This window comes from Ranitomeya imitator, chromosome 6 (genome assembly GCF_032444005.1).
Source record: "Ranitomeya imitator isolate aRanImi1 chromosome 6, aRanImi1.pri, whole genome shotgun sequence".
Taxonomy (NCBI): domain Eukaryota; kingdom Metazoa; phylum Chordata; class Amphibia; order Anura; family Dendrobatidae; genus Ranitomeya; species Ranitomeya imitator.
This window is the reverse complement of record NC_091287.1, coordinates 564,635,276-564,774,211: the sequence shown is the minus strand read 5'-3', so window position 1 is coordinate 564,774,211 and position 138,936 is coordinate 564,635,276. Positions and strand designations below refer to the sequence as shown.

Here is a 138,936-nt window from a genome sequence, read left to right as displayed (position 1 = left end):
CCGGACCAGGATCAGTAGACAAGAGCACAGCAGATTAGCTCTGATAACTACGTTGCCAGGCATAGAACTGAGTGTCCAGGGAGCTTATAAAGCAACGCCCCTAACTAACGACCCAGGTGCGGATAAAAGGAAAGACAGAAAAACCAGAGTCAAAAAACTAGTAACCACTAGAGGGAGCCAAAAAGCAAATTCACAACAGTACCCCCCCCTTAGTGAGGGGTCACCGAACCCTCACCACGACCACCAGGGCGATCAGGATGAGCGGCATGAAAGGCACGAACTAAATCGGCCGCATGAACATCAGAGGCGACCACCCAGGAATTATCCTCCTGACCATAGCCCTTCCACTTGACCAGGTACTGAAGTCTTCGCCTGGAGAGGCGAGAATCCAAGATCTTCTCCACCACGTACTCCAACTCGCCCTCAACCAACACCGGAGCAGGAGGCTCAGCAGAAGGAACTACAGGCACAACGTACCGCCGCAACAAGGACCTATGAAATACATTGTGAATAGCAAACGACACAGGAAGATCCAGACGAAAAGATACAGGATTAAGGATTTCCAATATCTTGTAAGGACCAATAAAACGAGGTTTAAATTTGGGAGAGGAGACCTTCATAGGAACAAAGCGGGAAGAAAGCCATACCAAATCCCCAACGCGTAGTCGGGGACCCACACCGCGGCGGCGGTTGGCAAAGCGCTGAGCCCTCTCCTGTGACAACTTCAAGTTGTCCACCACATGATTCCAGATCCGCTGCAACCTATCCACCACAGAATCCACCCCAGGACAGTCAGAAGACTCCACATGACCTGAAGAAAAGCGAGGATGGAAACCAGTGTTGCAGAAAAAAGGCGAAACCAAGGTGGCGGAACTAGCCCGATTATTAAGGGCAAACTCAGCCAACGGCAAGAATGTCACCCAATCGTCCTGATCAGCAGAGACAAAACACCTCAAATAAGCCTCCAAAGTCTGATTGGTTCGCTCCGTCTGTCCATTAGTCTGAGGATGGAAAGCAGAGGAAAACGACAAATCAATGCCCATCCTACTACAAAAGGATCGCCAGAACCTGGAAACGAACTGGGATCCTCTATCTGACACAATATTCTCAGGGATGCCGTGCAAACGAACCACGTTCTGGAAAAACACAGGAACCAGATCGGAAGAGGAAGGCAGCTTAGGCAAAGGAACCAAATGGACCATCTTGGAGAAGCGATCACATATCACCCAGATAACAGACATGCCCTGAGATAGCGGAAGATCAGAAATGAAATCCATGGAGATATGTGTCCAAGGTCTCTTCGGGACAGGCAAGGGCAAGAGCAACCCGCTGGCACGAGAACAGCAAGGCTTAGCTCTAGCACAAGTCCCACAGGACTGCACAAATGACCGCACATCCCTTGACAAAGAAGGCCACCAAAAGGACCTGGCCACCAGATCTCTGGTGCCAAAAATTCCCGGGTGACCTGCCAACACCGAGGAATGAACCTCGGAAATGACTCTGCTGGTCCACTTATCCGGAACAAACAGTCTGTCAGGTGGACAAGACTCAGGCCTATCAGCTTGAAATCTCTGCAACACACGTCGCAGATCCGGAGAAATAGCTGATAAGATAACTCCATCCTTAAGAATACCAACAGGATCAGCGACTCCAGGAGCATCAGGCACAAAGCTCCTAGAAAGAGCATCGGCCTTCACATTCTTTGAACCTGGTAAATACGAGACAACAAAATCAAAGCGGGAGAAAAACAATGACCAGCGGGCCTGTCTCGGATTAAGGCGTTTAGCAGACTCGAGATACATCAGATTTTTGTGATCAGTCAAGACCACCACACGATGCTTAGCACCCTCGAGCCAATGACGCCACTCCTCAAATGCCCACTTCATGGCCAACAACTCCCGATTGCCCACATCATAATTTCGCTCGGCAGGCGAAAACTTCCTAGAGAAAAAGGCACAAGGTTTCATAACAGAGCAACCAGGGCCTCTCTGCGACAAAACGGCCCCTGCTCCAATCTCCGAAGCATCCACCTCAACCTGAAAGGGAAGTGAGACATTGGGCTGGCACAAAACAGGCGCCGAAGTAAACCGGCGTTTCAACTCCTGGAAAGCCTCCACGGCAGCAGGAGCCCAGTTAGCTACATCGGAGCCCTTCTTGGTCATATCCGTCAAAGGTTTCACAACGCTAGAAAAATTAGCGATAAAACGACGGTAGAAGTTAGCGAAACCCAAGAACTTCTGAAGACTCTTAACTGACGAGGGCTGAGTCCAATCAAGAATAGCTCGGACCTTGACCGGGTCCATCTCCACAGCAGAAGGGGAAAAAATAAACCCCAAAAAGGGAACCTTCTGTACACCAAAGAGACACTTTGAGCCTTTGACAAACAAAGAATTTTCACGCAAAATTTTAAAGACCAACCTGACCTGCTCCACATGCGAGTCCCAATCATCAGAAAAAACCAAAATATCATCCAGATAAACGATCAAAAATTTATCCAGATACTTCCGGAAAATGTCATGCATAAAGGACTGAAAAACTGAAGGCGCATTGGAGAGCCCAAAAGGCATCACCAAGTACTCAAAATGACCTTCGGGCGTATTGAATGCGGTTTTCCATTCATCACCTTGCTTAATGCGCACAAGGTTGTACGCACCACGAAGGTCTATCTTGGTGAACCACTTGGCACCTTTAATTCGGGCAAACAAGTCAGACAACAGCGGCAGAGGATACTGAAATTTGACAGTGATCTTATTTAAAAGCCGATAATCAATACAAGGCCTCAAAGATCCGTCCTTTTTAGCCACAAAAAAGAATCCTGCACCAAGAGGGGAAGAAGACGGACGAATATGTCCTTTCTCCAAAGACTCCTTGATATACGAACGCATAGCGGTATGTTCAGGTACCGACAGATTAAAGAGTCTTCCCTTAGGAAATTTACTGCCTGGAATCAAATCTATAGCACAGTCACAGTCCCTATGAGGAGGCAATGCACTGGACCTGGACTCGCTAAAGACATCCTGATAATCAGACAAATACTCCGGAACTTCCGAAGGCGTAGAAGAAGCAATAGACACAGGCAGGATATCCCCATGAATACCACGACAGCCCCAACTAGAAACTGACATAGCCTTCCAGTCCAGGACGGGATTATGGGTCTGTAACCATGGCAGCCCTAAAACAACCAAATCATGCATTTTATGTAAAACAAGAAAACGTATCACCTCGCGGTGTTCAGGAGTCATGCACATGGTAACCTGTGTCCAATACTGCGGTTTATTTGCTGCCAATGGCGTAGCATCAATACCCCTAAGAGGAATAGGATTTTCTAATGGTTCAAGAGTAAAACCACAGCGCTTAGCAAATGACAGATCCATAAGACTCAGGGCAGCACCTGAATCTACAAACGCCATGACAGGATAAGACGACAGTGAGCAAATCAAAGTTACAGACAGAATAAATTTAGGTTGCAAATTTCCAGCGGTGACCGGACCAACAACCTTAGCTATACGTTTAGAGCATGCTGAGATAACATGTGTAGAATCACCACAGTAGTAGCACAAGCCATTCCGGCGTCTATGAATTTTCCGCTCATTTCTGGTCAGGATTCTATCACATTGCATTAAATCAGGTGTCTGTTCAGACAACACCATGAGGGAATTTGCGGTTTTTCTATCACATTGCACCGAATTAGGTGTCTGTTCAGACAACACCATGAGGGAATTTGCGGTCTTGCGCTCCCGCAATCGCCGGTCAATTTGAATAGCCAGTGCCATAGCATCATTCAGACCTGTGGGAATGGGAAAACCCACCATAACATCTTTAATGGCATCAGAAAGACCATTTCTAAAATTAGCGGCCAGTGCACAGTCGTTCCAATGTGTCAGCACGGACCATTTCCGAAATTTTTGGCAATACACTTCAGCCTCGTCCTGCCCCTGAGACATAGCCAGCAGGGCCTTTTCTGCCTGAATCTCAAGATTGGGTTCCTCATAAAGTAAACCGAGCGCCAGAAAAAACGCATCAATATCAGCCAATGCCGGATCTCCTGGCGCCAGCGAAAAAGCCCAATCTTGAGGGTCACCCCGTAAGAACGAAATAACAATTTTTACTTGCTGAGCGGAGTCTCCAGATGAACAGGGTCTCAGGGACAAAAACAATTTACAATTATTCTTGAAATTCCTAAACTTAAACCTGTCTCCGGAAAACAGTTCAGGAATCGGTATCTTAGGTTCTGACCCAGGACTTCTGATAACATAATCTTGTATGCCCTGCACACGAGTAGCCAGCTGGTCCACACTTGTAATCAAGGTCTGGACATTCATGTCTGCAGCAAGCATAAGCCACTCTGAGGTAAAGGGGATGAAGAAAAAAAAAAAAAAAAAAAAAAAAATGAGAGAGGAGAAAAAAAAAAAACTCAGAATCTTCTTTCTTATAATCCCTCTTTTGCAATGCATTAAACATTTAATATAGGCCTGGCAAACTGTTATGACCCCAATGGCGAGGGTCTCAGAGGAACGTGGAAGTCTGCAAGATACAAAAATCCAGCTCATAGGGCAGTGGTAACTGGGTTGACCATATATCTACTCCTAACGCCAACACTAGAAGTAGCCGGGGGTCATACCTACGTTGATCCTAGATGACTCGCGCCAGCCGGAGAATCTAAATACCCCTAGTAGAGGAAAACAAAGACCTCTCTTGCCTCCAGAGAAAGGGACCCCAAAGCAGGATAGAAGCCCCCCACAAATAATAACGGTGAGGTAAGAGGAAATGACAAACACAGAAATGAACCAGGTTTAGCACAGAGAGGCCCGCTAACTAATAGCAGAATATAGAAAGGTAACTTATATGGTCAACAAAAAACCCTATCAAAAATCCACACTGGAAATTCAAGAACCCCCGAACCGTCTAACGGTCCGGGGGGAGAACACCAGCGCCCTAGAGCTTCCAGCAAAAGTCAGGATACAGATTAGGAACAAGCTGGACAAAAATACAAAACCAAAAACAAATAGCAAAAAGCAAAGTAAATGACTTAGCTGAATAACCGGACCAGGATCAGTAGACAAGAGCACAGCAGATTAGCTCTGATAACTACGTTGCCAGGCATAGAACTGAGTGTCCAGGGAGCTTATAAAGCAACGCCCCTAACTAACGACCCAGGTGCGGATAAAAGGAAAGACAGAAAAACCAGAGTCAAAAAACTAGTAACCACTAGAGGGAGCCAAAAAGCAAATTCACAACACCTGACCGGCACATCCAAATATAGACTAAGTGTGAACAGGTGCTGAACCTAGAGTCGCCAACTCGTATATAGTTAAGTAAATAAGGCAGCACACTGCAGCGCTAAAACATGTAAACTTGAAAACACGAAATTTGAACTGCATTACTGCACTAGAAATATGAAAAATGAGAGCTTTTAGCGCATAAAAATGGCCAATTTTATGTGTACCTGGTAGCCCCTTTACGTCATCTCTCTTATACCAGGTTTACATGTTTTACCTCATCTGTCCCCTCCCCCATCCAATGAGGCATGGGACAAAAATTAAAAGTAAACCAGACACAAAGACAAAACAGGGATAACAGAAAACCTCATACAAAAGTACTAACCAACAATAGGGAGAAGGATAGGGACTGGGAGGAATAAACTAAATGGGAACAGGGACCAGGAGATAAACACCCACATTGTCACAACTCAGCTGTTGGGTGACATGGGACCAGGGGCTCCTTCCCTGTCCCTACTACTAAGGGTGCCCTCACTCACCCTGTTCCCCATGTTACTTCTGAAGGTGAAGTTGCCGGGGCCACGTACCTTTCCTTAGCTCCTGAATTGCCCTCAGTGTGTACCCTTTCCCCACCCAGGGGAGAGGGGAGTAGTAGTGCACTGTAGTTCACCAAACAGACTCGCAAGGTAACATGAACAATGGTAACAGATAATACCAAACATACAAATATACTCTCACATATAAAAGAGTGGCGGGGAGGATGGTGTTAAACCAAAGTAGGAGAAGAAAGGGAATTATCTCAAACGCCTTCTCCAACAACCTCCAGCCATGCAGCATAAGCTAGCTCTGACAATAAATGCTAGCCAGGGCCCAGTTTACATAGGAGATGTGAGTGGCTAAAAGTGCACAGCTGAGAGTCTTAATGCAGGAAAGCTTCCAGGGCTCTCAACTGAGCAGATTAACCCCTGCACTGCTAAAAGAAATTAACACCATTTAATAAGAATGTGAAGTGCTTCTAATCAGTGCAGGAGTAGGAGAAATCAGACTTAGACGAGGGATCTAAGGAATATGAACCGCCTTAAGTAGACCATGCAGTATGTGCCACCAGGAGAATCCCTGACATTTCGTGGTCGCTTCCTTGGAAGACTGCAGACTAAAAGTTAATCCAGACTGTACTGGATTAACTCTTCAATGTTCAATCTGGTTTTTATTTCCGGACTGTTTGACCCTTCCTGAATGTTCTGCATTCTGAGGCAGCTTTCCCTAACCTGGCTCTGCCTATTGCAGAGAAAAGAAAAGCAGCTCGCCCGGACTCTAGGCAAGATAAATCACGGATCTCATAGGACCGAAATGTGGAAAATCAATGAACAAAAACTCCAACTTCGTAAAATACCAAATTTATTCGGACATAAAATTAAAACATTTCCAAAACATGATTGTCAGAGGCAACGCGTTTCAAACCAGGCTATGTCCTTTTTTAAAGCAACGTATGCCAGACTCCCATGATGCATTTATATATCACAGCACCAATGATCATTGAAGACAAAATCACATGAAAAACATCAAAAAACAAGAATAACAACAATGAATAACATTAAAAGAAAATAACAATGCAAGAGAGCAAAGACAAAAAGCACAGAAATGCTCAGAAACGCACAAATGTCGGGGACGGAAGGGTCACGTTTGGTTACAACACAACGATCATTTAGTTCTATGGAGGACTCGTCTGATCGCAGCTTATTGATGTTACCCGGAATCTGTTCTTATTCTCTGCCTGCTGCCTCCCGAATTAACAGATGTGAGAATCAAATCACAGGAGCGGGGAAGACAGAGAACTTCATTTCTCCATCATCTCTGTGCGCGTACATTGGGGACTGTACTTCAGGGGTGGGATTCGGCCAGTTCTCCCTGGTTTGATGGAACCACTTGCAAAAAAGCAGCCGGCTCCCCGAAGCGAGGAGATTCAGAGCTGCAATCCGGTACCACACCTCCCAACCATCCTGTATCCCGCAGGGCAGTCACGATTTTGAGAGTGCCCCGCGGTCCCGCACTGCAGAGCTGCATTCCTCCACCCGCAGAGAGCCACACACCACATATATGGCTGCCGCTGCTCTGTGCACACAGGACCTGTGATGAGGTCACAGGAGGGGAGCCGTGTGTGTATGACTTGTACGGAGCAGAGCTGTGTGTGTACAAGGTGTATGGAGCGGAGCCGGGTGTGTGCCAGGTATACGGAGTGGAGCGTGTGTGTATGAGGTGTATGGAGCAGAGCTGTGTGTGTATTAGGTGTATGGAGCAGAGTCGGGTGTGTACGGAGCAGAGCTGTGTGTATGAGGTGTACGGAGCGGAGTCGGGTGTGTACGAAGTGTACGGAGTTGAGCCGAGTGTGTGTGGTGTACAGAGCGGAGCTATGTGTGTACGAGGTGTACGGAGTGGAGCCAGGTGTGTACGTGGTGTACAGAGCGGAGCCGTGTGTATGAGGTGTACGGAGCGGAGCCATGTGTGTACGAGGTGTACGGACTGGAGCCAGGTGTGTACGAGGTGTACGGAGAGAAGCTGTGTGTGTGTACGAGGTGTACGGAGTGGATACGGGTGTACAAAGTGTACGGAGCAGAGCTGTGTGTGTACGAGGTGTACGAAGTGGAGCCGTGTGTGTACGAGGTGTATGGAGCGGAGCCGCGTGTGTAGGAGTAACTGTGTGGCCATTATACAGTATGGAGCATCATGTGTGGCCATTATACGGTATGGAGCATCATGTGTGTCCATTATACAATATGGAGCATCATGTGCGGCCATTATACAGTATGGGCATCATGTGTGGCCATTATACAGTATGGAGCACTGTGTGGACATTATACAGTATGGAGCTTCATGTGCGGCCATTATACAGTATGGAGCATCATGTGCGGCCATTACACAGTATGGAGCATCATGTGGGGCCATTATACAGTATGGAGCATCATGTGGGGCCATTATACAGTATGGAGCACCATGTGTGGCCATTATACAGTATGGAGCATCATGTGTGGCCATTATACAGTATGGAGCATCATGTGTGGCCATTATACAGTATGGAGCATCATGTGGGGCCATTATACAGTATGGAACATCATGTGTGGCCAATATACAGTATGGGGCATCATGTGGGGCCATTATACAGTATGGAGCATCATGTGGGGCCATTATACAGTATGGAGCATCATGTGGGGCCATTATACAGTATGGAGCATCATGTGTGGCCATTATACAGTATGGAGCGCTGTGTGGCCATTATACAGTATGGAGCATCATGTGCGGCCATTATACAGTATTGAGCATCATGTGCGGTCATTATACAGTATGGAGCATCATGTGCGGCCATTGTATAGTATGGAGCATCATGTGTGGCCATTATACAGTATGGAGCACTGTGTGGACATTATACAGTATGGAGCTTCATGTGCGGCCATTATACAGTATGGAGCATCATGTGCGGCCATTACACAGTATTGAGCATCATGTGCGGCCATTATACAGTATGGAGCATCATGTGCGGCCATTATACAGTATGGAGCATCATGTGTGGCCATTATACAGTATGGAGCATCATGTGCGGCCATTACACAGTATTGAGCATCATGTGCGGCCATTATACAGTATGGAGCATCATGTGCGGCCATTATACAGTATGGAGCATCATGTGTGGCCATTATACAGTATGGAGCATCATGTGCGGCCATTATACAGTATGGAGCATCATGTGCGGCCATTATACAGTATTGAGCATCATGTGCGGTCATTATACAGTATGGAGCATCATGTGCGGTCATTATACAGTATAGAGCATCATGTGCGGTCATTATAGATTATGGAGCATCATGTGCGGCCATTATACAGTATGGAGCATCATGTGCGGCCATTATACAGTATTGAGCATCATGTGCGGTCATTATACAGTATGGAGCATCATGTGCGGTCATTATACAGTATGGAGCATCATGTGCGGCCATTATACAGTATGGAGCATCATGTGTGGCCATTATACAGTATGGAGCATCATGTGCGGCCATTATACAGTATGGAGCATCATGTGGGGCCAGTATACAGTATGGAGCATTATGTGTGGTCATTATACAGTATGGAGCACTGTGTGGCCATTATACAGTATGGAGCATCATGTGTGGCCATATTTTTTGTTTATAATTATTGTTTATGAAACAGTGTGATCAGCAGAGCTAAATGGGTGTGGTTGGGATGTGGATATGGGTGTGACTAGTTGTGAAATGGGTGTGGTCAGAGGAGTGGCCTAAAATTTGCCACAGCGTGCTACGCGCACCGCTAACTTTATCCCTCTTTCCCTTCTTCATAACTTGGGAGGTATGGTTTGACTGCGCCCCTACTTGTATATACTTGAGGGAAAGGTGTGTGTAAATGGGTGTGGCTTAAAAAATAATAAATGGCTGTGGTTTTCCTACACACAAACACAGAACCTGTTGTTAAAAATTTGAATCCCACCCCGGCTGTACTTGGATGACATCCGATGTTCCACACGCACCCTGATCTGAAGATCGGAGCAGCTCGCAGCATGCCTAATGGGCATGAGAGAAAACCAGCGATCGCCGACACTGCCCCGTAGTGTGACACTGGTCCGAGTGCTGTCCGATAACACACACAGCGCTCATCTGCTGATCCACCAGTGTGAACGCACCCCTAGGCCTCATTCAGACGTCAGTGGCTCAGGTACATTTTCTGTCGGTGTTTTTCATGGACAGAATGTGTCTTCATTATAATCCGTGGGGTGATGTCACATCGGCGGGGTTTGTGATCCACACTAAATCATGGAGACATGTCTGATTCTGATCCAAGTCACCCAGACTGGAGTATGGGAACGACAGCGCATTTCGTCAACCGTGTGCGATCCCTGCGCTGCCTGTTCTTTACATTGCAGTAGAGTCAAGAAGATTCAAATCATTTTTTTATATGAGAAACTCTTCTGACACGAAAATCAGACTGGGGTTTCCTTTTTTGCATTCACCTCAGCATGAGAATTCAGAATAAATCACAGCTGGTCGGTGTCATCAGAGACAATTACTTTCCCCGTCCTCTGCCGTCTCCGTACATCCTGCAGTTATGACATCTGATGAAGCCTGAGCAGGAAATGTAGAAGAATGACTGTCCAGAGAAGGTGACGCTGCCGTGAGTCCTGTGTCTGCCAGCAGCAAAGACTCCTGAGACCACTCATGTGGGGGCTTCTCATCCATGGAGGGGATCACTCACAATGTGCGGGGGCTTCTCATCCATGGAGGGGTCACTCATAATGTGTGGGGGCTTCTCATCCATGGAGGGGATCACTCACAATGTGCGGGGGCTTCTCATCCATGGAGGGGTCACTCATAATGTGTGGGGGCTTCTCATCCATGGAGGGGATCACTCACAATGTGCGGGGGCTTCTCATCCATGGAGGGGATCACTCACAATGTGCGGGGGCTTCTCATCCATGGAGGGGTCACTCATAATGTGTGGGGGCTTCTCATCCATGGAGGGGATAACTCACAATGTGTGGGGGCTTCTCATCCATGGAGGGGTCACTCATAATGTGTGGAGGCTTCTCATCCATGGAGGGGATCACTCACAATGTGTGGGGGCTTCTCATCCATGGAGGGGTCACTCACAATGTGTGGGGGCTTCTCATCCATGGAGGGGTCACTCACAATGTGTGGGGGCTTCTCATCCATGGAGGGGATCACTCACAATGTGCGGAGGCTTCTCATCCATGGAGGGTCACTCACAATGTGTGGGGGCTTCTCATCCATGGAGGGGGTCACTCACAATGTGTGGGGGCTTCTCATCCATGGAGGGGGTCACTCACAATGTGTGGGGGCTTCTCATCCATGGAGGGGGTCACTCACAATGTGTGGGGGCTTCTCATCCATGGAGGGGGTCACTCACAATGTGTGGGGGCTTCTCATCCATGGAGGGGATCACTCACAATGTGCGGGGGCTTCTCATCCATGGAGGGGTCACTCATAATGTGTGGGGGCTTCTCATCCATGGAGGGGATCACTCACAATGTGCGGGGGCTTCTCATCCATGGAGGGGTCACTCATAATGTGTGGGGGCTTCTCATCCATGGAGGGGATCACTCACAATGTGCGGGGGCTTCTCATCCATGGAGGGGATCACTCACAATGTGCGGGGGCTTCTCATCCATGGAGGGGTCACTCATAATGTGTGGGGGCTTCTCATCCATGGAGGGGATAACTCACAATGTGTGGGGGCTTCTCATCCATGGAGGGGTCACTCATAATGTGTGGAGGCTTCTCATCCATGGAGGGGATCACTCACAATGTGCGGGGGCTTCTCATCCATAGAGGGGATCACTCACAATGTGTGGAGGCTTCTCATCCATGGAGGGGATCACTCACAATGTGTGGGGGCTTCTCATCCATGGAGGGGTCACTCATAATGTGTGGGGGCTTCTCATCCATGGAGGGGATCACTCACAATGTGTGGGGGCTTCTCATCCATGGTGGGATCACTCATAATGTGTGGAGGCTTCTCATCCATGGAGGGGATCACTCACAATGTGCGGGGGCTTCTCATCCATAGAGGGGATCACTCACAATGTGTGGAGGCTTCTCATCCATGGAGGGGATCACTCACAATGTGTGGGGGCTTCTCATCCATGGAGGGGTCACTCATAATGTGTGGGGGCTTCTCATCCATGGAGGGGATCACTCACAATGTGTGGGGGCTTCTCATCCATGGAGGGGTCACTCATAATGTGTGGGGGCTTCTCATCCATGGAGGGGATCACTCACAATGTGCGGGGGCTTCTCATCCATGGAGGGGGTCACTCACAATGTGTGGAGGCTTCTCATGCATGGAGGGGGTCACTCACAATGTGCGGGGGCTTCTCATCCATGGTGGGATCACTCATAATGTGTGGGGGGCTTCTCATCCATGGTGGGATCACTCATAATGTGTGGGGGCTTCTCATCCATGGTGGGATCACTCATAATGTGTGGGGGCTTCTCATCCATGGAGGGGATCACTCACAATGTGCGGGGGCTTCTCATCCATGGAGGGGGTCACTCACAATGTGCGGGGGCTTCTCATCCATGGAGGGGATCACTCACAATGTGTGGGGGCTTCTCATCCATGGAGGGGGTCACTCACAATGTGCGGGGGCTTCTCATCCATGGTGGGATCACTCATAATGTGTGGAGGCTTCTCATCCATGGAGGGGATCACTCACAATGTGCGGGGGCTTCTCATCCATAGAGGGGATCACTCACAATGTGTGGGGGCTTCTCATCCATGGAGGGGGTCACTCACAATGTGCGGGGGCTTCTCATCCATGGTGGGATCACTCATAATGTGTGGAGGCTTCTCATCCATGGAGGGGATCACTCACAATGTGCGGGGGCTTCTCATCCATAGAGGGGATCACTCACAATGTGCGGAGGCTTCTCATCCATGGAGGGGTCACTCACAATGTGCGGGGGCTTCTCATCCATGGAGGGGATCACTCACAATGTGTGGAGGCTTCTCATCCATGGAGGGGGTCACTCACAATGTGCGGGGGCTTCTCCATGGTGGGGGTCACTCACAATGTGTGGGGGCTTCTCATCCATGGAGGGGTCACTCACAATGTGTGGGGGCTTCTCATCCATGGAGGGGATCACTCACAATGTGCGGGGGCTTCTCCATGGTGGGGGTCACTCACAATGTGCGGGGGCTTCTCCATGGTGGGGGTCACTCACAATGTGTGGAGGCTTCTCATCCATGGAGGGGTCACTCACAATGTGTGGGGGCTTCTCATCCATGGAGGGGGTCACTCACAATGTGTGGAGGCTTCTCATCCATGGAGGGGATCACTCACAATGTGCGGGGGCTTCTCCATGGTGGGGGTCACTCACAATGTGCGGGGGCTTCTCCATGGTGGGGGTCACTCACAATGTGTGGAGGCTTCTCATCCATGGAGGGGGTCACTCACAATGTGTGGAGGCTTCTCATCCATGGAGGGGATCACTCACAATGTGTGGGGGCTTCTCATCCATGGAGGGGATCACTCACAATGTGCGGGGGCTTCTCCATGGTGGGGGTCACTCACAATGTGTGGGGGCTTCTCATCCATGGAGGGGTCACTCACAATGTGTGGGGGCTTCTCATCCATGGAGGGGATCACTCACAATGTGCGGGGGCTTCTCCATGGTGGGGGTCACTCACAATGTGCGGGGGCTTCTCCATGGTGGGGGTCACTCACAATGTGTGGAGGCTTCTCATCCATGGAGGGGTCACTCACAATGTGTGGGGGCTTCTCATCCATGGAGGGGATCACTCACAATGTGCGGGGGCTTCTCATCCATGGAGGGGTCACTCACAATGTGTGGGGGCTTCTCATCCATGGAGGGGATCACTCACAATGTGCGGGGGCTTCTCCATGGTGGGGGTCACTCACAATGTGCGGGGGCTTCTCCATGGTGGGGGTCACTCACAATGTGTGGAGGCTTCTCATCCATGGAGGGGTCACTCACAATGTGTGGGGGCTTCTCATCCATGGAGGGGTCACTCACAATGTGTGGGGGCTTCTCATCCATGGAGGGGATCACTCACAATGTGCGGAGGCTTCTCATCCATGGAGGGTCACTCACAATGTGTGGGGGCTTCTCATCCATGGAGGGGGTCACTCACAATGTGTGGGGGCTTCTCATCCATGGAGGGGGTCACTCACAATGTGTGGGGGCTTCTCATCCATGGAGGGGGTCACTCACAATGTGTGGGGGCTTCTCATCCATGGAGGGGGTCACTCACAATGTGTGGGGGCTTCTCATCCATGGAGGGGATCACTCACAATGTGCGGAGGCTTCTCATCCATGGAGGGTCACTCACAATGTGTGGGGGCTTCTCATCCATGGAGGGGATCACTCACAATGTGTGGAGGCTTCTCATCCATGGAGGGGATTACTCACAATGTGTGGGGGCTTCTCATCCATGGAGGGGGTCACTCACAATGTGTGGGGACTTCTCATCCATGGAGGGGGTCACTCACAATGTGTGGGGGCTTCTCATCCATGGAGGGGGTCACTCACAATGTGTGGGGGCTTCTCATCCATGGAGGGGATCACTCACAATGTGTGGGGGCTTCTCATCCATGGAGGGGTCACTCACAATGTGTGGAGGCTTCTCATCCATGGAGGGGATCACTCACAATGTGTGGAGGCTTCTCATCCATGGAGGGGATCACTCACAATGTGTGGGGGCTTCTCATCCATGGAGGGGATCACTCACAATGTGTGGGGGCTTCTCATCCATAGAGGGGATCACTCACAATGTGCGGAGGCTTCTCATCCATAGAGGGGGTCACTCACAATGTGCGGGGGCTTCTCATCCATGGAGGGGATCACTCACAATGTGTGGAGGCTTCTCATCCATGGAGGGGATCACTCACAATGTGTGGAGGCTTCTCATCCATGGAGGGGGTCACTCACAATGTGTGGAGGCTTCTCATCCATGGAGGGGGTCACTCACAATGTGTGGAGGCTTCTCATCCATGGAGGAGGTCACTCACAATGTGTGGAGGCTTCTCATCCATAGAGGGGATCACTCACAATGTGCGGGGGCTTCTCATCCATGGAGGGGGTCACTCACAATGTGCGGGGGCTTCTCATCCATGGAGGGGATCACTCACAATGTGTGGAGGCTTCTCATCCATAGAGGGGATCACTCACAATGTGTGGGGGCTTCTCATCCATGGAGGGGATCACTCACAATGTGCGGGGGCTTCTCCATGGTGGGGGTCACTCACAATGTGCGGGGGCTTCTCCATGGTGGGGGTCACTCACAATGTGTGGAGGCTTCTCATCCATGGAGGGGTCACTCACAATGTGTGGGGGCTTCTCATCCATGGAGGGGATCACTCACAATGTGTGGAGGCTTCTCATCCATGGAGGGGGTTACTCACAATGTGTGGGGGCTTCTCCTCCATGGAGGGGATTACTCACAATGTGTGGGGGCTTCTCATCCATGGAGGGGATCACTCACAATGTGTGGAGGCTTCTCATCCATAGAGGGGATCACTCACAATGTGTGGGGGCTTCTCATCCATGGAGGGGATCACTCACAATGTGCGGGGGCTTCTCCATGGTGGGGGTCACTCACAATGTGCGGGGGCTTCTCCATGGTGGGGGTCACTCACAATGTGTGGAGGCTTCTCATCCATGGAGGGGTCACTCACAATGTGTGGGGGCTTCTCATCCATGGAGGGGATCACTCACAATGTGTGGAGGCTTCTCATCCATGGAGGGGGTCACTCACAATGTGTGGGGGCTTCTCCTCCATGGAGGGGGTCACTCACAATGTGTGGGGGCTTCTCATCCATGGAGGAGATCACTCACAATGTGCGGGGGCTTCTCATCCATGGAGGGGTCACTCACAATGTGTGGGGGCTTCTCATCCATGGAGGGGATCACTCACAATGTGCGGGGGCTTCTCCATGGTGGGGGTCACTCACAATGTGCGGGGGCTTCTCCATGGTGGGGGTCACTCACAATGTGTGGGGGCTTCTCATCCATGGAGGGGATCACTCACAATGTGTGGGGGCTTCTCATCCATGGAGGGGGTCACTCACAATGTGTGGGGGCTTCTCATCCATGGAGGGGATCAGTCACAATGTGTGGGGGCTTCTCATCCATGGAGGGGATCACTCACAATGTGTGGAGGCTTCTCATCCATGGAGGGGATCAGTCACAATGTGTGGAGGCTTCTCATCCATGGAGGGGGTCACTCACAATGTGTGGAGACTTCTCATCCATGGAGGGGATCACTCACAATGTGTGGAGGCTTCTCATCCATGGAGGGGATCACTCACAATGTGCGGAGGCTTCTCATCCATGGAGGGGATCACTCACAATGTGCGGAGGCTTCTCATCCATGGAGGGGATCACTCACAATGTGCGGAGGCTTCTCATCCATGGAGGGGATCACTCACAATGTGCGGAGGCTTCTCATCCATGGAGGGGATCACTCACAATGTGCGGAGGCTTCTCATCCATGGAGGGTCACTCACAATGTGTGGGGGCTTCTCATCCATGGAGGGGATCACTCACAATGTGTGGAGGCTTCTCATCCATGGAGGGGATCACTCACAATGTGCGGAGGCTTCTCATCCATGGAGGGGATCACTCACAATGTGTGGGGGCTTCTCATCCATGGAGGGGATCACTCACAATGTGTGGAGGCTTCTCCCCTTTCCCATGATCTAGCACTCGGTGGTGATGACGCTTTTCTCATGGTGGAGAACAACTCACAGGGTAAACTGACAACACAGTGGTCAGTAGAACCTGCGGTTAATGCTCAAAAAAATGACAAAACCCAGAACTTGCGAGAACTCCGAGCTCTGATCAGACAGGACACAGCCACGCTCCGCCTCGGCAGAAGTGATAGTATATAGTGTATAATTGCAGCTCCCTCCTCCGCCTCTTATACTCCACAGCTGAGCTCCGCCCACTCACATGACTGATCACATGGTGATGACGTCATCACAGGTCCTTCAGCTCCTCTAGCAGAAGGGTAGTAGCTAAAAGAAATAGTCTAGAAGACAAAGGAAGAACACGTGACAGTCTGCAGTCACGTGATCCCGGCTGTGCACAAGGTCCTTCTCTCCAGAGAGAGAGAGAGCGCCGGAGACTGGAGAGGAAAGGTAGCGCCTGCCTGAGAGTGCGGAGAGACGGGCACTGACTGCGCAGCTGCGGGGGAACTTCCATCACATCGGCCGTTCCTGTATATGCGTCCACACAGAGATATTCTCCTAGTGAAGCCCAATGGTACAGTATGGTACCGCTGTCATGGCCCCCATATTGTCACCGCGCACAGTATGATGCCCCCATATTGTCACCGCGCACAGTATGATGCCCCCTTATTGTCACCGCACACAGTTTGATGCCCCAATATTGTCACCACACACAGTATGATGCCCCCATATTGTCACCACACACAGTATGATGCCCCCATATTGTCACCGCACACAGTATGATGCCCCCTTATTGTCACCGCACACACAGTATGATGCCCCCATATTGTCACCACACACAGTATGATGCCCCCATATTGTCACCACGCACAGTATGATGCACCTTATTGTCACCGCGCACAGTATGATGCCCCCATATTGTCACTGCACACAGTATGATGCCCCCATATTGTCACCACACACAGTATGATGCCCCCATATTGTCACCGCACACAGTATGATGCCCCCATATTGTCACCGCACACAGTATGATGCCCCCTTATTGTCACCGCACACAGTATGATGCCCCCATATTGTCACCGCACACAGTATGATGCCCCCTTATTGTCACCGCACACAGTATGATGCCCCCATATTGTCACCGCACACAGTATGATGCCCCCATATTGTCACCGCACACAGTATGATGCCCCCATATTGTCACCGCACACAGTATGATGCCCCCATATTGTCACCGCACACAGTATGATGACCCCATATTGTCACCGCACACAGTATGATGCCCCCATATTGTCACCGCACACAGTATGATGCCCCCTTATTGTCACCGCACACAGTATGATGCCCCCATATTGTCACCGCACACAGTATGATGCCCCCATATTGTCACCGCACACAGTATGATGCCCCCATATTGTCACCACACACAGTATGATGCCCCCATATTGTCACCGCACACAGTATGATGCCCCCATATTGTCACCGCACACAGTATGATGCCCCCATATTGTCACCGCACACAGTATGATGCCCCCATATTGTCACCACACACAGTATGATGCCCCCATATTGTCACCACACACAGTATGATGCCCCCATATTGTTGACGCACACAGTATGATGCCCCCATATTGTCACCGCACACAATACGATGCCCCCATATTGTCACCGCACACAGTACGATATCCCCATATTGGCTCCACACACAGTATGATGCCCCTATATTGGCCCGCGCACACGTCATGATGCCTCCATATTGTCACCGCACACTGTATGATGCCCCCATATTGGCTCCGCACACAGTATGATGCCCCCATATTGGCTCTGCACACATTATGATGCCCCCATATTGTCACCGCACACAGTATGATGCCCCCATATTGTCACCACAAACAGTATGATGGCCCCATATTGTCACCTCACACAGTACAATATCCCCATATTGGCTCCACACACAGTATGATGCCCCTATATTGGCCCGCGCACACGTCATGATGCCTCCATATTGTCACCGCACACTGTATGATGCCCCCATATTGGCTCCGCACACAGTATGATGCCCCCATATTGGCTCTGCACACATTATGATGCCCCCATATTTGCACCGTACACAGTATGATGGCCCCATATTGTCACCACAAACAGTACGATGCCCCCATATTGTCACCGCACACAGGACGATATCCCCATATTGGCTCCACACACGGCATGATGCCCCCGTATTTGCACCGTACACACTATGATGCCCCCATATTGGCCTGCGCACACGACATGATGTGTTGATACTAGAGGAGGTCTGGACTCTGCAGTTATGGGGTCAGCAGAGCGATGGTGACTTTTCTGCCCTCTACTTCTCAGCCCCCTGCTCTATAATGTTACGGGGTCTCCAATTGGTGACTGAGTTGCTCTGGTTCCTTCTACTTCTCAATTATATCACTCACAGGTGATGGGGAAATTCAGGAGGAAAGAAATGTCACAAAATGACTTGTCACAAACTCTCTATACAACATATGAGGAGACGCCTTTCAGTCACGGTGAGCCGGGAGGGCAGAATTCCCCTGGGAATCCTTTGTGAGTTCTTCATCCTACTCACATCATCAATGAGCAGCTATGAGATGTTTTCTCTGAAAACCACATTGTGTCAGAGGGTTCCTAATCACTACAATAATGGAGCTGGTCTCCGGCTCTCGCTGCCTGTGGTTTGTCGGGTTAGCTGTAACTAGCCTGCCCGTTACAACACTTCACCACAGTGCCGGGCCTCCTTGTTATGACTTTCCTCTCTAGAGTTTCCTCTCTGTGCCCCCCGTTTACTTGTGCAGGCTATTCCTCCTCTTCTCTGGCCAGAACTCACCCGAATGGCTTCTTTGCGTGTTTTTCTTTCGTCCTGCCTCCGGAGAACATCCATTTGTGTCCTGGCTGTCCGGTACCTGAGGACTTCTCTCCAGGAGCTGAACCAGACTGGTGTTATTAGATTATTTGCTTTCTCTACGTTTTTCATGACTGTACTGGACCCACCTTTCTAGGTGTGAGGTTAAATTTCGCTTTCGTTAGGATTATCATATTCTTTATAGGTCAGAATCTAGGAACAAGACATCCGCTCAGTTTCAGTTGCATCTTCTGCTTGTACTAACTGCAATGCTATATTTCAGTCTGCTCAATCTGATCCCCTCTGCTCTCCCTGTCCAGTTCAGGGACAAACATGTATGGAAATGCCTCCTCCAGAACCTGTCCCCACACACTGTGAACGTTGGACTTGATCGCTTCTTGCCTTATCGAAGTGTCCTGTGACATGAGCCAAGCAGTATTCCTTTTGGTTGTCAATGTAGCCTCAGTCCGAAGAACAATTATTATAGTAGGTGACAGACAACGTCCCAGACTGACGCTCGTCACCTTCACTGTCCATCTGACAGTCGTCTCTCCCTCATCCCCTCCATCCCTCTTACTCCACGTCGGGTTGAGTTTTTTTCGGACTTTAAGATCTTTGATTTTGATTCTGACCTTGACACATAGTTTCCATGGTAGATGGCCTTATCGTGATGGTCTGGAAGACGCTCCCTATCGAGATCCTTGGACCATTCTCTAGCAGTAATGTCCTCTCTTTTCTTAGGACTTAAGAATCTCCCAAAGTCTTTCCTAATGATTCTGATTCCAAACAGTGGAAGCACCCTGACACTTCTCATACTCCAGCCTCTAAACTAGACGTATTCATTTTTTAAGTTCTTCTACCAAAGTAGCCATCTGACCAATACATCCATTACCCCTTCACTAGATGTTATGCTTTACATTGACCTTTTATTTCATCATTTTTTGGAGTTTGGCCATGAGGCCTGAGTTGGTATCTACCTGGGTCCGAAAAGCGGTCATTGAATGGACGTATTCTTTCTATAAGGGTTCCAATATGCCTCAGAATAAACCTAAGCACTCGCATCCTCCCAAGAAATTTAACCTTTAGCTTCAGTTTTTTTTCCCCAGGGTTTCTTTAGCCCCTGTCATGCAAGAAAACTAACTCAACAGGACCCAGAGGGAATCAATGAAGCTTCAAGCCACATTTTTCTTGGCCTCCGTATTATCAACCCCCCAAATATTAAAATTCACCCCTGTCTAAAGATTATTTTCTATCTAACATCTGCATGAAGTAGAAAAAGTCATGCGCATGCGTGGACCCCTCCAGCTAGATGGGTGGCTGCCTTTTCTGGTGGGTTGGGGTATCTCGGTTAACCAGTTAAATGCTGTCGTAGAGGTGTAGACAGCAGTTTTATTTGACGTTTATGTCATAGCTGGTGGATATATCATAAATCCTCTATGGAACATGCTCCTCTAATGCATGCGGTGAAGGCTCTGTACTTCACAAATGATGTCAGGGCATCTCTTATTTCATAATCGCTAGGTCCCTTCAGGTTATTCACTTATATTCTCATCCAAAACAGTCCTGTTCCTGAATGACTCATGAAATATGGACAAGGACCGGAATGAGATTACCAGAAGAATATTAAATGTCACCCTGGAGATCATCTACCTGTTGACTGGAGAGGTGAACGTCTCTATATTTCTATGGTTTTAATTGTATTGTTTTAATTTTAGCCTATGAAGGGGAATATACATAATAATATGTAATAGGAAGTATCAGGTACAATCCAGTGTCCTGTACAATGACTTCCGGATCTTCTAAGTGGCATAAATGAAGGTAACCGCAGAAAATGTGAAGAGTTTGATGTAACAACAATAATGATGTAGAGGAAACGAGAATGGCAAGAAGGCACCTGGTAATGAAGAGGAGAGAACAAGGAATCTAGAGTTAGGCCTAGTGAGTCTGGGATAGAGGAGAAGAGATTTGCAAATAGTTTCACATTTAGTGGTAAGGCATCATCATTATCTAGAGCAGGGGTTCCCAAACTTCAGTTCTGAGAGATGGTCCCAAGTCAAATTATGTGCAAGGCTATAATTCTCTATGTGCCCCCTATTAAAGTAAAATAGCCTGAGTACTCTATTATAAAGTACTAATGGCCCCCGTGCCCTCTTTTTAAAGTAGTAGTTTATTAAATGATATTAACCCGGAAGTTCCGGCTGGAAAAATAGTAATGTTCCAAGTGTCCATCAAATAACATTTGTTCCATGTTCCCATTATAAAGTAATAATATTCCTTGAATGTTCCCTCACAAGCAATAATATTCCCTGAATATCCCCCCTTACAAGTAATAATATCCCCTGAATGTTCCCTCACAAGTAATAATATCCCCTGAATATCCCCCTCGCAAGTAATAATATCCCCTGAATGTTCCCCCTTACAAGAAATAATATCCCCTTAATGTCCCCCCTTACAAGTAATAATATCCCCTGAATGTTCCCTCACAAGTAATAATATCCCCTGAATGTTCCCCCTCACAAGTAATAATATCCCCTGAATGTCCCCCCTTACAAGTAATAATATCCCCTGAATGTTCCCCCTCACAAGTAATAATATCCCCTGAATGTCCCCCCTTACAAGTAATAATATCCCCTGAATGTCCCCCCTTACAAGTAATAATATCCCCTGAATGTCCCCCCTCACAAGTAATAATATCCCCTGAATGTCCCCCCTTACAAGTAATAATATCCCCTGAATGTTGCCTGACAAGTAATAATATCCCCTGAATGTTGCCTGACAAGTAATAATATCCCCTGAATGTTCCCCCTTACAAGTAATAATATCCCCTGAATGTCCCCCCTGACAAGTAATAATATCCCCTGAATGTCCCCCCTCACAAGTAATAATATCCCCTGAATGTCCCCCCTTACAAGTAATAATATCCCCTGAATGTTCCCTCACAAGTAATAATATCCCCTGAATGTCCCCCCCTTACAAGTAATAATATCCCCTGAATGTACCCCCTTACAAGTAATAATATCCCCTGAATGTTCCCCCTCACAAGTAATAATATCCCCTGAATGTTCCCCCTTACAAATAATAATACCACCTGCAGGCACCAATACAATTAGGTTGTTCTCACTAGAGGATACAGTTGAATATCCCCTGAATGTCCCCCCTCACAAGTAATAATATCCCCTGAATGTCCCCCCTTACAAGTAATAATATCCCCTGAATGTTCCCTCACAAGTAATAATATCCCCTGAATGTCCCCCCCTTACAAGTAATAATATCCCCTGAATGTACCCCCTTACAAGTAATAATATCCCCTGAATGTTCCCCCTCACAAGTAATAATATCCCCTGAATGTTCCCCCTTACAAATAATAATACCACCTGCAGGCACCAATACAATTACGTTGTTCTCACTAGAGGATACAGTTGAATATCCCCTGAATGCCCCCCTTACAAGTAATAATATCCCCTGAATGTCCCCTCTTACAAGTATTAATATCCCCTGAATTTCCCCCTTAAAAGTAATAATATCCCCTGAATGTCCCCTCTTACAAGTATTAATATCCCCTGAATGTCCCCCCTTACAAGAAATAATATCCCCTGAATGTCCCCCCTTACAAGAAATAATATCCCCTGAATGTCCCCCCCTAACAAGTAATAATATCCCCTGAATGTCCCCCCTTACAAGTAATAATATCCCCTGAATGTTCCCTCACAAGTAATAATATCCCCTGAATGTTCCCCCTTACAAGTAATAATATCCCCTGAATGTTCCCCCCTTACAAGTAATAATATCCCCTGAATGTCCCCCCTTACAAGTAATAATATCCCCTGAATGTTCCCTCACAAGTAATAATATCCCCTGAATGTTCCCCCTTACAAGTAATAATATCCCCTGAATGTTCCCCCCTTACAAGTAATAATATCCCCTGAATGTCCCCCCTTACAAGTAATAATATCCCCTGAATGTTCCCTCACAAGTAATAATATCCCCTGAATGTTCCCCCTTACAAGTAATAATATCCCCTGAATGTTCCCCCCTTACAAGTAATAATATCCCCTGAATGTCCCCCCTTACAAGTAATAATATCCCCTGAATGTCTCCCATTACAAGTAATAATATCCCCTGAATGTCCCCCCTCACAAGTAATAATATCCCCTGAATGTCCCCCCTTACAAGTAATAATATCCCCTGAATGTTCCCTCACAAGTAATAATATCCCCTGAATGTTCCCCCTTACAAGTAATAATATCCCCTGAATGTTCCCCCTTACAAGTAATAATATCCCCTGAATGTCCCCCCTCACAAGTAATAATATCCCCTGAATGTCCCCCCTTACAAGTAATAATATCCCCTGAATGTTCCCTCACAAGTAATAATATCCCCTGAATGTCCCCCCTTACAAGTAATAATATCTCCTGAATGTCCCCCCTTAAAAGTAATAATATCCCCTGAATGTTCCCCCTTACAAGTAATAATATCCCCTGAATGTCCCCCCTTACAAGTAATAATATCCCCTGAATGTTCCCTCTTACAAGTAATAATATCCCCTGAATGTTCCCCCTCGCAAGTAATATCCCCTGAATGTTCCCCCTTACAAGTAATAATATCCCCTGAATGTTCCCCCTTACAAGTAATAATATCCCCTGAATGTCCCCCCTCACAAGTAATAATATCCCCTGAATGTCCCCCCTTACAAGTAATAATATCCCCTGAATGTTCCCTCACAAGTAATAATATCCCCTGAATGTCCCCCCCTTACAAGTAATAATATCCCCTGAATGTACCCCCTTACAAGTAATAATATCCCCTGAATGTTCCCCCTCACAAGTAATAATATCCCCTGAATGTTCCCCCTTACAACTAATAATACCACCTGCAGGCACCAATACAATTACGTTGTTCTCACTAGAGGATACAGTTGAATATCCCCTGAATGTCCCCCCTCACAAGTAATAATATCCCCTGAATGTCCCCCCTTACAAGTAATAATATCCCCTGAATGTTCCCTCACAAGTAATAATATCCCCTGAATGTCCCCCCCTTACAAGTAATAATATCCCCTGAATGTACCCCCTTACAAGTAATAATATCCCCTGAATGTTCCCCCTCACAAGTAATAATATCCCCTGAATGTTCCCCCTTACAAATAATAATACCACCTGCAGGCACCAATACAATTACGTTGTTCTCACTAGAGGATACAGTTGAATATCCCCTGAATGTCCCCCCTCACAAGTAATAATATTCCCTGAATGTCCCCCCTTACAAGTAATAATATCCCCTGAATGTTCCCTCACAAGTAATAATATCCCCTGAATGTCCCCCCCTTACAAGTATTAATATCCCCTGAATTTCCCCCTTAAAAGTAATAATATCCCCTGAATGTCCCCTCTTACAAGTATTAATATCCCCTGAATGTCCCCCCTTACAAGAAATAATATCCCCTGAATGTCCCCCCTTACAAGAAATAATATCCCCTGAATGTCCCCCCCTAACAAGTAATAATATCCCCTGAATGTCCCCCCTTACAAGTAATAATATCCCCTGAATGTTCCCTCACAAGTAATAATATCCCCTGAATGTTCCCCCTTACAAGTAATAATATCCCCTGAATGTTCCCCCCTTACAAGTAATAATATCCCCTGAATGTCCCCCCTTACAAGTAATAATATCCCCTGAATGTTCCCTCACAAGTAATAATATCCCCTGAATGTTCCCCCTTACAAGTAATAATATCCCCTGAATGTTCCCCCCTTACAAGTAATAATATCCCCTGAATGTCCCCCCTTACAAGTAATAATATCCCCTGAATGTCCCCCCTTACAAGTAATAATATCCCCTGAATGTCCCCCCTTACAAGTAATAATATCCCCTGAATGTCCCCCCTTGCAAGTAATAATATCCCCTGAATGTTCCCTCACAAGTAATAATATCCCCTGAATGTTCCCCCTTACAAGTAATAATATCCCCTGAATGTTCCCCCTTACAAGTAATAATATCCCCTGAATGTCCCCCCTCACAAGTAATAATATCCCCTGAATGTCCCCCCTTACAAGTAATAATATCCCCTGAATGTTCCCTCACAAGTAATAATATCCCCTGAATGTCCCCCCTTACAAGTAATAATATCCCCTGAATGTTCCCTCACAAGTAATAATATCCCCTGAATGTCCCCCCTTACAAGTAATAATATCCCCTGAATGTACCCCCTTACAAGTAATAATATCCCCTGAATGTTCCCTCACAAGTAATAATATCCCCTGAATGTCCCCCCCTTACAAGTAATAATATCCCCTGAATGTACCCCCTTAAAAGTAATAATATCCCCTGAATGTTCCCCCTTACAAGTAATAATATCCCCTGAATGTTCCCTCACAAGTAATAATATCCCCTGAATGTCCCCCCTTACAAGTAATAATATCTCCTGAATGTCCCCCCTTAAAAGTAATAATATCCCCTGAATGTTCCCCCTTACAAGTAATAATATCCCCTGAATGTCCCCCCTTACAAGTAATAATATCCCCTGAATGTTCCCTCTAACAAGTAATAATATCCCCTGAATGTTCCCCCTTACAAGTAATAATATCCCCTGAATGTTCCCTCACAAGTAATAATATCCCCTGAATGTTCCCCCTTACAAGTAATAATATCCCCTGAATGTCCCCCCTTACAAGTAATAATATCCCCTGAATGTTCCCTCTTACAAGTAATAATATCCCCTGAATGTTCCCCCTCGCAAGTAATATCCCCTGAATGTTCCCCCTTACAAGTAATAATATCCCCTGAATGTTCCCCCTTACAAGTAATAATATCCCCTGAATGTCCCCCCTCACAAGTAATAATATCCCCTGAATGTCCCCCCTTACAAGTAATAATATCCCCTGAATGTTCCCTCACAAGTAATAATATCCCCTGAATGTCCCCCCCTTACAAGTAATAATATCCCCTGAATGTACCCCCTTACAAGTAATAATATCCCCTGAATGTTCCCCCTCACAAGTAATAATATCCCCTGAATGTTCCCCCTTACAACTAATAATACCACCTGCAGGCACCAATACAATTACGTTGTTCTCACTAGAGGATACAGTTGAATATCCCCTGAATGTCCCCCCTCACAAGTAATAATATCCCCTGAATGTCCCCCCTTACAAGTAATAATATCCCCTGAATGTTCCCTCACAAGTAATAATATCCCCTGAATGTCCCCCCCTTACAAGTAATAATATCCCCTGAATGTACCCCCTTACAAGTAATAATATCCCCTGAATGTTCCCCCTCACAAGTAATAATATCCCCTGAATGTTCCCCCTTACAAATAATAATACCACCTGCAGGCACCAATACAATTACGTTGTTCTCACTAGAGGATACAGTTGAATATCCCCTGAATGTCCCCCCTCACAAGTAATAATATTCCCTGAATGTCCCCCCTTACAAGTAATAATATCCCCTGAATGTTCCCTCACAAGTAATAATATCCCCTGAATGTCCCCCCCTTACAAGTATTAATATCCCCTGAATTTCCCCCTTAAAAGTAATAATATCCCCTGAATGTCCCCTCTTACAAGTATTAATATCCCCTGAATGTCCCCCCTTACAAGAAATAATATCCCCTGAATGTCCCCCCTTACAAGAAATAATATCCCCTGAATGTCCCCCCCTAACAAGTAATAATATCCCCTGAATGTCCCCCCTTACAAGTAATAATATCCCCTGAATGTTCCCTCACAAGTAATAATATCCCCTGAATGTTCCCCCTTACAAGTAATAATATCCCCTGAATGTTCCCCCCTTACAAGTAATAATATCCCCTGAATGTCCCCCCTTACAAGTAATAATATCCCCTGAATGTTCCCTCACAAGTAATAATATCCCCTGAATGTTCCCCCTTACAAGTAATAATATCCCCTGAATGTTCCCCCCTTACAAGTAATAATATCCCCTGAATGTCCCCCCTTACAAGTAATAATATCCCCTGAATGTCCCCCCTTACAAGTAATAATATCCCCTGAATGTCCCCCCTTACAAGTAATAATATCCCCTGAATGTCCCCCCTTGCAAGTAATAATATCCCCTGAATGTTCCCTCACAAGTAATAATATCCCCTGAATGTTCCCCCTTACAAGTAATAATATCCCCTGAATGTTCCCCCTTACAAGTAATAATATCCCCTGAATGTCCCCCCTCACAAGTAATAATATCCCCTGAATGTCCCCCCTTACAAGTAATAATATCCCCTGAATGTTCCCTCACAAGTAATAATATCCCCTGAATGTCCCCCCTTACAAGTAATAATATCCCCTGAATGTTCCCTCACAAGTAATAATATCCCCTGAATGTCCCCCCTTACAAGTAATAATATCCCCTGAATGTACCCCCTTACAAGTAATAATATCCCCTGAATATTCCCCCTCGCAAGTAATATCCCCTGAATGTTCCCCCTTACAAGTAATAATATCCCCTGAATGTTCCCTCACAAGTAATAATATCCCCTGAATGTCCCCCCTTACAAGTAATAATATCTCCTGAATGTCCCCCCTTAAAAGTAATAATATCCCCTGAATGTTCCCCCTTACAAGTAATAATATCCCCTGAATGTCCCCCCTTACAAGTAATAATATCCCCTGAATGTTCCCTCTAACAAGTAATAATATCCCCTGAATGTTCCCCCTTACAAGTAATAATATCCCCTGAATGTTCCCTCACAAGTAATAATATCCCCTGAATGTTCCCCCTTACAAGTAATAATATCCCCTGAATGTCCCCCCTTACAAGTAATAATATCCCCTGAATGTTCCCCCTTACAAGTAATAATACCACCTGCAGGCACCAATACAATTACGTTGTTCTCACTAGAGGATACAGTTGAGAGCCAAACATTAGGGGCCACAAGTTATGTGTTTCTCATGAGCCACTGGTTGGGGACACCCAATCTAAAGGACAGAAGATGTATACACAAACATGACGTCGATCTGGTTCTTTACAGTAATTGTGGTGAGATGTGATTTCTGCCCTAACAAGGTTATCGCGATGAATTTGCTATAAATCTTCTAAAGGTTCCAGCTCTCTGTATTGAGCGTAGTAATATGACGAGCTTCAGTGATTACATTCACTGGGACTGGGCGTTTATCCAGGTTTATTCTAGTTGCCCATTTGGAGCTGGAAATAATTTTTTTTCCCCTAAGATGAGGAGTCTTCACTTGTCTTCATGTGGATCATCATTGTAGTAGAATAGGCTGAGATGGTCGGAAAAAGATCTATTCTTTCGGCCTTACAAATTACAACATGTCACAATGACAATCGGCTGGAAACTGGTCAGGTTTCTTCTGTAGGAGTATCAGCTGGAAACTGGCCAGGTTTCTTCTGTAGGAGCCACAAGAACCTCACTGACATATTCCCGTCAGTAGGGAGGGCACAAAGTAGCCCAAAAAGCACCAAGAGTATACCCACTCAAAATCACATACTCAAACAGGAGAAAAATACGAGCTCTACTGGGTATATATATATAAAATATAACAAAGTTTATTTAGAAATACACAAAATATATATATAATAATGTAGGAAGAGCATATAAAAGCAACACATGTGCAGAGGATAACACACTAGGGTCGACAGGACCCGCCGCAAACCTAATCCATATGTGCCCCACAATAATCAACTCCTAAAGTGCATGTGCAGACGGATAATGGGACACTAGTAAGTGTACCTGCTGGGTAAAGTATGGAACAAACCTCCCTAAAGAAACTGTAGGTAAATCCCCATAGTGGGGTAATAATGATCTCAGGGGGTCGGCGGATGCTTACCGCTGGCTAGGGTGGACGGATCCTGGACTGGGTGTGTGGAAAACGCCTCCCGACGCGCGTTTCGCGTGCCCTACTGCCCGCTTTTTCAAGGGAAGTGCTCAAGGTGCCAGACTGCAGGACCTTTAAGGGTCAAAGGGTGTGTCACGTGGGGAGACCGGGCCAATCATCGCGGTTATGAAGGGGCGCATGCGCACCGTGCACCGCAGGTCCTGGATGTCCAGAGGAGCGCCGCGCGGGGAATACACAGATTCCCCGCGCGTGCGAGCAAGGCAGAAAGACGCGCCGCTGCACCCCAGGTATCCTGGGTCACGGCGCGCATGCGCACAACCACTGCTGTTGTGAATTCTGTGGCTGAATTCACTCCTGTGGTCACAAGTGGTACTGCAGCTTCTGAGCTTCCTCCCTCAGGTGTTCTGGTGAGCTCGTTGGCTGCTTTGTTATTTAGCTCCGCCTGATTCTGTCTTCCTTGCTCCTTGTCAATGTTCCAGTGTTGGATCTGAGCTTCTGGATATTTCCTGTGGCCTGCTGCTCTGCTTAGATAAGTGCTTCTTTGCTTTTTGTGCTTCTTTTTCTGTCCAGCTTGTCAATTCGTTTTGCTGGAAGCTCTGAGACGCAAAGGGTGTACCGCCGTGCCGTTAGTTCGGCACGGTGGGTCTTTTTGCCCCCTTTGCGTGGTTTTTTGCTTTAGGGTTTTTTGTAGACTGCAAAGTTCTCTTTGCTATCCTCGCTCTATCTAGAATATCGGGCCCCACTTTGCTGAATCTATTTCATCCCTACGTTTGTCTTTTCATCTTGCTAACAGTCATTATATGTGGGGGGCTGCCTTTTCCTTTGGGGTATTTCTCTGAGGCAAGTCAGGCTTGTTTTTCTATCTTCAGGCTAGTCAGTTTCTCAGGCTGTGCCGAGTTGCATAGGTAGTGTCAGGCGCAATCCACAGCTGCCTTTAGTTGTGTTTAGGATAGGTTCAGGTTGCAGTCTACAGAGATTCCACGTCTCAGAGCTCGTTCTATTGTTTTTGGGTTATTGTCAGATCACTGTATGTGCTCTGATTGCTGGCACACTGTGTCACTGGATTGCCTTCATAACAGTACAAGGAGCCTACCTAATGATTCTCAATAGAGGGAAAAAAGAAGTTCTGACATCATTTTTTTTTTTTTCTCAGCTCTGTGTTCAATTTTTTTTTTCCCCCCTAGACATTTGGGTGCTTCTGGACACAGGTGTGGACATGGATATTCAGAGTCTGTGCTCTTCAATGGATAATCTCGTTACAAATGTACAAAAGATTCAAGATACTATTGATCAGAAATCTATGTTAGAACCAAGAATTCCTATTCCTGATTTGTTTTTTGGTGATAGAACTAAGTTTCTTAACCCCTTCCCGACCTTTGACGCCACGTAGGCGTCATGAAAGTCGGTGCCAATCCGACCCATGACGCCTATGCGGCGTCATGGAAAGATCGCGTCCCTGCAGATCGGGTGAAAGGGTTAACTCCCATTTCACCCGATCTGCAGGGACAGGGGGAGTGGTAGTTTAGCCCAGGGGGGGTGGCTTCACCCCCTCGTGGCTACGATCGCTCTGATTGGCTGTTGAAAGTGAAACTGCCAATCAGAGCGATTTGTAATATTTCACCCATTATAACGGGTGAAATATTACAATCCAGCCATGGCCGATGCTGAAATATCATCGGCCATGGCTGGAAATACTAGTGTGCCCCCACCCCACCCCTCCGATCGCCCCCCCACCCCCCCGATCTGGCCGGTACACTGCTCCGGCTCCCCTCCGCCCTGTGCTCCGCTCCCCCCCGTGCTCGTGTCCGCTCCCCCCGTGCTCCAATCACCCCCCCGTGCTCCAATCACCCCCCCTGCACTCCGATCCACCCCCCCCCGTGCTCCGTTCCACCCCCCCGTGCTCCGTTCCAGCCCCCCCGTGCTCCGTTCCACGCCCCCCGCGCTCCGTTCCACCCCTCCCGCGCTCCGATTCCCCCCCCCCCGTGCTCCGATCCCCCCCCCCGTGGTCCCCCCCCCACCCTATCATACTTACCGATCCAGCCGTGGTCCCGTCCGTCTTCTCCCGGGCGCCGCCATCTTCCAAAATGGCGGGCGCATGCGCAGTGCGCCCGCCGAATCTGCCGGCCGGCAGATTCGTTCCAAAGTGCATTTTGATCACTGAGATATAATCTATCTCAGTGATCAAAATAAAAAAAATAATAAATGACCCCCCCCCCCCCCCCTCCTTTGTCACCCCCATAGGTAGGGACAATAAAAAAATAAAGAAATTTTTTTTTTTCCACTAATGTTAGAATAGGGTTAGGGTTAGGGGTAGGGTTAGGGGTAGGGTTAGGGGTAGGGCTAGGGTTAGGGGTAGGGTTAGGGTTAGGGTTAGGGCTAGGGTTAGGGTTAGGAATGTGCACACGTATTCTGGTCCTCTGCGGATTTTTCCGCTGCGGATTTGATAAATCCGCAGTGCTAAACCGCTGCGGATTTATGGCGGATTTACCGCGTTTTTTTCTGCGCATTTCACTGCGGTTTTACAATTGCGATTTTCTATTGGAGCAGTTGTAAAACCGCTGCGGAATCCGCACAAAGAAGTGACATGCTGCGGAATGTAAACCGCTGCGTTTCCGTGCAGTTTTTCCGCAGCATGTGTACAGCGATTTTTGTTTCCCATAGGTTTACATTGAACTGTACACTCATGGGAAACTGCTGCGGATCCGCAGCGTTTTCCGCAGCGTGTGCACATACCTTTAGAATTAGGCCATGTGCACACGGTGCGGATTTGGCTGCGGATTCGCAGCAGTGTTCCATCAGGTTTACAGTACCATGTAAACATATGAAAAACCAAATCCGCTTGCCCATGGTGCGGAAAATACCGCGCGGGAACACTGCGTTGTATTTTCCGCAGCATGTCAATTCTTTGTGCGGATTCCGCAGCGTTTTACACCTGTTCCTCAATAGGAATCCGCAGGTGAAATCCGCACAAAAAACACTGGAAATCCGCGGAAAATCCGCAGGTAAAACACAGTGCCTTTTACCCGCAGATTTTTCAAAAATGGTGCGGAAATATCTCACACGAATCCGCAACGTGGGCACATAGCCTTAGGGTTAGGGTTGGAATTAGGGTTGTGGTTAGGGTTAGGGGTGTGTTGGGGTTAGGGTTGTGGTTAGGGGTGTGTTGGGGTTAGGGTTGTGATTAGGATTATGGCTACAGTTGGGATTAGGGTTGTGGTTAGGGGTGTGTTGGGGTTAGGGTTGTGTTTAGGGTTATGGCTACAGTTGGGATTAGCATTAGGGGTGTGGGGGGGTTAGTGTTGGAGGTAGAATTGAGGGGTTACCACTGTTTAGGCACATCAGGGGTCTCCAAACGCAACATGGCGCCACCATTGATTCCAGCCAATCTCGTATTCAAAAAGTCAAATGGTGCTCCCTCACTTCCGAGCCCTGACGTGTGCCCAAACAGTGGTTTACCCCCACATATGGGGTACCAGCATACTCAGGACAAACTGCGCAACAATTACTGGGGTCCAATTTCTCCTGTTACCCTTGTGAATCTAAAAAAATGCTTGCTAAAACATAATTTTTGAGGTAAGAAAAATGATTTTTTATTTTCACGGCTCTGCGTTGTAAACGTCTGTGAAGCACTTGGGGGTTCAAAGTGCTCACCACATATCTAGATAAGTTCCTTGGGGGGTCTAGTTTCTAAAATGGGGTCACTTGTGGGGGGTTTCTACTGTTTAGGCACACCAGGGGCTCTGCAAACGCAACGTGACACCCGCAGACCATTCCATCAAAGTCTGCATTTCAAAACGTCACTACTTCAATTCCAAGCCCCGGCATGTGCCCAAACAGTAGTTTACCCCCACATATGGGGTATCACCGTACTCAGGAGAAACTGGACAACAAATATTGGGGTCAAATTTCTCCTGTTACCCTTGGGAAAATTAAAAAATTCTGGGCTAAATAATTTTTTTTGAGGAAAGAAAACGTATTTATTATTTTCACGGCTCTGCATTATAAACTTCTATGAAGCACTTGGGGGTTCAAAGTGCTCACCACACATCTAGATAAGTTCCTTTGGGGGTCTAGTTTCCAAAATGGGGTCACTTGTGGGGGGTTTCTACTGTTAAGCCACATCAGGGGCTCTGCAAACGCAACGTGACGCCCACAGAGCATTCCATCAAAGTCTGCATTTCAAAACGTCACTACTTCACTTCCGAGCCCCGGCATGTGCCCAAACAGTGATTTACCCCCACATATGGGGTATCAGCGTACTCAGGAGAAACTGGACAACAACTTTTGGGGTCAAATTTCTCCTGTTACCCTTGGGAAAATAAAAAATTGCAGGCTAAAAGATCATTTTTGAGAAAATAATTTTTTTTTTTATTTTCATGGCTCTGCGTTATAAACTTCTGTGAAGCACTTGGGGGTTCAAAGTCCTCACCACACATCTAGATTAGTTCCTTTGGGGGTCTAGTTTCTAAAATGGTGTCATTTCTGGGGGATCTCCAATGTTTAGGCACACAGGGGCTCTCCAAACGTGACATGGTGTCCGCTAATGATTGGAGCTAATTTTCCATTTAAAAAGCCAAATGGCGTGCCATCCCTTCCGAGCCCTGCCGTGCGCCCAAACAGTGGTTTACCCCCACATATGGGGTATCAGCGTACTCAGGACAAACTGGACAACAATATTTGGGGTCCAATTTCTCCTATTATCCTTGGCAAAATAGGAAATTCCAGGCTAAAAAATCATTTTTGAGGAAAGAAAAATTATTTTTTATTTTCATGGCTCTGCGTTATAAACTTCTGTGAAGCACCTGGGGGTTTAAAGTGCTCAATATGCATCTAGATAAGTTCCTTGGGGGGTCTAGTTTCCAAAATGGGGTCACTTGTGCGGGAGCTCCAATGTTTAGGCACACAGGGGCTCTCCAAACGCGACATGGTGTCCGCTAACAATTGGAGCTAATTTTCCATTCAAAAAGTCAAATGGCGCGCCTTCCCTTCCGAGCCCTGCCGAGTGCCCAAACAGTGGTTTACCCCCACATATGAGGTATCGGTGTACTCGGGAGAAATTGCCCAACAAATTTTATGATCCATTTTATCCTACTGCCCATGTGAAAATGAAAAAATTGAGGCGAAAAGAATTTTTTTGTGAAAAAAAATTACTTTTTCATTTTTACAGATCAATTTGTGAAGCACCTGAGGGTTTAAAGTGCTCACTAGGCATCTAAATTAGTTCCTTGGGGGGTCTAGTTTCCAAAATGGGGTCACTTGTGGGGGAGCGCCAATGTTTAGGCACACAGGAGCTATCCAAACGCGACATGGTGTCCGCTAACGATGGAAATAATTTTTCATTCAAAAAGTCAAATGGCGCTCCTTCCCTTCCGAGCCTTACCATGTGCCCAAACAGTGGTTTACCCCCACATGTGAGGTATCGGTGTACTCAGGAGAAATTGCCCAACACATTTTAGGATCCATTTTATCCTGTTGCCCATGTGAAAATGAAAAAATTGAGGCTAAAAGAATTTTTTTGTGAAAAAAAAGTACTTTTTCATTTTTACGGATCAATTTGTGAAGCACCTGGGGGTTCAAAGTGCTCACTATGCATCTAGATAAGTTCCTTGGGGCGTCTAGTTTCCAAAATGGGGTCACTTGTGGGGGAGCTCCAATTTTTAGGCACACGGGGGCTCTCCAAACGTGACATGGTGTCCGCTAAAGAGTGGAGCCAATTTTTGATTCAAAAAGTCAAATGGCGCTCCTTCCCTTCCAAGCCCTGCCGTGCGCCAAAACAGTGGTTTACCCCCACATATGAGGTATCAGCGTACTCAGGACAAATTGGACAACAACTTTCGTGGTTCAGTTTCTCCTTTTACCATTGGGAAAATAAAAAAATTGTTGCTAAAAGATAATTTTTGTGACTAAAAAGTTAAATGTTCATTTTTTCCTTCCATGTTGCTTCTGCTGCTGTGAAGCACCTGAAGGGTTAATAAACTTCTTGAATGTGGTTTTGAGTACCTTGAGGGGTGCAGTTTTTAGAATGGTGTCACTTTTGGGTATTTTCAGCCATATAGACCCCTCAAACTGACTTCAAATGTGAGGTGGTCCCTAAAAAAAATGGTTTTGTAAATTTCGTTGTAAAAATGACAAATCGCTGGTCGAATTTTAACCCTTATAACTTCCTAACAAAAAAAAATTTTGTTTCCAAAATTGTGCTGATGTAAAGTAAACATGTGGGAAATGTTATTTATTAACTATTTTGTGTCACATATCTCTCTGGTTTAACAGAATAAAAATTCAAAATGTGAAAATTGCGAAATTTTCAAAATTTTCGCCAAAATTCCGTGTTTATCACAAATAAATGCAGAATTTATTGACCTAAATTTACCACTAACATGAAGCCCAATATGTCACGAAAAAACAGTCTCAGAACCGCTAGGATCCGTTGAAGCGTTCCTGAGTTATTACCTCATAAAGGGACACTGGTCAGAATTGCAAAAAACGGCAAGGTCTTTAAGGTCAAAATAGGCTGGGTCTTGAAGGGGTTAATTTCAAAAATAATTGTAAGCTATTTCTGGCCTTGAAACCTCATTCTTCTGGTAATCCTATTCAACAGGTTTTGATTATTATTTCTTTTTTGCGCGGCGACCCTCAGGACTGGGCATTTTCTCTTGCGCCAGGAGACCCTGCATTGAGTAATGTCAATGCGTTTTTCCTGGCTCTCGGATTACTTTACGATGAGCCTAATTCAGTGGATCAGGCTGAGAAAAATTTGCTGGCTTTGTGCCAGGGTCAGGATGATATAGAAGTATATTGTCAGAAATTTAGGAAATGGTCAGTACTCACTCAGTGGAATGAATCTGCGCTGGCAGCTTTGTTCAGAAAGGGTCTCTCTGAGGCTCTTAAGGATGTCATGGTGGGTTTTCCTATGCCTGCTGGTTTGAATGAGTCTTTGTCTTTGGCCATTCAGATCGGTCGACGCTTGCGCGAGCGTAAATCTGTGCACCATTTGGCGGTATTGTCTGAGAGTAAACCTGAGCCTATGCAGTGCGATAGGACTATGACCAGAGTTGAACGGCAAGAACACAGACGTCTGAATGGGCTATGTTTTTACTGTGGTGATTCCACTCATGCTATTTCTGATTGTCCTAAGCGCACTAAGCGGTTCGATAGGTCTGCCGTCATTGGTACTGTACAGTCCAAATTCCTTCTGTCCATTACCTTGATATGCTCTTTGTCATCGTATTCTGTCATGGCGTTTGTCGATTCAGGCGCTGCCCTGAATCTGATGGATTTGGATTATGCTAAACGTTGTGGGTTTTTCTTGGAGCCTTTGCGGTGTCCTATTCCGTTGAGAGGAATTGATGCTACACCTTTGGCCAAGAATAAACCTCAGTACTGGGCCCAGCTGACCATGTGCATGGCTCCTGCACATCAGGAAGTTATTCGCTTTCTGGTGCTACATAATCTGCATGATGTGGTCGTGTTGGGGTTGCCATGGCTGCAAACCCATAATCCTGTATTGGATTGGAACTCTATGTCGGTATCCAGCTGGGGTTGTCAGGGGGTACATGGTGATGTTCCATTTTTGTCAATTTTGTCATCCACTCCTTCTGAGGTCCCAGAGTTCTTGTCTGATTATCAGGATGTATTTGAAGAGCCCAAGTCCGATGCCCTACCTCCGCATAGGGATTGTGATTGTGCTATCAATTTGATTCCTGGTAGTAAATTCCCTAAAGGTCGATTATTTAATTTATCCGTGCCTGAACACGCCGCTATGCGCAGTTATGTGAAGGAATCCCTGGAGAAGGGACATATTCGCCCATCGTCATCACCACTGGGAGCAGGGTTCTTTTTTGTAGCCAAGAAGGATGGTTCGCTGAGACCGTGTATTGATTACCGCCTTCTTAATAAGATCACTGTTAAATTTCAGTATCCCTTGCCATTGTTATCTGACTTGTTTGCTCGGATTAAGGGGGCTAGTTGGTTCACTAAGATAGATCTTCGTGGTGCGTATAATCTGGTGAGAATCAGGCAAGGAGATGAATGGAAAACTGCATTTAATACGCCCGAGGGTCATTTTGAGTATCTAGTGATGCCGTTCGGACTTGCCAATGCTCCATCTGTGTTTCAGTCTTTTATGCATGACATCTTCCGTGAGTATCTGGATAAATTCCTGATTGTTTACTTGGATGACATTTTGATCTTCTCAGATGATTGGGACTCTCATGTGAAGCAGGTCAGAATGGTTTTCCAGGTCCTGCGTGCTAATTCTTTGTTTGTGAAGGGATCAAAGTGTCTCTTCGGTGTGCAGAAAGTTTCATTTTTGGGGTTCATCTTTTCCCCTTCTACTATCGAGATGGATCCGGTTAAGGTCCAAGCCATCCAGGATTGGACTCAGCCGACATCTCTGAAAAGTCTGCAAAAATTCCTGGGCTTTGCTAATTTTTATCGTCGCTTCATCTGTAATTTTTCTAGCATTGCCAAACCATTGACCGATTTGACCAAGAAGGGTGCTGATTTGGTTAATTGGTCTTCTGCTGCTGTGGAAGCTTTTCAGGAGTTGAAGCATCGTTTTTGTTCTGTCGCTGTGTTGTGTCAACCAGATGTTTCTCTTCCGTTCCAGGTCGAGGTTGATGCTTCTGAGATTGGAGCAGGGGCGGTTTTGTCACAGAGAGGTTCTGGTTGCTCAGTGTTGAAACCATGTGCTTTCTTTTCCAGGAAGTTTTCGGCTGCTGAGCGTAATTATGATGTGGGCAACCGAGAGTTGCTGGCCATGAAATGGGCATTCGAGGAATGGCGTCATTGGCTTGAAGGAGCTAAGCATCGCGTGGTGGTATTGACTGATCATAAGAACCTTACTTATCTCGAGTCTGCCAAGCGCTTGAATCCTAGACAGGCCCGTTGGTCGTTATTTTTTGCCCGCTTCGATTTTGTGATTTCGTACCTTCCGGGCTCTAAAAATGTGAAGGCGGATGCTCTGTCTAGGAGTTTTGTGCCCGACTCTCCGGGTTCATCTGAGCCGGCGAGTTTCCTCAAGGAAGGAGTCATTGTGTCTGCCATCTCCCCTGATTTGCGGCGAGTGTTGCAAAAATTTCAGGCGAATAAACCTGATCGTTGTCCGGCGGAGAAACTGTTCGTCCCTGATAGGTGGACTAGTAAAGTTATCTCTGAACTTCATTGTTCGGTGTTGGCTGGTCATCCTGGACTCTTTGGTACCAGAGAGTTAGTGGCTAGATCCTTCTGGTGGCCATCTCTGTCACGGGATGTACGTACTTTTGTGCAGTCCTGTGGGATTTGTGCTAGGGCTAAGCCCTGCTGTTCTCGTGCCAGTGGGTTGCTTTTGCCCTTGCCAGTCCCAAAGAGGCCTTGGACACATATTTCGATGGATTTCATTTCTGACCTTCCCGTTTCTCAAAAGATGTCAGTCATTTGGGTGGTCTGTGATCGCTTTTCTAAAATGGTCCATCTGGTGCCCTTGGTTAAATTGCCTTCCTCCTCTGATTTGGTGCGTTTGTTCTTCCAGCATGTGGTTCGTTTGCATGGCATTCCTGAGAATATTGTTTCTGACAGAGGTTCCCAGTTTGTTTCAAGGTTTTGGCGAGCCTTTTGTGGTAGGATGGGCATTGACCTATCTTTTTCCTCGGCTTTCCATCCTCAGACTAATGGCCAGACCGAACGAACCAATCAGACCTTGGAAACATATCTGAGATGTTTTGTTTCTGCAGACCAGGATGATTGGGTGTCCTTTTGCCGTTGGCTGAGTTCGCCCTTAATAATCGGGCCAGCTCGGCTACCTTGGTCTCTCCATTTTTCTGCAATTCTGGGTTCCATCCTCGTTTCTCTTCAGGACAGGTTGAGTCTTCGGACTGTCCTGGTGTAGATTCTGTGGTGGACAGGTTGCAGCAGATCTGGACTCAGGTAGTGGACAATTTGACCTTGTCCCAGGAGAAGGCTCAACTTTTCGCTAATCGCAGACGCCGTGTGGGTCCCCGACTTCGTGTTGGGGATCTGGTTTGGTTATCTTCTTGTCATATTCCTATGAAGGTTTCCTCTCCTAAATTTAAACCTCGTTTTATTGGTCCGTATAGGATTTCTGAGATTCTCAATCCTGTGTCTTTTCGTCTGACCCTCCCAGACTCCTTTTCCATACATAATGTATTCCATAGGTCGTTGTTGCGGAGATACGTGGCACCTATGGTTCCTTCTGTTGAGCCTCCTGCCCCGGTTTTGGTGGAGGGGGAATTGGAGTATATTGTGGAGAAAATTTTGGATTCTCGTGTTTCTAGACGGAAACTCCAGTATCTGGTTAAATGGAAGGGTTATGCTCAGGAAGATAATTCCTGGGTTTTTGCCTCTGATGTCCATGCTCCAGATCTTGTTTGTGCCTTTCATGTGGCTCATCCTGGTCGGCCTAGGGGCTCTGGTGAGGGTTCGGTGACCCCTCCTCAAGGGGGGGGGGGGGGGGTACTGTTGTGAATTCTGTGGCTGAATTCACTCCTGTGGTCACAAGTGGTACTGCAGTGTTATGTCTGCTAATGAAAGGTGTTATGAAGGCAATCCAGAGACACAGTGTGCCTAGCGATCAGAGCGCACACAGTGATCTGACAAATACCCAAAAACAAAGAAACGAGCTCTGAGACGTGGAAACTCTGTAGACCACACACCTGATCCTATCCTAAACACAACTAAAAGTGGCTGTGGATTGCGCCTAACAACTACCTAGGCAACTCGGCACAACCTAAGAAACTAGCTAGCCTGAAGACAGAAAAATAGGCCTGACTTGCCCCCAGAGAAATACCCCAAAGGAAAAGGCAGCCCCCCACATATAATGACTGTGAGTAAGATGAAAAGACAAAACGTAGGGATGAAATAGATTCAGCAAAGTGGGGCCCGATAATCTTAGACAGAGCGAGGACAGTAAAGCGAACTTTGCAGTCTACAAAAAACCCTAAAGCAAAAACCACGCAAAGGGGGCAAAAAGACCCACCGTGCCGGACTAACGGCACGGCGGTACACCCTTTGCGTCTCAGAGCTTCCAGCAAAACAAAAGACAAGCTGGACAGAAAAAAAAAAACAACAAAATAGCAAAAAAGCACTTAGCTATACAGAGCAGCAGGACACAGGAACAATCAGGAGAAGCTCAGATCCAACACTGGAACATTGACTAGGAGCAAGGATAGCAGCAGCAGGTGGAGTTAAGTAACGAAGCAGCTAATGAGCTCACCAGAACACCTGAGGAAGGAAGCCCAGAAGCTGCAGTACCACTTGTGACCACAGGAGTGAATTCAGCCACAGAATTCACAACAGTACCCCCCCCTTGAGGAGGGGTCACCGAACCCTCACCAGATCCCCCAGGCCTACCAGGATGAGCCGCATGAAAGGCACGAACAAGATCGGGAGCATGAACATCAGAGGCAAAAACCCAGGAATTATCTTCCTGAGCATAACCCTTCCATTTAACCAGATACTGGAGTTTCCGTCTAGAAACACGAGAATCCAAAATCTTCTCCACAATATACTCCAATTCCCCCTCCACCAAAACCGGGGCAGGAGGCTCAACAGATGGAACCATAGGTGCCACGTATCTCCGCAACAACGACCTATGGAATACATTATGTATGGAAAAGGAGTCTGGGAGGGTCAGACGAAAAGACACAGGATTGAGAACCTCAGAAATCCTATACGGACCAATAAAACGAGGTTTAAATTTAGGAGAGGAAACCTTCATAGGAATATGACGAGAAGATAACCAAACCAGATCCCCAACACGAAGTCGGGGACCCACACGGCGTCTGCGATTAGCAAAAAGTTGAGCCTTCTCCTGGGACAAGGTCAAATTGTCCACTACCTGAGTCCAGATCTGCTGCAACCTGTCCACCACAGAATCCACACCAGGACAGTCCGAAGACTCAACCTGTCCTGAAGAGAAACGAGGATGGAACCCAGAATTGCAAAAAAATGGAGAAACCAAGGTAGCCGAGCTGGCCCGATTATTAAGGGCGAACTCAGCCAACGGCAAAAAGGACACCCAATCATCCTGGTCTGCAGAAACAAAACATCTCAGATATGTTTCCAAGGTCTGATTGGTTCGTTCGGTCTGGCCATTAGTCTGAGGATGGAAAGCCGAGGAAAAGGATAGGTCAATGCCCATCCTACCACAAAAGGCTCGCCAGAACCTTGAAACAAACTGGGAACCTCTGTCAGAAACAATATTCTCAGGAATGCCATGCAACCGAACCACATGCTGAAAGAACAAAGGTACCAAATCAGAGGAGGAAGGCAATTTAGCCAAGGGCACCAGATGGACCATTTTAGAAAAGCGATCACAGACCACCCAAATAACTGACATCTTTTGAGAAACTGGAAGGTCAGAAATGAAATCCATCGAAATATGTGTCCAAGGCCTCTTTGGGACCGGCAAGGGCAAAAGCAACCCACTGGCACGAGAACAGGAGGGCTTAGCCCTAGCACAAATCCCACAGGACTGCACAAAAGTACGTACATCCCGTGACAGAGATGGCCACCAGAAGGATCTAGCCACTAACTCTCTGGTACCAAAGATTCCAGGATGACCAGCCAACACTGAACAATGAAGTTCAGAGATAAGTTTATTAGTCCACCTATCAGGGACGAACAGTTTCTCTGCTGGACAACGATCAGGTTTATTCGCCTGAAATTTTTGCAGCACCCGCCGCAAATCAGGGGAGATGGCAGACACAATGACTCCTTCCTTGAGGATACCCGCTGGCTCAGATTAACCCGGAGAGTCGGGCACAAAACTCCTAGACAGAGCATCCGCCTTCACATTTTTAGAGCCCGGAAGGTACGAAATCACAAAGTCGAAGCGGGCAAAAAATAACGACCAACGGGCCTGTCTAGGATTCAAGCGCTTGGCAGACTCGAGATAAGTCAAGTTCTTATGATCAGTCAATACCACCACGCGATGCTTAGCTCCTTCAAGCCAATGACGCCACTCCTCGAATGCCCACTTCATGGCCAGCAACTCTCGGTTGCCCACATCATAATTACGCTCAGCGGCCGAAAACTTCCTGGAAAAGAAAGCACATGGTTTCATCACTGAGCAATCAGAACCTCTCTGTGACAAAACCGCCCCTGCTCCAATCTCAGAAGCATCAACCTCGACCTGGAACGGAAGAGAAACATCTGGCTGACACAACACAGGGGCAGAACAAAAACGACGCTTCAACTCTTGAAAAGCTTCCACAGCAGCAGAAGACCAATTAACCAAATCAGCACCCTTCTTGGTCAAATCGGTCAATGGTTTGGCAATGCTAGAAAAATTACAGATGAAGCGACGATAAAAATTAGCAAAGCCCAGGAACTTTTGCAGACTTTTCAGAGATGTCGGCTGAATCCAATCCTGGATGGCTTGGACCTTAACTGGATCCATCTCGATAGTAGAAGGGGTAAAGATGAACCCCAAAAATGAAACTTTCTGCACACCGAAGAGACACTTTGATCCCTTCACAAACAAAGAGTTAGCACGCAGGACCTGAAAAACCATTCTGACCTGCTTCACATGAGACTCCCAATCATCTGAGAAGATCAAAATGTCATCCAAGTAAACAATCAGGAATTTATCCAGGTACTCACGGAAGATGTCATGCATAAAGGATTGAAACACTGATGGAGCATTGGCAAGTCCGAACGGCATCACTAGATACTCAAAATGACCCTCGGGCGTATTGAATGCAGTTTTCCATTCATCTCCTTGCCTGATTCTCACCAGATTATACGCACCACGAAGATCTATCTTAGTGAACCAACTAGCCCCCTTAATCCGAGCAAACAAGTCAGATAACAATGGCAAGGGATACTGAAATTTAACAGTGATCTTATTAAGAAGGCGGTAATCAATACACGGTCTCAGCGAACCATCCTTCTTGGCTACAAAGAAGAACCCTGCTCCCAGTGGTGATGACGATGGGCGAATATGTCCCTTCTCTAGGGATTCCTTCACATAACTGCGCATAGCGGCGTGTTCGGGCACGGATAAATTAAATAATCGACCTTTAGGGAATTTACTACCAGGAATCAAATTGATAGCACAATCACAGTCCCTATGCGGAGGTAGGGCATCGGACTTGGGCTCTTCAAATACATCCTGATAATCAGACAAGAACTCTGGGACCTCAGAAGGGGTGGATGACGAAATCGACAAAAATGGAACATCACCATGTACCCCCTGACAACCCCAGCTGGATACCGACATGGAATTCCAATCCAATACTGGATTATGGGTTTGTAGCCATGGCAACCCCAACACGACCACATCATGCAGATTATGCAACACCAGAAAGCGAATAACTTCCTGATGTGCAGGAGCCATACACATGGTCAGCTGGGCCCAGTACTGAGGTTTATTCTTGGCCAAAGGTGTAGCATCAATTCCACTCAATGGAATAGGACACTGCAAGGGCTCCAAGAAAAACCCACAACGTTTAGCATAATCCAAATCCATCAGATTCAGGGCAGCGCCTGAATCCACAAACGCCATGACAGAAAACGACGACAAAGAGCATATCAAGGTAATGGACAGAAGGAATTTGGACTGTACAGTACCAATGACGGCAGACCTAGCGGACCGCTTAGTGCGCTTAGGACAATCAGAAATAGCATGAGTGGAATCACCACAGTAGAAACACAGACCATTCAGACGTCTGTATTCCTGCCGTTCAACTCTAGTCATAGTCCTATCGCACTGCATAGGCTCAGGTTTAACCTCAGGCAGTACCGCCAAATGGTGCACAGATTTACGCTCGCGCAAGCGTCGACCGATCTGAATGGCCAAAGACAAAGACTCATTCAAACCAGCAGGCATAGGAAATCCCACCATGACATCCTTAAGAGCCTCAGAGAGACCCTTTCTGAACAAAGCTGCCAGCGCAGATTCATTCCACTGAGTGAGTACTGACCATTTCCTAAATTTCTGACAATATACTTCTATATCATCCTGACCCTGGCACAAAGCCAGCAAATTTTTCTCAGCCTGATCCACTGAATTAGGCTCATCGTACAGTAATCCGAGTGCCAGGAAAAACGCATCGACACTACTCAATGCAGGGTCTCCTGGCGCAAGAGAAAATGCCCAGTCTTGAGGGTCGCCGCGCAAAAAAGAAATAATAATCAAAACCTGTTGACTAGGATTACCAGAAGAATGAGGTTTCAAGGCCAGAAATAGCTTACAATTATTTTTGAAACTTAGAAACTTCGTTCTATCTCCAAAAAACAAATCAGGAATAGGAATTCTTGGTTCTAGCATATATTTCTGATCAATAGTATCTTGAATCTTTTGTACATTTATAACGAGATTATCCATTGAAGAGCACAGACCCTGAATATCCATGTCCACACCTGTGTCCAGAAACACCCAAATGTCTAGGGGAAAAAAAAAAAAAGTGAACACAGAGCAGAGGAAAAAAAAAAAATGATGTCAGAACTTTTTCTTTCCCTCTATTGAGAATCATTAGATGGCTCCTAGTACTGTTATGTCGGCTAATGAAAGGTGTTATGAAGGCAATCCAGAGACACAGTGTGCCTAGCGATCAGAGCGCACACAGTGATCTGACAAATACCCAAAAACAAAGAAACGAGCTCTGAGACGTGGAAACTCTGTAGACCACACACCTGATCCTATCCTAAACACAACTAAAAGTGGCTGTGGATTGCGCCTAACAACTACCTAGGCAACTCGGCACAACCTAAGAAACTAGCTAGCCTGAAGATAGAAAAATAGGCCTGACTTGCCCCAGAGAAATACCCCAAAGGAAAAGGCAGCCCCCCACATATAATGACTGTGAGTAAGATGAAAAGACAAAACGTAGGGATGAAATAGATTCAGCAAAGTGGGGCCCGATAATCTTAGACAGAGTGAGGACAGTAAAGCGAACTTTGCAGTCTACAAAAAACCCTAAAGCAAAAACCACGCAAAGGGGGCAAAAAGACCCACCGTGCTGGACTAACGGCACGGCGGTACACCCTTTGCGTCTGAGCTTCCAGCAAAACAAAAGACAAGCTGGACAGAAAAAAAAAAACAACAAAATAGCAAAAAAGCACTTAGCTATACAGAGCAGCAGGACACAGGAACAATCAGGAGAAGCTCAGATCCAACACTGGAACATTGACAAGGAGCAAGGATAGCAGCATCAGGCGGAGTTAAGTAACGAAGCAGCTAATGAGCTCACCAGAACACCTGAGGAAGGAAGCCCAGAAGCTGCAGTACCACTTGTGACCACAGGAGTGAATTCAGCCACAGAATTCACAACACTGCAGCTTCTGAGCTTCCTCCCTCAGGTGTTCTGGTGAGCTCGTTGGCTGCTTTGTTATTTAGCTCCGCCTGATTCTGTCTTCCTTGCTCCTTGTCAATGTTCCAGTGTTGGATCTGTGCTTCTGGATCTTTCCTGTGGCCTGCTGCTCTGCTTAGATAAGTGCTTCTTTGCTTTTTGTGCTTCTTTTTCTGTCCAGCTTGTCAATTCGTTTTGCTGGAAGCTCTGAGACGCAAAGGGTGTACCGCCGTGCCGTTAGTTCGACACGGTGGGTCTTTTTGCCCCCTTTGCGTGGTTTTTTGCTTTAGGGTTTTTTGTAGACTGCAAAGTTCTCTTTGCTATCCTCGCTCTATCTAGAATATCGGGCCTCACTTTGCTGAATCTGTTTCATCCCTACGTTTGTCTTTTCATCTTGCTAACAGTCATTATATGTGGGGGGCTGCCTTTTCCTTTGGGGTATTTCTCTGAGGCAAGCCAGGCTTGTTTTTCTATCTTCAGGCTAGTCAGCTCCTCAGGCTGTGCCGAGTTGCATAGGTATTGTCAGGCGCAATCCACAGCTGCCTTTAGTTGTGTTTAGGATAGGTTCAGGTTGCAGTCTACAGAGATTCCACGTCTCAGAGCTCGTTCTATTGTTTTTGGGTTATTGTCTGATCACTGTATGTGCTCTGATTGCTGGCACACTGTGTCACTGGATTGCCTTCATAACACACTGCGTCACCAATGTAAATATAGACCCAAGTGGATCCCAGACACCGGTCACAAATAAGGGCCAATCAGAAGGTTTGTGGCACAGGGAAAGTATATAAAGGTACAGATCAATACAAAACACAGAGATGGAAATCGCACATAAACACATAAATGTATGATATATCGCATAGAAGTTATTCATATGTGGTTCTGAAGAGTTCCATCTCCGTCAGACATCTCCAAGTCCTCGGCCGTATCCTCCACAAAAGAAACACTCTGAGTGGCACCATTAGTATGGAATAATTCCCCGAATCAGACCCATTTATTGCAGGTCCTACTGAAAGATGTGAATAAAGTAATCAATATACAGAAACATAAAAACAAAAACAAAAACATAAAAACACCCTATAAAGATGTACGTGGATAGCAAATATGAGTCTGCATCAGGATGTGATGGCAATTACATAACTTATTAAGGTCCCAAGAAGGAGGAAAAAGACAATGATTCATTAAGACCCTTAGGGGTCAGAGTATCTAGTGTTGTGATCCATTTTGTTTCTACCTGCGCTAATATCTTCTTATAATTACCCCCTCTTATACCCAAATGGATAACATCAATCCCCCTCACCTTAAAAGAAGATGGATCGCTGTTGTGATGTTGTCTAAAATGGCGGGGGACGGTTTTGAGGAGGGAGATATCGGGCGCTGTCTTGGCCGCGCAAATGTCCCGCACATGCTCCCGAATCCTGACTCTGAGCTCCCTCGAAGTGAGTCCTACATAAATTTTAGGGCACCCACAGGTAGCGTAGTATATCACGTTTGTACTGTTACAGGAAATCCTGTGCCTGATTTCAAAAGTTTTACTACCATCAGAGCTACAGAAGGTGGAGCTGCGCAGGACATTTGCGCAGGCAAGACAGCGCCCGCAAGGTATAAATCCTGGAGTAGGGCCCTTAGACCCAAATGGATGCCTCGGGGTGGGCACATAGTGACTGCTGACTAGGAGGTCCTTCAGATTTTTGGACCTCCGTGCAGTCATAAGGGGATATTCACCCACCGACATCCCCAGGGAGGGCTCAGTACCTAGTATTGACCAATGTTTGGAAAGGATCTGCCGCATGTCCTCCCATTCATGATTGAATGTCGATATAAACCGAATAGGTCCGTCGTTAGAGGAAGGTGTGCGGGCTTGGGTACCTCTGAGGAGATCACCGCGTGGAGTAGCCCTCGCCCTGCGATATCCGTGTTTAATGCACCGGTTAGAGTAGCCGCGTGCATTAAATCTAGATCTCAGATCAGAGGCCTGTGCCTCAAATTTGGCATCCGACGAACAGATCCGCCTCATCCTAAGGAACTGTCCGACCGGGACGGCCCTAATCGTAGATCTAATGTGTGCTGAAGACGCATGAATCAGAGAGTTTACAGATGTGGGCTTACGATATACATCTGTTTGGATAGATCTATCACTATCTACCTCAAAAGTGACATCCAAAAAATTAACTTTCTTGGTGTCATAAGTATAGGTAAGAAAGATGTTCATAGAATTCTGATTCAGCGTCTCCATGAATTCCCCGAGCTGCTGCACAGTCCCATCCCACAAAAAGAAAATGTCGTCTATATATCTATGCCAGCACAGCACATGGGAGGCGGCCCGCGGGCCCTCGTCGCAAAAAATGGATCTCTCCCAAGAACCTAGGAAGAGATTTGCGTACGAGGGCACACAGGCCGCGCCCATGGCTGTGCCACGCCTCTGTAGATAGAATTGGTCTTTATAGACAAAAAAGTTGTGGGTGAGGACGTAGTGCAGCAGCTCGAGGATAAAATCACAAAGTGGGCCGTCACGGTCGGAGGCCCCCAGGAAGAGGCGGACCGCGTCGATGCCATGTTGGTGATCAATGCAGGTGTAGAGGCTCTCCACGTCGGCGGTCACCATCAGGGTATCATGGTCCACAAAGATGCCATCAACCCTCGCCAGGGCGTCCGTTGTGTCACGTACATAGGACGGTAATGGTTCCACGAGGGGTTTAAGATAAAAGTCAATAAATTGACATACGGGGTTACAAAGACCCCCAATCCCCGACACAATAGGACGCCTCGGGGGGTTGAGGGCATCTTTGTGGATTTTAGGAAGGAGGTAGAAAGTTGGAATCTTTGGATATTTCACCGTTAAACCATCCAGTACCTGTTTGGTAATAATATTATTGTCCAGAGCCCGGACCAGAATACCCTGGAGACCGAGAGAGAAAGAAACCAGAGGATTGTACGACAGTCTGGAGTAAGTCTTAGAGTCTCTCAGCTGTCTGAGAGCCTCATGTTCGTACTTATCCTCAGGCCAAATCACGATGTTCCCCCCCTTGTCTGCTGACTTAAAGATGACATCAGGTAAAGATTGTAATTCAGATAGGGCCAAACGCTCCTTATGCGTCAAATTGTCATAGCGTCTTCTTGTTTAAAGTTTCTTAAAGTCCTCACTAACGCATTTAGTGAAGACTTCAATCGCTGGGCTCAGAGACAAGGGGGGGAACCTCGTAGATCTGGGTAAGGATGAGGGAGGAAATCTATCAACATGTGGACCAACCTGTTCGTCCAGAAGGTCCTCCAAGTTCTGGAGAGTTTCCCTCTCGGTCTCACTCATGGGTTCAAATAAATTCCTTTTGTGATGAAGTTTCTTCAATAACAACTTACGGGAGAACAAGTGTAGATCCTTTATAGCTGTAAATAAATGAAATGCATTAGTGGGAGAAAACGAAAGACCCTTAGAAAGCAGTTTTAATTGAACATCAGTGAGTTGGTAAGAAGATAAATTGACTACCTGTAGCCCTCCCTGGGGGTCGGATGGCACCCCAGTATTATTTTTAGACTTGTTAGTCTGTCTTGTAGTTTGTTTGGAATATGACGTGCTGCCCGTGGCACCATTTGATTTCATATTTTTGGATGTCATTTCCTCTTCCCCCGAGAAGTTGGACCTAATAGATGTCGAACGTGATCTAGAATATGATGAATTTCTAAATAAGGGCCTTGATCTATCATTACTGTTACGCCACTTATAGACCCGTGACAATCTCTTGTCTTCCACATCTCGCTGGAATTTTTTACTTTTAGTGGTTTGAATTTCATTGGCCCACTTTTGAGAGAGGGAATCCATTTCATCATTAAATTTTTTTAGGGCATCAGTAGTCATGTCCCTCCGCAGAATCACTTGTAGTTCCTCTATCTCACCCTCCAAAGAGGCCAGGGAGTCCTGATTCATATTTCTCAAAAGTTCGAGAAATCCCCTTGAGCAGGTGTTAGTAAGGGTCTCCCAGTTGTTTTTAAAAGTTTCATCATCAATGGGAAACGAGGGAAAAACCTGCACTCTGAGGCCTCGAGGTATCAGGTCTTTTTGTAGGTACTTCTCCAGGAACGCATGGTTCCACCAAATACGTGTCCTTTTCCTTAATAGATCCTTAAACTTATTAATCACATCCTGTACATTTTTATCCGCTCCCACAGAACACCCTTCGGTGTCATCATGCACTGTGTCGTTAATCAGTGCCCGCCACGTCTGATCGCGGGCACGGAAGTCCATATTGACATAGAGGTCAGCTGTGAAGAACAGAGAGAATTAGTAGCCACAAGAACCTCACTGACATATTCCCGTCAGTAGGGAGGGCACAAAGTAGCCCAAAAAGCACCAAGAGTATACCCACTCAAAATCACATACTCAAACAGGAGAAAAATACTAGCTCTACTGGGTATATATATAAAATATAACAAAGTTTATTTAGAAATACACAAAATATATATATAATAATGTAGGAAGAGCATATAAAAGCGAAACGCGCGTCGGGAGGCGTTTTCCACACACCCAGTCCAGGATCCGTCCACCCTAGCCAGCGGTAAGCATCCGCCGACCCCCTGAGATCATTATTACCCCACTATGGGGATTTACCTACAGTTTCTTTAGGGAGGTTTGTTCCATACTTTACCCGGCAGGTACACTTACTAGTGTCCCATTATCCGTCTGCACATGCACTTTAGGAGTTGATTATTGTGGGGCACATATGGATTAGGTTTGCGGCGGGTCCTGTCGACCCTAGTGTGTTATCCTCTGCACATGTGTTGCTTTTATATGCTCTTCCTACATTATTATATATATATTTTGTGTATTTCTAAATAAACTTTGTTATATTTTATATATATACCCAGTAGAGCTCGTATTTTTCTCCTGTTTGAGTATTCTTCTGTAGGAGCATCAGCTGGAAGCTGGCCAGGTTTCTTCTGTAGGAACATTAGCTGGAAACTAGCCAGATTTCTTCTGTAGGAGCATTAACTGGAAACTGGCCTGGTTTCTTCTGTAGGAGCATCAGCTGGAAACTGGCCAGGTTTCCTCTGTAGGAGCATCAGCTGGAAACTGGCCAGGTTTCCTCTGTAGGAGCATCAGCTGGAAACTGGCCTGGTTTCTTCTGTAGGAGCATCAGCTGGAAACTGGCCTGGTTTCTTCTGTAGGAGCATTAGCTGGAAACTGGCCAGGTTTCCTCTGTAGGAGCATCAGCTGGAAACTGGCCTGGTTTCTTCTGTAGGAGCATCAGCTGGAAACTGGCCAGGTTTCTTCTGTAGGAGCATTAGCTGGAAACTGGCCTGGTTTCTTCTGTAGGAGCATTAGCTGGAAACTGGCCAGATTTCTTCTGTAGGAGCAACAGCTGGAAACTGGCCAGGTTTCTTCTGTAGGAGTCGGTCATCATGGTTTCATGGTGGCTGTAAATTCTTCCTTGAGGCGTTTAAGGAAGTTGTTTAGTCACTAAAGTCAAGATTGTCGGAAAAGTGCATATTCACTCAGAGAACCTGGAGCATCGTATCAACAATGTACAACAGTTATTGAAGTCTTCCACAATGTCGGTAAGGTTTTCAGAGATATTTCCATGTCTACTATACAGATTGAAGAGAGGAATTTGGGCGGAAAGAGGCGGATTATAAGACTTTAGAAAGTTCTATGTGACGGTTTATAGTGCAGATAATGATATTTATCAGCGTCTCTCCTTACACAGGACTACACACTAGTGAAGAAGACAAGTGACTGTGTGACTCCCGGCAGCCATGAGTCAGGAGGGTGGAGCAGGAGGCGGAGCCTCATCACAGATCCTCCCCCAATACATGAGAGGAGCAATAAGAAGATCCTAGAACTGACCAATAAGATGATTGAGCTGCTGACAGGAGAGGTGACTGCTGGGAGATTATACAGGACCCCGATACTGGGGGATTCTGGGTAATGACACTATTATTGTCTGTCAGGTTCCTATAAGGTGTCAGGACGTCTCCGTCTATTTCTCCATGGAGGAGTGGGAGTTTCTAGAAGGACACAAGGATCTGTACGAGGACGTCATGATGGAGGACGCCCAGCCCCGCACGTCACCAGGTGAGAGGAGACATAAATACAGGGATAGTAATGTACGCCGACCGTCCAGAATTGAGAAGTTTTCAAGGACAGTGTCAGAGAAGTCAGCCGGTATGTGCAATACGTGGAGGAACGAAGATTGTAGCAAAATCCTCAGCACAGAAATGTTTCACCCGACGTTCAGTGGTTGTACATTTACTCCACAATGTAGGAAAACAGATGTGGTCTCATGCTGCATTATACATCTGAAATAAAGGCGTGTTACGTTATATGGTGGAAAATCACAAAAACGTATAAAAGGAAGCATATCTACGGGCGGACATACCGCATGTGCCCCTGCACCGGGGCCCAGAGGCTTCGGGGGGCCCCTGCAGGGCGGCTAATAATGAGGGCAATCTGGCCTGTTTAGCCGGTGCTGTGTCTTCTGAATGCTCTGAACAGGTTGGCGGTGAGTGCTGATCGCAGCTGACAGGCTGCTATCACCGCTCCCTGCCGCCGCAGATACCTCACCCCGGACCTCCACTCCCCGGCACCTTCTCTTCCCGGAAGCGCCTGCCGTTGCCCACACTCTGTGCGATGATGGGGGGGGGAAAGTGGAGCCTGCAGCATACTCTGCGGGCTTCACAAAGATGGCCCCGATCTCCTCCTAAATGGACCTGGACAGCTCAACGGGCATTCCCAGGCCATAATTAGAGGCATGAGGAGCAGCCTCAATACAAGAGATCATATAGCAGTCTAGGAAAAAAGGCGCCGCACAGCTGATCCTCAATCACTAGCGGTATCTTCGGTGCATAGTACCTTCTCTAGGATCCGGCTACCAGGTAGAGGTGCACGCATGAAACAAGTACAAACCACTGGCAATGCGTAGAAAGAAGCGGCAACACTCACCGGTCCTGTGTGGTCTGAATAATTTATTAGAAGAGTGCATACACCGCATCTTCACGGCATCGGGATACAAACAAGGAGGGAGGTGAGCAGGATGTGATGACGGCCGTTTTGCGCCGACAGTAGCGCTTCCACGTGGTCCTGTGTGGTCTGAATCATTTATTAGAAGAGTGCATCCAGATCTGCCTTTTCTGGGGTGGCTGGGGGCAGATGTTTTTAGCCAGGGGGGGGCCAATAACCGTGGACCCTCTCCAGGCTATTAATATCTGCCCTCAGTCACTGGCTTTAGTACTCTGGCGGAGAAAATTGCGCGGGAGCCCACGCCAATTTTTTCCGCCATTTAACCCTTTAATTTAATAGAGCGCCCAAATTTTGCACATACACACTACTAACATTAGTAGTGTGGAATATGCAAAAAAAATGGGGATATGAGATGGTTTACTGTATGTAATCATGTCACATATCATGTCGGGTTTAGGAAGGAGAAATGAAAAGCCGGCAATTGAATTACCGGCTTTAAAGCTATCTAGCGCTGTATGAAATATTAATATATATACATATATGTGTCTACTGACATATATATATATATATATACCTATTCTATGTGTACACATTTATTCTACCTATTCTATTGTAAGCTGTCAGTGTGATTTTACTGTACACCGCGCTGAATTGCCGGCTTTTCTATAGAACACCGCTGCGTATTTCTCGCAAGTCACACTGCTGGTCCGTGTGTAATCCGTATTTTTCTGGCCCCATAGACTTTCATTGGCGGATTTTTTGCGCAATACGGTGACAAACACAGCATGCTGCGATTTTCTATGGCCGTAGAAAGCCGTATAATACTGATCAGTTTAATACGGCAGATAGGAGCAGGGGCATAGAGAATAATTGTACCATATGCAATCCGTAATTTTTGCACCTCTCAGACGTCCGTAAAACTCGCTAGTGTGAGGCCGGCCTCAGTTTGATGTTTTAGCGAATCAATGACAAGAACCACGTTTCTATTACTACCTGGATAATAAGATATAGAATTATAAGTATTGAATTGATACAGACGGATCTCCAGCCGGTCATGGATTCCGTCACTGAGTGTTTCTGTCTCCCACAGATGGATCCAGGAAGAGAAACCCCCCAGAGAGATGTCCGCATCCTCTGCATTCCTCGGACCGTCCAGAGGAGAGTCACAACGTCCTGGAGAATCAGGTAGATGATACTAAGATCTCATCACCGAGATACGACCATAAGGAAATGGAACCAAGGTTCACTTTCCGTTATTTTCTCCTCTTAAGGCTGAAGATCTGATTGATATTAAGGTCGTGGTTATAGATGAAGACGAGGAGACCGAGGACAATGAGCCGTGTAAGGAGGGGGCTGTAAATCTAAACATGTTTCGAGGGTCCCCGCAAATGATCATCACATGTAAAGGTTTTATTTCCTGCAGATGAACTCATTGAAAGAAGTCCATCAGAGAGATGTCCCCGTCCTCAGTATTCCCCGGACCAACCAGAGGACAATCATCAGGTAGAAGGAGCTGAGCTCTGAACCAGTCTACTTGTATAGGATAGTGCGGAGACTCCTGTCCTTGTAGTCAGGGATTTGTTTGAGGTTACAAATGGTTTCCACACTCTCGGAAAGGCTGTGGATTCTTTACGTTTCTTCTTCTACATCCTGAAGTGTTTAATATAAAAAGGTACAGAGCTTACAACAGGAGACAGGAAATCGAGGGAAGCAAAACAAGCAAAGTTCTCTAAAATAAAATAGGAGCTGAGACTGTGATAATAGACGCTCTCCACATTCTCCATTGAATGGTTTCTCTTTGCCCGTACCACGGTCATCACACTTCTGTCGGTGATAGGTTTTTCCATCTCGCTGGCTTATTATATAGAAGTGTTACATTGGGTTTATCAGGGTGAAGATCAGACGATTATCAAAGTGAAGGTTGAAGAAGAAGAAGGAGAGATGACGAGGGGCAATAATCCACCGTGTATGAGTGAAGTAGAAGAGGAATCTCCGGTACATTTTACCGCAGGTATGTAAGAACTAGAAAGTCATCTTAGAGGTTTTTAAGACGAGCTTCCACCTTGGTAAGAATATCAGAAGGCTTTCGGCGGAGCAATCAGCATTTATGTGTCCCGGGCGAATCCTATCACTAGAATGAGCGAAGACTAAAATATAAAAGTTTCGGCTCTGACCTCCTTTTCGTTAGTTTGACCAAAAACATGGTCTTTCATTTCTGGCCTCCGCAACCAATTTTCTTGTTTTTTTTTTACGTTTGTAATCTTTCCTCCCCATCTTTTTTATTTTGATGTCACCATAGGAATATGAGCTCTTGCTTTTTTTTGCAGGACGAGTTGCCAGTTTGAAGGACATCATCCATTTTACCATACAGTGTACTTAAAATGGGATAAAAATATTGACGCAGGATTTGTTTTTACGGTATTTATGGTAAAAATGGGAGTAGGATTCTCCAGGTCAGGACGATTACGGCGATATCAAACATGCCATAGATTTTTATATTATCTAGTGAAAAAAGTCAGAAGTTTGTAAAAAACAAAAAAAAAAAACATCTTTTTCAGGACCTGTCACGTTTTTTATTTTTTAGTCAACCGGGATATGTGTCAAGGCTTCTTTTGTGCATTGTGAGCCGATGGTTTTACTGATACCACCTTGGGGTACAAACGAAGTTTTGATTGCTTGTTATTGCATTTATTTTAAGGAGAAGCAGCCACTAAAGATGAAATGATGGCGTTTTGATTTTTTTTTTCTCTTTAGGGCGTTTACCATATGGATAAATTCATTTTATATTTGCCAGACCGAACGTTTATACCAAATATATTTATATTTTTTTAATCCGGAAAAAGGAGGTACGATTGAAATTTTTAAAAACTTTTTTTATTTTTCACTTTATTCTTTTAGTTTTCTTAGAGGACTTGAACCTGCGATTGTCTGATTGCTTATACTATATAATGCAATTGAAGAGTGTTGCAGAACAAAGTGAGAATCACTGTCTCCTATGAAGTCAGACTGTGGTTGTGACCGTGGCCTTCATTGGGTCCTTCGGGGACTATTGAACTCAGTTAAAAAAAAAAAAAGCAAAAAAACACAAAAGTTCAAATCACTCCCCTTTTCCACCATTAAAGATGAAACGACTAAAAAAATACACATTTTGTATCGTCACCTGTAGAAATGTCCGATCTATCATAATATAAAATAAATTAATACAATTGGTAAACAGCGAAACGTAAGAAAAAAAATCAAAACCCCAGAATTACGTTATTTGGGTTTCAAGAATATTACAATCACAGGCAATCAAAACATCGTTTTTACCCCAAAATAGTATCAATAAAAATTTCAGATCAAGCCGTGAAAAATAAGTCCTCACCCAGCCGCAGATTCTGAAAAATGGAGACGCTACTGGTCCCTGAAAATGGCAACCAATGCAAAAAACATTTTTTCATAGAAATTTTGGAATTTTTTTCATCACATAACAAACATGCATAGGTTCTTTTTTATTTATTTTTGTCCTCGTACTGACCCTGAAACATGATGGCAGGTTAGTTTTAGCATAACGAACAAGGTAAATAAAAATAACATTGTGAGATTGCACTTTATTTGCAATTTCACCGCCCTTGGATTTTTTTTCCCATTTTCCAGTCCACGATATGGTAAAATCAATGGCGTTGTTCAAAAGTAAAACTCGTCCTGCAAAAAAAACAAGCCCTCACATGGTCATATTGACGGAAAAATAAATAAAAAGTTGTGGCTCTGGGAAAGAGGGGAGTGAAAAAAAACGATAAACAGTAAATCGCCCGGGGCTGAAGGCGTTAAATACAAAAGACTTTTTAAGGCTGGAGTCAAACATGCAATGTTTGTTGCCATTTTTGGTGTCAAAGAGAGGCGTGAATTAAAAAAAAAAAAAAAAAAAAAAAAGGATTTGAGCAGCATTTACACTGCAAGATTGCCTTAAAGGAGCGTCCCTAGGCGCGCTAACTTCACGATATTCTTACAGTTTAAGCAGGCTGCTGATGACTCGAAGAACAAGCAAAGTGCTCATTCATTGGGTGAAATAATCGGTTTTCACAAAATGTCATCATTCTTGGCAGCGTATCATCCTGTGTAAACAGGACATCTTTCCTTGTGGAGAGTGATATGCCTGACATGCCACAGTAAGGATACTAAAAGGTCATGCAAAAAATTAAATATACATATTGCCTCTTCAGAGATGAAGATGACTTGAACTCTAGTGCCATTTATTGGAGGTAGCAATCCTACAAGTCAATATTGCTCTTTAATGAAACTTTCTATCTGACTTGGGATAAAAGTCAAGCTAGAATCTCAATTTGCAGACATGTTTCAGGGTGTTGCCCCTCCCATCAGCGCAAAGCATGAGATCTAATTTGGAGCTTAAGTCCTCTTCTACTCTGAATTGGTGATTTTCATATTTCATTTTCCAAGGGAGCATTGCATGGCCTATAAGACTCATTACACTTGCATGTCACTCTCCACAACGAGAGATGTGACCCTTAAGACCCCAGTCAGAGGCATCTCGTAAAGCCTAGTCAGATCTCACACTTTGCAACACCCCGAAACATGTATCTGCAAATTGAGGTTCCAATTTTTGCTTTAAATTCATATGGCAAGACTCTTTAATGGGTTGATTCTGCCTTTTCGGATTGCTACTTTCATTAGGCGGCATTAAGGTTCAAGTCGTCTTCATCTATGAAGATGCAATTTGCATTTTTCTAGCATAATATGAATGTTATATATTTGCCTACTTTTGGATTAAAAAAAAAAAAAAAAACAATCCTGATTTTTTTTTTTTAATATTGACAGAAAATCCCAATAAGGACTGTAAAGGAAATGTTAGGTTATTACTAAATTATAAAGGAGAAGATGAAGATATCATGATGCAGCATTCCTCTGGAGAAAAACATACAACCTTACTGCCAGAACTTCACAGAACAAATGTATCATATAATCTCCCTAATCATGCAGTATCTTCTCCTGACCAATCACAGATTATAAGAATTCACACAGTGGAGAAGCCATACACCTGTTCAAAATGCAGAAAGTGCTTTACAGATAAATCACATCTTGTTATACATGAGAGGAGTCACACAGGAGAGAAGCCGTATTCATGTTCTGAATGTGGGAAGTTTTTTACAACAAAATCAATTCTTGTTAATCATCTGAAAATTCACACAGGAGAAAAGCCGTATTCCTGTCCAGTATGTGGGAAATGCTTTATAAATAAATCACATCTTGCCAGACATGAGAAAGTTCACACAGGAGAAAAGCCGTATTCATGTTCACTATGTGGGAAACGTTTTACAGAAAAGGCAAATCTTGTTTCACACGGGAGAATTCACACAGGAGAGAAGCCGTATTCCTGTCCAGAATGTGGGAAATGCTTTACAGATAGAACAAGCCTTGTTACGCATGAGAGAAGTCACACAGGAGAGAAGCCATTTCCATGTACAGTATGTGGGAAATGTTTTATAGATAAATCAAATCTTGTTAGACATGAGCGAACTCACACAGGAGAGAAGCCGTATTCCTGTTCACTATGTGGAAAATGCTTTACTGGTAGACCAAATCTTATTATACATGAAAGAATTCACAGAGGGGAGAAACCGTATTCATGTCCTCAATGTGGAAAGTGTTTTACAGATAAGTCAAGTGTAATTAAACATCGAAAATGTCACTCAGGAGTAAAGAAGTTTTGATGTTTTAAATTTCTGAAAACGTTTATTCAAGTAAATCGAATTTTTAAATGTATCAGGGAATGCAGATGAAGATGAACCATATCCCTGTTGTGAGAAATCCTATAAAAAACAAAAAAAAATTAAATTTTGTTGACTTCAATGGTGATCGGGATCCATGGAGAAAATGTATTGTGATATAAGGAAGAAACGAGCCTTGCTTTCTTTCTAAGCAATAACGATGAATTGGTATCATTAGTTTTGCTTCTACCGACTGTATTCAAAGTAAGGCATCCCACGTGAACTTTTTAACATAAGTGAAACTATCCATATTTGACCTTCATTTAAACAGATTATAGAACTGGACAAAAGAAAAACCTCACCTCGTCTTTTCGGTCATAGACATTTGTGTTTTATGTACTTTTTATGAGATTCATTAGAATCTTCTTGTACTGGTGTATAGTGCTCTTCCTTTAATTATTGGCACTCTGCTTTATTCCACATTTATATTTTTCTGATTATTGTTTTAATATATTTCTATAAACTATATTTTAATGAGACTTAGTTGGCACTTTATCTCTTCTGTTGGCATTTGGTTCTGTACATAGTGCGTCTCTGTCTACATGTATTTTATTAATTTTTCTCACTTTGTTGGTACTAATTATACGAGGAATTAAGTAGATTGTTTGGGGTAGTGCATTCTAGAGAACTGGTGCAGCATGAGAAAAGTCTTGAAGATGGGATTGGGAGGTTCAGATTAGGGAAGAGGTTAATCTTAGATCTAAGGGATGCAGAGATGAGAAGGGAGATGTAGGGCAGCACTGTGCGGAGCTTTATGGGTGAATATGATAGTTATATTGTATTTTGAAGTACAGCATATGGGCAATCAGTCCAATCACTGTCACAGTTAGGACGCGTCTGAGTAGCGAGTGGATAGAAATGAGTCGGGCTGCTGCATTCATGATGGCTTGAAGAGGGGAATGCTTATAGAGAAGGAGCCCAAATAGCAGTGAGCTATAACAATCAAGATGATAATGAATCCGAGTAACAGTAAGAGTTTCCGTGGTAAGAAAAGGATAGATTTTGGCACAGGCGGACACAAACAGTACAGGGCCCCTGTGCAAGAACAGTATATGGGTCCTTTCCAGTCCAATATCGCATCATAATGCAAACTGGAGGTGTATAATTGGTGTCATCAGCAGAGAGATGGGACTGGAAAACAAATCTACTGAGGGTTTGTCCAATAGGGGCAGTGTATAAGGAGAAGAGGAGGGGGCCTAGGACTGAGTCATGAGGACCCCCGATGGTAAGGGGAAGAGGAGCCAGCAAAAGATACAGTGAAGGAACAGTCAGAGGTAGGAGGAGAACCAGGAGAGAACGGTGTTCTTGTGTCAGAACAGAGCACAGTGAGGAGTTGCTAGTGATCCATAGTGTGGAATGCTGCAGAGATCCGGGAAAATCGATAGGGGGCAGGGAACAATAGATTTAGCCGTTAGTAGATTTAGAGACTCTACTAAGGGCAATTTCTTTACAATGTAGAGTCCATAAACAAGATTGTAAAGGGCCAGGAGGAGAATCATCAAAGTTAGTGAACGAGACGAGAGAGTGGACCAAGCGTTTCAGGAGTTTAGAGATGAAGGGAGATTCAGATAGGCTCTCTGGAGTTTAGGAGAAGTTTGTAGTTTTTAGGGAGGCCTGCAAACTATACTTTAGGTTTCGCCCTCATTCCTCGGGTACTGAGAGCAGCGGATGGGGATAGTCATCTCCCCTCTCCAGGGCGGACCCCAGGCCAGGTCTTTTTCCCTTCCGTCTGGTTCTCATTAAGGCTACTTTCACACTAGCGTCGTGCGCTGCCGACGCAACGACGCTAGCGTTGTATGTGGCGCACAACGGGGGCAGCGGATGCTGTTTTTCAACGCATCCGCTGCCCCATTGTGAGGTGTGGGGAGGCGGGGGCGGAGTTCCGGCCACGCATGCACGGTCGGAAAAGCAACGTTTTTTGGTGGCAACGGACTGACGCAACACGGCGACGGTTGCGACGTGTGGCAAAGCATTGCAATGCGTCGCTAATGATAGTCTACGGAGAAAAAACACATTCTGCAAGCACTTTTGCAGGATGCTTTTTTTCTGCAAAACGACGGATAGCGACGTGCAGTGCACGACGCTAGTGTGAAAGTAGCCTAACTCCTGATGGTTGAGGAATTTGTTAGTACTGTGGGACTCATTTATGATGATTCCGACCATGTCGCCCTGGCTGAATCAAAATTATGTCAGCTTTAGCAGGGAGACCGGCCAGCAGAGGAGTTTTGCAGATGGTTCACAGACAAAAGGTGGAATGATCCCTTTCTCCGGAGTCAGTTTTGTCAAGGTCTTTCAGAGAGAGTAAAAGATGCTTTTGTCCTGTATGAGACCCGTGTCACGGGTGTGTGAGGTGTGACAGACAGTCGTTCTTGGTTCAGCTGTAGAAAGTCATTGCTCTTGGTGCTACAAACACCTTCTTGATCTTTTTATCTCTGTTATATAGTGATATCCTTCTACCTCTAGGACCTAGCAGTGATCTCCACCTTCTGTTGCGGAATGACACACCTGTCACTATAATGGGAATATGCCTTGTTTGAGTATCACTCTTAACATTCCATGGCTTCCAGGCACACGCTGTGGGCCTTTCCAACCCCCTCTTTCCACTCTGCCTGTGTGTGAATCCTAAACCCCTCATTTCACCCCTCCCTCAAGAATTTATATAGTTCTATGCTGCGGCAGACGAGTCTCCCTACCCTACTCATTCCCCCCTCCCACCTGGTACTGGTTAAAACTGGTACAGAAGCATGGGCTTCTATTGTTCATTGAAGGTTATATATATTGGCACCGATCAGGGCTGGAGATAAGAATTATATATTCTGGATGTCCATCGAAGGATCTATAAGTCCCTGAAACCGCCAGAAGCTATACCCAACGAGTGCAAAGTGCGGGTTTCTCCGTAAGCGGTTCATGTAAGTACGCCGTGCTTACACTTAAAAGAATCGCCCCAACGTGGTGCACCTCATGATCCTGTTGTATTTAGTATACAAGATTCATACAGTGAGCTAGGTAGAAAAATGGTTGCCATAACACTAAGTAAAAGGGGAGGTTTCATCATTTACGTAAGGTCACCACAGGGGAGTGCCTTGGTTTTAGGCTAGGAAATAAGTAAGGGAAGCAAGGAGTCTTCAGTGTCTTTGTCCGGGGTCTAGCTGCTATATAGATTTGTGATGCATGCAGCTAGGTGTATGCTCGCTCCTCCTCCCCAGCACACGGTCGGCCATGAGATAAGCTGACATAACGAAATGTAAGTGTTCTTTTCAATTTTAATCCCATTTTATTCGTAATTGTATTGTACATATGATATTTGTTTTCTTTATAATATCTTTTTATACCTCTGTAAACACTGCCTACCTTTTTTGGAGTAAAATATAAAATTACTAGCTTGTCTCTCCTTGCTCTATAACAAACTGTCGCGTCCTCTGAAGTGAATTATGCTAATTTGGGTTGGCTCCGGACCCGTTAATAATTGAGAAATCGGAGCTGGTGGCAGCATAATTTGTCTTGTGCAATTGGGAGTCTTTGCAGCGACCGGCGGCATTGATAATTATTGTTCCCACCTGAGTGGGAGTAGTTAAATTGCCCTCGCTGCAGGGTGCCCAATAGCTAGTACATAGCAGGCAGCCTTTTTGGCGACTGATTACCCTAGGTGCAGTACCCTGACTGACCTGAGGGTAAGGGGGGCGCCAGAGAGTTGCAAGTTCCAAACCGGAGCTGGGAAGTGGGATATAGATAAATCCACTTCAGAAAGAACCAGGGGCAACCAAACAACTCCGTTTCATGACAAATTGGTGTGAGTGGTGGGGATGATGAAGGTATCCTTCCTGTGAACCATGACATATTGGTGGCAGCACGATGGGATTCTTGACATTGGTGGCAGGCTTACCCCCTCTTCAGCTGGCGGTGACTGGCTTCCGCACTTCAGCTTTACGCTTGACCTCATAGGCATCGGCAATCTGCATTGCCTTAGTCATGTCTTTGGGCTCTCTGTCCATCACAAACTGTTGCACCTCAGCTGGGCAAAGATGTAAGAACTGGTCTTTGATCATCAGGTCCCGCAGCTGTGCAAAGGTGGTCACTGACAGTCCTTGGGTCCACTGGTGGGTCCACTGGTCAAAGTGGGTCCCGAGTCCATACACCACATCATCGTAGCTGTTGTGTGGGCCACGTTGGAGGTTCTGGAATTTTCTACGGTAAACCTCAGGAGTCAGATGGTACTTTGTTATCAGGGCCTGCTTGATGGCCTCATAGTCGTCATCTTGGTCTGGCGGGAGAGAAGCAAACGCCTCCAGAGCTTTGCCTCTTAGCCCTGGGGTCAGGTGTCAGGCCCATTCGTTCCCAGGCAGCCGGTACTGTCTGCAGGCTTTCAAAAAAGTTTACAAGTCCCCGTCCTTTTCCATCACAGGAAAGTGCTCTGACCGGGGTTTAGGGGTCTGAGCGCTGTTGGGCTCGCCGCTGGACTGGGACGACCTCGGCACCTGGAGTCAGGCTAACTCCATCTGGTGCTCCTGCTCCGCTTGCCGCTCGGCTCTCGTGGTATTGCTGGATCAGCTGCAGACGTCTATCATGGTTGTCGGCGGGAGTTGTTCCAAGGCCGCCAGCAGGTTTGGGTCCAATCCGCCCTGGCAAGTAGGGCCGGCAATCAGTGGTTGGACCTCTGCTGCAGCACCATTTACACTTGTGCTGGCTTCTACGGCCACTGGGCTTGGTCTGTTTCAAATTGCACCAGTTCCGTGACCAGTTGAGCCTTGGTTTTGCCCTGGGGGTCTAGGCCGTGGTACGGGCATACTCCAACAAGTGTCCTTCTTCTGGGTGTCCCAGGCTTCTCTTTTTACGGCCAACATTGCCAAATAAAAGATGGGATAGAAAAACAGAGAAAAGAGAGGGGGTAATCACAAATAAATACAATTGTCTCTGGACTAGTAAACACTGAGCCTGTTCTCCAAAACTTTTTTGCGCCAAGTCCTCGCAAGAACTGTGCAAGTTTTTAGTGAGAGGAATGATTGCTCAAACCAGATCATTAATGCTCTATTATTCCACCGCTGCCACCAGTATGTCAGGAATCCCACCGTGCTGCCACCAATAAGTCACGGTTCACGGGGAGGATACCTTTATCACCCCCATCACTCACACCAATTTGTCATGAAACTGGGTTGTTTGGTTGCCCCTGGTCCTTTCTGAAGGGGACTTATCTATATCCCACTTCCCAGTTCCGGTTTGGAACTTGCAACTCTCTAGCGCCCCTCTTACCCTCAGGTTAGTCAGGGTACTGCACCTAGGGTAATTAGTCGCTAGAAAGGCTGCCTGCTATGTACTGGCTTTTGGGCACGCTGCAGCGAGGGTGATATCACTACTCTCACTCAGGCAGGAACAATAATTATCAATGCCGCTGGTCGCTGCAAAGACTCCCAATTGCACAGGACAAATTATACTGATGTCCGCTCCAATTTCTAAATTATTAACGGGTCCGGAGCCAACCCAAATTAGCGTAATTCACTTCAGAGGACGCAACAGTTTGTTATAGAGCAAGGAGAGACAAGCTAGTAATTTTATATTTTACTCCAAAAAAGTTAGGCAGTGTTTACAGAGGTATAAAAACATATATTAAAAATAAAACAAATATCATATGTACAATACAATTGCAAGTAAAATGGGATTCAAGTTGAAAAGAACACTTACATTTCGTTATGGCATCTTATTTCATGGCTGGGTGTGTGCTGTGGAGTAGGGGCGAGCATATATCTAGATGCATCACAAGTCTGTATAGCAGTTAGTCCCTGGACAAAGACACTGAAGACTCCTTGCTTCCATTACTTATTTCCTAGCCTAAATCCAAGGCACTCCCCCTGTGGTGACCTTACGTAGAGGCTGAAACCTCCCCTTTTGCTTAGTGTTATGGCAACCATTTTTCTACCTAGCTCACTGTATGAATCTCGTATACGAAATACACCAGGATCACAGGGTGCACCACGTCGGGGCGATTCTTTTAAGTCTAAACACGGTGTACTTACCTGAACCGCTTATGGAGAAAACTGCACTTTGCACTCGTTGGGTTTAGCTTCTAGTGGTTTAAGAGAGTTATAGATCCCTCGATAGACATCCGGAATATATAATTCTCATATCTCTAGCCCTGATCGGTGCCAATATATATAACCTTCAAAGAACAATAGAATCCCATGCTTCTGTACCAGTTTTATCCCCGGAGGTTTTTTCGTGTTTTGTTTTTCGCTCCCCTTCTTTCAGAGCCATAACTTTTTTTATTTTTCCATCAATATGGCCATGTGAGGGCTTATTTTTTCCGGGACAAGTTGTATTTTGAAGAATACCATTGGTTTTACCATGTCCTGTAACAGAAAACGGGAAAAAAAATTCCAAGTGCAATGAAATTGCAAAAAAAAAAAGTGGAATCCCACACTTGTTTTTTGATTGGCTTTTTTGCTAAGTTCAATAAATGCTAAAACTGAGCTGCCATTATGATTCTCCAGGTCATTATGAGTTCATAGACACCAAACTTGTCTAGGTTCTCTTTTATCTAAGTGGTAAAACAAAATTCCAATACCCGTAGCATCTCCATTTTTCGTGATCTGGGATCGGGTGAGGGCTTATTTTTTGCGTGCCGAGCTGACGTTTTTAATTATACCACTTTAGTGCAGGTACGTTCTTTTGATTGCCCGTTATTGCATTTTAAAGCCGTCTCGCAGCGACCAAAAAAAAACGTAATTTTGGCGTTGATTTTTTCTTGCAACACCATTTAGCGATCAGGTTAATCCTTTTTTTTATTGATAGATCGGGCGATTCTGAACATGGCGATACCAAATATGTGTAGGTTTGTTTTTGTTTTTTTTTTTTGATTGGGGCGAAAGGGGGGTGATTTGAATTTTTTTATTTTTTTTTTATTTTTTTCACCCGTTTACCTTCAAGGGTGGTTTGCACGTTAATGACCGGGCCATTTTTTACAATTCTAACCACTGTCCCTTTATGAGGTTATAACTCTAAAACGCTTCAACGGATCCCGGTGATTCTGACATTGTTTTCTCGTGACATATTGTACTTCATGATAGTGGTAAAATTTCTTTGATATTACTTGCGTTTATTTGTGAAAAAAATGGAAATTTGGCGAAAATTTTGAAAATTTTCCAACTTTGAATTTTTATGCAATTAAATCACAGAGATATGTCACACAAAATACTTAATAAGTAACATTTACCACACGTCTACTTTACATCAGCACAATTTTGGAACCAAAATTTTTTTTTGTTAGGGAGTTATAAGGGTTAAAAGTTGACCAGCAATTTCTCATTTTTAAAACACCATTTTTTTTTAGGGACCACATCTCATTTGAAGTCATTTTGAGGGGTCTATATGATAGAAAATAACTAAGTGTGACACCATTCTAAAAACTGCACCCCTCAAGGTGCTCCAAACCATATTCAAGAAGTTTATTAACCCTTCAGGTGTTTCACAGGAATTTTTGGAATGTTTAAATAAAAATGAACATTTAACTTTGTTTCACAAAAAATTTACTTCAGCTCCAATTTGTTATATTTTACCAAGGGTAACAGGAGAAAATGGACCCCAAAAGTTGTTGTACAATTTGTCCTGAGTACTCATATACCCTATACGTGGGGGTAAACCACTGTTTGGGCGCGTGGCAGATCTCACGGAGCTCAGACGAAGGAGCGCAGTCTGACTTTTCAATGCAAATTTGACAGGAATTGAGATGGGACGCCATGTTGGTTTGGAGAGCCCCTGATGTGCCTAAACCCACAAGTGACACTATTTTGGAAAGTAGAGCCCCTAAGGAACTTATCTAGAGGTGTGGTGAGCACTTTGACCCACATAGGGCTTCACAGAAGTTTATAATACAGATCCGTAAAAATAAAAATTTTCCCACAAAAATTATTTTTTAGCCTCCAGTTTAATAATAATATAATAATAATTTTTATTTATATAGCGCCAACATATTCTGCAGCGCTTTACAAATTATAGAGGGGACTTGTACAGACAATAGACATTACAGCATAACAGAAATACAGTTCAAAACAGATACCAGGAGGAGTGAGGGCCCTGCTGCTCGCAAGCTACAAACTATGGGGAAATGGGGAGACACGAGAGGTGGATGGTAACAATTGCTTTAGTTATTCGGACCAGCTATAGTGTAAGGCTCAGGTGTTCATGTAAAGCTGCATGAACCAGTTACCTGCCTAAGTATGTAGCAGTACAGACACAGAGGGCTATTAACTGCATAAAGTGAATGAGAACATAGTGCGAGGAACCTGATTGCCTATTTAAAAAAAAAAATATATATATATAAATAAAAACAATAGGCCACACAGGGATCGTTAGGTTAATACATTGAGGCGGTAGGCCAGTCTGAACAAATGAGTTTTTAGGGTACGCTTAACAGTTTTATATTTTTCCAAGGGTAACAGTTGAAATTGGACCCTAAATGTTGTTGTCCAATTTGTCCTGAGTACGCGGATACCCAATATGTGGGGGGGGGGGGGGGGGGGAACCACCGTTTGAGCGCATGGCAGAGCTCGGAAAGGGAAGGAGCGCCGTTTGGAATACAGACTTAGATGGAATGGTCTGCAGGCATCACATTGCGTTTGCAGAGCCCCTAATGTACCTAAACAGTAGAAACCTCCCACAAGTGACCCCATATTGGAAACTAGACCCTCCAAGGAACTTATCTAGATATGTTGTGAGAACTTTGAACCCCCAAGTGTTTCACTACAGTTTATAACGCAGAGCCGTTAAAAAAAAAAATTCCCACAAAAATTATTTTTAGTCCCCAGTTTTGTATTTTCCCAAGGGTAACAGGAGAAATTGGACCCCAAAAGTTGTTGTCCAATTTGTCCCGAGTACGCTGATACCCCATATGTGAGGGTAAATCCCTGTTTGGACACACGGGAGAGCTCGGAAGGGAAGGAGCACTGTTTTACTTTTTCAACGCAGAATTGGCTGGAATTGAGATCGGACGCCATGTCGCGTTTGGAGAGCCCCTGATGTGCCTAAACAGTGGAAACCCCCCAATTATAACTGAAACCCTAATCCAAACACACCCCTAACCCTAATTCCAACGGTAACCCTAACCACACCTCTAACCCTGACACACCCCTAATCCTAATCCCAATCGTAAATGTAATCCAAACCCTAACTGTAACTTTAGTCCCAACCCTAACTGTAGCCGTAGCCCTAACCCTAATGGAAAAATGGAAATAAATACATTTTTTAAATTTTTCCCTAACTAAGGGGGTGATGAAGGGGGGTTTGATTTACTTTTATAGCGTTTTTTTTAGCGGATTTTTATGATTAGCAGCCGTCACACACTGAAAGACACTTTTTATTGCAAAAAATATTTTTTGCTTTACCACATTTTGAGATCTATAATTTTTCCATATTTTGGTCCACAGAGTCATGTGAGGTCTTGTTTTTTGCGGGACGAGTTGACGTTGTTATTGGTAACATTTTCGGGCACGGGACATTTTTTGATCGCTTTTTATTCCGATTTTTGTGAGGCAGAATGACCAAAAACCAGCTATTCATGAATTTCTTTTGGGGGAGGCGTTTATACCGTTCCGGGTTTGGTAAAATTGATAAAGCAGTTTTATTCTTCGGGTCAGTACGATTACAGCAATACCTCATTTATATCATTTTTTATGTTTTGGCGCTTTTATACGATAAAGTAGTTTTATAGGTGGGGTCGTTACGGACGCGGCGATACTAAATATGTGTACTTTTATTGTTTGTTTTTTTAATTAGATAAATGTATTTAAAGGAAGAATATATTTTTTTTTTTGGAATTTTTTTTGGAATTTTTTGTCAAATTTTTTTTACACATGTTAATTTTTTTCTTTACATTATAACATTGCCCCAGGGGGGGGGGCATCATATAGTGTAAGATCGCTGTAAGATAGTGTAAGATCGCTGATCTGAGACTTTGCTGTGCACTGTGTCAGATCAGCGATCTGACGTGCACTTCTCCTGGCTTCCTGCTCTGAGCAGGCTCAGTGAAGCCACCTCCCTGCAGTACCCGGATGCCGCGGCCATCTTGGATCCGGGCCTGCAAGGAGGAGGTAAGAGACCCTCGCAGCAACGTGATCACATCGCGTTGCTCCGGGGGTCTCAATGAAGCCCGCAGGGAGCCCCCTCCCTGCGCGATGCTTCCCTATACCGCCGGCTGTGCTGGGGGTTAATGTGTCGGGGGCGGTCCGTGACCGCTCCTGGCACATAGTGCCGGATGTCAGCTGCGATAGTCAGCTGACACCCGGCCACGATCGGCTGCGCTCCCCCCGTGAGCGCGGCTGATCGCATATGACGTACTATCCCGTCGGTGGTCATACGGGCCCACCCCAACTCGACGGGATAGTACGTCATGTCAGAAAGGGGTTAAACACATTTTTTTTATTTTGGCATGCTTCAATAGCCTCCATAGGAGGCTAGAAGCATGCACTACTCGATCACCTCTATGCAGCAGAATTACAGCATTGCTATGAGCGCCGACCACAGGGTGGCGCTCATATCAATCTGCCATCAACAACCATAGAGGTCTCGAGGAGACTTCTGGTTGTGATGGCAACTCACCAATTGACCCCCGATCACGTGACGGGGTCAGCGGTGCGAGTACTTCTGGCAGCGCGGCCAGCAGCTCTTGTTAAATGCCACTGTCAGAGTTTGACAGCGGCATTTACCTAGTTAATGGGCACAGGTGGATCGCGATTCTACTTGTGTCAATTGCGGGCACATGTCAGCTGTTCAAAACGCGGCTTTGAGGTGGGCTCACCGCCGGAGCCCACCTCAAGGGGGGGGGGATACGGCCAACTCACGTACTATTCCGTCAGCTGGTAGAAAGGGGTTAACTAGTACCAGGTGAGAGGGGGGGAAAGAGTAGGGTAGGGAGACTGGTCTGCCCGCAGCCTAGAACCATAAAAGTTCTTGAGGGAGGGGTGAAATGAGGGGTTTAGGATTCACACACACAGGCAGAGTAGGAAGAGGGGGGTCGGAAAGGCCCACAGCGTGTGTCTGGAAGCCATGGGACTTTTAGGGTGATACTCAAACATGGCATATTCCCATTATCGTGATAACACCCTTGCGGGATGTTTATATACCTTTTTAGTCTCTTCAGAAAGGTGCTAGTGTTAGCTCTCTCTTCCTCTGTCCTGGTTTGAATTGCTAGTAGTTGACTAGTATCTTCTTGGAGTTCTCTTGGAGGATTGTTTGTATGATCTCTCATGTCTTAAATGTATTTCCATGTTTGTTTACCCGTGTTGTCTTTAGTTGTAGTGGGGGCTGACTAGCACTGGCCCCATTCCCCCATCTAGGGACTATCGCTAGCGGCACTCAGAGATTAGCCTCCTGCTTGGCGATAGGTGTGGAACCTATTTAAGGATGTTCAGGGAGTCGGAATTGTCAGATTTGGCTAGGGGTCTCCACTTCCCTCTTCCCTAGTGTTTGGGCTTCTTTCCCTCTTTCCGTTGTGGTGCACTCTCGTTGCCGAGATCTCAGTCTGAGCATACGCCGCCCCGGCGACCATTTTTCCCGGATGCCACCGCATTGCAGTAATGGATGTGCGGGGGCGCTCCAGGATTTCACAAAATGACGGCGGAGCCCCAGCACCACAGAGCACAGCCAAACCTGCCTCACCAGCTTGGGATGGGATTTCCCGGAGGCCACTGCATCACAGCAATGGATGTGCGGGGGCTCCGGGCTTTCACAAAATGTCGGTGGAGCCCACGCACCATGAGCACTGCTGAACCTGCCGCACCAGTCTGGGATGGGAGTCATATCGCCGGACCACCGAACACCCCCCTATGATCACACTCAGAATTCTGAATTCAGACTGTAGGGCTATGTGCACACGTTCAGGATTTCTTGCAGAAAATGTCCAGTTTTGCTCAGGAAATTTCTGCAAGAAATCTGCTCCCTTTTTTTTGCGTTTTTGACACGGTTTTTTCCGGAGCTTCCCAATGCATTAAATAACGGGAAAAACGTGAAAAATCTGCAAAATTAATGAACATTCTGCGTTTTTCTTACCGCAATGCATTTTTTTTGTGGAAAAAAACATGTGCACAAAAATTGCAGAATGCATTCTAAATGATGGGATGCATAATTTATGCGTTTTAATAGCGTTTTTATAGCAAAAAAATGCAACGTGTGCACACAGCCTAAGGAGGACCCCCATTTGATACATTCGTTTTTTTCCCATTTTCCTTCTGAAAATTTGTGATGCGTCTTATGGTGCGGTGCATCTTATAGTCTGAAAAATACTGTAGTATTTGCATCCCCATATGTTCAGAGCTATATTTTATCCGTATTTTGGCCCTCAGAGTCATGTGAGGTCTTGTTTTTTTGCGGGATGAGTTGACGTTTTTATTGGTATCATTTTCGGGCACATGACATTTTTTGATCGCTGTCTATTCCGATTTTTGGGAGGCAGAATGAACATAAAACAACAATTCAGGAATTTCTTTTGTTTTTTTATATCGTTCCTTGTGTGGTAAAATTGATAAAGCCGTTTTATTCTTCGGGTCAGTACGATTACAGCAATACCACATTTATATTTATTTCATGTTTTGGTGCTTTTACACAATAAAAACTTTCATAAAAAAATATATTTTTGCATCGCTTTATTCTGAGAGCTATAACTTTTTTTTGTTTTTCCACTGATGGCGCTGTGTGGCGGCTTGTTTTTTGTGGGACAAGATGATGTTTTCAGCAGTAACATTTTTTTTTTACATCCGTCTTTTTGATCTCGTTTTATTGCATATTTGGGCCGGTGGTATGATGATAAAGCGTTTTTTGCCTCGTTTTTTTATTTATTTTTTTATGGTGTTCACTGAAGTTTATAGGTCGGATCTGTTGTCTCAGATCTCGACCTGTTCTCTGAGTCCACCTTAGAGATGACGTCACGGCCGGAGAGACATACATTCATCCCTTCTCCACAGCAGTTCGCTGGAGAGAAGGAATGAAAAATCCGTTTTTTTATTTATCTTCCCTTAAAAATAAAGTTTGTGTGTCCCCTCCCGCCTCCCATCCCCTGTGCGCCCCCTCCCCCCCCCCCCCCCGCTTGCCTGCCAGGAAATACTCACCCAGCTCCCGCGATGTCTCCTCTCAGCGGCTGCTGGCAGCAGGTCCTGTGTGAGCGGTCACATGGTCCCGCTCATTACAGTGAGGAATATGCGCACATTCCTCACTATAATGAGCGGGACCATGTGACTGCTCACACAGGACCTGCTGACTGCGGCCGCTGAGAGGGGAGGAGACATTGTGGGGGAGCTGGGTGAGTATTTCCTGGCAGGCAAGCGGGGGGGGGGGGAGGGGCGCACAGGGGATGGGAGGCGGGAGGGGACGCACAAACTTTATTTTTAAGGGATAATAAATAAAAAAACGGACTTTTCGTTTCTTCTCTCCAGCGAACTGCTGGGGAGAAGGGATGAATACCGGCTTCAGCCCCGCACGCAGGGGACAGCGCTTAACTGTAGCGCTGTCTCCTGCACGGTCCGTGTGCTCCTCAGTCGGCACACGGGCGGCACACGGCTGCCGCACATGTGCCACACTGATGTGCTACGTGAGCACACGGACACGGATAATTCCGGTACCGGAATTATCTGGACATGTGAAAGAGGCCTTAAAAACTATGTTGAACACTATATATGCAATAAGGACAATCGCAGCAATATGCAATAAGCTTTGTAAAATCCCAGCTACCCAGCCCCTGATCCCCTTAAACCAATTGGCTGGGTTTAGGAAAGGACCACCAGCTGTCCTTAGTGCGATCATTATCTTTCTCATATTGGCAATTGTGTCAGAACAAACAGTCCAGGCAAACAGTTTTCCAAGGGAATACTTGTGGCTGATGTCGGTGAATGCGTACAGATCCAACAGTCTGATTAGGGCTGGGAATTTCTCAACAAGTCATCTATCAGTTTTCTGTGATGTTGCACAAACTTATTGTTCAAGGATGTTGGAGAATTCAGACTGTCCCGTGCGATTACGCATAATATCATGGAAATCGAAACCAGCCAAAACATTGTTTCCTTTATCGGCTCTCGGGTTCTTTAACTCGCAGTGTGATGCGTGGATCCAACTAGGCTTTCCTTCGAGCTTGACAGCTGTGGCTGTGGTCAGGAGCACTTGGTATGGTCCGTCACATCTTGGTTCCAGGCTCTTCCGGACGTGCCGCTTTATCACTACCCAGTCTCGTGGCTCCAGGGGATGGTGTCGAGGAACCTTGTCTGGGTCTGGAAGAGAACTGAAGACAGTTAAATGCACTTTAGCGAGGTGTCCATGTAAGGCCTGCACATAGCTAGTCAAGTCCTGGTACTTGAGCTGCAACTGTTGTGGAAAGAAACATCCAAGATTGGGGTCCCTGCCAAACAGAATCTCATACGGTGACAGTCCTGTCTTCCTGTTTGGGGTATATCTTACTGAAAACAAAGCCAGAGGAAGGCATTCTGTCCATGGTTTACCAGTCTCTGCCATTGCCTTCTGGATTTTAAGCTTAAGAGTTCCATTTAGTCTCTCCACTTTTCCACTGCTCTGTGGATGGTATGGAGTATGCAATGCTTGACTTACCCCCAGTGCTGCCATTACCTCTGACATCATCTCTCCAGTAAAATGGGAACCCCGATGGCTTTCAATGACTTCAGGAACTCCATACCTGCATATGATCTCAGCCATCAGTTTCTTCGCCGTTGTCTTAGCCGTAGCTTTGGCAACTGGGTAGGCTCCTGGCCAACCTGAAAATAAATCAATGCAGACCAACACATACTCATACGTCCCTACCCTAGGCAACTGAACATAATCAATCTGCAGTCTCTGGAATGGGTAAAGGGGCCGGGGAGTGTGTTTGGATGGAGTCTTCACTGTCCTACCCTGGTTATGTGTGGCACATATCATGCAGCTCTGTACCTGCCTTTCTGCGCAGGTGGAAAACCAGGGGGCAATCCATTGTTTCTGTAGGGTGTCACACATGGCCGTCTTCGAGTGGTGCACATTCCCGTGCAGAACCTGTGCCATCATTGGGTACAGTGCCTGTGGTAGGCAGACCTTTTCACCCCTCCCCCATAGTCCAGTGACTGTATCAGAGCAGGCTCCTATCTTTTGCCACCTATCTTTCTCCTCCTTACTTGCCTGTTCTTGTAACCGGGCTAAGATGTCTTTTGACACAAGTGGAGATGGTGGGGTGTCCAGGTGACGTACTTTAGAGGCTACAGGACTGCTTGCTGCTTTCTTAGCAGCCTGGTCTGCCAGGGCATTACCCTTCGTCTGTCCATCAGTGCCTTTGGTATGTGCCCTTACCTTTATGATGCCTGCTTGGGTGGGAAGCTGTAGTGCATTCATAAGTTGCTGGACTGCCTCAGCATGTTTAATGGGGTGGCCATTTGCTGTCAGGAAAGCTCTGGCTCTCCAGATAGGCCCATAGTCATGTGCAGTGCCAAAGGCATACCTGGAATCAGTGTAGATATTTACAGTCTTACCTTCTGCTAGTTTGCACGCTTCTGTAGGCGTCTTGAGCTCTGCTTCTTGTGCAGACATATGAGCTGGCATTGACTCTGCCTTGATTACCTCATGTTCTGAGACCACAGCATATCCGGTACAGAAGCGTCCTTGGTCATCTTGGTGACGGGATCCATCTACAAAAAGCTCAAAATCAGCATTAGGTATGGGCACACTAGAGACAGTAGGGAGACCAGCTGTTTCCTGAGACATCAATTCTAGACAATCATGTGGTTTGGAAACCTGATCTTGTTCCTCTGGATCCATTCTAGAAAGAAAAAGAGTGCCCTTTTCCATGTCACCTCCCCCTCCCCCATTTGGATCCATAGGAACTGGGAGAAGAGTAGCGGAGTTTAGGACAGTGCACCTTCTCAAAGTCACATTAGTAGGCATGAGAAGAGCACACTGAAGTCGCAGCTGTCCGGCCATGGACAGGTGGCTAGGTTGTACTTGGTTAAGGATACTATGTACATCAGGTGGGGTATGGACCGTCAGTGGGTGATCCAAACCAATCTCTGAAGACTTGTGTAGCAACAGCTGGACAGACAACACAGCCCGAACACAGGAAGGACTTCCTCTTGCCACTGTAACCAGGCGGGCGCTGTAATAAGCAACAGGTCTCTGTTTGTCTCCATGAAGCTGAGTCAGCACACCCGTAGCATGTCCTGCATTTTCATGAAGAAAGAGGTTAAAGGGAAGGGCATAATTGGGGATGCCCAAAACTGGAGAGGAAACAATGCATAATTTCAGAGAGTAAAAACAGTCAAGTGCCTCTGGTGTAAGACAGAAGGGGACAGGTTGCATACAGTCATATAGAGGTTGCATTAAGATGGAGGCAGAACGAATCCATGGACGACAGTAGGAAGTTAGTCCCAGAAACACACGGAGGCCCTGCACATTCCGTGGGGGCTGCATGTCCATGATAGCCTGTTTTCGCTCAGGGGTGAGGTGCTTTTTCCCTGGAGAGAGACAATGTCCTAAAAATACAACAGTACTTAAAGGGAACCTGTCACCCCGAAAATCGCGGGTGAGGTAATCCCACCGGCATCAGGGGCTTATCTACAGCATTCTGTAATGCTGTAGATAAGCCCCCGATGTTACCTGAAAAAGGAGAAAAAGACGTTATATTATAGTCACCCAGGGGCGGTCCCGCTGCTGGTCCGGTCGGAGGGGTGTCTCTGGTCCGCTGCGGCGCCTCCCATCTTCTTTCCATGAAGTCCTCTTCTGATCTTCAGCCACGGCTCCGGTGCAGGCGTACTTTGCTCTGCCCTCTTGAGGGCAGAGGATAGTACTGCAGTGCGCAGGCGCCGGAAAGGTCAGAGGCCCGGCGCCTGCGCACTGCAGTACTTTGTCTGCCCTCAACAGGGCAGAGCAAAGTACGCCTGCGCCGGAGCCGTGGCTGAAGATCAGAAGAGGACGTCATGGAAAGAAGATAGGAGGCGCCGCAGCGGACCGGAGATGCCCATCTGACCTGACCAGCAGCGGGACCGCCCCTGGGTGAGTATAATATAACGTCTTTTTCTCCTCTTTCAGGTAACATCGGGGGCTTATCTACAGCATTACAGAATGCTGCAGATAAGCCCCTGATGCCGGTGGGATTACCTCACCCGCGATTTTCGGGGTGACAGGTTCCCTTTAAGCAAAACTGTAATTTTTGTTTGGATACCTTGCACCCCTGTTCATGGAGGAAAAAGAGTAAAGAGATCATGGCCATCTTACAAAGAGAACGAGAAGGAGCACACAGCAATAGGTCATCAACATACTGAATGAGAACTACTCCTTTAACATGCCAGCCTTGTAGGACTTGTGCCATGCACTGTGAGAAGATAGTAGGAGAATTCTGGGCTCCTTGTGGTAGGACAGTCCAAGTATACTGCTTGTTGCGGAAGGTAAAAGCAAAAAGATACTGGCAATCTGGGTGCAATGGAACACTGAAAAAGGCATTTGCTAAGTCAATCACTGAAAAACAAATACTGTTAACAGGTATGTGTGCCAACAATGTGTGTGGGTTAGGAACCAAGGGAGCAAGCAGTTCTGTTGCGGCATTGACTGCTCTGAGGTCATGGACCATTCTATAATTCACTGGCTCCCCAGGCCTAACCTTCTTTACTGGATACAAACGGACTGTGTAGGCACAACAGCCCCGGATTCCAGCAATTTTTGTAACTGTGCGTCTATTGCAGCCTCCTGAGCAGCACTCAGAGGGTACTGCCGCAATAGGGGCGGTGCTGCCCCTGGTTTCAATTTGACTATTATGGGAGGAACTTTGAGTTTTCCCACATCAGTTTTGCATTTTGCCCACAGATCAGTGGGGAGTTGATCCGGGGCAGATGCAGTGGGCAGATCACTTTCTGCAGTACTTGCAGCTGCATCCAGGGCCATGATCTTGCAAAGGGTACTGGGTTTAAGTTGAGGGGTCATAGTCACTGTTCCGTCATCATGGTAAGTAATAACCGCCTGTACTTTCCGTAAAACATCAGCACCTAGCAAATTACATTGTCCCCTGGGGGCTACCATTAACTGAGTCAGAATGGTCTTCCCACAAATGGAGAGGGGAATGGGTTCTGTCAGTCCCAAGGTCTGGGTCGGCGCATTGAAAGGTGTGGCCATGACAAAGTCGGTGGTGTCACGGAAGGGTAATGGATAGTCTGAAAGCGTGATAACTGAGTTGTCAGCTCCTGTGTCAACCTGAAAGTCTGCTGTAGTTCCTCCTGGCAGGCTCACCTGTACTGTACAGTCGGGGGTGGGAGGTAGAGTGACTAGAGGACACAGTTGCAGGCTGCCAATTACCTATTCGTCGGTCTGGGGGGTAGCAGGGGTGGGAACCTTATCTGGGTATGGGTTTGTGCAACAATCTTTCCTAAAATGTCCTGGTTTCTTACATCCGTAACACAATCTAGGACCCGTAGTGGGTCCTCCACTTCTCTGTAAGGGTCCACTCCTCTGAAAGTGAACCTTAGTCCTCTGCTTCTGCGAGTCCAAACTGACTCCATGTGCAATCTTAGCAAGATCGCCTGGGGGGCAGGATCTCCAATCTGGTCTACTTGCCATCACCTTCTCTCTCACATACTTATCAATCCCTTGCATATACGCATGACTTAACAAACGTGTCGCAGTTCTATCATCTTCACCATAGCCCATATCAGACCATCGTTGTTGCAACCTGTAGAAATAATCAATGGGGAGCTCCTTCGGGTCCTGTACACAGTCTTCCAAATGCACCGATACTTCCTCCTGTCTAATCTTACAGGCTTTTTCTAGTGCCTCAACAAAGTCAGACCCTGACCTGGCATTGTTAGGTTCTCCGCCTTGGGGACCATTTCCCCCTGGGTACATTTTAAATGTCTCTGCTGTCAGTCGGGTAGAAGGTGCTTCCCCCAGGGCTGAATGCACTAACTGTTGCATGTCCTGTCTGGTTGCCTGGTAAGTGTGCTGTATCACCCCACACTGTCTGGCAAAAGTCATAGGTCGTTGGTTAATGTCTGGCAGCTGTGCAGTCAAAGACATCTGTTCTGTGGGAGACCATGGCTGATACCTACTAGCAACATGGTAAGTCGGAGGTCCACTGTCAGCTGCACGGTCCTCTACTTTGGATCGTGTACCACTTGAGACTACTGTCTGTTTCATGGGAAACAGTTTGGGAATACTTGGCCGGGGACTGCCGCAACTTACACAATGATCAGCGGTTGGTGGGTTCTGTTGACCACAATGTGGGCAAATCCATTGTTCTGGTCCTGCCTGGTTTTCTGTGGGGGCATAACTGGGGGGCACTGGTGGGGGTGGAGCACATGGAGGTAAGCTGGGAACGATAGCAGCTTTAGGCTATGTGCACACGTTGCAGATTATTTGTGGTTTTTTAGCATTTTTGCGCTATAAAACCGCAAATAATCTGCATACATTAAGCATCCTATCATTTTTAATGAAATCCGCAATTTCTGTGCACATGATGTGCGTTTTTCCGCATGAAAAACGCATTGCAGAAAAATAATGAACCTGCTCATTAATTTTGTGTTTTTTTTCACGGTTTTCCCACTGTCTAATGCATTGGGAAATGTCTGGGGAAAACCGCGCAAAAAAACGCATGCGGATTTCATGCGGAAATCTGGCAGAAATGTCCGGATTTCCCCAGGAATTTTCTGCATGAATTCCTGAACGTGTGCACATAGCCTTACAGTTCCCATCTAGACATTGGTATACAAGATTATTACCTCGGGTGAATTTTTCCACTCCCTGCTCTTCATAGTGTCGGGAAGCGTCTGCCCACATTCTAGCTTGCCTCAAGAGTTTCTTATCTTTAAGCCACCTTGTGTGGGTTTTCATGAAGTCATACCATCTACCTGAATCTAATTCCCCTGAGGGGTGGAAGCCTCCTGCCTTCAAGAGCACACTAACCTGCTTCTGGGATTCCTTCCCTTCTTTTCTCTGGACTAATTCTCTAGCACTATGGAACCCTATACTCTCTTGGTTCCCCATTCTATTGCTAGTATACATGCAGGCTGAAAACTTATCAGACGGACCTTTCCTCCTCACCTAGAGTAGGCTATGTCCTCCTACGTTAGTTTTCAGCCTGCACAGATAGGACTATCAGACGGACCTTTCCTCCTCACCTAGAGTAGGCTATGTCCTCCTGCGTTAGTCCTATCTGTGCAGGCTGAAAACTAACGTAGGAGGACATAGCCTACTCTAGGTGAGAAGGAAAGGTCCGTCTGATAGTCCTATCTGTGCAGGCTGAAAACTAACGTAGGAGGACATAGCCTACTCTAGGTGAGGAAGAAAGGTCCATCTGATAGTTTTCAGCCTGCACAGATAGGACTATCAGATGGACCTTTCTTCCTCACCTAGAGTAGGCTATGTCCTCCTACGTTAGTTTTCAGCCTGCACAGATAGGACTATCAGACGGACCTTTCCTTCTCACCTAGAGTAGGCTATGTCCTCCTACGTTAGTTTTCAGCCTGCACAGATAGGACTAACGCAGGAGGACATAGCCTACTCTAGGTGAGAAGGAAAGGTCCGTCTGATAGTTTTCAGCCTGCACAGATAGGACTATCAGACGGACCTTTCCTTCTCACCTAGAGTAGGCTATGTCCTCCTACGTTAGTTTTCAGCCTGCACAGATAGGACTAACGCAGGAGGACATAGCCTACTCTAGGTGAGGAGGAAAGGTCCGTCTGATAGTTTTCAGCCTGCACAGATAGGACTAACGCAGGAGGACATAGCCTACTCTAGGTGAGAAGGAAAGGTCCGTCTGATAGTCCTATCTGTGCAGGCTGAAAACTATCAGACGGACCTTTCCTTCTCACCTAGAGTAGGCTATGTCCTCCTACGTTAGTTTTCAGCCTGCACAGATAGGACTAACGCAGGAGGACATAGCCTACTCTAGGTGAGGAGGAAAGGTCCGTCTGATAGTTTTCAGCCTGCACAGATAGGACTAACGCAGGAGGACATAGCCTACTCTAGGTGAGAAGGAAAGGTCCGTCTGATAGTTTTCAGCCTGCACAGATAGGACTATCAGATGGACCTTTCCTTCTCACCTAGAGTAGGCTATGTCCTCCTGCGTTAGTCCTATCTGTGCAGGCTGAAAACTAACGTAGGAGGACATAGCCTACTCTAGGTGAGAAGGAAAGGTCCGTCTGATAGTTTTCAGCCTGCACAGATAGGACTATCAGACGGACCTTTCCTTCTCACCTAGAGTAGGCTATGTCCTCCTGCGTTAGTCCTATCTGTGCAGGCTGAAAACTATCAGACGGACCTTTCCTCCTCACCTAGAGTAGGCTATGTCCTCCTGCGTTAGTCCTATCTGTGCAGGCTGAAAACTAACGTAGGAGGACATAGCCTACTCTAGGTGAGAAGGAAAGGTCCGTCTGATAGTCCTATCTGTGCAGGCTGAAAACTATCAGACGGACCTTTCCTTCTCACCTAGAGTAGGCTATGTCCTCCTGCGTTAGTTTTCAGCCTGCACAGATAGGACTAACGCAGGAGGACATAGCCTACTCTAGGTGAGAAGGAAAGGTCCGTCTGATAGTTTTCAGCCTGCACAGATAGGACTATCAGACGGACCTTTCCTTCTCACCTAGAGTAGGCTATGTCCTCCTGCGTTAGTCCTATCTGTGCAGGCTGAAAACTAACGTAGGAGGACATAGCCTACTCTAGGTGAGAAGGAAAGGTCCGTCTGATAGTCCTATCTGTGCAGGCTGAAAACTAACGTAGGAGGACATAGCCTACTCTAGGTGAGAAGGAAAGGTCCATCTGATAGTCCTATCTGTGCAGGCTGAAAACTATCAGACGGACCTTTCCTTCTCACCTAGAGTAGGCTATGTCCTCCTGCGTTAGTCCTATCTGTGCAGGCTGAAAACTATCAGACGGACCTTTCCTCCTCACCTAGAGTAGGCTATGTCCTCCTGCGTTAGTCCTATCTGTGCAGGCTGAAAACTAACGTAGGAGGACATAGCCTACTCTAGGTGAGAAGGAAAGGTCCGTCTGATAGTTTTCAGCCTGCACAGATAGGACTATCAGACGGACCTTTCCTTCTCACCTAGAGTAGGCTATGTCCTCCTGCGTTAGTCCTATCTGTGCAGGCTGAAAACTAACGTAGGAGGACATAGCCTACTCTAGGTGAGAAGGAAAGGTCCGTCTGATAGTCCTATCTGTGCAGGCTGAAAACTAACGTAGGAGGACATAGCCTACTCTAGGTGAGGAAGAAAGGTCCATCTGATAGTCCTATACGTGCAGGCTGAAAACTATCAGATGGACCTTTCTTCCTCACCTAGAGTAGGCTATGTCCTCCTACGTTAGTTTTCAGCCTGCACAGATAGGACTATCAGACGGACCTTTCCTTCTCACCTAGAGTAGGCTATGTCCTCCTACGTTAGTTTTCAGCCTGCACAGATAGGACTAACGCAGGAGGACATAGCCTACTCTAGGTGAGAAGGAAAGGTCCGTCTGATAGTCCTATCTGTGCAGGCTGAAAACTATCAGACGGACCTTTCCTTCTCACCTAGAGTAGGCTATGTCCTCCTACGTTAGTTTTCAGCCTGCACAGATAGGACTAACGCAGGAGGACGTAGCCTACTCTAGGTGAGGAGGAAAGGTCCGTCTGATAGTTTTCAGCCTGCACAGATAGGACTAACGCAGGAGGACATAGCCTACTCTAGGTGAGAAGGAAAGGTCCGTCTGATAGTCCTATCTGTGCAGGCTGAAAACTAACGTAGGAGGACATAGCCTACTCTAGGTGAGGAAGAAAGGTCCATCTGATAGTTTTCAGCCTGCACGTATAGGACTATCAGATGGACCTTTCTTCCTCACCTAGAGTAGGCTATGTCCTCCTGCCTTAGTCCTAAACTATAGGTTTACTGTGCTCACAGGTTACTATATTAGCTTGCTTCCAAGATTGATAACACAGGTATATGAACAGACAAACAACAAACACTCCACAAGCACACCACACAAAGATCATGGGGTCAATCATTTTAGTCTAACAGTGGAGTCATCAGTAACCACACAATGAGGGTCAATATCTGGGTTCAAGGGTACCTGAGCCGGGCAAGCCCGGGATTTTACCTGATCCTGGTCGACTAGAAGAAGGGGAAGACCCGTCCACAAGTGGAATGACGTAGGCAGAATATAATCAGTATTCTCACCCCAGCGCTGTGTGATGCCACTAGTCCCGGGAAGTCCCCTGGTCCATTACTGGAGTCGGCCGGGTCTCAGATGAAGCACTCAGGTCTCTGTTCGGGCAGCCAGAATTGTTGCCGCAGGTCTCGACCTGTTCTCTGATGAGTCCTCTTTAGAGATGACGTCACGGCCGGAGAGACATACACAGTACACCAGGCATGTATCTGAAGTATCTCTAGTTTATTGAGCTTACACAATACTTTTTACTCATACTTATGTCGGAAGCGGATTCACCATATGTGGGTTAAGCGTCGGAGAGGTTACCATTTGTCTCCCTGTGTTTTTGCAATCATATTTTTCTACACAGAACATTATTCGTTCTTTACCTAGGACATTTCATCCCCCATGCCCTGCTACAATCAGTTCTTGAACAATAACAGACACTATGAAGAATAGTGAATAATAACTTGTTTTTCTCAACTTTAGTAACCCTTACATAAAATGGAGACAAGCAAGATAAAAATGGATCCTCCTATAACAGGTCATTGCAGACGTGGCAATACCAAATAAGCGTACTTTTATTGTGTTTTTTTTTTTTTTTAAACGGACGAGTGCAATGCGATTAAAAATCGCATTGCACTCGGACCAATGTTAAATTATGGGCAGTCGGCCAGCAGCCGACTTTTTGTTGGCCGTTTTCCTCGGTCCAAGACAATCGCAGCATGCTGCGTTTCTCACAGACACTTGGCCGACCCTCGGCTCACTCGCACCCATATAAGCCTATGGGTGTGAGTGAGACAGCGCACATCACTCAGATATCATCCGAGTGCTGTGCGTTATAAGCGGACCCCAGCAATGGAGGAGATGGAGAAATTCATTTCTCCGCCTCCTCCGCAGCTGTGCTCCAATCCTCCCTGTGCAAGACGATCGGAGCACAGACGCATGACACTCGGCTCCCACTCGCAGCAGATCAGGAGCCGAGGGTCATTAGCAGATCGCAGCCGCTGCTCTCGCATGGGATGCAATACGCCAGTGTGACTCCAGCCTGACAGTATTTGTCTGCTCCCGCTGTCTACATCAAGTGTAAAATGAAGAATAAAAAAAACACATTGTATTCATCTTAACCCCTTCAAGACGCAGCCCTTTTCCATTTTTGTGTTTGGCCGTGTGAGGGCTTGTTTTTTGCGGGACGAGTTGTACTTTTGAATGACACCATTGGTTTTATCATGTCATGTACTAGAAAACGGGAAAAAAATGTCCAAGTGTGGTGAAATTGCAAAAAAAGTGCAATCCCACACTTGTTTTTTGTTTGGCTTTTTTGCTAGGTTCACTAAATGCTAAAACTGAATTGACATTATTATTCTCCAGGTTATTACGAGTTCACAGACACCAAACATGTCTGGGTGTTTTTTTTATCTAAGTGGTGAAAAAAATTCCAAACTTTACTAAAAAAAAAAAAAAAAGCGCAATTTTCCATATTTTGCAATCTGGGGTCAGGTGAGCGCTTATTTTTTTGCGTGCTGAGCTGACATTTTTAATAATAACATTTTGGTGTAGATATGTTCTTTTGATCGCCCGTTATTGCATTTTAATGCAATGTCGCTGTGACCAAAAAAAGTAATTCTGGCGTTTCTAATTTTTTTCTCGTTACACCATTTAGCGATCAGGTTAATCCTTTTTTTATTGATAGATCGGGCGATTCTGAACGCGGCGATAATGAATATGTGTAGGTGTTCTGCCCTTTCTAGCGAAGGTCAGGTTTCGTATCTAGCTTTAAAAAGGTTTAATACCATAGTTTTGGTTTTGCTGTGTTATAGCACCACCTAGTGGTGGTTAAATTTATTACCTGTGTTTTTCAGTAACTATTAGAGTGTTGCATTCTGGGATTCACCAAGGTATCATGGGAAGGGGAAACTCCATTTTCTCTCTGTGTATTTCCCTGGACACACGTGTTAATCTGCTGTGTTGAACTACCTCACTTACTTGCCATTCCGGTTAAGATTATCCGGTAAGACCATTATCCCTGTTCTTGCTATGTAATGTTGTACAGAGTGTGATTAACTGTATAGCAGCCAGTACACAGGAAATGTGATTTCAGTTACGTGCTGTATGTAGTTATTATAGAAGTTGCATCATCCTGTATGCTTTCCCTGTTAGTTGCAGTCATGTTATTATTTGCCCAATACTTATACAAATCATTTGTATTCTTATAGTTTTACCGCGCTCATGTTTACCAATAAACAAGTTAGACTACAGAGAACAGTCTGCTTATTTGGGAGACAGAAGTGGTTTATGCCGTATGTCGGATCACACACCGTATCAACGTGTATGAAGACAGAACAGTAAAACGGATTCTTGACGCCAGCTTGGCCAGTAAAACGGATTCTAGATACCAGCGGAGGCCAGTAAAACGCAGGCTAGATACCAGCAAGCAGTAAAACAGAAGCTAAATACCAGCGGAGGCTAGCAAAACCAGGCTAGACGCCAGCAATAACAAGACCACTTACACAGCCGCTTGTACCTCACCGCACAGCCTGCAGATACCGCAGCGGCTGCCATATTGCCCGCCAAGCGCTACACGTCTCAGTCTACGCTGAAGTCATTCCTACCCGCTCTGAGACGTCCTACAGCCTGCAAACGGACACACGATGTCTGCAAGTCGAGCATCCTCAGTCAGGACGAGGTCTCAAACAAGCCGCTCTAGCAAGTCTTCCTCGAAAAGGTCTGTCACCCTCGCCCGAGCAGAAGCTGAGGCGGCGAAGGTAAGATCCTCCTTCGCTGCACAAGAGATGCAGTTAAAGTTAAGACAAGCCGAGCAAGAAGCAGAAAGAGCCCGCCTGCAAGCAGATAGAGAAGCAGAAAGAGCCTGCCAAGAAGCAGAAAGAGCCCGCCTGCAAGCCGAGCAAGAAGCAGAAAGAGCCTGCCTGCAAGCCGATAGAGACGCAGATACAGCACGCCTGCGAGCGACCTTAGAAAGGCTTTCCGCCGAAAAAGAAGCAGCAGCCGCAATAGCCAAAGCTGAGTTCTTAGAAGCCGTGGAGTTTCCCGAATCTGAGCGTGACAGCGACGTACGTGGACCAGACCTTGATCGTCAGGACCCTGCTCAACGCGTCTCAGAATATGTCCACCAACATCCCGGAATTGAAGACAACTCTGATCCGTTACACCAACCAGCCTATACAGATTACCAGAGATCCTTCCCCCAAACACCGTACTGGAAGCAGGAAGGTATACTGCGAAACGACGTCGACCACCATTACCGTCTTACAGAACAGAAGGTACGGCCTCCTCCCAGACTGACAGGGACACCCTTCGCTTCAGAACGGTTTTATACAGACTTTCCTAAGCCAGAAGCTCCTACCAGGTATGAGGATGCACCACACACACTGAATGACAACAGCACACCAGCTCATGTTGACACTGACTCAGCCACTATGAACTTTGCAAGGTTCTTTACCCGCCGGGAGCTGGTGACCAAGGGACTTGTAAAGTTCACCGATCGAGCTGAAAGCTACAGAGCTTGGCGAGCCTCCTTCCAGAACGCCATCAGAGACTTGCATCTTTCCAGTAGTGAAGAGTTAGATCTACTGGTTAAGTGGCTTGGGAACGAGTCAGCTGAACATGCCAAAAGAATCAGGAACATTAACATAAAGTACCCACACACAGGACTTCGCATGGTGTGGGAGAGACTCGAAGAATGTTATGGGTCAATAGAAGCTATAGAAAATGCTTTGTATAAAAGAATTGATGATTTCCCCAAGATAGCAAATAAGGGTTATCAAAAGCTCAGGGAACTGAGCGACTTGTTAATGGAGGTACATGCTGCTCAGGCAGAAGGTGACCTACCAGGGTTGGCATTCCTGGACACTGCCAGAGGTGTCAACCCGATTGTCCAAAAGCTCCCTTACAATTTACAAGAAAAGTGGGTCAGTCACGGGTCCCGTTACAAGCAGGCTCATAAGGTGCCATTTCCTCCTTTCAGGGTGTTTGTAGACTTTGTTGCTCAGCAGGCTAAAGTTAGAAATGACCCCAGTTTCGATTTCACTATGTCATGTACCACTGCCTCCGGTGTAAAACCCTGTAAAACACCAGTGGCAGTACACAAAACTAATGTTACCTCCACAGGTTTTCCTTACAGGGCAAGTAAGTCCTCTCCAGAGGAGGACAAACCTCAGGATCCCAGCAAACACTGCCCCCTACACAAGAAACCTCATCCTCTACTAAAATGTAGAGCCTTCAGGGAGAAGCCTCTAGAAGACCGTAAGAGCTTCCTAAGGGAAAACAAGATATGCTTCAGATGCTGCGCGACTACCTCACACTTCGCCAAGAACTGTGAAACCAGTGTGAAATGCGCAGAATGCAGTAGTGTGGAGCACAACACGGCTTTACACCCTGGACCACCCTCAGGGGTATTGTCCCGAGTAGAAGAGTCTGCCGAAAAACAGACGGACACTGACATTGACACCCCAGTGGTTACTTCTCAGTGTACAGAGATCTGCAAGGAATTTGTAGCAGGGAGATCCTGCTCGAAGATCTGTCTTGTCAGAGTATTCCCAGCGAGCCAACGGGATAAGGCAATCAAGGTATATGCAATATTGGACGATCAGAGCAACAGGTCTCTAGCTAAGCCCTTTCTCTTCGACACCTTCAACATTGCTGGTCCCGGCTCTCCGTACTCCTTGAAGACATGTGCAGGTACTGTCGAGACGGCGGGGAGAAAAGCGACCGGATTCAAAGTAGAGTCTATGGATGGTCAAACCTGCTTATCCTTACCATCAATACTAGAGTGCAATCAAATTCTGGACAACAGGTCTGAGATACCTACACCGGAGGTAGCAGCTCATCACACCCACTTGAGACGTATAGCTCACCTGATACCGGAGCTTGACCAAGGAGCCCCTATCGTCTTACTCCTCGGAAGAGACATTCTACGGGTCCACAAGGCTAGAGGACAGATCAACGGCCCACAAAATGCCCCATATGCTCAGAGACTTGACCTAGGATGGGTCATTGTGGGAGACGTCTGTTTGAGTGGAGCACACAGGCCGACATCAGTCAACAGCATGCTCACCAATACCCTCGAGAATGGACGCCCGTCTCTCTTCCAACCATGCGAGAGCAGTTTCCTGATTAAAGAATTGCCACACAACACCCCTCCATCTTGTCCGTTAGCTGATCCCTCCTGTGAAGACCATGCATGCGACGGTGAGCAAGATCATATAGGGTGCACAGTTTTCCACAGGACAAGAGAAGACAACCTGGTAGCAACGTCCATAGAGGACAGACTGTTCTTGGACATCATGGAGCGGGAGATAGTAAGAGATGAATCAAAGAGTTGGGTCGCACCCTTACCATTCAAACCACAGAGGCAACGCTTACCCAACAGAGAACTTGTGTACAGTCGATTTGTCTCCCTTACACGCAAACTGCAGAAGTCACCAGAGACAAAAGAACACTTCTTTACCTTCATGGAGAGAATATTCCAGAGTGGCCACGCGGAAATTGCACCTGTACTTCAAGATTCCGAGGAATGTTGGTACTTACCTATTTTCGGCGTGTATCATCCGAAGAAACCTGGTCAGATAAGAGTGGTATTTGACTCAAGTGCCAGATACGAAGGTGTTTCTTTAAACGACGTCTTTCTATCTTGTCCAGACCTCAACAACAGACTTCTGGGAGTACTCCTTCGTTTCCGCAAAGATGCAGTAGCATTTACGGCCGACATACAACAGATGTTTCACTGCTTCCTTGTTAAAGAAGAACACAGAAACTACTTGAGGTTTTTCTGGTACCGCGATAATGACCCCTACAAGGACATCGTGGAATATCGTATGAAGGTACACATCTTCGGGAACAGCCCTTCCCCTGCTGTCGCTATCTATAGGCTTAGACATTCAGCCATAGAGGGTGAAGCAAAGTATGGATCGGATGTAAGATCTTTTGTGGAAAAGGATTTCTACGTAGATGACTGCCTGAAATCCACACCCACAGATGAGTCGGCAGTCAGTCTCCTGAAAAGGGCACAAGAAATGCTCGCTTCATCCAATTTGAGGTTGCACAAAATTGCTTCCAACAGCCAAAAACTAATGGCAGCCTTTCCCTCTCAAGATTACTCAACCGATTTAAAAGACTTGGATTTAAGCATGGACTCCCTTCCTATGCAGCGGAGCCTGGGTTTACTTTGGGATTTGAAAAAGGATGCATTCACCTTCCAGATCAGCGAAGAAGAGAAACCTTTCACGCGTAGAAGCGTCCTGTCCGTTGTGAACAGCTTGTACGATCCTCTGGGATTTGTAACTCCTGTAACTATCCAAGGTAAAATGATGTTGAGAGACTTCCCCCAAGAGACGTCTGATTGGGATGATCCGCTTCCCAGTGAGAAAAGAGACTTGTGGGTAAGATGGAATAACTCTTTAGAAGCCCTGTCAAGTCTCTACGTTGCACGACCATATGCTTCTGTGCCATCAACAGAAATCAAGATGCAAAGGCTTTGTATCTTCTGCGATGCCTCAACCAAAGCAATTGCAGCAGTGGCGTATTTGAAAACTACTGACATCAATGAACAATGCCACGTGAGGCTTGTTATGAGCCGGACAAAATTGGCCCCACTCCATGAACACACAGTACCCAGACTGGAACTCTGTGCAGCTGTGTTAGCAGTAGAGTTAGCTGAGCTTATCTCGACAGAAATGGACCTGGAGGTCAAAGAAATCGAGTTCTACACCGACAGCAAGGTAGTGTTGGGGTACATTTGCAATGAAACTCGTCGTTTCTATGTCTATGTCAGCAATCGGGTGCTAAGGATCAGGAGATCCACCGACCCTAAACAGTGGCATTATGTGTCCACAAACCACAACCCTGTGGACCACGCAACCAGATCCATTGAAGCAAGACACCTTAAGGACACAACCTGGTTTACTGGCCCAACATTCTTATACCGTTCGACGCCATACACGGACGAGTCAAACATCTTTGAGCTGGTAGATCCGGAGGCAGATGAAGAAATCCGCCCTCAGGTATCCGTCCTACGTACGGTGACTAAAGACAATCACCTCAAATCCCACCGTTTCAATAGGTTCTCAACTTGGAACTCGCTTGTTCGTGCCCTCGCTTGTTTAATTCATGCGGCTCGATCCTACAAGTCAACGTCACCCGCCATCCAGGAACCTTGCAAAGGTTGGCACCACTGCAAGCTTGCCTTTACCGTTCCAAACATGGAAAATGCCAAGAACGTTATAATTCGTACCATACAGCGTGAATGTTACGCCAAAGAAATAGATAACCTCAATAAAAACCAACCTGTCTCTAGAGACAGTGTCTTGAAGAAGCTTGATCCAATCATCGACCAAGATGGGCTGTTAAGAATTGGAGGTCGTCTTCAAGAAGCTGAAGTGGAATTTGGGGAGAAACACCCTATAATAATTCCTGGACATCATCATGTCACGACCCTGCTTGTGCAACACCACCACGTCTTGGTGAAACATCAGGGCCGACTGTTTACCCAAGGAAATCTACGAACGGCTGGATTATGGATAGTTGGAGCAAAGCGATGCGTGAGTAAACTCATTTAAAACTGCGTGATTTGTCGCAAACTCCGTGGTGGGACTCAAAAGCCAAAGATGGCCAATCTCCCACCAGACAGACTTAGTACAGAACCTCCTTTTACCAACGTCGGACTGGACGTATTCGGGCCATGGTCTGTGGTTGCACGGCACACTAGAAGAGTCCAAGCCAACGCCAAACGCTGGGCGGTTATGTTCACCTGTATGTCCATCAGAGCAGTCCACATCGAAGTAATTGAGTCCATGGATACTTCAGGGTTTATAAATGCACTCCGACGTTTCATCTCAATCAGAGGGCCCGTGAAGCACATACGCTCCGATAGAGGTACCAACTTTGTAGGAGCAGTGAAAGAACTTCAAATTCCTTCCAACCTAGACACCACCAGTGTGGAAAGATACTTGAACGAGCAGGGATGCACCTGGACTTTCAATCTTCCACACTCTTCTCACATGGGAGGTGCTTGGGAGAGGATGATAGGAATGGCACGCAGAATCCTTGACTCCATCTTCTTGCAAGCAGGTAGCGCAAGACTCACACATGAAAGTTTGACCACATTCCTGGCAGAAGTTTCGGCGATCATTAATGCTAGACCATTGACTTCACTTTCTAGTGACTCTGAGGATCCGACCATTCTCACTCCTGCCATGTTACTCAGAAAGCCAGCGTTCTCAGCGCTCCACCTGGAGAATTTAGCAACAAGAACCTCTACAGACGACAATGGAGACAAGTCCAAAGTCTCTCCAATACCTTCTGGGACAGATGGAGGAAGCAGTACCTCTCCACCTTACAACCCAGGAAGAAGTGGCAGACCGACAAACCAAACATCAAAACCGGTGATGTCGTTCTCATGAAAGACAGCCAGTCTCACCGTAATGAGTGGCCACTAGGCCTCATCACTAAAATATTCCCAAGCAAAGATGGGAAAGTGCGTAAGGTTGAGGTCAAAGTAGGCAAGTCCGGGGAGAGTAAACTATTCCTCAGACCAGTTGCGGAACTTGTCTTACTGTTTTCACCAAAGAAACCTGTGGGTGGCATCAGTTGATGCCAAGCGGGGAGTGTTCTGCCCTTTCTAGCGAAGGTCAGGTTTCGTATCTAGCTTTAAAAAGGTTTAATACCATAGTTTTGGTTTTGCTGTGTTATAGCACCACCTAGTGGTGGTTAAATTTATTACCTGTGTTTTTCAGTAACTATTAGAGTGTTGCATTCTGGGATTCACCAAGGTATCATGGGAAGGGGAAACTCCATTTTCTCTCTGTGTATTTCCCTGGACACACGTGTTAATCTGCTGTGTTGAACTACCTCACTTACTTGCCATTCCGGTTAAGATTATCCGGTAAGACCATTATCCCTGTTCTTGCTATGTAATGTTGTACAGAGTGTGATTAACTGTATAGCAGCCAGTACACAGGAAATGTGATTTCAGTTACGTGCTGTATGTAGTTATTATAGAAGTTGCATCATCCTGTATGCTTTCCCTGTTAGTTGCAGTCATGTTATTATTTGCCCAATACTTATACAAATCATTTGTATTCTTATAGTTTTACCGCGCTCATGTTTACCAATAAACAAGTTAGACTACAGAGAACAGTCTGCTTATTTGGGAGACAGAAGTGGTTTATGCCGTATGTCGGATCACACACCGTATCAACGTGTATGAAGACAGAACAGTAAAACGGATTCTTGACGCCAGCTTGGCCAGTAAAACGGATTCTAGATACCAGCGGAGGCCAGTAAAACGCAGGCTAGATACCAGCAAGCAGTAAAACAGAAGCTAAATACCAGCGGAGGCTAGCAAAACCAGGCTAGACGCCAGCAATAACAAGACCACTTACACAGCCGCTTGTACCTCACCGCACAGCCTGCAGATACCGCAGCGGCTGCCATATTGCCCGCCAAGCGCTACACGTCTCAGTCTACGCTGAAGTCATTCCTACCCGCTCTGAGACGTCCTACAGCCTGCAAACGGACACACGATGTCTGCAAGTCGAGCATCCTCAGTCAGGACGAGGTCTCAAACAAGCCGCTCTAGCAAGTCTTCCTCGAAAAGGTCTGTCACCCTCGCCCGAGCAGAAGCTGAGGCGGCGAAGGTAAGATCCTCCTTCGCTGCACAAGAGATGCAGTTAAAGTTAAGACAAGCCGAGCAAGAAGCAGAAAGAGCCCGCCTGCAAGCAGATAGAGAAGCAGAAAGAGCCTGCCAAGAAGCAGAAAGAGCCCGCCTGCAAGCCGAGCAAGAAGCAGAAAGAGCCTGCCTGCAAGCCGATAGAGACGCAGATACAGCACGCCTGCGAGCGACCTTAGAAAGGCTTTCCGCCGAAAAAGAAGCAGCAGCCGCAATAGCCAAAGCTGAGTTCTTAGAAGCCGTGGAGTTTCCCGAATCTGAGCGTGACAGCGACGTACGTGGACCAGACCTTGATCGTCAGGACCCTGCTCAACGCGTCTCAGAATATGTCCACCAACATCCCGGAATTGAAGACAACTCTGATCCGTTACACCAACCAGCCTATACAGATTACCAGAGATCCTTCCCCCAAACACCGTACTGGAAGCAGGAAGGTATACTGCGAAACGACGTCGACCACCATTACCGTCTTACAGAACAGAAGGTACGGCCTCCTCCCAGACTGACAGGGACACCCTTCGCTTCAGAACGGTTTTATACAGACTTTCCTAAGCCAGAAGCTCCTACCAGGTATGAGGATGCACCACACACACTGAATGACAACAGCACACCAGCTCATGTTGACACTGACTCAGCCACTATGAACTTTGCAAGGTTCTTTACCCGCCGGGAGCTGGTGACCAAGGGACTTGTAAAGTTCACCGATCGAGCTGAAAGCTACAGAGCTTGGCGAGCCTCCTTCCAGAACGCCATCAGAGACTTGCATCTTTCCAGTAGTGAAGAGTTAGATCTACTGGTTAAGTGGCTTGGGAACGAGTCAGCTGAACATGCCAAAAGAATCAGGAACATTAACATAAAGTACCCACACACAGGACTTCGCATGGTGTGGGAGAGACTCGAAGAATGTTATGGGTCAATAGAAGCTATAGAAAATGCTTTGTATAAAAGAATTGATGATTTCCCCAAGATAGCAAATAAGGGTTATCAAAAGCTCAGGGAACTGAGCGACTTGTTAATGGAGGTACATGCTGCTCAGGCAGAAGGTGACCTACCAGGGTTGGCATTCCTGGACACTGCCAGAGGTGTCAACCCGATTGTCCAAAAGCTCCCTTACAATTTACAAGAAAAGTGGGTCAGTCACGGGTCCCGTTACAAGCAGGCTCATAAGGTGCCATTTCCTCCTTTCAGGGTGTTTGTAGACTTTGTTGCTCAGCAGGCTAAAGTTAGAAATGACCCCAGTTTCGATTTCACTATGTCATGTACCACTGCCTCCGGTGTAAAACCCTGTAAAACACCAGTGGCAGTACACAAAACTAATGTTACCTCCACAGGTTTTCCTTACAGGGCAAGTAAGTCCTCTCCAGAGGAGGACAAACCTCAGGATCCCAGCAAACACTGCCCCCTACACAAGAAACCTCATCCTCTACTAAAATGTAGAGCCTTCAGGGAGAAGCCTCTAGAAGACCGTAAGAGCTTCCTAAGGGAAAACAAGATATGCTTCAGATGCTGCGCGACTACCTCACACTTCGCCAAGAACTGTGAAACCAGTGTGAAATGCGCAGAATGCAGTAGTGTGGAGCACAACACGGCTTTACACCCTGGACCACCCTCAGGGGTATTGTCCCGAGTAGAAGAGTCTGCCGAAAAACAGACGGACACTGACATTGACACCCCAGTGGTTACTTCTCAGTGTACAGAGATCTGCAAGGAATTTGTAGCAGGGAGATCCTGCTCGAAGATCTGTCTTGTCAGAGTATTCCCAGCGAGCCAACGGGATAAGGCAATCAAGGTATATGCAATATTGGACGATCAGAGCAACAGGTCTCTAGCTAAGCCCTTTCTCTTCGACACCTTCAACATTGCTGGTCCCGGCTCTCCGTACTCCTTGAAGACATGTGCAGGTACTGTCGAGACGGCGGGGAGAAAAGCGACCGGATTCAAAGTAGAGTCTATGGATGGTCAAACCTGCTTATCCTTACCATCAATACTAGAGTGCAATCAAATTCTGGACAACAGGTCTGAGATACCTACACCGGAGGTAGCAGCTCATCACACCCACTTGAGACGTATAGCTCACCTGATACCGGAGCTTGACCAAGGAGCCCCTATCGTCTTACTCCTCGGAAGAGACATTCTACGGGTCCACAAGGCTAGAGGACAGATCAACGGCCCACAAAATGCCCCATATGCTCAGAGACTTGACCTAGGATGGGTCATTGTGGGAGACGTCTGTTTGAGTGGAGCACACAGGCCGACATCAGTCAACAGCATGCTCACCAATACCCTCGAGAATGGACGCCCGTCTCTCTTCCAACCATGCGAGAGCAGTTTCCTGATTAAAGAATTGCCACACAACACCCCTCCATCTTGTCCGTTAGCTGATCCCTCCTGTGAAGACCATGCATGCGACGGTGAGCAAGATCATATAGGGTGCACAGTTTTCCACAGGACAAGAGAAGACAACCTGGTAGCAACGTCCATAGAGGACAGACTGTTCTTGGACATCATGGAGCGGGAGATAGTAAGAGATGAATCAAAGAGTTGGGTCGCACCCTTACCATTCAAACCACAGAGGCAACGCTTACCCAACAGAGAACTTGTGTACAGTCGATTTGTCTCCCTTACACGCAAACTGCAGAAGTCACCAGAGACAAAAGAACACTTCTTTACCTTCATGGAGAGAATATTCCAGAGTGGCCACGCGGAAATTGCACCTGTACTTCAAGATTCCGAGGAATGTTGGTACTTACCTATTTTCGGCGTGTATCATCCGAAGAAACCTGGTCAGATAAGAGTGGTATTTGACTCAAGTGCCAGATACGAAGGTGTTTCTTTAAACGACGTCTTTCTATCTTGTCCAGACCTCAACAACAGACTTCTGGGAGTACTCCTTCGTTTCCGCAAAGATGCAGTAGCATTTACGGCCGACATACAACAGATGTTTCACTGCTTCCTTGTTAAAGAAGAACACAGAAACTACTTGAGGTTTTTCTGGTACCGCGATAATGACCCCTACAAGGACATCGTGGAATATCGTATGAAGGTACACATCTTCGGGAACAGCCCTTCCCCTGCTGTCGCTATCTATAGGCTTAGACATTCAGCCATAGAGGGTGAAGCAAAGTATGGATCGGATGTAAGATCTTTTGTGGAAAAGGATTTCTACGTAGATGACTGCCTGAAATCCACACCCACAGATGAGTCGGCAGTCAGTCTCCTGAAAAGGGCACAAGAAATGCTCGCTTCATCCAATTTGAGGTTGCACAAAATTGCTTCCAACAGCCAAAAACTAATGGCAGCCTTTCCCTCTCAAGATTACTCAACCGATTTAAAAGACTTGGATTTAAGCATGGACTCCCTTCCTATGCAGCGGAGCCTGGGTTTACTTTGGGATTTGAAAAAGGATGCATTCACCTTCCAGATCAGCGAAGAAGAGAAACCTTTCACGCGTAGAAGCGTCCTGTCCGTTGTGAACAGCTTGTACGATCCTCTGGGATTTGTAACTCCTGTAACTATCCAAGGTAAAATGATGTTGAGAGACTTCCCCCAAGAGACGTCTGATTGGGATGATCCGCTTCCCAGTGAGAAAAGAGACTTGTGGGTAAGATGTAAGAACTCTTTAGAAGCCCCGTCAAGTCTCTACGTTGCACGACCATATGCTTCTGTGCCATCAACAGAAATCAAGATGCAAAGGCTTTGTATCTTCTGCGATGCCTCAACCAAAGCAATTGCAGCAGTGGCGTATTTGAAAACTACTGACATCAATGAACAATGCCACGTGAGGCTTGTTATGAGCCGGACAAAATTGGCCCCACTCCATGAACACACAGTACCCAGACTGGAACTCTGTGCAGCTGTGTTAGCAGTAGAGTTAGCTGAGCTTATCTCGACAGAAATGGACCTGGAGGTCAAAGAAATCGAGTTCTACACCGACAGCAAGGTAGTGTTGGGGTACATTTGCAATGAAACTCGTCGTTTCTATGTCTATGTCAGCAATCGGGTGCTAAGGATCAGGAGATCCACCGACCCTAAACAGTGGCATTATGTGTCCACAAACCACAACCCTGTGGACCACGCAACCAGATCCATTGAAGCAAGACACCTTAAGGACACAACCTGGTTTACTGGCCCAACATTCTTATACCGTTCGACGCCATACACGGACGAGTCAAACATCTTTGAGCTGGTAGATCCGGAGGCAGATGAAGAAATCCGCCCTCAGGTATCCGTCCTACGTACGGTGACTAAAGACAATCACCTCAAATCCCACCGTTTCAATAGGTTCTCAACTTGGAACTCGCTTGTTCGTGCCCTCGCTTGTTTAATTCATGCGGCTCGATCCTACAAGTCAACGTCACCCGCCATCCAGGAACCTTGCAAAGGTTGGCACCACTGCAAGCTTGCCTTTACCGTTCCAAACATGGAAAATGCCAAGAACGTTATAATTCGTACCATACAGCGTGAATGTTACGCCAAAGAAATAGATAACCTCAATAAAAACCAACCTGTCTCTAGAGACAGTGTCTTGAAGAAGCTTGATCCAATCATCGACCAAGATGGGCTGTTAAGAATTGGAGGTCGTCTTCAAGAAGCTGAAGTGGAATTTGGGGAGAAACACCCTATAATAATTCCTGGACATCATCATGTCACGACCCTGCTTGTGCAACACCACCACGTCTTGGTGAAACATCAGGGCCGACTGTTTACCCAAGGAAATCTACGAACGGCTGGATTATGGATAGTTGGAGCAAAGCGATGCGTGAGTAAACTCATTTAAAACTGCGTGATTTGTCGCAAACTCCGTGGTGGGACTCAAAAGCCAAAGATGGCCAATCTCCCACCAGACAGACTTAGTACAGAACCTCCTTTTACCAACGTCGGACTGGACGTATTCGGGCCATGGTCTGTGGTTGCACGGCACACTAGAAGAGTCCAAGCCAACGCCAAACGCTGGGCGGTTATGTTCACCTGTATGTCCATCAGAGCAGTCCACATCGAAGTAATTGAGTCCATGGACACTTCAGGGTTTATAAATGCACTCCGACGTTTCATCTCAATCAGAGGGCCCGTGAAGCACATACGCTCCGATAGAGGTACCAACTTTGTAGGAGCAGTGAAAGAACTTCAAATTCCTTCCAACCTAGACACCACCAGTGTGGAAAGATACTTGAACGAGCAGGGATGCACCTGGACTTTCAATCTTCCACACTCTTCTCACATGGGAGGTGCTTGGGAGAGGATGATAGGAATGGCACGCAGAATCCTTGACTCCATCTTCTTGCAAGCAGGTAGCGCAAGACTCACACATGAAAGTTTGACCACATTCCTGGCAGAAGTTTCGGCGATCATTAATGCTAGACCATTGACTTCACTTTCTAGTGACTCTGAGGATCCGACCATTCTCACTCCTGCCATGTTACTCAGAAAGCCAGCGTTCTCAGCGCTCCACCTGGAGAATTTAGCAACAAGAACCTCTACAGACGACAATGGAGACAAGTCCAAAGTCTCTCCAATACCTTCTGGGACAGATGGAGGAAGCAGTACCTCTCCACCTTACAACCCAGGAAGAAGTGGCAGACCGACAAACCAAACATCAAAACCGGTGATGTCGTTCTCATGAAAGACAGCCAGTCTCACCGTAATGAGTGGCCACTAGGCCTCATCACTAAAATATTCCCAAGCAAAGATGGGAAAGTGCGTAAGGTTGAGGTCAAAGTAGGCAAGTCCGGGGAGAGTAAACTATTCCTCAGACCAGTTGCGGAACTTGTCTTACTGTTTTCACCAAAGAAACCTGTGGGTGGCATCAGTTGATGCCAAGCGGGGAGTGTTCTGCCCTTTCTAGCGAAGGTCAGGTTTCGTATCTAGCTTTAAAAAGGTTTAATACCATAGTTTTGGTTTTGCTGTGTTATAGCACCACCTAGTGGTGGTTAAATTTATTACCTGTGTTTTTCAGTAACTATTAGAGTGTTGCATTCTGGGATTCACCAAGGTATCATGGGAAGGGGAAACTCCATTTTCTCTCTGTGTATTTCCCTGGACACACGTGTTAATCTGCTGTGTTGAACTACCTCACTTACTTCCCATTCCGGTTAAGATTATCCGGTAAGACCATTATCCCTGTTCTTGCTATGTAATGTTGTACAGAGTGTGATTAACTGTATAGCAGCCAGTACACAGGAAATGTGATTTCAGTTACCTGCTGTATGTAGTTATTATAGAAGTTGCATCATCCTGTATGCTTTCCCTGTTAGTTGCAGTCATGTTATTATTTGCCCAATACTTATACAAATCATTTGTATTCTTATAGTTTTACCGCGCTCATGTTTACCAATAAACAAGTTAGACTACAGAGAACAGTCTGCTTATTTGGGAGACAGAAGTGGTTTATGCCGTATGTCGGATCACACACCGTATCAACGTGTATGAAGACAGAACAGTAGGTTTGATTTTTTTTTCATTGTTTTATTTTGCCCATGATCCTGTTTGCCTTGGCAGCTGCTGCCTGGCACTGGCTGCTCCAGGTAAGTTTATCATTAACTAGGATCCCAAGTCCTTCTCCCTGTCAGATTTACCCAGTGGTTTCCCGTTCAGTGTGTAATGGTGATATTGATTCCTTCTTCCCATGTGTATAACCTTACATTTATCATTGTTAAACCTCATCTGCCACCTTTCAGCCCAAGTTTCCAACTTATCCAGATCCATCTGTAGCAGAATACTATCTTCTCTTGTATTAACTGCTTTACATAGTTTTGTATCATCTGCAAATATCGATATTTTACTGTGTAAACCTTCTACCAGATCATTAATGAATATGTTGAAGAGAACAGGTCCCAATACTGACCCCTGCGGTCCCCACTGGTCACAGCGACCCAGTTAGAGACTATACCATTTATAACCACCCTCTGCTTTCTATCACTAAGCCAGTTACTAACCCATTTACACACATTTTCCCCCAGACCAAGCATTCTCATTTTGTGTACCAACCTCTTGTGCGGCACGGCATCAAACGCTTTGGAAAAATCGAGATATACCACGTCCAATGACTCACCGTGGTCCAGCCTATAGCTTACCTCTTCATAAAAACTGATTAGATTGGTTTGACAGGAGCGATTTCTCATAAACCCATGCTGATATGGAGTTAAACAGTTATTCTCATTGAGATAATCCAGAATAACATCCCTCAGAAACCCTTCAAATATTTTACCAACAATAGAGGTTAGACTTACTGGCCTATAATTTCCAGGGTCACTTTTAGAGCCCTTTTTGAATATTGGCACCACATTTGCTATGCGCCAGTCCTGCGGAACAGACCCTGTCGCTATAGAGTCCCTAAAAATAAGAGATAATGGTTTATCTATTACATTACTTAGTTCTCTTAGTACTCGTGGGTGTATGCCATCCGGACCCGGAGATTTATCTATTTTAATCTTATTTAGCCGGTTTCGCACCTCTTCTTGGGTTAGATTGGTGACTCTTAATATAGGGTTTTCATTGTTTCTTGGGATTTCACCTAGCATTTCATTTTCCACCGTGAATACCGTGGAGAAGAAGGTGTTTAATATGTTAGCTTTTTCCTCGTCATCTACAACCATTCTTTCCTCACTATTTTTTAAGGGGCCTACATTTTCAGTTTTTATTCTTTTACTATTGATATAGTTGAAGAACAGTTTGGGATTAGTTTTACTCTCCTTAGCAATGTGCTTCTCTGTTTCCTTTTTGGCAGCTTTAATTAGTTTTTTTAGATAAAGTATTTTTCTCCCTATAGTTTTTTAGAGCTTCAATGGTGCCATCCTGCTTTAGTAGTGCAAATGCTTTCTTTTTACTGTTAATTGCCTGTCTTACTTCTTTGTTTAGCCACATTGGGTTTTTCCTATTTCTAGTCCTTTTATTCCCACAAGGTATAAACCGCTTACACTGCCTATTTAGGATGTTCTTAAACATTTCCCATTTATTATCTGTATTCTTATTTCTGAGGATATTGTCCCAGTCTACCAGATTAAGGGCATCTCTAAGCTGGTCAAACTTTGCCTTCCTAAAGTTCAGTGTTTTTGTGACTCCCTGACAAGTCCCCCTAGTGAAAGACAGGTGAAACTGTACAATATTGTGGTCGCTATTTCCTAGATGCCCGACCACCTGCAGATTTGTTATTCTGTCAGGTCTATTAGATAGTATTAGGTCTAAAAGTGCTGCTCCTCTGGTTGGATTCTGCACCAATTGTGAAAGATAATTTTTCTTGGTTATTAGCAGAAACCTGTTGCCTTTATGGGTTTCACAGGTTTCTGTTTCCCAGTTAATATCCGGGTAGTTAAAGTCCCCCATAACCAGGACCTCATTATGGGTTGCAGCTTTATCTATCTGCTTTAGAAGTAGACTTTCCATGCTTTCTGTTATATTTGGGGGTTTGTAACAGACCCCAATGAGAATTTTGTTACCATTTTTCCCTCCATGAATTTCAACCCATATGGACTCGACATCCTCATTCCCTTCGCTAATATCCTCCCTTAAAGTGGACTTTAGACAAGACTTTACATAGAGACAAACCCCTCCTCCTCTCCGATTTTTACGATCCTTTCTAAACAGACTGTAACCCTGTAAGTTAACTGCCCAGTCATAGCTTTCATCTAACCATGTCTCGGTTATTCCCACTATGTCAAAGTTACCTGTAGATATTTCTGCTTCTAGTTCTTCCATCTTGTTTGTCAGGCTTCTGGCGTTTGCGAGCATGCAGTTTAGAGGATTTTGTTTTGTTCCAATCTCCTCACTGTGGATTGTTTTAGAAATGTTCTTACCTCCCTTCTGAGTATGTTTTCCTGGGTCGTCTTTGTTCGAGTCTAATGTTTTTCTTCCCGTCCCCTCTTCTTCTAGTTTAACGCCCTCCTGATGAGTGTAGCGAGTCTTCTGGCGAATGTGTGTTTCCCAGGTTTGTTGAGGTGTAGTCCGTCTCTGGCGAGGAGTCCATCATACCAGTAATTCACACCGTGGTCCAGGAATCCAAATCCTTGTTGTCTGCACCATCGTCTTAGCCAGTTGTTTGCATCAAGGATCCTGTTCCATCTCCTGGTGCCATGCCCGTCTACTGGAAGGATAGAAGAAAAAACTACCTGTGCATCCAGTTCCTTTACTTTCTTCCCCAACTCTTCAAAGTCCTTGCAGATTGTCGGTAGGTCCTTCCTTGCCGTGTCATTGGTGCCAACATGTATCAGAAGAAATGGGTGGACGTCCTTGGAGCTGAAGAGCTTTGGTATCCTATCGGTCACATCCTTGATCATCGCACCTGGAAGGCAGCATACTTCTCTTGCAGTTATGTCCGGTCTGCAGATGGCTGCTTCGGTGCCTCTCAGTAGTGAGTCTCCCACCACCACCACTCTTCGTTGCTTCTTGGCTGTACTTTTTGCTGTCACTTGTTGCTGTGTGCCCTTTTCTTTTTTGCTTGCTGGTATTGCTTCATTCTTAGGTGTGCCATCTTCATCCTCTACAAAGATTTGATATCGGTTCTTCAGTTGTGTGGTTGGTGATTTCTCCATGGTCTTCTTGCTTCTTTTGGTCACATGCTTCCACTCATCTGCTTTTGGAGGTTCTCTGACACTTTTTGCACCTTCTGTGACCAGTAGAGATGCTTCTGTTCTGTCTAGAAAGTCTTCATTCTCTTTGATGAGTTTCAAAGTTGCTATTCTTTCTTCCAGACCCCGCACCTTTTCTTCTAAAAGGGCCACTAGTCTACACTTCTGACAGGTGAAATTGGATTCTTCTTCTGGTCGATCTGTGAACATGTAGCACATGCTGCAGCTCACCATGTAGGTTGTCACATCTGCCATGTTGCTCCTAGATCCTGCTGACTTGCTGTGTGTTTTCCTTCTTGTGTAATCTACTCAGCCAAGCTCTCTTGCAATAATGTCCTACAGGCAAAAAGGCTCCTGGAATATGCAAATTAGCCTCCTCTACCTTGAATCCCTGGTTTGGTGATGCTTTCCAAGCAGCTGGTCCCGGCTGTACCCAACGATCTTCTAGCTTAGGGAGACTCCTTGCTTTTCCCAGAAGGTACCTGGAATATGCAAATTAGCCTCCTCTAGCTTGAATCCCTGGTAGACTTCTAGTGATAATCTTCTGCTGATAAATCAGTGGTGTTATCAAACGTGCAGCCAGCGGCCCAGTGAGTGACATCGCTGGAGTCAGGGTCTGTGTCCACTGCTCTCAGATTAGGTGGTGACGACCTGCTGGCGGATTCCCTGTCACCCCTTGGGCTGTGATTCTGGGCGCGGTGCAGCTATTAGGTCTATGGCCGATGATGGCAGCTCTGACCATGTGACCTGTCGGCGTCTACCGGGTGCACTACAAGTCCCTTCCCATCATCATTATTATAGCGCCTACGAGACTCAGAACGAGGCTGCAAAGACGTCACATTAAGAGACCCCCGCTCCACGGAGGAGACGCCGCGAGCCCACCGGTCACAGAGCCGCCACTGGGGGAGAAGACGGACAGCGCGTCATCCCCGGGCTACTGGGAGATGGAGGGACTACAAGTGCCCGCAGGCCCAGCTAGCCATAAGGAGTAATGCTAAGAACACTACAAGTCCCAGCATGTCCATCTAGTCAGGGGGATACAGAAAGAACTACAACTCCCAGCATGCCCAGCTAGTCAGGGGGATATAGAGAACTACCCAGCATGCCCAGCTGGTCAGGGGGATACAGAAAGAACTACAACTCCCAGCAAGACGATCTAGTCAGGAGGATACAGAGAACTACACTTCCCAGCATGCCCAGCTGGTCAGGAGGTAAGGAAGGAACGACAAGTCCCAGCATGCCCAGGCTGTTATTATGGGCTATGACACCAGTGGATATTAAGCAGAGCTGTATCAGGAGGACAATGACTCCCATCGTATCCAGGTTATATACACTACAAGTCTCAGCATTCCCCGCCTCCTCAGTAACCTGTAGCTGCGCTCCGCCCACCCACGTGACTGGTCACGCTGGTGACATCATCTCAGGTCCTGTAGCCGCGACCTATTTATACTCTTCACAGCTAGACCCCGCCCACACGGGTCGCGCGTTGATGACGTCACTGCAGGTCCTTCTGCTCCACAGTTGTAGCAGGTGATGTGAAAGAACAAACTGCAGAGGAATCTCCCGCATCACGTGACGCTGTGCAGCCCCCGGCTATGAGGAAGGTGATAGGACCATAGAGCCCCGGGGAGGAGAGAGGAAGGACAGTGCAGCTCTGGCGGGAAAAGGGGAAACGAGGGCCAGAACTCCAAATCTGGAGAAACCTCCCCAAGAGTGCGGCTGAAGCAGCGAGGTGTGTTATCCAGAGCATCGGTCTGTGAGATGTTTCACCACTTCTCACCCCCACACTCCCTCTTGCCTCCTCACCGGTACCTTACCTGTCTACTTCAGTCCCCCTCACCTTCTCAGTCTCCCTCGCTGCCCTCCGTCCATCCCCCTCACCTCCTTCTGTCCGTCCCCCTCACTGCCCTCTTCCGTCCCCCCTCGCCGTCCTCTTCTGTCCCCCTCACCGCCCTCTTCCGTCCCCCCTCGCCGTCCTCTTCCGTCCCCCCTCTTCCGTCCCCCTCGCTGCCCCTCCTCCGTCCCTCCTCGCCGCCCCACTTCCGTCCCCCTCACCGCCCCACCTCTGTCCCCCTCGCCGCCCCACCTCTGTCCCCCTCGCCGCCCTCTTCCATCCCCCTTGCCGCCCCACTTCTGTCCCCCTCGCCGCCCTCTTCCGTCCCCCTCACCGCCCCACTTCTGTCCCCCTCGCCGCCCTCTTCCGTCTCCCTCGCCGCCCTCTTCCGTCCTCCCTCGCCGCCCCACTTCCGTCCCCCCTCGCCGCCCTCCTTCCGTCCCCCTTCGCCGCCCCTCCTCCGTCCGCCCTCTTTCCGCCCCCCTCACCGCCCACCCCCCTTCCGTCCCCCTCGCTGCCCTTTTTACGCCCCCTTCGCCACCCCTCCTTCCGTCCCCCTCGCCGCACTCGTCCGTCCCCCCTCACCGCCCACCCCCCTTCCGTCCCCCTCGCTGCCCTTTTTACGCCCCCTTCGCCACCCCTCCTTCCGTCCCCCTTCGCCGCCCCTCATCCGTCCCCCTCACCGCCCTCCTTCCGTCCCCCTCGCCGCCCTCTTTCCGCCCCCTCTTCCGTCCCCCTCACCTTGAGCGTCAGGGGATGATTCACCTCCTGGAATATTAGGGAATTTCCCTCTTTTCCTGGATGGTTTTATTCCTTCATCTTGATCTGTCAGATCTCGGGAGCGAGGCGTCCTGTTCCGGCTCCGTAGTGAACTGTTTTTGCTTGTAACAGATGCAATACTATAACCAACTGCCCCCTGTCTGGCTGACTCCAGACTGTAACTCATTGTCCTGCCTCCTCCCAAGTTCTGACCCCTCCGAGCTGGACTATGCGCACATTGTCACTAGTCGTGACTGACCTTATCATAGTCCTGTGCTGTGTGGGGCTTCCTGGGACGTCTAACAAACCAGTCACCCTCTAGAACCTCAGTGACAATGGCTGCTCCTCTCCTTCACTGCATCCTTTGTCATTTCTCTTCCTGTGACACCTGAAGAAGACGAGGCCTTTTCTGGTTGTGGAGGTTTTTGATTTGGACCTTGATCTTGGCCAGAACACCATATTGGTTGTTATGGTGATTGCCTCATTGTGACAGTCTGGTCGATGCCCCTGATCAAGGGTCTTTGACTTTTCGCTACCTGAGGGGTTTTCTCCTCTCGTAGATCTAGAAGCTCTGTCTTTTGTAAAGATTCTGACTTTGATCTTCACTCTGAGGGGTGGACGCACCCTGCCAGGTATTTCTCATTCCCCAGCATCTGAACAGATGTATGTACTTTGTAAGCTCTGTGAACCAAGTGGTCTTCTCCCAAGGTAGACTTGGGCTGGCGTTTTCCTTGGATGCTTGTCGGTCATTGTGGCAGGTCGTGGTGTGACCCTCAGGCCGGTCTGTGCGCCCACCTGGCTCAGTGAAGCCGTCACATTGTGTGCACGTTAGATGCACCGGGGCATATTGTCTGCAGTTTTTCAGAAATAAGTTGGTGAATCTTACCCATCAACCGTCCTGTGCAGAGAAGTCCTGAAAGTCTCCGCAGCCAACCCAGCTTCAAAGCGTTCTCTCACAGGCCATCTTGTCACTATGCTCCTAGGTTGGACGCGTTTATTTCTCAGACTGCTGAAGGCATGAGCTCTCCTCCTCACCAAAATAAGCCTCAGCCCTCGCATCCTCCTTAGAAATGTGTTTTTTTTTTATTTTCCGACCATCCAGTGCTTCTCTAGATGCCGTTCTACAGGAAAACAGACTATGAAACAACTCTTCCTAAATATCAGTCCCCTATTTAGGGCTTCTTAAACCGCGGCAGGCGTGCCCCCCCATAAGCCACACTTGGGCTTGGACATCTCCCCATTCGCTGCCTCGCCTGGCGGGGGGGGGGGGGGGGGGAGTATCCCAGTAACCAAGTAAGTTCTGGTCCCAGAGTTGGAGTCATCAGGCAATTCTGACCTAGCCCGTGGATATGTTGGAAATCCTCATTTAATCCATCATGTGAAACCCCCCAACAGCCTGTTTTCCTCTGCTCAGTAAGCGCGGTTCTGCATTTCACAAATGATGTTGTCCTCTCTGTGAATCGGGGCCTCTCCTTTTTCCATAAAGGTTCCTGCAGGACTAGATCCCTCCGGTTCATTCCGTTTTCTCATTTTCCCGTCCAAAAGTCCTTCTGATTGACCCACAAAGGATGGACAAGGAACAGAATGAGATCACCAAAAGATTACTAAACTTCACCATGGAGATGATCTACCTGTTGACCGGAGAGGTAAACCTTTCTATATTGCTGCCTTTATTATATAAAGTGAATCCTAGGAAAGGGAATTATACGTAATTGTCAGTATCAGGAGCCATCCAGTGTCCTAAAATCAGTGGAATACATGGTCTGTCTTAGTTACTGTCATTTTAGTATAGCCATCATATTCACTAAGGCAGACTAGGACCATATATGGACAACTGCACATATACATAGAATAAATTAAGAGCACCAAAAAAGCAGTCAAAAAACGTCCAATTAATGCAAATATACAAAAACTTTATTAAGAAATAAACATAAAACACAGGTATGCAGCATGGAAGGCAAACAAATCCCCTACACAAGCCCGCACACAAATCAAAAAGGGACCAGATTAGGGTGCACTTACATAATCATGGACAATGACTGCAGAAAGTCCGTATTAAATACACAATTGCGTCATGCAACAATGTAAAGACGCCTGTCATCAATACATGTGACTGTGTGTATATATATATATGTGAGAGAGATAAAGTACATACCACGATGGAGAGTCACAATGCCCGTGCACACCAATCCCGTCCACCCCAACGCGCGTTTCCGCGACTACCTTCCTCAGGGGGTGTGCCCGATGATGGGGGGCACAGATTAAATACCTTTTTGCCCGGAAGTAGCGGTGATCGCGCTCCCTGGCGAGTCGCATCCTCCTGCATCCGGCCTGCGGGACCAGAAACACACGGGGCCCCATGTGATCCGCCCCACAAGACACCGCAAAAGCCGAAGACCAGAACGACGCAACTGCGCATGCGCGAACAACCGCGGCCATCTTTGAATAGGGCATATTCACTGGCATGCAGCAAGGAACCATAAAAACATACAATATGTGATGCACATGCATCAGACCGCAGCGCAACATTGTCAGAACAATGACAAAAATGTAACGTTTTTTTTGCACGTCGTGTCCGCCCCCTCCTCCCCGGACATTACAATGGGGCAGCGGAAGCGTTGTAAAACTGCTTCCGCTGCCCACGTCGGGCATTACTTTCACAACGCGCTTCGGGCCGACGCTAGTGTGAAAGAAGCCTTATACTCGAGTACATACGGTAATTCTTCACTGTAAGAGTAGTGAGAATACATAACTTGCTGCTCCAGAAAGTTGTCATGATGAATTCCTGAGTTCAGTAGGATCAGGAATAGAGATGAGCAAATGTCCTGGAAAGCATTTCCGGTTCGATTCTGCATGAATGAAGTGCTCCATAATGTAAGATTGTCCTTAGTAATGTCAGTGTCATCAGTATATATGGCAGTGAGTATGGAAGTCAGAGACCTGTGTAATAACACTGCAGTAAGGCTTGTTGTCCTTTCAAATTAAATATCAGTCAAAAAATAATCTCTTTTGGGGGAAGATGTCTATCGGTGTTTATACATATACAGGGTCTATGCAAATAGCTTCCTCATTACAACCGATTGGGGGGATCAGCGACAGGTATGTGTGTTTAGAAAGTGAAGAAGCAATATGCTTTTTCTTTCATAAAATATGAGCCTTTTATTAAGAACAGTTTCAGGATTGGTCTGATATTTACCCTGTGCAGAGTAGGATTCCTTCCCAGCAGTACAGTATGGAACATGGACAGGCAGGAGATGTGCAGCTATGTAGTGACAGTAGAAGCAGCTGTGCAGTATGGAACATGATGGGCAGGCAGGAGATGTGCAGCTATGTAGTGACAGTAGTAGCAGCTGTGCAGTATGGAACATGATGGACAGGCAGGAGATGTGCAGCTGTGTAGTGACAGTGATATCAGTACAGTATGGAACATGATGGACAGGCAGGAGATGTTCAGCTCTGTAGTGAGTGGTAGCAGTGCATTATGGAACATGATGGACAGGCAGGAGATGTGCAGCTGTGTAGTGACAGTGGTAGAAGCAGTGCAGTATGGAACATGATGGACAGGCAGGAGATGTGCAGCTGTGTAGTGACAGTGGTAACAGTACAGTATGGAACATGATGGACAGGCAGGAGATGTGCAGCTGTGTAGTGACAGTGGTAGCGGTACAGTATGGAACATGGACAGGCAGGAGATGTGCAGCTGTGTAGTGACAGTGGTAGCAGCAGTACATTATGGAACATGACGGACAGGCAGGAGATGTGCAGCTGTGTAGTGACAGTGGTAGCAGCAGTGCAGTATGGAACATGATGGACAGGCAGGAGATGTGCAGCTGTGTAGTGACAGTGGTAGCAGTACAGTATGGAACATGATGGACAGGCAGGAGATGTGCAGCTGTGTAGTGACAGTGATATCAGTACAGTATGGAACATGATGGACAGGCAGGAGATGTGCAGCTGTGTAGTGACAGTGGTAGCAGTGCAGTATGGAACATGATGGGCAGGCAGGACATGTGCTGCTGTGTAGTGACAGTGGTAGGAGTACAGCATGGAACATGATGGACAGGCAGGAGATGTGTAGCTGTGTAGTGACAGTGGTAGCAGTACAGTATGGAACATGATGGACAGGCAGGAGATGTGCAGCTCTGTAGTGAGTGGTAGCAGTGCAGTATGGAACATGACGGACAGGCAGGAGATGTGCAGCTGTGTAGTGACAGTGGTAACAGTACAGTATGGAACATGATGGACAGGCAGGAGATGTGCAGCTGTGTAGTGACAGTGGTAGCGGTACAGTATGGAACATGGACAGGCAGGAGATGTGCAGCTGTGTAGTGACAGTGGTAGCAGCAGTACATTATGGAACATGACGGACAGGCAGGAGATGTGCAGCTGTGTAGTGACAGTGGTAGCAGCAGTGCAGTATGGAACATGATGGACAGGCAGGAGATGTGCAGCTGTGTAGTGACAGTGGTAGCAGTACAGTATGGAACATGATGGACAGGCAGGAGATGTGCAGCTGTGTAGTGACAGTGATATCAGTACAGTATGGAACATGATGGACAGGCAGGAGATGTGCAGCTGTGTAGTGACAGTGGTAGCAGTGCAGTATGGAACATGATGGGCAGGCAGGACATGTGCTGCTGTGTAGTGACAGTGGTAGGAGTACAGCATGGAACATGATGGACAGGCAGGAGATGTGTAGCTGTGTAGTGACAGTGGTAGCAGTACAGTATGGAACATGATGGACAGGCAGATGTGCAGCTCTGTAGTGAGTGGTAGCAGTGCAGTATGGAACATGACGGACAGGCAGGAGATGTGCAGCTGTGTAGTGACAGTGGTAGCAGTACAGTATGGAACATGATGGACAGGCAGGAGATGTGCAGCTCTGTAGTGAGTGGTAGCAGTGCAGTATGGAACATGATGGACAGGCAGGAGATGTGCAGCTGTGTAGTGACAGTGGTAGCAGTACAGTATGGAACATGATGGACAGGCAGGAGATTTGCAGCTGTGTAGTGACAGTGGTAGCAGTACAGTATGGAACATGATGGACAGGCAGGAGATGTGCAGCTGTGTAGTGACAGTGGTAGCAGTACAGTATGGAACATGGACAGGCAGGAGATGTGCTGCTCTGTAGTGAGGCCGGAAGTGGCAGCAGTTTAGTTTTGGACAAAATGGACAGGCAGGAGATGTCGGCTGTGTATAGGCAATAGCACTGGTAACAGTACAGTATGGAACATGATGAACAGTCGCGCAGTGGCATTAATTTGCCAGTTATAAATTGCCAGTCTCCATTGTCAATAATGGCAGATCTAATCCCAGTGCAATGGAGTGGATAACATAGAACACTAATGGCAAACTAGGCCATTTCCTGCCATTAGTCTATTCTTCTGACCCAGAAGTCCCTGGGGTCAATATGTGCTAGAGAAAGGTCCATGTACGGCTGCACCATTTCATGTTGTGCGTAAGGTTGGCTCAGCGACTATAAACTTCTGGTTCATGCTCTGATTTCCATTGTATTGGCTGCTGCGGCTTTTGCCACTTGTAGCGGTGGAGAAGGAGCCTCCCTGCCGTATGTGCATCCAGCAGGTGTCTGCTCGGTGAAAGCTTCGAGAACCTCATAAGTGAGCCTTTCCTGGTAATAAGCTCATGCCTCTGCATCAGAAGCAGGAAAAAATCCCCCCATTTTGTTTTTGTAATGAGGGTCTAACAGCATGGCTATGTAACAGTCATTCCTTTGCGTGATACTAACAGTGTGCAGGTTACCGTGTAAGCAGCCAAGCATGCAGCGTGCCATTGCCACCAGTGTGAATAAGGGCCCCGTTGTTTCATTCTCCGCCCTGCACTGTGATGTTTGGTCATAGCCAACAGCGTCGGCATCATCTCTCTCCTTGTCAGCCACATTTCCTAGCTGTGCATGTGAAAACTCCTTGTCTTCCACCTCAAACCCTGCTAGTTCCTCCTCCTCCTCCAAATGAACTGTTGCAATGAGTGGGCTGAGCACTGATGATGGTGTCTCTGCCAGAGGTAACATCTTGCTGCTGTGATTGATAGCTAAATAGATTAATAGCCGGGTGACTGGTGCCGATAGTGTTGCTTCACAGCCTCACGCGTTGTTACTGGCCGATGGCGTGAGTCTGCACTGGTTATTGAGTGCTGTGCTTCACAAAACTGCCACGGCCTAAACTAATGACACGAAACACAGAGGCAATCAAGCCAGAAATAAACGGACATATAGTCTAGAAGTATAAAAGTAGAAAAATTCTTTATTGAAACAAGATATGTAGCAGATAAGAAGAGAGGTGCACCACAAATGTGCAGATACTGTGAAACCCGGCAACTGTGGCAGTAGTGCAAAGAACCAGGGAACCACCAATCACGTCAACAATATTGCAGGCAAGGTACATTTACCCCTCCCCATTGTACAAATTAATCAGGGGGAGAAATCTGTAGATAGTGATTATAACTACCCATAAGAAAAAAATGTAACTCATGGAGGCAACGTTATCAGATAAATAACCCAAAGGCGATGCGGTCATACATGTAATTACATCCACTAAGGGACAGATTAGTAGCCGATGGGATAAACATTACCTTAACAGCGGTGTAGGTATATGGGTTCCCGGGGTCCGCGCACTCACCCCGACGCACGTTTCGGATGATCTCCTTCCTCAGGGGGCGTAGCACCAAGTGACAGCAACAAGTTTAAAGTCAGAAATTTGTTTTCCTTTATGTCGAAGAAAATTGGGTTTGTCGATCATGAAAGTTTGCCGTCCTCTGGATGATAATCTTTATATGGCACAAACATCAGCAACTAGTAGGAAATTACAGGTTAACAACCAGGAATGAGGAGCTGATGGCAGGAGCTTGGAATCGACTGTACAGAATCAATAGAACTCGACGGACTTTTCTCCTTTCCCGGCTTGGTAGTGGGCGGGTGGCTCCTCCGTGTCCTACACAAGCTGTCGGATTTGATGGCGGCTGTCGATCCCTCATTCAGATTTTGTTTACCCTTCGCCACGACAGCACCCACTTTGAGAGAGGGACCCGCCCATAGGAACAGGAAACCTACAGAGACAAAAGGGCGGTCCCCCTCTCCTCCTCAGTTGGTTTCCTGTTCCTATCGGAAGATCTAGGGATTCCTACAGTTGGAGGTGGTTGGAGTACCTCCGCATTACCTGATGCCTGGCACCCGCCTGTGTGGTCCTGCGGGGACAGCAGGGGCTGCGGCGTTGGAAGCAGCGACGGGGGAGCCACTGCATGCATCCTCCCCCCTCGTCTGTGGAAATCCGGCATGTTCCGGGTGATCGAACCCGGCCTATGGAGGGCCCAGGTGTGGGGTATCGTCGGCCGCCAGCGACGCTGTAGAGGCGGTGGCGGCTGCATCGCGCGGGTAAGTCAGCACTAATCTATTGAACCGGAAAAAAAGGACCGCGCTTTACAAATTCAGGCTGGGGATGCTGAGCAGATCGCTCACCATGCTGTCCCCGGCACATGAGGAGCTCCCACCTATGGTGGAAGACAGCACAGAGAAAAGCAGCGCTAGATCGTCTGCTAAGAAGTGGTCGCTCCATGGCAGGATCTGACACTCATTCCAGGACCAAGACGAAGAGTAGAGATACAGATCTACTCACACCCCACACAGCGGCTTCACCTTCAAGACCGGTATGATGATAGCTTCACTGGGTGAGTGTCTATAATCCTCTACCTATAAGCTGATTCCCTCCTCTGCCTCTCCCCTTAGGCTAAGAAGACCAGTAAATCTAGGCATAAGCAGTGTGCCCTATGTATGCAACCCCTGCCCGACACGTATCCCAAGAGGTTGTGTCAGACCTGCATTAACCAGACTGTACAGGATGAGGCGGCTGTTACGGCCACAAACATCCGTTCCATGATAAGACAGGAGATCCAGTCTCTCGGAGCGAAATCTCGTAAAAAACATGGATGTAGGCACCACTCTCCCGTCTCCAGTTTAGAATCTGAAGAGGGCCTTATTCGATCCTCTAATACCTCAGGATCATCCCCTAGCTCTTCTGAGGATGAGGGCGGTGCATGTTTTCCTGTCGACAGCATAGATAACCTCGTAAAATCCGTTAGGAACACCATGGGGTGCCCGGATACTAAGGAGGTTAGGTCGGTACAGGATATAATGTTTGCTGGACTAGGCCAGAAAAAACGCCGAGCCTTCCCGGTCAATACCACTATTCAGGACCTTGTTAGGAAGGAATGGGACAAACAAGGGAAAGGGTTTCTCCCATCATCCTCTAAAAGGCGTTACCCCTTTAGTGATGAGGATTTGGCGGTGTGGTCCAAAGTCCCTAAAGTGGACGCGGCAGTGGCGTCAACCTCAAGACAGTCCTCCCTTCCGGTAGAGGATACGGGAGTTTTACTGGATCCATTAGACCGTAAAACAGAAGCTCTCCTCAAAAGATCTTGGGAGACAAATACAGGAGCCTTTAAGCCAGCAATATCAGGCACGTGCACAGCCAGGTCTCTACTAGTCTGGGTAGACCAGCTGGAGCAGCAAGTAAAGGGCAAGGTGGCAAGAGAAAAAATTCTCCAAACTGTGCCTCTAATCAGGAGTGCTGCAGCATTTTTAGCCGACGCTTCAGCGGACTCCCTCCGGTTGGCGGCGAGGTCGGCAGGTCTGGTCAATGCGACTCGTCGAGCCCTCTGGTTAAAAGGATGGAGGGGAGATGCACAATCGAAATCCAGATTATGTTCAATCCCATGCCAGGGTGAGTTCCTCTTTGGGAAGGTCCTGGATGACCTACTGAATAAAGCAGGAGAGAGAAGGAAGGGCTTTCCTAAACAGTTTCTTCCTTCTTACAGGAGAGCGTTTAGAAGACGGCCATTTAACAGGAGGAGGCCGTACGAGCCACAGAAAGACCGCTGGGAATCAAAGGAATCAAAACCAAAAGGTGCCTTATACAATAACCCTGAGACATCTAGACGTGGTAGATACCATCAGTAGAGACATCCCAGTTGGTGGGAGACTGAAATATTTTTATCATCAATGGGAAAACATAACCTCAAATCCATGGATCCTCCGTCTAATAAAATCTGGACTAAGATTAGATTTCTTTAAAATGCCACGAGATAAATTTATCATAACATCACTGAAAGCGCCAGATCAACAAGAAGCGCTTCAGTTAGAAATTCTGAGCCTTTTGGCTAGGAATGTTCTCGTTGAAGTACCAAAAAATCAGGAAGGGAGGGGATTTTATTCCCCTATATTTCTGGTTTCAAAACCTGATGGTACCTTTCGGACTATAATAAATCTGAAGAAACTAAATTCCTTTTTGTGTAAAAACACCTTTAAAATGGAGTCAATAAGATCTACTATTAAACTTTTGTTTCCTAGGTGCTTTATGACGGGTGTGGATTTAAAGGATGCATATTACCATCTTCCAATCCATGCAGACCACCAAAAATATCTCAGGGTGGCAGTAAACCTACAAGGCCGGATCCGTCACTCCCAGTTTACGGCCATGCCATTCGGCCTTTCTATGGCCCCTCAAATCTTCACGAAAGTCATGCTAGAGGTGATGGCCTATCTACGTCATCAGGATACGCTGATTGTGCCCTATTTAGAGGATTTCCTAATAATTGGTAATTCAGCATCTCAGTGTGAAGAACGCTTGTCTAATACCATTTCATCATTACAGGCTCTAGGCTGGATTGTAAACTTCAAAAAATCAAGGCTGCATCCAGAAACTCTTCAGTCCTTCCTAGGACTACTCTTGGACTCTGTAAGTCAAAAATGTCTCTTACCAGAATCCAAAAAATCTACCACAATTTCAAAGGTCACTATGGCAAGATCTAGGCCTCACATGTCCCTTAGAGATGCCATGTCTCTTCTAGGATCTCTCTCCTCCTGTATTCCTGCGGTGCAATGGGCCCAATTCCATACTAAGGCTTTACAACACCAGATACTTCATGCTCAAACACATTGCCGGGGTCATCTAAATTCTAAGATCACCTTATCCAATGAAGTGCTTCAGTCTCTCCTTTGGTGGTTAAATAAAGACCATTTGTCCAGAGGTGTCTCTTGGACAATAAAGTCCTCTAAAATACTCACTACTGACGCAGGTCCAGAAGGGTGGGGGGCCCATCTAGACCAAAATATAGCCCAAGGTCGCTGGAATTCTTTAGAAATTCAGCACTCCTCAAATTGGAAGGAATTAAATGCAGTTTATTACAGTGGGGCAAAAAAGTATTTAGTCAGTCAGCAATAGTGCAAGTTCCACCACTTAAAAAGATGAGAGGCGTCTGTAATTTACATCATAGGTAGACCTCAACTATGGGAGACAAACTGAGAAAAAAAAATCCAGAAAATCACATTGTCTGTTTTTTATCATTTTATTTGCATATTATGGTGGAAAATAAGTATTTGGTCAGAAACAAAATTTCATCTCAATACTTTGCAATATATCCTTTGTTGGCAATGACAGAGGTCAAACGTTTTCTGTAAGTCTTCACAAGGTTGCCACACACTGTTGTTGGTATGTTGGCCCATTCCTCCATGCAGATCTCCTCTAGAGCAGTGATGTTTTTGGCTTTTCGCTTGGCAACACGGACTTTCAACTCCCTCCAAAGGTTTTCTATAGGGTTGAGATCTGGAGACTGGCTAGGCCACTCCAGAACCTTGAAATACTTCTTACGAAGCCACTCCTTCGTTGCCCTGGCGGTGTGCTTTGGATCATTGTCATGTTGAAAGACCAGCCACATTTCATCTTCAATGCCCTTGCTGATGGAAGGAGGTTTGCACTCAAAATCTCAGGATACATGGCCCCATTCATTCTTTCATGTACCTGGATCAGTCGTCCTGGCCCCTTTGCAGAGAAACAGCCCCAAAGCATGATGTTTCCACCACCATGCTTTACAGTAGGTATGGTGTTTGATGGATGCAACTCAGTATTCTTTTTCCTCCAAACACGACAAGTTGTGTTTCTACCAAACAGTTCCAGTTTGGTTTCATCAGACCATAGGACATTCTCCCAAAACTCCTCTGGATCATCCAAATGCTCTCTAGCAAACTTCAGACGGGCCCGGACATGTACTGGCTTAAGCAGTGGGACACGTCTGGCACTGCAGGATCTGAGTCCATGGTGGCGTAGTGTGTTACTTATGGTAGGCCTTGTTACATTGGTCCCAGCTTTCTGCAGTTCATTCACTAGGTCCCCCCGCGTGGTTCTGGGATTTTTGCTCACCGTTCTTGTGATCATTCTGACCCCACGGGGTGGGATTTTGCGTGGAGCCCCAGATCGAGGGAGATTATCAGTGGCCTTGTATGTCTTCCATTTTCTAATTATTGCTTCCACTGTTGATTTCTTCACTCCAAGCTGGTTGGCTATTGCAGATTCAGTCTTCCCAGCCTGGAGCAGGGCTACAATTTTGTTTCTGGTGTCCTTTGACAGCTCTTTGGTCTTCACCATAGTGGAGTTTGGAGTCAGACTGTTTGAGGGTGTGCACAGGTGTCTTTTTATACTGATAACAAGTTTAAACAGGTGCCATTACTATAGGTAATGAGTGGAGGAAAGAGGAGACTCTTAAAGAAGAAGTTACAGGTCTGTGAGAGCCAGAAATCTTGATTGTTTGTTTCTGACCAAATACTTATTTTCCACCATAATATGCAAATAAAATGTTAAAAAAACAGACAATGTGATTTTCTGGATTTTTTTTTCTCAGTTTGTCTCCCATAGTTGAGGTCTACCTATGATGTAAATTACAGACGCCTCTCATCTTTTTAAGTGGTGGAACTTGCACTATTGCTGACTGACTAAATACTTTTTTGCCCCACTGTATGCCTTGAAATTTTTCCTTCCTCAGCTCCGAGGGTCTCATGTGAAAATCCTGTCGGACAACACAACAGTGGTCGCATATTTAAATCGGCAAGGCGGAACGCAATCAGGAAGTCTGATGTGTTCAGCAGCAGACATCTTCGAGCTAGCAGAACCCAATTTACTTTCACTCACGGCTCTACACATCAGAGTAGTAGAAAATTTAAAAGCCGACTTCCTAAGTCGCCACACGCTTCGCCAGGGAGAATGGACTCTCAATCCTCGGATATTCAGGAAGATAGTGGACATATGGGGCCTTCCGCAGATAGATTTATTTGCGACCAGGAACAACAGGCAGGTACCGATGTTTGCTTCCCTCAATGTGTCAGATCATCCAGATATAATAGATTCTCTCCAGTGTCCATGGAAATACGATCTGGCTTACGCTTTTCCACCAATGATGCTACTTCCAATGGTAATCAAGAAAATAAGGGAAGAAAAAGCAAAAGTAATATTAATAGCTCCGTTTTGGCCAAAGAGACCCTGGTTCTCCTGTCTTCGAGCGATTGTCAGTTTGCGATCCCTGGATTCTGCCAATGACACCAGACCTCTTGTCTCAGAGTCCATTCTACCATCCACGAGTAAAGGGACTCCACCTTACGGCGTGGAACTTGAAAGGCAGATACTAACGCTAAGGGGATTTTCTCAAAAGCTTATTAACACACTGCTGCTAAGTAGAAAGAGGTCTACAACTCTAATATATAGCAGAGTATGGAAGAAATTCCTTACCTTCTATACAAAGCCCTTCTCTAGTAAGGTTCCTATTAAAGCTATCCTAGAGTTCCTACAAAAGGGACATGAGCTCGGTCTATCAGTTAATACCTTAAGAGTTCAGGTGTCTGCTTTAGGAGCCCTCTACAGTGCCAACATAGCGGGTGATAGATGGATAGCCAGATTTATTGGAGCATGTGAACGATCTACTCCGGTTCATGTCCCACGTCTACCACCTTGGGACTTGACTCTAGTTCTAGACGCCTTAGCTGGTCCTCCTTTTGAGCCTTTAGATTCCATCCCTCTGAAAAATGTCACATACAAGGTAGCTTTATTGATAGCCTTAACATCGGCCAGACGAGTAGGAGACATCCAAGCCCTCTCCATAGACCCTCCATTCTTAATGACATATCAGGACAGAGTGGTTCTCAAACCAGATCCATCATATCTCCCTAAAGTAGCGACAAAGTACCATAGATCTCAGGAAATTTTCCTGCCTTCCTTTTATGATAACCCACTAAATCCAGAGGAAGAGAAGCTACATATGTTGGATGTAAAAAGAGCAGTCCTAAGCTACATAGAGAGAACCCAGTCCTGCAGACAGAGTAGGGCTCTGTTTGTATCTTTTCAGGGTCACCGGAAGGGCCACGGTGTCACGAAAGCTACCTTGTCCCGTTGGATCAGAGAGGCTATTCATCTTGCATACTTGTCAAAAGGCAAAGATCCTCCAGAGGGAGTGAAAGCACATTGAGCTCGAGCCGTATCATCCTCGTGGGCGGAGAATAAAGACATCTCCATCGAGCTCATATGTAAGGCCGCAACCTGGTCGTCGCCTTCAACTTTCTATAGACACTATAGACTTGATCTGTCTTCTGCATCTGACTTGGCATTCGGGAGAGCCGTCCTTAGTACGGTAATCCCACCCAGGTGAAGGTTCTCTGAAAATCTCTCAAAGTGGGTGCTGTCGTGGCGAAGGGTGAAAAGCCGGATTACTTACCGGTAATGCCCTTTTAATGAGCCACGACAGCACCCTGTCACTTCCCACCCTAATAGTTATTGATACAAGATATTCTCATGGGTGAATATAGATATAATAAGATGTATTAAAAATTACAGAGATAGACTAATCTGACAACGGCGGTTCCTCTCGTACTGTGAAAAACAACTGAAGAGGAGAGGGGGACCGCCCTTTTGTCTCTGTAGGTTTCCTGTTCCTATGGGCGGGTCCCTCTCTCAAAGTGGGTGCTGTCGTGGCTCATTAAAAGGGCATTACCGGTAAGTAATCCGGCTTTTCTAAGGCAAGAAGTTTAATCACCGAACATAGTATGATGGTGCGGAATTAAGGAGATTAGGTCTCCATCTAGAGCGGTGGTGGACATCCTCCACAACGTCAGGGTAGCAGAGATGTTTATATTACTAGATTGTAGGTTGATAGGGGAAGATTGGGTGGAAGGAGGCAGATTGTAGCCCTCTATTATGGGACATCACCTTTATATGGTGTCTATAACAATAATGTCTCCACACACAGGATTATACAATAGTGAAGAAGACAAGTGACTGTGTGACTCCCGGCAGTCATCTCAATGAGTCAGGAGGGCGGAGCCTCATCAAGGATCCTCTCCCGCACTCCCCAGTACATGAGAGGAGCAATAAGAAGATCCTAGAACTGACCAACAAGATCATTGAGCTGCTGACCGGAGAGGTGACTGCTGGGACATTATACGGTAGCGGCACTGGAGGATTCTGGGTAATGATGGTATCATTGTATGTGTCAGGTTCCTGTAAGGTGTCAGGATGTCACCGTCTATTTCTCCATGGAGGAGTGGGAGTATCTAGAAGGACACAAGGATCTGTACGAGGACGTCATGATGGAGGACGACCAGCCCCGCACGTCACCAGGTAAGGAGATGTTTGATCTTTACTGTTGGCCAGGGATGGCATCCGTACTGAAGCCTGCTTTGTCTCACCTGAAGAGGTGGATCCTAAAAACCCTTTGGGTGAGGCGACTTCATCTCTGTCTGTGCTGCATTAACTGCAGCATCTAAATGGTTAACAGCCGCTGCAAGGTAATAGAGCCGACATCAGCCCCGTGTGTAGGGAGCTCAGCTTCCGAGTGCCCTCCATATACAGAACATCCAACACCGCGGAGACACCATCACGTGTTTCTCAACGCAGTGATTCCAGAACACTGCCCCCATCCCTTATGGGAAATATGCAGATGCAGGTATAGAAGCTGCGGAGACACCATCACGTGTTTCTCGACGCAAGCAGTGAATAGCCAGGCCTTTCCCCGGGAAGGAACAACCACGGGAAGGGCAGCATCCTATGAGGGAAAGCCACCTATGCCAAGCATGGTATCCATCCACAGACAGCTGTTTCGGGGTTTTTGCCCCTCATCAGTGTGGAGTAGGAATCTGGCTATTAGGAGCAGTGCCCAGTAAAAAGGCTATAAAGGCACGGATGGTTGTTCCTTCCCGGGGAAAGGCCTGGCTATTCATTGCTTGCGTCGAGAAACACGTGATGGTGTCTCCGCAGCTTCTTTTCATGCCCTCCATATACAGTCAACAAACTTTGCATAAATCATTAGTCGAAGCTAATATACAGTATATTAGAATCTTTGTATTTTATCAGAGAATGCATCTTCTTTCTCCACTTATCAGCCACTTCCTTTCCCCTTTGCTTTTTGAATTTATCATTCATTCTGCAAAAAAAAAAAAAAAAACAGCTCCATCTTACTCAAGAAGACATACTAATAAAGTGAGGTGCCAGATTACACCTATTATATTCTATGGTGAGGAGAGGGAGACGTAAAAAGATTGTTCGAAGCATTCTAACAAGTAACGTATCTCCCCTCCGAGCTGGATTCACATGTGCACTGCTGAGTACTGCCTTATAACTTCATCTTTGCTGCTGCTTCTGTCTGTGTCATAACTAAGGAAAAAAAGAGCAGTGACTGGGAGACATCTTAGTAGCTAGTCTACATCCACCAGCTCAGTCACTTGCAAATTCAGACATGGCATTGTGCTTGCCGAGGGGAAAACTGTTGAAAATGCAGAATACTGGTCAAACGATGGCCGGAATTAGTGCTTTAATGCATGCACACCTAAAAGTATAGCTACCCTATAATCAGGGCTGTGGAGTCGGTAAGCCAAATCTTCGATGCCACAATTTCCCTGACTCCCGACTCCACACCCCCGGTCACTACTGAGCATGTGCATAAAGTGCAGCACAGATTCATCTCCACTAAAAGCCAAGATCCTAAGATCAGGAACATAACAGACATTTATAGGACATTTTATAACTTTCCCAAATTTTGTATTGTCGGAGTCGGTCTTTTTTATACCTACCCCACAGACATGTCTTTAATTAAAGATGCTTTTCTCAAACCTATATGTTAAGATAATGTTATTTGGATTGATTGTTCCTCTTGGTTTGTCCATTACTTTGTTGTTTATGGTAAGCAGAGAAGTCAAATGGATAGCTCCCTCTAGAATTTTGAGATAAATTGTACTCCATGGTCTGAGATAATACAGGGAGGAAGACTCATTAGAGAAATGGCTATATGTTGGTCTCTTCCTAGCTCGTACAGTTTTCTAAGGTGTGATGGGTCCTCTTCAGGGTGAGGTTCCACTTTAATGCTGCACTAAACTATTAGTTTAATTAATTGCATAGATGAAGCCGGGGCCAGTACCTGCTGCTTCTCTCTGCGTGGCAGACTACCACCGTAGGAGGGTTCAGATACACAGCACTCCCGTCTGGTTTGGGTGCACGGGTACAGTTCCACTCCGTAGCTAGATCAACAATTATTTTCCGTATTCCACGCTACCATTATTTATCCTAATTGTGCCGTTCGTTGCTATTTGACTGCTCACAAAAGAAGTTATATTGTTGGGTTAACTCTTAATACAACCAAAGGAGAGTGTGATTTTAACCAACCTGGCCCAAGGTATATTCAGACTTTACATTTGAGGGGAAGTTAAAACCGTATCGGACACACATTCTAATTGAGTATCCAAGGTTTGGGCTAAACGGGAACTTATTGGAATCTTGGTCTTGTGCCTCCCAATGTTGTATCACGATGTGACTGTAACATCAGGTCAGCTAGTCGAGGGTTCGATAGTGTCCATTCTCAGTCAGCGATGACTCCCTGCTTTAATAGGAAGGTTATAAATGTGCTTACTTTGTGTTTGGAAGAAAATAATAAAATCCATTTTATTATCTGAACAGAAAATCCCAGTAAGAAATCTTATAAATTAGAAGATGAAGCTATTACGCAGCACTCCTCGGGAAGATATTCCTATTCACAGCATGGGAAATTGTTTCCCCATAAATCAACCCTTGGTATATGTGAAAGGCGGCATATAGGAGAGAAGCTGCATCCATGTTTACAATGCGGGAAATATTTTACAACAAAATATATTCTTGCTAATCATCAGAAAATTCACACAGGAGAGAAGCCGTATTCTTGTTCAGATTGCGGGAAAAGTTTTAGAAGTAAAGCACACCTTGTTAGACATGAGAGAATCCACACAGGAGAGAGGCCGTATTCATGTTCCGTATGTGGGAAATGCTTTACAGAAAAAGCAAATCTTGTTACACATGAGAGAATTCACACCGGAGAGAAGCCGTTTTCATGTCCAGAATGTGAGAAACGCTTTACGGATAGATCAAGTCTTGTAAGTCATCAGAAAATTCACAAAGGAGTGAAGCCATTTCCATGTACAGTATGTGGAAAATGTTTTATACATAAACCAAGTCTTGTTACACATGAGAGATCTCACACAGGAGAAAAGCCATATTCATGTTCACTCTGTGGGAAATGCTTTACAGGTAAAGCAAATCTTCTTATACATGACAGAATTCACAGAGGAGAGAAGCCGTATTCATGTCCAGTATGTGGGAGGTGCTTTACAGATAAATCAACTCTTTTTATACATGAAAGAATTCACACAGGAGAGAAGCCGTATTCATGTTCACATTGTGGGAAACGCTTTCCAACAAAATCACGTCTTGTTCAACACCAGAGAATTCATACAGGAGAGAAGCCGTATTCGTGTTCCGAATGTGGAAAATGCTTCACAAGTAAACCGAATCTTGTTATACACGAGAGAATACACAGAGGGTAGAAGCCGTATTCATGTTCTGTATGTAAAAAATGTTTTGCCGGTAAATCAAGTCTTGGTAAACACGAGAGAAGTCACACAGGAGAGAAGCAGCTTTGATGTTATGTGGAAAATGTATTACATGGAAATCAAATTTCGAACCTTATCAGAGAAGTCATAGAAAAATCCATAAACTTTTTTTTTTATGTGGAAAATGGTAGAAGAGCAAAAAAGAATATTAACACTACAGGTTCTTCAAAGACTGTTTAAACAGGCATTCATATTATGTTTGGGGTGGAATTAGCTTGGATCTTCTAGACACCCTACAAATACCAGAGTTCAACTGTGACCAGGAACCATGAATGAACAGTACTGTGGCTATTGAGCAGTAAAGAGAAACCCGTGAAGCTGAATTGTCGCCATGGAACATGCATTTTTAATATATGTAGACATATTAATATTTTGATTTTCATTTATACAGTATGTAAAATAAAATTAACACTAATGAAATTTCTACCGTCGAGTGAAAACCTTGTTTAAAAGCTTCTGTCTCACTTTTGTGTTCCGGTCATTATTCCGCATCATTATTGGATTTAAGATAAAGGAAGGGTATGGTAAGATTGTAGTAGCATCATACGTAGTGAAAAGGCAGTGACCCACAAAGTTCCAACACAAAAGTCTCATTGTGTTTCCTCACAGCATTAAAGTCCAATTCACACAAATGCATATAACTTCAGTGTATATTATCAGTGTTCAGTTCACACCAATATAAATCATATGGCTTTAGATTTACAATCCCTAAACGGGCCAGACTTCCCTTGTCCAGTTTCCCTGGGTGACGACACGCCATATGACAGTCTCCATACATCCTCATGTTGCAGACACTACACGCCAGCCCCCTCCGCCTAGTTCCCGTGGGTGTCCTGCATCATTGTATCACAGACTTTTACAGTCTCTTTATTCACACAGCCGTACACAGCCCAGGATATCCTTCAGATAGCAGCCGGGCACCATATCCACCTGTTTGCAATCGTTACACATGCTAGTCCTCTTTCGGGCACAGGATATCCACCTCCAGGCACAGGACTGTCCACATCTGTCTCTTTCGGGCACAGGACTGTCCACATCCGAGACCAGTACCATGGATATCTTGCATCGCTGTATACACTGTAGGTGCCAGGCTATTCAGCTGCCCTGGGTGCTGGCTCTGCTGGACTGTGCTCCCATGCACTCAGCCAGCGCTCTGCAGGCCTCTGCTCTGCACACCAGCACACACCAGACTGACACTGACGTACACCTGACACACCCATACCTCTTCAGGGCTTTTAACACACACAAACCTGTGGCCTTCAGCCACATGGAAAACCCGAGTCAGAAATCCGCAACTCCCATGAACACCTATGGACTTTATCCGTCTGCATACACAACCTGGGGAGAAGACAGCGACCCCTACCTGTGACATGAGTCACTGCCTCACAGTAGATCCAAAATATCAGAAAGCGCCAATCTCTCAAATACTTTCCTCCGAGCATCGAGACAGGGGTTAGAACCGAGCTTTGTCATTCGAAAACTTTCCATCTTTTTTTTTTTTTTTTTTTTGAGCCATTAGTGGGTTTACTGAAAAGTTCAGGGTCCGTATCATGGTTCAAGGTTCACATTGAGCCGAGCTGCATCAGGGTGCGTTGAGCATCGATTTCCAAAAATAGGTCATCAATATCAGATTGTTCGGGGTCTGACACATGGCGGCCCTCCGAGTCAACTGGTAATAGCTCTTGTGGCCAGATCTTATCAATGAACAAAGCTCTATTGAAAATGTAGTGGCCATGGCCGGGTACAGCAGATCACCTCCTGTCTTTTTTTTTTTTTTATAATCGGAGCCTCAGTACCAGCAGTGGCGACTACACATCGAACTGACCTGTAATTGCCTACATTCGCCTACCAAAAAATGGGAACTGGAGGTTCCAGGTTTCAGACACCCACCTGCCTTCTGATATTGATGACCTCTTTTCTACTTGTTTCCGCTTTCACTGGTCCGATCACTGGTCTAATACCACAAAACTTGTCCAACTATTAAAAAAAAAAAAGCAGGAAAAAAATATAACTAAGATATTTTGTCACTAATTATTTTATGAGGGATTTATTTTTTTTAGTTTTCACAGAGCGAGTTGACTAGGAGGCACTAAACACATGGTCCTCTAGTGATCTCTTGCTGACAAAACATTTTACACATTATTAGCTCAAAAGCTCTGGAACAACAACATCGCTCCCAAAAAATAACAACTGCAGTATATTTTGGATGATAAGATGCACTTTTTAGCAAGAAACAAATCTTGCTGAAAAGTGCTTGTGTGCTATAGTTAGAAGGCATCTATCCCCACCCGGCTCCCACAGTGCCAGACCCGCAATGCTGTGATGTGGGAGAGTGCTCAGAAAGCTGCGCCTCCCCTCATCAACTGACAGCAGTGTTCATATTACATGGCCAAGCAATGCTTTCTCTCCTTGCAGACACTGACCTATCTGATCAGTAAAGCTCAGGAGAATAAGCAGATAGTTCAATCTGCCGGACGCTCCTCTGCTGAGCTCGTACCTATACTATGCTCAGCTATCCCTGCGTTATCCTGTCCTCCTGATGTCACTGGAGCTAAAAAGTAATATGCAGAGCAAAGTGTGGGGCCTGCTGCACAGACTGGGACATCTGTCATGATTAGGTAATTCAGAACCACAATGGACATTGAAGTTCAGAGCACATACAGTGACCTGACAATACCCCAAAAACATAGGACGAGCTCTGAGACGTGGGAACTCTGCTGACCGCAATCCCTAATCCTCACCAACCACACTAGAGGCAGCCGTGGATTGCGCCTAACGCAACTCGGCACAGCCTGAGAAACTAGCTAACCTGAAGATAGAAAATAAGCCTACCTTGCCTCAGAGAAACACCCCAAAGGAAAAGGCAGCCCCCCACATATAATGACTGTGAGTGGAGATGAAAAGACAAACGTAGAGATGAAATAGATTTAGCAAAGTGAGGCCCGACTTTCTGAAGAGACCGAGGATAGGAAAGGTAACTTTGCGGTCAACACAAAACCCTACCAACAACCACGCAGAGGGGGCAAAAAGACCCTCCGTACCGACTAACGGCACGGAGGTACTCCCTCTGCGTCCCAGAGCTTCCAGCAAGCAAGAAAAAATCAATAACGCAAGCTGGACAGGAAAAAACAGCAAACAAAAATAACTCAAGCAAACTTAGCTTATGCAGAGCAGCAGGCCGCAGGAACGATCCAGGAGGAAGCTAGACCCACACTAGAACATTGCCTGGAGGCCAGGAGCAAAGCACCAGGTGGAGTTAAATAGAACAGCGCCTAATGACTTCACCACATCACCTGAGGAAGGAAACTCCGAAGCCGCAGTACCACTCTCCTCCACCAACGGAAGCTCACAGACAGAATCAGCCGAAGTACCACTTATGACCACAGGAGGGAGCTCTGCCACAGAACTCACAACAGACATCATAGGAGCTGTGCTAAAGGGAACTATTAGTGCTATACATATATACAGTCTGCTGTGCGCCACAAGATGTAGATGGTGTGGAGTTGGACACACTCCGCTCTGCTACATCTGTCTAGTGCATCCTGATCCAGCTGTTGTGCTCTATTATTTCTCACATTAAAGTAAACGGTCATCGACATGAAGTGGTGGGGGTCACACCTGGCGGTCAGCTGAAAACTGCTCCAGCAGCATCCGGAACTGAATGATGTTCGGGCAGAACACAACAACTTCATACATTGCTTATTGGCCGCAGACGAGTGCTGCACGTGGTCTCCCATGGAAGTGAATGTACTACAGTATGTGGCAGTGGCCACCAATGTGCGGGGCTGCCGTGTCCTCCCATACATTTGCTTAGTTTGGGCCTTGTCTGGAGCAGCCTTCAGCTGATCGTTGCGGTGCTGGACCACCTCTGACTTTGCACTGAGGTCATGAATTATAAAAGTCCTGGAAATCCGGTTTAACATTTTATGGGGCGCGAATCTCCAAATACACGAGATCTCTAGAAGCACAAGATCTCCAGAAGCATGAGATCTCTACAAGCACAAGCTGCGCACAATGTCTGAGGCAAGAGAAGGGCAGATTTGCAAAGTTCTCCCTGCAAATCCACTGAACATTAATTCCTAGAAAACACAGGTGAGCTCAAAACCATCACTGCTCCCACATGTAACTTGGAGAATGGGGCACTTTTCAGCGATTTCTGTGTTTCTGGCAGCTCAGGGGTTGTGCAAATGGCACCCGCAAACTACTCCAAGAAAATGTACACCCCAGAAGATAAACTGCTCCTTCCGTCCTCAGCCCTCATGTTCCCGCACAGTAGTGTCTGAGAACGGAGGGTAGCGCCACACTGGGATACGTAGTGTGTTACTGGAGTGATGGAGCGTCCATAATGGGTCACTTCTGGGGGGGTTTCTGGATCTGCGAACTGGCACCAGCAGTCTATTCCAGAATCCTAGCGCTCCTTCCATTCCGTGCCGCCCTGTTTGCCAGATTCCAACCACATGTAGGGTATCGCCTTGTTTGGGCCAGATTGTGTTAGGTGTTTTCAGTGCATTTTCCCTCGTCCATCCTGAAGATGAACAATTTAAAGTTAATGCAAAAGTTTAGTTGATCAAATTTAATTTTTATTCCACATTGCATTAATTTCAGTGATGAAGCTGAAGGGTTAACAAACTTGATGAGCTCAGTTTTTAAAATGTTATCTATTTTGTATAGTTTCTGACATATACGTTCCACAGAGTGATTTCAAGAGATAATAGGTCTGTAACAAAAAAAATTCTAAGTTTTGTTGACAAAAAATGAAAAAGAGTTAGTGAACAATATCGAGTGTAACATGTAGAGATCTCGGCACTTATAGCCTCAGCTGCTGTCACTGAGGTCATGAATGTAGCCTGAGGAAGGTTCTGCTGCAGATTGTACAAATCATCAGGATCCGCTGCCGACAGCTCCTGTGTAATCACTGACCAATGATGGAGACAAGTCCAGAGATGCTGCCGACAGCTCCTGTGTAATCACTGACCAATGACGTCAATGATGGAGACAAGTCCAGAGATGCTGCCGACATCTCCTGTGTAATCACTGACCAATGACGTCAATGATGGAGACAAGTCCAGAGATGCTGCCGGCAGCTCCTGTGTAATCACTGACCAATGACGTCAATGATGGAGACAAGTCCAGAGATGCTGCCGGCAGCTCCTGTATAATCACCAACCATTGGTGTCCCTGATCGAGACAAGTCCAGTGTTAGGGTCAGGAAAGGTGCCCCCTGGTCCCAGGTCACTTGTCAGTTGAATCGTGACAATGGGGTTAAGGTCAGTAGAGTTTGCTGCCAATCGAGCCCAGTGATACTGTTGTTTGTAAACCAGGTATTTGTACTTTTGGCCGTGTGGACAGGGGCCAAGTCCTGCTGGAGAATGACATTTCCATCTCCAAGAAGCTTGTCGGCAGAGGGAAGCATGAAGTGCTCTATAATGTCCTGGTAGACGGCTGCGCTGACTTTGGTCTTGATAAAACACAGTGGACCTACACCAGCAGATGACATGGCTCCCCAAACCATCACTGATTGTGGAGACTTCACACCAGACCTCCAGCAGCTCGGATTGTGGCCTCTCCACTCTTCCTCCAGACTCTGGGACCTTGATTTCAATACGAAATGCAAAATTTACTTTCATCTGAAAACACCTTGGACCACTGAGCAACAGTCCAGTTCTTTTCTCCTTGGCCCAGGTAAGACGCTTCTGGCATTGTCTATTGGTCATGAGCGGCCGACACAAGGAATGTGACACTTGTAGTCCATGTTCTGGATACATCTGTGTGGAGGCTCTTGAAGCAATGATTCCAGCAGCAGTCCACTCCTTGTCAATCTCCACCACATTATTGAATGGACTTTTCTTAACAATCCTTTCTAGGCTGCGGTTAACCCAGTTGCTTGTGCTCCTTTTTATAACCACACTTTTTCCTTCCATACAGATCCCCACCACCACACAGAACCCTGCTACCGAACACAGACTCCGCCACCACACAGAACCCTGCTACCGAACACAGATCCCCATCACCGCACACAGATCCCCACCACCTCACAGAACCCTGCTGCCGGACACAGATCCCCACCAAGGCACAGATCCCTATCACCGCACACAGATCCCCAGCATGTCACAGAACTCTGCCAATGCACACAGAACATGTAGCGTGGGGGAACATGTAGCGTGGGGGAACATGTAGCGTGGGGGAACATGTAGCGTGGGGGAACATGTAGAGTGGGGGAACATGTAGCGTGGGGGAACATGTAGAGTGGGGGAACATGTAGCGTGGGGACGTGTAGCGTGGGGGAACATGTAGAGTGGGGGAACATGTAGCGTGGGGACGTATAGAGTGGGAACATGAAGAGTGAGGACATGAATTGTGGGAACTTGTAGAGTGGGAACATGTAGCGTGTCTATAGTGATTGGAGAAATAGAGCAAAGAGGAGACGTTCCATGGAATAAACAGCTCCACATGTAAATTCTACCAGCCACACAGCTCGATACACCTGATTAAGGCTCTATGAGCTGTTCCCACTCTTCATGTCCCTATGCTACATGTCTCCACTTTTCATATTCCCTCTCTACATGTCCCCTCTCTGCATGTCCCCTCTACATGTCCCCTCTCTACATGTCACCTCTCTACATGTCCCCTCTCTGCATGTCCCCTCTCTGCATGTCCCCACTCTACATGTCCCCTCTCTACATGTCCCCTCTCTGCATGTCCCCTCTCTACATGTCCCCTCTCTACATGTCCCCTCTCTGCATGTCCCCTCTCTACATGTCCCCTCTCTGCATGTCCCCTCTCTACATGTCCCCTCTCTACATGTCCCCTCTCTGCATGTCCCCTCTCTGCATGTCCCCTCTCTACATGTCCCCTCTCTACATGTCCTCTCTACATGTCACCTCTCTACATGTCCCCTCTCTACATGTCCCCACTCTACATGTCCCCTCTCTACATGTCCCCACTCTACTCTACATGTCCCCTCTCTACATGTCCCCTCTCTACATGTCACCTCTCTACATGTCCCCTCTCTGCATGTCCCCTCTCTACATGTCCCCTCTCTACATGTCCTCTCTACATGTCCCCTCTCTACATGTCCCCTCTCTACATGTCCCCACTCTACATGTCCCCTCTCTACATGTCCCCACTCTACATGTCCCCTCTCTACATGTCCCCACTCTACATGTCCCCACTCTACATGTCCCCTCTCTACATGTCCCCTCTACATGTCCTCTCTACATGTCCCCACTCTACATGTCCCCACTCTACATGTCCCCGCTCTACATGTTCCCTCTCTACATGTCCCCACTCTACATGTCCCCACTCTACATGTCCCCTCTGTACATGTCCCCTCTCTACATGTCCCCTCTCTACATGTTCCCTCTGTACATGTCCCCGCTCTACATGTTCCCTCTCTACATGTCCCCTCTCTACATGTCCCCACTCTACATGTCCCCTCTCTACATGTCCCCTCTGTACATGTCCCCTCTCTACATGTCCCCTCTCTACATGTCCCCTCTCTACATGTTCCCTCTGTACATGTCCCCTCTCTACATGTCCCCTCTGTACATGTCCCCTCTCTACTTGTCCCCACTCTACATGTCCCCTCTCTACATGTTCCCTCTGTACATGTCCCCGCTCTACATGTTCCCTCTCTACATGTCCCCTCTCTACATGTTCCCTCTGTACTTGTCCCCTCTCTACATGTTCCCTCTCTACTTGTCCCCTCTCTACATGCTCCCTCTGTACATGTCCCCACTCTTCATGTTCCCTTTGAACATGTCCCCTCTCTACATGTCCCCACTCTACATGTCCCCACTCTACATGCTCCCTCTCTACATGTCCCCTCTCTACATGTTCCCTTTGAACATGTCCCCTCTCTACATGTCCCCTCTCTACATGTCCCCTCTCTACATGTCCCCACTCTACATGTCCCCACTCTACATGTCCCCTCTCTACTTGTCCCCACTCTACATGTCCCCTCTGTACATGTTCCCACTATGACACTTGTCCTTTTTAATGGATATGTAATTTTTTTACTTGTAACCTCTGTCAATAAACTGAACCTTTTGGAATAGTGAAGTGTTCGGAGCAGTTGGTGATGGAGGATGGTGGCCACACACTGGGATTGATCCTTCATGTGTCGGCGGCTCCGGGATTACTATCTTTATCGGAGCAGTGATCCGGACGGTGTGAGACCCTGCTGCCCCAGACTTCTGCCGTCCCTGGTCATGGCGACTATGGTTGTGTTCACACCGGGCGCTTCTACTGCTTTTTTTCTACAGAACAACCTGCTCTCTTAGCAGTAAAGAAGGTGCAGAAAACAATCCGGTTTTGCTTGGGTTTTTTTTGCGTTTTTCCGGCATCTTCTCCCGCTACCACGGTATTTCGTGCGCGCTGCTGAGAACGTTTAGTGACAAAACAGATCAGAATCTACGTCATCAGGATTTGGCACAAAAACCGCAGCAAAACCTGAGCCATGCGTGATCTCACCGCCCGTTACTATCAATGGGGGAAAAACGCTGAAAAAACGTTGTAAAAAGTGACGCAAGATAAATAACTGAGCGGTGCGGAGATGCGGGAAAGCTCAGAGCCGGCACTGTAATACACAGCTGGAAACGCAGAGAAAACGCCAGGTGTGAACACAGCAATAGGAGCAGGCACGTTTTGTTCCACTAACATAACCCGCACTGCTCCCCGCACGGACGTGTCACGGCCGCATCTGCTCCGGGAGCCGCTTCTACTTCCACCATTTCTCTCACTGCGGGGACAGAAGCACAGATACCGACCCTCGCACAGGGGAGAAAGCGAGAAATGGCGGCTGGAAGACCGGGAGGAAAATGAGAAGAGCAGAAGAACGGAGGAGAGAACTACACGTCCCAGCAAGCCCACTCAGCACAGGGTCATTCTACATCAAGTGGACCAGTTTTAAAAATCGTCCCCACTCGACCATCTCTGATTTTGCTGAAAAGAGGTTCTGTAAATTTTTAGGGCCAGATCTCAGATACATTGGGCGCTGTTGACCTTTCACTGGAGGTTCCACCAAGCCTGCGGCTTCAGCTAAGAGGATTTTGCAAACTTTGGCACATAGCCATTAGAGTTCTATACTGGCTATGATGCTGAAATTTGGCATACTAGCTCAACTTTTGCTGCTAAACAGGATAAAATTATTACCGGCTATGACAAAACAATATATCGGCCGCAATTTTGTGTCAAAGTAGCTTGAAAAACGCATCGCATAAAATTTATGCCAAACTTTGCCCATATATAACTCAAGACCAAACACTAATAGTAACTGGTGCTTTGCCCTGTACAGCAAACATCCTCATGACTTTGCATCGCTGTAATATCACGGTCAAAGCATATGTATTTGTGGAAATATTCACACCCACCCATGATGAAAAACTTAAAACCGAATTTAACCTATTTTTAGGTCAAATTTCTCAAAAAGGGTACCCCTAAAATATATTAATTCTGATATCATTAGAAAGAGCACATTTTTCTCTACAAGGATCATTGTTTTTTTTTTGGAGTCTCTCAGTTTAAGAAATGAAAAATGCCACTGAACATGGTGTTATTTATTAATACGCAATGAATGGTAACTGCACTATTCAAACCCTTGCGTTGGTCCACGGTGGTTATACCACAACTAATTCCCTAAGAATTGGTATTATAATTGTCACGCCCGCACATACTTACCCGGCTTCTCCCATCCCTCGGCGCGCTCACGATCCTGTCCCGCGCCGCTCTGCCTCCTCCTTCGCCGGCTCTCGGCGTCCGGTCTCTTCGCGCATGCGCGGTCGCGTCTCCCCCGTCGCAGAGCCTTCTGGGAGGTCGCGACCCGGTGGCTCCGCCCCAACATGGCGGCGCCCATCGGGTATTTCTTCCCGGCATCTTCCTAGGTAAGACTCCTTTGCTATGTAGGTGCACTGTCTGCTGTCAGTGTCCCTATGCCCTAGGCTCCCCTGTACCAGTGTCTTTTCTCAGCCCAGTCCTTGCTTAGTCTCAGTGTCCTGCCAGTCCGTGTTCCTGCTGTATCCTGCCAGTCCGTGTTCCTGCTGTATCCTGCCAGTCCGTGTTCCTGCTGTATCCTGCCAGTCCGTGTTCCTGCTGTATCCTGCCAGTCCGTGTTCCTGCTGTATCCTGCCAGTCCGTGTTCCTGCTGTATCCTGCCAGTCCGTGTTCCTGCTGTATTCTGCCAGTCCGTGTTCCTGCTGTGTCCTGCCTGGCCGTGTTCCTGCTGTATCCCGCCAGTCCGTGTTCCTGTTGTATCCTGCCGGTCCGTGTTCCTGCTGTGTCCTGCCTGTCCGTGTTCCTGCTGAGTCCTGCCGTTCCGTGTTCCAGTCATTTGTTCAGTTAAGTCTTGTCTTCCTATTATTCCCTGCCGTCCTTATAGCCTGTGGTTTCCTTCTTTATCTTGGGTCGGCCCTTTGGCTCTAGCTGTTGTGTCTCCATTCCCCCGAGGTCCTGCTCCTAACACTCCCTGTATAGGGGGTGATTCCATCTGGTCCGCTCGACCCCGGGGGCTCTAGAGTCACGACCCAGAGGGTCCACTCTCGGATTTCTGTCCGAGTACTTACAGTAGCAAAGGCCATGGACCCCGCTGGGGCCTCTGCTACGCAAAAAGAGCTACTCTTTTTGCGGGAGAATCAGTCCCGTATGATGTCCTTTATGAAGGCTATGGATTCTCGTTTGTCCACGCTCCAGTCCTCCGATCCTGGCAACGCCGCTCTACTCATTGGCTTACAGCAAGAGTTAGCTCAGCAGCGTGACACCCAGGCCCATATACTTAGTTATATGTCTTCTATTGACGATCGGCTGCTTTCCATCCAGACAGCCGCTTCTACGTCTGCTCCTGCTTCCCACCCTCCACCCCGCTTGGCTAAACCGCCTCGGTACAATGGGGATCCTAAGTCCTGCCGAGGATTTCTAAACCAATGCCGTCTTCACTTTGAGCTTCTGCTCCAGCATTACCCAACGGATCGATCCAAAGTTGCGTTTTTGATTTCCCATCTAGAGGGTGACGCCTTGGCATGGGTTAATCCACTCTGGGAGCGAGACGATCCCCTAGTCTCCCGGTTGTCTGAATTTTTGGAGACCTTCCGTCTTGTCTTTGACGAACCTGGTCGTCTGGCCTCTACAACTGAAGCTCTATTCTCTCTCCATCAGGGATCGTTATCCGTAGGCCAGTACGCTATTCAGTTCCGCACCCTCTCCTCTGACTTGGGCTGGAACAATGAAGCGTTGGTGGGTGCTTTCTGGCGGGGTCTCTCTGGGCGCATAAAGGATGAGCTAGCTGGTCGGGACACCCCTACGGTTTTGGAGGAATTAATTTCCTTAGCTACCCGTATTGACCTTCGGTTCCAAGAACGCGCTCGCGAGCGGAGGTCTCTTCGTCCTTCTTCTGCCACCCGTAAGCCACTCAGTCCACAGCCTAGAACCTCCTCTCAGGCGTCCGCACCGGAACCTATGCAAGTGGACCGTCTTAAAATGTCCGAACAACGTCGTAAAGAGAGGCGTACTCAGGGGTTATGTTTTTACTGCGGAAGTGCTGCTCATTTATTGCGCTCTTGCCCTGAACGTCCGGAAAACTCCTCCGCCTAGGTCAGGTAAGAGAGGCCTCCCTAGGTGTGTGTGATTCCTCTCAACCCCTTACCTTGTCCGTTCTTTTGCATATTGCGGGCAAGGGCATTTCTCTGGATGCGTATGTGGATTCGGGCGCTGCAGGGAATTTTATCAGGTTGGAAGAGGTGTTGAAATTCTCCGTTCCAGTCAAAACCTTAGAGGCTCCTGTGATTCTTGCATCTGTGGATGGTAAACCTTTACAGGAGACCATTACTCAAGTGACACTTGAGGTGGAACTTCAGGTTGGGGCTCTACACAAGGAGAGAATCGCATTTTATGTTTTAGCGGGCCTGTCTCATCCTATGCTCTTAGGTCTTCCTTGGTTACGGAACCACGAGCCCATTTTAGATTGGCGCAATGGTAATATCTTGCGCTGGGGTGAGCTTTGTCGGGAACGTTGTCTGCTGCCGGTGCGTCCTGTGGGATCTTCCTCTAATTCTTCCTCTTCCTTTCCTGCCTTACCCTCTGTCTACAGCGCTTTTTCTGATGTCTTCAACAAGAAGGAGGCTGAGGAGCTTCCGCCTCACCGTCTCTGATTGTCCCATAGATCTCGTGCCTGGAACTAACCCGCCCAGGGGCAGAATCTATCCTCTCTCTCCTGCTGAGACTCAAGCTATGTCTGAGTACATTCAAGAAAATCTTGCTAAAGGTTTCATCCGCAAGTCTTCTTCTCCAGCCGGAGCAGGGTTTTTTTTCGTGAAGAAGAAAGACGGTTCCCTCCATCCCTGCATTGATTATCGAGGCCTAAACAACATCACGGTGAAGAACAAATATCCTTTGCCACTCATTCCGGAACTCTTCGACCGTCTTCGGGGTGCGCAAATCTTTACCAAATTAGATCTACGTGGCGCATACAATCTGGTTCGTATTCGTGCAGGCGATTAGTGGAAGACTGCCTTCAATACTCGTGACGGTCACTACGAATACTTGGTTATGCCGTTTGGTCTCTGCAACGCCCCCGCGGTTTTCCAGGAATTTGTGAACGATGTATTTCGGGATCTTCTCTACTCCTCAGTCGTGGTTTACCTTGACGACATCCTCATCTTCTCTCCGGATCTCTCCACTCACAGGCGAGATGTCCGTCGAGTCCTTCAAAGGCTAAGAGAGAATCATCTGTTCGCTAAGATTGAGAAGTGCGTCTTTGAACAATCCTCTCTTCCCTTCCTTGGGTATATTGTCTCAAGATCTGGCTTAGAGATGGATCCAGAGAAGGTTTCTGCTGTCCTGAATTGGCCTCGTCCTCTTGGAACAAAAGCAATCCAACGTTTTCTTGGCTTTGCCAACTACTATAGACAATTTATTCCTCATTTTTCTTCCATGACCAAGCCTATCTCTGCCTTAGTTCGCAAGGGAGTCAACTCCAGCCTTTGGACCCCTGAGGCTGAAGAGTCTTTTCTGTCCATTAAACAAAGTTTCGCTACGGCCCCTGTGCTTCATCGTCCTGATGCTAATAGACCGTTTGTCCTTGAGGTCGACACATCCTCTATTGGAGCTGGAGCAGTACTTTTGCAAAGATCTTCGTCCGGACGTTTGGTGACCTGTGGTTTCTTTTCTAAAACTTTTTCCGCTCCTGAGCGTAACTACTCTATAGGGTATAAGGAGCTATTGGCTATCAAGCTAGCCTTGGAAGAATGGCGTTATCTTCTTGAAGGGTCTCTTCATCCATTCATCATTTACACTGACCACAAGAATCTGGCCTATATTCATTCTGCCCAAAGACTAAATCCACGACAAGCCAGATGGTCTTTATTCTTCGGACGATTTGAGTTTGAACTTCATTTCCGACCTGGTAATAAGAATGTCAAAGCAGATGCTCTTTCGAGATCCTTTCAGCCTCAGGACATTGAGGATTCTCCAGCTCACATCATTGATCCTGCGAAGATCGTCACTCTTGCTCCTCTAAGAGTGATTTCTACTTCTCCTGGCAAGACTCTTTTGGCTAATCAAGACAAGGAGAGAGTTTTACGTTGGGGTCACTCCTCCAAAATTGCAGGACATGTAGGAGTCAAGAAGACACTTTCTCTTATCTCTCGGCACTACTGGTGGCCATCTCTCCGACAAGATGTCACCAAATTCATCGCTTCTTGTCCTTCTTGTGCTAAAAATAAAGTCCCTAGGCAGCTTCCCTCTGGTCTCCTGCATCCTCTGCCTGTGCCTTCCGTTCCATGGAGTCATATCGCGATGGACTTCATCACTGATCTACCTTCTTCCTTGAATTGCTCTATCATCTTGGTTGTTGTAGATCGGTTCTCTAAAATGGCTCACTTCATCGCTTTGCCTGGTCTGCCTTCCGCTCCTGAGTTGGCAAAGATCTTTTTACACCAAGTCTTCCGTCTTCATGGTTTTCCTCATCATATCGTCTCAGACCGTGGAGTACAATTTACCTCACGTTTTTGGAGAGCTCTCTGCAGTCTATTAAAGGTTAACTTGGACTTCTCTTCCGCCTATCACCCTCAGTCCAACGGACAAGTGGAGCGAGTTAATCAAGTTCTGACTACATATCTGCGACACTTCACCAATGCACACCAAGATGACTGGGTCTCTCTTCTCCCCTGGGCTGAATTCTCTTACAACAATCTTCCCAGCGAGTCTTCCTCCAAATCTCCTTTTTTCGTAGTCTATGGTCAACATCCGAACATTCCTCTTCCTGTTTCTCTTTCCTCGGGGGTACCGGCAGCGGATTTCTTGTCCCGGGAATTCTCTACGATTTGGAATGAGACCAAAGTGGCTCTTGAGAAAGCTAGCCTTAATATGAAAAAGTTTGCTGACAAAAGGCGTTTGGATGCTCAGCCATATTCCCCGGGTGATAAAGTTTGGCTCTCCTCTCGCTATATCAAGCTTAAAATTCCCTCTTACAAACTGGGTCCTCGCCACGTTGGTCCTTTTCCTATCTTGAGTCGCATTAATGATGTCTCTTATAAGTTGAGGCTACCTGCCTCTTTGCGCATTCCCAATGCCTTCCATGTGTCTCTTCTGAAGCCCGCAGTCTTTAATTGTTTTCACTCCGTTACCTTTTCCTCTCCTCAGCTCTGTACTTCTGATGGAATCTTTAATGTTAAAGATATTCTTGCCAAAAAAGTAGTTAGGGGTAAAACTTATTTTTTGATTGATTGGGAGGGATTTGGTCCTGAGGAGAGGTCCTGGGAGCCCCAAGAGAACATCAACGCTCCCCTTATCATGAAAAGATTCCTTTCTAGCCTTAAAAGGAGGGGGACTAAGGAGGGGGGTACTGTCACGCCCGCACATACTTACCCGGCTTCTCCCATCCCTCGGCGCGCTCACGATCCTGTCCCGCGCCGCTCTGCCTCCTCCTTCGCCGGCTCTCGGCGTCCGGTCTCTTCGCGCATGCGCGGTCGCGTCTCCCCCGTCGCAGAGCCTTCTGGGAGGTCGCGACCCGGTGGCTCCGCCCCAACATGGCGGCGCCCATCGGGTATTTCTTCCCGGCGTCTTCCTAGGTAAGACGCCTTTGCTATGTAGGTGCACTGTCTGCTGTCAGTGTCCCTATGCCCTAGGCTCCCCTGTACCAGTGTCTTTTCTCAGCCCAGTCCTTGCTTTGTCTCAGTGTCCTGCCAGTCCGTGTTCCTGCTGTATCCTGCCAGTCCGTGTTCCTGCTGTATCCTGCCAGTCCGTGTTCCTGCTGTATCCTGCCAGTCCGTGTTCCTGCTGTATCCTGCCAGTCCGTGTTCCTGCTGTATCCTGCCAGTCCGTGTTCCTGCTGTATCCTGCCAGTCCGTGTTCCTGCTGTGTCCTGCCTGGCCGTGTTCCTGCTGTATCCTGCCAGTCCGTGTTCCTGCTGTATCCTGCCAGTCCGTGTTCCTGTTGTATCCTGCCAGTCCGTGCTCCTGCTGTATCCTGCTGGTCCGTGTTCCTGCTGTATTCTGCCAGTCCGTGTTCCTGCTGTGTCCAGCCTGTCCGTGTTCCTGCTGAGTCCTGCCGTTCCGTGTTCCAGTCATTTGTTCAGTTAAGTCTTGTTTCCCTATTATTCCCTGCCGTCCTTATAGCCTGTGGTTTCCTTCTTTATCTTGGGTCGGCCCTTTGGCTCTAGCTGTTGTGTCTCCATTCCCCCGAGGTCCTGCTCCTAACACTCCCTGTATAGGGGGTGATTCCATCTGGTCCGCTCGACCCCGGGGGCTCTAGAGTCACGACCCAGAGGGTCCACTCTCGGATTTCTGTCCGAGTACTTACAATAATCCTATTAAGAATTGTAATAATGCTGTCTTTCGAGAATTGGCAGCCCCATCGCCTAGGAGCCATGGCCGATAGCCGTGGAAGGCGAGCCTCGGGCGGTCTCTTTATCGCAGGTTCCGAAGCCTGAGGGTGGGTGTCTTTGCCTAGGATCCCAAGCCTAATATTGGGTATCTTTTGTTGGTTCCCAAGCCATAATGTTCAGTCTAAGTGGCCTGGAATTGTTGCTGAATTTGCAACATAATCGGTTTAGAGAAGCTGTATTGTCGGCCCATTGCTGTTGCAGCTGGTGCTGGAATTATTGCAATGATTGACTGCTCGGGAATCCAGCATGTATCATTTCTCACAGGCCAGTGAAAGAAGCCAGCTGGTCCACGAGGATGCATAAAATTTATTAATGCATCATGCTCGTCGACTGAAATTTCAGAAACATTTCCAATCCACCAGTTCCTATCGTAAATGCAGGCAATGTATTGCCCTGGCTGGAGGTTTGCAATTGGCACAAAAGGCATTTCTGATCTGACAGATCTATCTACATGGGCAATGAAAGATGATGGGTCATTTGACACCCTCGAAATGCGAATCTTTTTGTCATCAATTGGCGCAAACTGGTGATTTTCTCTTGTTCCAGCAATTGTATGTCCATCTTTGAACCTTTCCTCTTGAACTACCCGTATTTCGTCAATTTTTTCTTTTGGAACAAAAAACTTGATTCCTTGCAGTTGCTCGTTGCAAAAGTTGAATAAATCCACCGGGGTCAGTATTTGGTTTTCAGTTGGGCGTTGAAGACCGGCACGAGCTGCCAACCTCTTTGCTGTCACTCCAATCCCATCACAGGGCGACTTTCCATGACTGGTGCCAAAAAAATTCCATTCAGCGCTGATATTGAAATCAGCATTGTGGTGGCACAAGTTGAGAAAATTTTTGAAATTTTTGTACTGGGCTGCAGATCCATCGCTGAAGTAGTGGATATGATGAATCCCATAGATGAGTCTTGAGATACTCCACAATTACTGTTAAGAAAGTGTGGACTGCAACTGTGTCATGTCGTGAGCAATCACTGATTATGCACAAGCTGATGTTCTGCGCAGCTTCACCATTTAACTTCTTGAAGTAAATTACAAATTGGTGTACTGTAGCGTGACTATTTTCCCAGTGGAAACCTTGAATGGCATCTTGAACAATAAATGAGTAATTTTCAGCAAAGTCCATAAGGATCACAAGCTCTCCAGGTCTCAGATTTTCCTTCAACGATTTCAGATAGCAACTTTGATGCTTGGCGATGTAGTGATGGCTACAAAGTTTAGAAACTTTCAAAACCAATTCTTCAATGAAATCTTCTATAGTCAGTTGTTTGGTATCAAGCGTGTCTCGATCAGTGTGAATCCATTGTTTGAACTCAATAATATCTTCAGGGTCCCTGTTGACAAACACATTGACTAGAAATTCTTTTAAAACTTCAGGACCCGGGCATTTATCACAACGGCCAAGCATACAGTCCTTGGATTCAATTCCACAGACCATTTTGCATATGAGCTCTTTGTAGTCATCATTGATTGGGCTTGCTGCAAGCATTAGTTTGACATTTTGGTGAATGGTGCACACACAAACGGAATGTGTTCCAGCAGATCCAACGGTTACGCACCACTTTGGCCAAAGCTCACAAAACTTGGAAAATCCAATTTCAGGGCCATTCCGATCCCGATAGGCAACAAACATTTCCCTCATATTGCTCAGTAATAGTCGCTTTTGCATCTGCTTTTTTTCTCCTGCTATTCGCACTGATACATAGTCTTTTTTTACCAGGGCACATTCGACTGAATTCATCATCCTCAAAAAATGCCTGCTCCTTTTTCTTCACTTCCTCAGAAACTTTCTTGCCACACTTGATTCTAGGTAAGGCTAATATCCCATGTTCACATTTAAGCTTTCGAGCTTGTTTGACCATTCGTTCAGAGACACCGAATTCGTCTGATATAGCCTTAATGGACCAACTTTTAGGTGCCAATGTCAAGATTTGGACCTTTTGTGCCCGACTGGACACCTGCAGCTTTTGCTTCAAATCTGCCAAAAGGTGATTGTAATCCAGACACATTTTGCACTGTGCTGTTTTTGTTTGCTCCATGTCTTTCGGCTCAAGCCCTCCAATTGAAGCTAGAAAATGCATTTTGTACCTGACTTATCTTTCTCCTTGCATATCCAAGTGAATCCCGCTGGCTTACTCGTGGATATTTCAGGGGAGAGATGCCAATGGATGTTAAGCTTGAATTTAGACTTTCAGGAGAACATTCCATTCCATCTGGATCTGATTCAGAGGAAACTGGATCAGC

General features: G+C 46.6%; 1 protein-coding gene and 1 pseudogene across 1 annotated transcript; both read left to right on the top strand.

The window, feature by feature from the left end:
• The first annotated feature begins 19,046 nt into the window (after positions 1-19,046).
• LOC138643205 (zinc finger protein 665-like) lies at positions 19,047-121,253 on the top strand (annotated as a pseudogene).
• On the top strand, positions 114,831-117,289 carry LOC138643201 (uncharacterized). The gene is made up of 2 exons (XM_069732048.1): positions 114,831-116,434; positions 117,154-117,289. The coding sequence occupies exon 1, from the start codon at positions 114,994-114,996 to the stop codon at positions 116,374-116,376; it is 1,383 nt and encodes a 460-aa protein (XP_069588149.1). The 5' UTR covers positions 114,831-114,993; the 3' UTR covers positions 116,377-116,434; positions 117,154-117,289.
• Positions 121,254-138,936: the final 17,683 nt, after the last annotated feature.

Excerpts from the sequence above, each read along its gene's own strand:
- LOC138643201 (XM_069732048.1), top strand. The coding sequence starts at position 114,994 with ATGTGTTCAGCAGCAGACATCTTCGAGCTAGCAGAACCCAATTTACTT.